We start from the raw sequence: 138,858 nt of genomic DNA, 5'->3' as shown, positions 1-138,858 counted from the left end.
TCAGGCCGACCCACCAACCTGCCCCTGACTCTCCCCTCTCTCCCTCAGTCTTTCCACTCCAGCCTCTGCATCTGTCCCCTCGGCTAACAACGCTCTTCCCCAGGACCTGCATGCTCACTGCCCCAGCTTCTCCAGGTCTATCCAGATGTCACCATCTCAGTGGGGCCTTCCCCGACCACACCAGCCGCTTCCAACCCCCTCCCTGCTTCATTTTTCTCCTTAGCGCCCATCACCAGCCAACATACTCCATATGTTGCTTATTTATCTATAGTCTGTCTCCACTAAAATGTGTAACAAAAGTAGGAGATTTGATCTTTTGTTCACTGATGTATCCTCAGTGACAAAAATAAGGGATCCATAAGTAATGAATTGTTAGGAGGGCCACTCTGAATTGGCTTCAGGTTTTATTGATGGGTGGGGACTAGAAGGCTGGGACCATAACCTGAGTTTTGAACTTAAACTGAGTGCCTACCCCACTCTAGGCTCAGAGAGGTCAAGGAAATTTCTCAAGATCACACAGCCAGGGAGTGCTAGAGCCAGATAGTAAACATGAGTCTCACTACTCCCTGCTTTGCTTACAGTATTGGGACCAAGCAGAAAGTTTATTCTTGTTATGAAGCTGTATCTTCATCTGTTCCATCCTGGCCCAGAATGACCTCTTTAGAAGCTGCCTCTCCCACTGGCCAGTAGGCTCCTCATCTCAGGAGCCACATTTTATTCAGGTTACCATTCTCCCAGTACCCAGCTCACACATAGCTATACCAGACACATGTGAATGTCTGACTGAATTAGTGAAGATGTTCTGTGGACGCTGGTGGAGACATATACACACTTACTGCCACTTACTAGTTGTGTGACACTGGAAAGTTAGTTCATTTCTTTGATCCTCAGTTGCTGTGAAATGAAGATCTTGGAACTTAATATTACATATTACTATGTCTTCATGAATGTAGAGATTTTGGACTAGGAGATGCTACATAGTGCAGAAAAGTGTTAGCTTTAAAAATGTTAGACTTTTGTCCTAGCCAGTTGGGCTCAGCAGTTAGAGCATCAACCTGTGGTCCAGAGAGACCCGGGTTCGGTTCCCGCTAAGGACGCGTACCTTGGTTGCAATTTGTCCCTGGTCCTGGCTGGTCGTGTGGGTGGCAGCCACTCGATGTGTCCTTTCACGTCGATGTTTCTCTGTCTCTCTTCCTCTCTCTCCCTCCCACTCTATCTGAACAAAAAGTGGAAAAATGTCCTTGGGTGAGGATAAAAAATAAAAATTAAAATGTTAGACTTTTGCCCAGCCAGTGTGGTTCGGTGGATTGAGCGCCACCCTGTGGACTGAGAGGTCTCAGTTTGATTCCTTGTCAGGGCACATGCCAGGGTTGTGGGCTATAAATCCCCAGTAGGAGGTGTGTAGGAGGCAGTCGATTGATGTATCTCTCTGACATCAATGTTTCTATCTCTCCCCTATCTCTAAAAAATCAATAAAATATACATATATATATATATACGTATATATATTTAATGTTAGACAATTTATTTTTTAAAATATTTTTTCTTTATTGATTTTAGAGAGTGAGGAAGATAGAGAGAAACATCAATGAGAGAACATTGATTGGCCACCTCCTGCATGCCCCCCACTGGGGATTTGACCCACAACCTGGGCATGTGCCCTGACCAGGAAGCGAACTGGCAACCTCTTGGTACATGGTCGACGCTCAACCACCGAGCCACATTGTCCAGGCTATTTATTTATTTTTAACCCTCAACCAAGGATATGTTTTATTGATTTTAGAGAGAGGAAGGGAGAGACAGAAAAACATCCATGTGAAAGAGAAACATCAACTCTCATAAGTGCAGGACCGAAACTGCAACCCGGATATGTGCCCTGACCGGGAATCAAACCCAAGACCTTTTGGTGTATGGGACGACTCTCTAAGCAACTGAGCCACACTGACCAGGCCAAAATGTTAGGCTTTTTTTTTTTTTTAATCCTCACCCCAGGATATTTTTCCATTTTATCTTCAGATAGAGTAGGACGAGGAGAGAGAGAAACATTGATGTGAGAGAGACACATCAATTGGTTGCCTCCCAAATGACCCTGACCAGGGCTTGAACTGAACAGCAACTGAAGTACATGCCCTTTGACTGAAATCGAACCCGTGACTCTGCTACACAGGCTGACACTCAAACTGTTGAACCAAACTGGCCAGGGCCAAAATGGTATACTTTTTTAAAGGGAGAGCTATGCATTTGAGTGAGCATCACATCAGTGGAAATGTGCAAACAGAGGTTGAAAACCCTTGGGCATTTCATTTATCCTTAGAGGTGATATTACTACCCCCGTTTTACAAATTGGAAAACTGAGGCACAGAGAAGTTACTACTCTAGCCCAAGGTCTAGGCAAAGTCCAGGTTAGGAGACTGTACAGGAAGGAACCACAGGTAAAGAGATCAGAAGGGGCCTCTTAGGATCCGGACTGGCTGCTCAGGCCAAACGTGCGTCTGGTCCTGCACTCAGAGGACTCTGGGCACCGCCCACCTCTACCCCGCCTCTTGTTCTCAGATTGTCCAATCTCACAGTCTTCATGTAAATAAAGAACCTAGAGAGAGCCTATGAGAGAGTGGCAGGGGCGTGGTCTTTGTCCACCTCCCGGGCAATGTTCTGATTCATTGTTAAAATAAAGAGGCTGTGACCTCAGCACCCCCGGTGCGTGGAAACCCGACCCGAGGTTAGTATGTACAGCGTAGCAGAAAGGGTGGAGGGGAGGAGGATAAGAGGGGAAAAGTAGAGGGGTGAGGGATACAGGGAGGGACTGACTGGCTGGATGGAGAGAGGTACAGGGGTCCAATCTCCGGGTGGGGCATCCGTGTCATATGAAGCTTTTTCATTGCTATATCCATAGCTAAAGTGCATGGCAGAGGAGTCTACCAACTGGTTGGGAGTTGGGGGGAAAAGCGGGAGCAGTGAGGGGGACGTGGAGTAGAGCCCTCCACATCCACCCCCAGGGAAATGAGCGGTGGTCTCCATTTGAGGAGATATTCCTTTATGTGGCCGGACTGGGAAAGAATGCCCAGGCTGGGCAGGACGGATTCACGCCCCTTCTACCACTGGCAGCAGGGAGCGATGCTGGGAGAAGATCCCAGAGAGAATCGGAGACCCCAGGCCACCGAGGAGCCAGTGGGTGGCCCCCCCACGTCCACAGACCGTGCCCTGCCACCTCCCCAGGTTTGATGGTGGAAGGGCCAAGAACCTTTGCCCTGGCTGCCCTGGGGGAGGATGTGAGATTCCCCAGCTGGCAGGTGAGATTGGCAATGAGGGCCTGATCCCCTGGGATGATGTGGAGCTTCTCCAGATGAGGAAGGTATGGGCGATGACTCGGGGACACAGTAAGGGGCATGTGTGTTTGGGAATATGGATTTCCCTCACCCCTATCCCCTCCTGGGGTTCTGTGTGGGTTAGGAGGGCATCTTCAAGTCACTCTTCTGTTGGGACTTCCTCCCAGGGCATGGTATTGGAGCTCTCGGTGGCACAGAAGGGACAGCCATGTGTGCAGGTCGGAACACCAGGGTTTCTCTTTGGCCAGGCTCTGCCACAAACCTCTTTGTGACGTCAGGTTGTTCACTTTTGTCCGTGACTGTCCTCAACTCTGAAAATACCTGACTGGCCTTTGGCCTCACTCCCAATATTTCCCAAGGGACCTGTGTGTGTTGGCAGTGTGATCCAGTGCCCCTCACTTCCACCTCCTAGTATGTGTGTGTGGGAGGCTACGGGGGGAGGGAGGCACACAGACCTGGGTTTGAATCCAGTTCAGCCACAGGAACATTGCAAGTTATGGAACCTCTATGAGCTTTTCTCCCCTCATCTGAAACTGCCATTAATTTTATCCACAGTGCAGGATAAATATAAGGCAAAGACACTCCAACTTTTGGGGTGCATGAGTCCCCCAGGAGACTTGTTTAAAATGCATACCCCCTTGTCCGGCCAGTGTGGCTCAGTGGTTGAGCATCGACCCAGGCACCAAGAAGTTGCCGGTTTGATTCCCGGTCAGGGCACATGCCCTGGTTGTAGCCAATCCCCAGTGGGAGGCATGCAGGAGGTGGGCAATCAATGTTCTCTCTCATCGATGTTCCTACCTCCCTCTCCCTCCCTCTCTCTCTAAAATCAATAAAGGAAAAAAAAAATTTTTTTAAATAAAATAAAATGCACACCCCCAGGCCTTACCTCCAGAGAGATTCTGACTAGGTGGATTTGGGGAGGGAACTGGGAATATGCATTTTATAAATAGCTCTACTGAGTTTAATGCGGGGTCCTCGGAACCCACTTGGAGCAATGCTGCAGTAATGACTAGAAATCACATGTCAAATGCTTGGCAGAGTGCCTGGTGCTTAGTAGGTGTTTAATGAGTGTTTGTTGAGTGAATACATGAACAGATGAATAAATGGATGGATAACCTTATTTCCTCGGTCTTTGTCCAGGGGCAAGCTGGGGCTGGGATCCAGGTGCGCTGCTAGACAGCCAGCTGGTCCTTGTCTCCCCGCTCCATTCTTCCCAGCCCCCTCCACTGGATCGCAGGAGCTGCCCTGGCCTGACTCACCCACTATGGAGGAGGAGGCCGGGAATGCCCCCTGCGAACACTTTGAGGCCAATGTGCTTGCCCAGAGCTGCTGTCAAAACTGCTTCCACCCCGAGGAGGCCCACAGAGCAAGGCACCAGGTGGGCTGGCTTTCCTGAGCGGGCAGGGTGGTTTGGGGTGGGGGAGTGCTTGGCGGGCTCAGGCCTGAATAGGCCATTCACTTGCAGCTGAACCCAGACACTGGCTTTCCTCCTGGGCAGAGCCTCCATTTCCCCATCTGTACAATGAAATAGTGGGACCATGTTAATGTTTCCCAAATGTTAATCATTCTCCTATTTTATGACTTTTTTTTGCCATAGCCTCATGTAATGCATTACTTACCTTATTCTTTAAATCAAAACCCTTTTTTTTCACTTATACTAAAACAAAACTTTACGTCACCGCCACAAGTAGGATCATATCCTTTATATAAAAGGTTAGAAAGAAAGAAAAAGACAAAAACAGAAGTGCCTTTACATTCTAACTAGAGAGTATTTGGCTGAAGGCTCTGAGTCCTGCTGTGTCTGTTAAAAAGGGAGGTTGGCTGTTGTTCGAGAGGCGTCAGATATTCAGCGCCCACTGCGGACTTTCTCCTGGAAGGTGTTGAAGGAGTGAAGCATTTTCTCACTTAGGCCAATACTCCCTACACAGAAACCCAGAGCTCCTGGCACACATGCTCTGAGAAGCGTGGGACTTGTGAGTCTCCGTCGGCCTCCCAGCCTTGACCCATATGGCTCTGTCATTCCCTGAGGTCCTGGGGCTCCTCTTAGGCCTGGCAGCCAGCACTATGCAGGGGGTCTGGCTCCAAGGTGATCAAAATAAAGGAGTCCCCGTTTGGCTTTGGGGCCATGCAGACCAGAGTTCCAGCGCTAGGTTTGCCATTTCCTTGACCTTGGGTCATTTACCCTCTCTGCCTTCATTCTCCTAAAGAGTAAAGTTGGACAACAAGTCTCACTCTGGGCATCTGGCACTGCTTATCCTGAGTCACATGTGGCTAATTCAATACTCGCTGGTTTCCTCTCCCTCCTTCCGGATCAGGAAAACAAACCTGGGAGATTGCTTTCTACCTATCCTGATACCTACAGTAACAGCTCCCCTCCCCCTCAGGCCAGGGAACAGGGGCCTGAAAGCTCAGTGAGCCTACCTCCCATGCACATGACCTTCTCCCAGTGGGAGGGGAGATGGCAAGTCGGGAGCAGGAGAAGAGATTTGGATTCAGACAGGTTTGGGTTCTAGTCTCAGTCCCACTTCCCGGCTGAGACCTCGGGCCAGTTCTCGTGTTCACACATATTGAATAGGTGCTCAGCACATGCTAGGCATTATGCTAGACACTGGGGAAACAGTGATAATTAATACAGACACAGTCCCTGGATCATGGGGCTTGTAGTCTAGCAAGAGAAGTGGAGACTAAGAAATCAATCATGCAAATAACTGTGGTTGTGGTAAAGGTTGTAAGGAACAGCCAGTGGCATGAGGGTAAATGATTGGTTTATCCAAGGAAATGGCATGTCAGCTGCTTGGTAAAGGCTATGGGGACACAGGGCAGTGAAGTTGGGGAAGAGGAGAGGAAGGGAACAGTGGGTGCAAAGGCCCTGAGACAGAAAGGAGGAGACACATTGGAAGATGGAGAGGCCACTGAGAGGAAGGGGCACGGGAACTCCAGGACAACAGTGGAGATTGGGGTGGAGGCTGGTTCCACCAGGCCTTGTGGGGCCCTATAGCCATGCTGACGCTGGACTTTCCTGAGAGGCATGGGGGCCCCTGAAGATTTTAAGTGGGAGTGATGTGATTAGATTTGCATTTTCCAAAGTCACTTTGGACTGCAGGGCAGAGGATGGAGTGCAGCGCATGAGAATAAATCAAGGTGACCAGTGAGGGAAAGGTGCAACTCCTCGTGCCAGAGATGATGGAGATTTTGAGATGGAGAGAAACACGGGGCGGGTGGAACATGGCTGATTTCTAAGTTATTTCCTGAGGCAGGTACTTGGGACAGGAGACCTATCTGGAGTGGTTTGGGGTGGTGAGTGAGAGGTACCCATGGGCCACACTGGAGATGAGGGAAGTTACTGAATTACGGAGCTGAGGAGCCAGACCTCAGTGGGAGATTAAGGCTCTCGAGTCATCAGGATGTGACACTGATGACACTCAAGGATGCCCAGTTTCAAACACATAGAGTCACAAAATCTGTGTGTTAAAGAAGCATCCCCCAGCCTGGAAGGGGCTGTGCCGGTCCCCGCTGGACCCCTAATTACACCTGGGCTCAAACTCTTCCCTGGGGGCCTGGTAAAGGTATCTCCTGGGGACCGGACCAGTCCTGACATCCTCACCTCCCTGGAATAGCGGGAATGGCCCAGGTCCCTCCCTGAGGCTTGTTCCAGTTCCCCTGGGATCCATCTGTCTCTGCTCTGCTCTCCCTACGTCCCACAGGCCAGGGGAGGGCTTCCCCTGGAAACCACAAAGCCGTGACCAGGTCACAGCCAGGTCTGGAGGGAGGGAGGGGCCACGGTGGAAGAGTTGTGCCGGGTGCCAGGCCCCATACATCCCTTTTTATTTTTTGTTTTCTTTATTGATTTTAGAGAGGAAGGGAGAGGGAGAGAGAGAGATAGGAACATCGATGAGAGAGAACATCGATTGGCCGCCTCCTGCATGCCCCCCACTGGGGATTTGGCCCACAACCTGGGCACGTGCCCTGACTGGGAATCGAACTGGTGACCTCTTGGTGCATGGGTCGTCGCTCAACCACTGTGCCACACCAGCCGGGCACCATACATCCCTTTTTAATGTATTTATTCGTAAGTGTATTTAACCTATCAATTTAACACTAATAAAATTCTATTTAATATTTATACATTATCTATTATATTTAAGATATATAGACCAGGCACTGTTCTAAGCCCTTTACAAATATTAACTCATTTAATTCTCATGACACCCCTAGGAGATGGGTCCTCTTATCATCCCAGTTTTGGAGACGAGAAAACCAGACTCAGAGAGGGGAAGCCACAGGGCTGAGGTCACCCAGCTGGGAAGTGGAGGCGCCAGGATTGGGCTTGATGTCTGTCTGAGGCCAGAGCCAGTGCTGACCCGCCAGACAGGAAATCAGAGCCAGGGACTGGCTGCTGGGCCTGCTCAAGTGGGCAGTGGGTCGTGATGGGGGCTGGGGTGAGAGCAGAAAGGAGGTGCCATGACTGGCTGGGGGTCTTGTTGGGTCCAGCTGGGCTGGGACCCCTTGGCAATGCCCAGCAAGCTGCTCCCTCCTCGTTCACGCGGTGAGGTCCCCAGGGCGGCCAAGGCGCCAGGCCGGGCTGTGGATCTGACACCTCCCGCTGCTGAGCTCTGATCAGAATCTGGCTCCAGGGCAGGGGGCGAAACTGAACCCAGACTGGCTCCTCTGGCGTGGATGGCAGGACAGACACCCTGGCCCCACTCCTTGGCCCTGCCCAGGTCCTGCTAGTGGCCACCTTCTTGGAATACAGAGAAATTGTGCCCACCCTGGGGCTGTGGCCAGGCTGTGGCCTCAGCCCTGAGCTCTGGACTCCAGGGTCCCCAGGGAGCCCATGCCCAGGCCCCCGCCCTGCCAGCTCTCAGGTGAGCTGTGGGGATCAGGTTCCTGTGGTTTCATGTCCTGCATTGTTCTTGGCTGGGCCCCGGCTTATGAAACAGTAATGAGGGGCCCCTGCTCCCACAGCCGGCCCCTCTAAGGTTTCTGCTGCCTCGGCCGCCGCCACGGCCCAGAGTCGGGGCCTGGGAGGGCGGCAGTGTGGGGGCCTGAGCCGGAGCCCCCCGGGGACAAGGGTGCTGACAGCCGCCAGCTGCCACCGCAGGAGCCCGCCGCCCAGGTAACCGGAGAGGAGGCGGGGTGCAGGGTGCTGTGGCCGCTGTCTCCCACCACCAGGGGAGGGCCCTGCCACCCCAGTAGGTGGGGAGGAGTGGGGGGGCCTTCCCGGAGGTGAGCAGCCGTTCCCCCTGGGTGAGCCCAGCACCAGCCTTCACAGGTGTGGCCTTGGTCAGGGCGGAGGGATAGAGAAGCGAGCAGTTGGCTGGGGCCTCCGCCTCCACCCTGGGGCCTTGACCCTCCAGCCCGGAAGCCCCTGCAGCCCTTTAGTGGGCAAATCTCTCCTTTCCTAGGAGGTCTTCCCGCCCATCTCCTCTCTCAGACCTCCTCTTCCTCCCTCACTCTCCAGGCTGGTTTCATCCTTCCTCCTCACCCTCCTTCCTCATCCTTGTCTTCTAGCCACAGAAAACCCTCATCTCCTCAAGCACACACCCACATGTGTGCCAACGCACATGTAAACGATCTTACATGCACGTATGCAAACATGTGCACTAGTGCACCCCCAACCTTGCATGCACAGTTGCACACACACAGGCCTTTACACGCGCACACACACCTGTGCACATGTGTGCATGCACACGCCCTGTACCTTGGCCAGCCCTCAGCTTGGGTCCCCAGGGGCGCTTCCAGCCTGATGGACAGCTCTCCTTGAGAAGTCTGGGATCCCAGGCGGGGACGTCTGGAGACTCCACGCCGCCTGGTGGGGGGAGGGGCCGCGCAGGGGAGGGGGCCCCACGTGGGCCATGAGGTGCCTCCTCTCTGCAACTCTGTCCCAGGAGCCCGAGAGCCCTCCAAGTGCTGAGGCACCCTACTGCGACCTGCCCCGCCACCCGCCTGCCTCTGAGGACCCGCACAGTGCCTCGACCTCTGAGTGCCAGTCTGTGGTGGGCCTTGGCATTGGGCCAGGATCCAAGAGGTGGGTAGAGCTTCAGGTCCTGGGGAGGGACTTTCTGGGGTAGCCCTCACCTACCCCACCTCATACCCCTTCACAATGACAGCATCTGTCTATGATGGCTGCTGTTGTGGGTCACATGGTCAGTCCATACAGCTGGGCACCGTGGGCATGTTCCTTGGGCCCTAACTCAGCTTTGATGCAGGGTACAGAATGCACCCACCTGCCTGAACATGACTCACAGCTGCTCACATTTCCTTGTTCCCATTGCACAGCTTTTAAAAACGAGCAGGTTTATCAGCCACCCCCTGACTGCACTGCTCCAGGCTCTGGGATTCCCTCTGCCCCAGTCCTGAGCTGAGAAGTCCCCATGGGGCTGAGGTGCTTTGGGAGGGCAAGGCGGAGGGTTTAACCCTTTTGGGCTGTGGGACCTTGGGCAAGTTATTACCTCTTTTTGTATCTCAGTTTCCCCATTTAAAAAATAAGAACTGAACCAAATCAGCATTGCTTTGGGAACATGTGTTCCTCACAGGTTGACATTTTTTTAAAAATCAAAAGCGCTGCCATCAAATATATTTCAGAAAGTCCGAGGTGAAAAAGTTGGAAGCCTCGTTTGCAGGCACGCACGGTGCTCCTGAGCGGGGAGGTAGACGCGTGTGGTAGGGCCCAGACTTACGTGGCCACAGACCTCTTTTCGGGGGCAGCACGCATTTCCATCTCGTAGGCCAATCTGTAGGTCCCTCTTTGGGGATATCGCCAGCTCCAAGCTATGAAGGCCTGTGGCCACCCTGACTGGCTTCTCCAAAGCAGGGCTTTCTCTACAGCTGCCTCCCTTGGCATCCAGACTGGTGGCCCTGGCACTGCCCCAGGAGCTCTGCTCCCTCTCAGGGCCACTCCATTGGCTCAGCACAATTCTGTCTGTCTTGCTGAGCTTGGGTCTTCACTTCTGCTCCAACGACAGAAGGTTGGGGCTGGGGCCACAGTGCAGCTCTGCCCTTTCCTAGATCTGTGACTTTGGCCAGTCCCTTGGTCTCTCTGAGCCTCAGTTTCTTCATCTGTAAAATGGGTATCATTACACTCATTTCAAAGGGAGGCTGCTGAAGCTAAACCAGGCAGCCCAGCACAGAGCGCACTTGGTGGCAGCTCCCTCTTCCTGTGACGTGAGGTGTGTGTGTACCTGGGTGGGGGTGTTACTCCTTAATTCCCATTACTTTTGGGGGAAAAGTCATGGGTCTCTCTCCTCTCTCAGGGGCCCATCAGCAGGGCTCCCTGCAGAGGGCCCCACAGCCACCCCCAGGAGCAGGAGCTGGGACCCCGAGGCAGTGCCCTATCTGGAGGGCCTGGCCTCCTCCCTGTGTGGCAGCTTCGACGAGGGCCCTGACTCTGGCACCAGCTCCAGCCCTGACTGCGACACCCCTGATGATACCAGCAACTCGTCCTCTGTGGTGAGCTGGGGGTGGGAGGCCAAGGGCAAGGGCAGCTCACCTCTGTGCCAGCCCCGAGCTCCCAGAGAAGGCCCAAGCCTCTACGCCAAGGACCCAGGCCAAGGGCCTCTGGACTCTTAGTGGGCACCTCAGGCCACCCAGACCACCCACCTGGGAGAGGTAGGGGTCCCTGCAGGGGTGGCGCAGGAGGGCTGGGGGGCTGCCTATGAAAAGGCGTTTCAGTTGATGGGGAGCTCCATGTGAATCACCAGCGGGCTCAGGCTGCCCAAAACTCTCAGGCCACTGGCCACAGAGGGCCAGGATTTGGGATGTTTGTCCAGAGGAAGGATAGACTTGGTCCTTGGTCCTGCCTTGGTCACACACCACTGAGCCCCATGACCAGCCCTGCCAGAGGACAGAGGGAAGGGAGCAGGCTGGGGGGCCTGGCTAGGGCTGGGAGCAGAGGAGACTCGGGGGAACTTCCGGGCATTCACCCCTCCAAGGGCTGTCCCAGGGTGGAAGAGGCAGGCTATCTGTAAGACCGCGAGGGGAAGTAACGAGATGGGAGCACGGGCTCAGGAAGGCTCCTCACCCCCCACCCCCATGGCCCTGTTTTGGGGTAAGAAAGCTGAGACTCAGAGGAGGGAAGCAACTTAGTTGAAGCCATAATAATGTCTGGGAACTGGTAGGGCAGGGCTTCGACCCATTTCCCTCTGGGTCCTGGGGCTGTCCTGGGGCGGGGGACAGCTACGCCGAGGCCTCCTATCACATGGTGTTTGACTGCCCTGGCTCAGGTCCTCCCATGTCAACCATTTCCCACTGGGCAAGGTGTAGCTGCACAGACTGCCTACCCAGGGGTGGATGGAAGACCGCTGAGTTTACACCTGCAGAGAGCCCAGCACAGTGGTGGGTGTACGCAGGTGCCCTTTCCACGCCGGGTCCTTTCCCTTCCCTCTGATCATCTCACACTGGGGGCGCCAGCCCGGATCTCTCCTTAATCTCCAAGCACGCTTTCTCCTCTCCTTCCCTGGCAGGACTGGGACATTGTCGGAAGGCAGGAGGAGGCCCCCAGCTGGGACAAGTTCACCGCGATGATCCCTCGGAAGCTGCAGGAGGGGTCAAGAGCTGACAGTGCCCAAAGGGCTCCGTCTGTCCTCACCCGGTCCCCTGTGGGAGGAGACACTGCGGGCCAAAGAAAGGAGGGTGAGTCCTTCTGACAGACCAGACTGGTCCCTGTGGTCACGGCGGTGGTGATTGCTAGGGGCCAGATAGCCATCTCACTGGCATCCGGGCCCCTGGGCATGTCTTACTTTGGTGGCTCAAGTCTTAATAATAGTGACAGTCCCACGTAATTATGGAGCGGGCATGATGTGCCATCAACCTGCTTTCGGTACATTCTCTCACACTGGCTGAGTAAACATCTAGGGGGAGATGACCTCAGGCGCAGCTGGATCCTGGTGCCACAGGGTATCGGAACCCTGCCTCGCTCGGCTTCCTTCCGTGTGGCTGCATTCCCAGCCGACCCTCCCCCGCAGACGTGATGAGCACAGCAGTGCCAGGCTTTGTCCCACTTGTTTATCAACCTCCCCAGACAGAAGGTACAATCTTCCCGGCAGACGAAGCTACACTCCTAGGAGGGGCTCTCCCTGGGACCCAGCATGGGTCATGTGTCCAGCCTGGTGAGCAGGGATAGGGTCAGCCCCCCTGTGCAAACCTTGTGGTTTGAGAGTGGGGAAGAGGATTGACCGGCAATTTGACTCATGCCACCGGCTATTTTTTCGTGAGTATGAAAGTGAAACAATCTAAATAAACTTAAAAAAGAGAGAGAGAAAGAGAATGGGGAAGAGGAGATGGCAGAAAGGAAACCAGGGTGGTGGTGTTCCCCAAAAGAGGGACAAGGCTGCTGGTCAGGCCAAGACCACAGAGGCCCATGAGGCAGGTCAGCGTCTTGCTGGCACGTGAGCCCAGTGCGCTGGCTCCCAGGCTTGGGCCCTCCCATTGCTGCTGCACTGATTGTGTCTTTAGCATTGTCAGGATTTGGAGATGTGGGCCAGGCTATCCAGGTCCTACCCCGGGGGCAGTCCTGGCTTCCTCTGGCTCCTGTAGATTCGGTCCTCAAACATGCCAGTGCTAACTAGACACCGTGGGTGTTCAGGAGGAACTAGATGTCCCTGCCCCAGACAGCTCACCATCCAGCACAGCGTCAGACGGGAGACGAACAGCAGCCCAGGACGGAGGAGAGCCAGGGGCTGGGTGGGGGCAGAGGACAAACAGCTTCTCTCCACCAGGGAGGGGCTCACAGAGGGTGCCTCCTGGACAGGCGCTGTAGCTGAGGACACAGCCCAGGCAAAGGCTCGAGGTGCGAATGGGAGTAACCTGGGATGTAAGCATGAGCATAGATGGGGACGCACAACTGGGTCAGACCACACTGGGCCAAGGCGTTTGGACTTACTTCTCTGAGCAGTAGGGAGCCACAGGAGGTTTTTGAGGAGGAGAATGTTATGATTAGACCTATGGCTAAAGAAGTTCACCAGGGCACAGGATGAAGTGGAGCAGGGTGAGGCTGAAGGGTGAGAAACCAGTAAACGGGCTATCGCAGCTGCTGTTGCAGCCATTGTAGTGATAACTAATTTAGATACAAATCACCGGCTGATGCTAAATTCCTGGGTGAAGGGTTGTCAGGGAACAGGATATTCACATGGTCTCAGAGTAGTAACCCTCAAATTACACATCGATTACAGAGGGGAAAGGCACCCTTGGGATGGGAAGATCTGGCAGATCTGCCTTAACCAAGCGGCCACTCGGCCTCCCAGCGGGGGTAAGCGGCATCAGGTGCCCCATGTAATACGCTGGGGAGGACATGGCATCCTTTCCAAGTCTTCTTGCTGAAAATGTGCTGCCTGCATCCAATCCCAGCAAAACATCAGGCAAGCCCAAACCAAGGGGCAGTTTGCAAAGTAACTGACAGGACTCCTTTTATTTTATTTTTAATTTATTGATTTTAGAGAGAGGGGGAGGAAGGGAGAGAGAGAAACATCTCTCTTCCTTTGTTGGTCCATTTATTTCTGCATTCATTAGTTGACTTGTACGTGCCATGACTGGGGATCAAACCCGAAATGTTGGTGTATCCAGACGACACTCTAACCAATCGAGCTACCTGGCCAGGGCCTGACAGTACTCTTTTTAAAAATAATTTTTAAAGATTTCCTTCATTTTTATTGATTTTTTTTTAAGGGAGAGATAGAAACATTGATGTGAGAGAGAAACATGGATTGACTGCCTTCTGCACGCCCCCTACTGGGGATCAAGCCCACAACCCAGACGTGTGCCCTGATCCGGAACCAGGACCTGGCAGTCCACTGAGCCACACTGGCTGGGCAGGACTCTTTTTTTAAAAAAACAAATATTCTTTTTTTTTTTTTTAATCCTCACCCGAGGACATTTTTTTGTTCGGATAGAGTGGGAGGGGGAGAGAGAGAAACATCGACGTGAAAGGGACACATCGAGTGGCTGCCTCCCGCATGAACCAACCAGGGCCGGGGACAAACTGCAACCAAGGTACGTGCCCTTAGCGAGAACCGAACCCGGTTTTCTTTGGACCGCAGGCCGACGCTCTAACCGCTGAGCCAAACTGGCCAGGGCGACAGGACTCTTTATAACAGACAAGAAAGGCCTGGGGAGTTCGTCTCGCATTAAAGAGGCAACAGAGACAAGGAAGCAAAATGCTATGAGGGATCCTGGACTGGATCAAGGGTAGGAAAAGTTCTAGCGAAGGGAGACGTTATTGGGACAGCGGGAAATCGGGGGACGAAGTGTGTGTTTGGTGACAGTGTTGGTTTCCTGAGTGTGAGAACAGAAGGAGATGGTCCTTGCTCTTCGGAGATGCATTAGAGGTGAAGTGTCATGAGGTCTTCGACTCTCACACGGTTCAATGAGATAGACAGATAATAGGGAGAGAGAGAGACAGGTTAAATGACAGGTAGGTAGATGGGTGACGGGTGGACAAAGCCTATGTGATAAACTGTGAACAGCTAGTAACTCTGGGTGAAGATTTGCTATATGGGTGATGGACGTGCCATTCCTGTGACCCTTCTGTAGCTGCAGTTGTCTAGGTGACAGATGGAGAAACCTGAATTAGGGCAGTGGTTGTGGGTGAGTTGGGGACAGAAGGAGATTTAGGAGGTGGACTTGATGGGACTGGGGATAGGAGTATACACGGTCCCATCTCCTGGTCTGGGTGTCTGTGTGGATGGCGACACCTTTTGCTGACAGTAGAGAGCTGGGGAGGGGTGCAGGCAGTGTTGGCCAAGGTGGATCTAGAGCCCCGGGGAAGAGGCTGGGGCCGGGGTGCTAGGCGACAGGTCAGAACCTTCTTCACTGGCCACTCCTCGCTGTCCTTTGCTGATGCCTCTTCTCTGCTTGACCTTCAAATATGGATGCCCCAGAGCTCAGTCCTTGGGCTCCCTTCTGTTTTCTCCCTACAATTTGACAACACCTGGCTTTCAACACCATCTGGAGAAATCAACATCTGACTCTACACTTCTGGCCTTGATTTCTCCCCTGACCTCCATTTAGTTCATTGTACAACTGGCCTCTTCACTGGGGTGTATGAGAGCACCTCAAACTCAACACAGCCTTTTCATTTCACTCATTCGATAAGTATTTATTATGCGCCTACTGTGTGCCAGGCCTTGACCTAGAGCTGGAGAAGCCGAGCAAGAAACACAAGCCCCCCCTATGGAGCTGGCACTCCAGTGGAGGGGGGCTGACAGACAGCAAGTGGAAAAGCCAAATCAGAGAGTTATAACTAATTTTTGGAGAATTAAGACAGGAAATTGAGACCGAGTAGCCAGGAGGACAGGGAGGGCCTCTCTGGGGGGCTGGGGGCGGCGACATTGTAGCTGAGATCTGAATTCATATGCAGAAGAACAGCCTGTGCAGAGGCCCCAAGGAGCGGACAGGGGGTTTGAGGAGCAGGGGAAATGGGTGATGGGAGCATGAGGAACAGGGAGAGGGGTGGAGAGATGGCTGGCGTGGGGCCACCAGCAACCTGACCCTCCCCCCAACCCTGTTTCTCCTGCAGTCTGTTCCTGTGACCACTAGCCCAGCGGCTCAGGCCCCAGTTCTCGTGTTGCCCTGATTCCTCTCTCCACCGTTACATACAGTCATCAACAGCTGGGCCGCCCTGCCTTCGAACACACCTCCAGTCTGTCCCCTTCGTGCCACCTACATCACTCGCGGCCCAGCCACTGCTGCCCCTGGCCAGCATGTTGCCAGGGCCCCTCAAGCTCTCCGGTTTCTGCCTGGCCCCCTTCAGTCCATCCCCCACAGCAGCTGGAGCCATCTTTTCAAACATTCATGGGATCACCTCACTGCCCCGCCCCGCTGCCCTGCCCCCTCAGGCCCTGGGGAGACGCAATAACATGGGAGCCGAAGCCTCCCTGGTGCACCGGTGTGATCCGCAGGCAGGATGTTGTACTAAATACCTGCTTTTGTGCTCCTAAACGCATGGGCAGGGGTGGGGGAGCCTCACTTTGTGATCTGCTTGGTCAAAGGCAGTCACCACTGTCCACCTGGTGGCAGAGTCCCAGATTACAGGCAGGGAGCCCAGGCCCAGGAGGAATTAGCCAAATGCAAGATGCTAGGAACTCTTTGGCGTCCCTCTTGGGGCACCTTTACCTTAGCCCTGCCTCTCCTCTCTAGATACTGGTGGCGGGAGCCGAAGTGCCGGACAGCACTGGGCAAAGCTCCGGGGAGAGAGTGGGTCCTTCTTGGAGCGGCACCGGTCTGTGCTAACCCAGGCTTCCTCTGTGACATCACAAGGCGGACCTCGAAGTACCACCCCCCAGGCTTCCTCTCTCCACCGCTCTGCCCAGAGGGATGTTGCCCAGACAGCTTCCGTACAACTCGACACCCCCCGAGCGTCCTCTCCCTCCCAAACAGCCCAACGGGACCACTCCAGAACCTCGTCCACCCAACAGGACACCCCCAGGACTTCTTCCACGCAGCGGAGCACCCCCAGAACGTCCTCACCCTCAAGAATCACCCAACGGGATCACCCCAGAACCTCATCCACTCAACGCAGCAGTCCTCGGGTGTCTTCTTCCCCTAGAGCTGCCCAACAGGACAACCCTCAGACTTCTTTTTCTACATGTACTTCCCAACCGGAAAACTCTAGAACGCCCTGTGCCCAGCGGGACAACCCCAGAGGTTCCTCTCCCAACAGAACCACCCAGCGGGAAAACTCTAGAACGCCCTGTGCCCAGCGGGACAACCCCAGAGGTTCCTCTCCCAACAGAACCACCCAGCGGGAAAACTCTAGAACATCCTGTGCCCAGCGGGACAACCCCAGAGGTTCTTCTCCCAACAGAACCACCCAGCGGGAAAACTCTAGAACATCCTGCACCCAGCGGGACAACCCCAGAGGTTCCTCTCCCAACAGAACCACCCAGCGGGAAAACTCTAGAACATCCTGTGCCCAGCGGGACAACCCCAGAGGTTCCTCTCCCAACAGAACCACCCAGCGGGAAAACTCTAGAACATCCTGTGCCCAGCGGGACAACCCCAGAGGTTCTTCTCCCAACAGAACCACCCAGCGGGAAAACTCTAGAACATCCTGCGCCCAGCGGGACAACCCCAGAGGTTCCTCTCCCAACAGAACCGTCCAGCGGGAAAATTCTAGAACGCCCTGTGCCCAGCGGGACAACCCCAGAGGTTCCTCTCCCAACAGAACCACCCAGCGGGAAAACTCCAGAACTTCTTGTGTTCAGCAGAACACCCCCAGAACCTCCTCCACCCAGCGGGACACCCCGCAGTCCTCTTCTGTGCGGCGGGACAACCCCGGAGGCTCCTCCCCTCAGTGCTGCACCCAACAGAACAATCCTGGACCAGCGTCTCCCCATCGCTCCGCTCAGCGGAACAACCCCAGGAATTCTTCTCCCCATCGCACTAACAAAGACATACCCTGGGCCTCCTTTCCCCTCCGGCCGACCCAGAGTGACGGCCCCCGAACCTCCTCCCCATCTCGTTCCAAGCAAAGTGAGGTTCCCTGGGCATCTATTGCCCTTCGGCCAACCCAAGGGGACAGACCTCAGACTTCATCGCCCAATAGGCCAGCTCAGCGTGACTCACCCCAGTCCCCCTCCGGCCCTCCCCAGCACAACTCACCAGCCCGGGCCACTTCCTCTTCTCACAGCCCTGGCCACCACGGTGCCTCCCGGACTTCCTCACCCCTGTACCTCGCTTCTCGAGGGGCATTCCAGACCTCTTTCGAGTCCTCCCAGCCTCCATGTGCTGTGTGCATTGGGCACCGGGATGCCCCTCGAGCCTCTTCACCTCCTCGCTATTTGCAGCATGACCCGTTCCCCTTCTTCCCAGACCCCCATGCCTCTGAGAGTGAATCGGTCCACCACGAGCCCCCTTATATCCCGCCGGCCGTGTGCATTGGACACCGGGATGCCCCCCGGGCCTCCTCACCCCCTCGACACACCCAGTTTGATCCCTTCCCCTTCCTCCCAGACACATCGGATGCTGAGAACCAGCTGTCCCAGCATGACCCTCCGCAGTTCCCCCCATCTGTTTGTATCGGGTACCGGGATGCACCCCGGGCCTCCTCCCCACCGCGCCAGGCCCCCGAGCCCTCCCTCTTGTTCCAGGATTTCCCCAGAGCCAGCACTGAGAGCCTGGTCCCCTCCACAGACTCTCTGCACGAGCCACCCCACATCCCCACCCCTGTGTGCATCGGGCACCGAGATGCACCCTCCTTCTCATCCCCACCACGCCAGGCCCCTGAGCTCTCCCTCTTCTTTCAGGACCCTCCTGGGACTAGTATGGAGAGCCTGGCCCCCTCCACCGACTCTCTGCATGGTTCCCCAGTGCTGCCCCCCGCAGTGTGCATCGGGCACCGGGATGCACCTAGAGCCTCCTCCCCACCCCGCCACCCACCCAGCGACCTAGCGCTCCTGGCACCCTCACCTCCTCCAGGCAGCTCAGGGGGCTCCCGGGGCTCAGCACCCCCCGGGGAGACCAGGCACAACTTGGAGAGGGAGGAGTACACCGTGCTGGCTGACCTGCCCCCGCCCAGGAGGCTGGCACAGAGGGAGCCAGGGCCCCAGGGCAGCAACGGGGGCCGAACCCGCAGCCCTGGCCGTGCAGAGGTGGAGCGCCTCTTCGGGCAAGAGCGCAGGTGAGCCCAGGGTGGGGTCAGCCAGGTGGGCTGGGGAGGAGGCTCAGCAGCAGGACAGGTGGAAAGTTCGAGGCTGAGGTTGCCAGATGGAAAGGGCTCAGTCCCCTGCCTTGCCACTTAGTGGCTGTGTGACCTTGGGCAAGTCATTTCATCTCTCTTTCCCTGTGTTAAGAGTCTTTTTTGATGATTAAGTGATCCTGTGCACAGCCTAGTGGTTAAGAGCAAAGACCAGCATCAGTCAGGCTGGGTTCAAATCCTGGTTGATACTATTTCCCACCTTCGTGACCTGGTAAAGTGATTTAACCTACCTGAGCCTCAATGTCCTCATCTGTAAAATTAGAACATTAGTACATTAATTGAAATAAGGTTAAGCTCTCAAACCCTTAGTATGATCCAGAGTCATACGTTTATTCTTTTCTTATATGAGGGAAGAAAGTGCCTGTGATTTTTTTTCCTACCTTAACAAAGAAAACTCACGGGAACCCATGCCTCTCAGAAAACAGAGATGTCAGTTGAAAACATGTGGCCAGAGCCATTATTGTAATTAAGAGAACTCAGAATCACAGACTTTTTTAGAGATCAAAGGTTACTTTCCTGGGACATGGCGACAGCCTGAAGTCCAGGTATCCCGCGAGTCTCCCTGGTCAGCGCCACGGGCGGTGTGTGACCCAGGAGAGCGGCTGCCTTCCCACAGCCGAGGGGAGGAGACACCCCCTGACCTGGCTGAGATTTCTCTTCCCAGCATGCAGTTCCAGCCTCGGCAGTTTTCAGGATCAGGTCTGGAATTCCACTAGTTAGGGTCCAGAGAACAACAAAACAGTTGGTCTGAAAGTCTCAAAATGTTTAGCGTACAAGGAATTATAGTGTATTTACCAAGACTGAGTTGTACAACCATCACCACAACCTAAATATAGAACATTTCCATCACCCTGAAGAGTGGGTGATATTTGGCATCCGGAATTCCTCTCTCTATTGTCCCTTAGCAACATTTTCTCTTAGGTTAGAATCTGCGTGAGAAACCTTCTCTTTTATTCTTCAAATTTCCCTTTCCAGTAAGTTTGATCCATTGACTATCCAGGTAACAACCTTCATGGTCTCCAGCTTTAATGTAATTCTTCCCGTGGCCTTTTTTAAATGTAAAAAAAAAAAAAAAAACACCCTAATTTTTAAAGCAGTTTTAGGTTCACACCAAAATGGTGTGGAAAGTACAGAGAATTCCCACGTATCCGTTTCCCTGACATGCATAGCCCCCCCTCACAGTCAGCTTCCCCCACCAGAGTGGCACCTTTGTGACAAACCATGAACGTGCGCTGACACGTCATTACCATCCAAAGTCCATGGTTTACATCAGGGTTCACTCCACGTGTTGTACATTCTGTGGGTTTGCACAAATGTACAACGACACTTAGCCACCATGCTAGTATCTTAGAGAGTTTCACTGCCCGAAAAACCCCCCTTGTCTCGGTCTTTCCTTTTATGATTGCTATTTTTAGACAGACAGCAGTTTGCATACTTATTTGATAACTCAGCAGGGACACTAAGGTCTTTAAATCAAAGTTAACTTTTCTTTCTTTTTTCCAACTGGGGTAACTTTTAGAGAGATAAAGGTTTATAATAGAAGTCCAAAATGTGTTTATACTTTTATTAATCATTTAATTGTTTTTACACAGATCCTTTTTTTCATTTTATTTTACTCTCTTTGAAATAGATTATTTACCTTTTTTGGCTTTATTGAAGTATAACTGATATGTAAACATTGCATATATTTAATGTATATATTTTGGAGAAATAGATTATTTACCCTTGAACCAAGGTTTTATCCTTCTACTGAGTAATTAAATTTTCTCCTGTTGTATGGCACTTTTTCCAAGTAGAAAACCATTCATACTCTGAAAATGGAATTTTAAAACCTATTTAAGTACCTGGAAGACTGAAATTTACGAGTGGGTGGTTATAGAGCCGTACTTTTATTTTCTCCCATTTCATTTAACTTGTATTTATTGAGCATCTACTCTGTCCAAGCATTGTACTAACTGAGCCTGGAAATTTTTCCTTAACAGGTTATCACCTTAAAGCATTAGGAGTTATAGCTTAATATCTTCATCCCCCCTACCTTTGGAATCTCTTATTTTAGAATCATATAAGCACTTCGTAGTCTCTTGAATTTAAAACAGAGCCTTCCTGGAATTTGCTAGATTGACAGCCCATCCTGGCTTCCAAAGGAAAAGCATTTCCTGTCACACCAGCCTTCAGGAACAGGTTGCCTGAGGAGCTATTGCTTCAGAATCAGAAAGGCTGGGTCTCTGTTGGCGTCTCAGATTCTACTGAGTCCTTCGAGCCCCTCTCTCAATTCCACGTGGGGTGGGAGACTTGTCAGGAGGAACTGAGAAGCTGGAGTTTGTCTGGAAAAGGCACTCACTCGAGAGAGGACACGCGTGAGCCTTGCTGCCCCGCGCAGGGTGGTCTCCGTCACTGTCACTGTGTCCTCCCACCCGGTCACTTTTGAGGCTTTTGCTTCACAGAGGCTCCTACACCCTGGTTCTGGGGGAAATGACCTCTCAGGCCTCAGATCTCACGGAGCAAGGAACCTTTCTCACTTTAAATTAGATTAAAAACGGAACCTAATCAGGCAGCCCCACACTTACTAACATTTACCCCAGTGGAGGGCTTTGCTTCCCTGTGAGTCCGCTGCTAAGAACTGCTAAAATCTCCAGCTGCTTCATGGATCTGATTCTAATGATGTTGGTAAAAGCCATGAGACACCAACAGACCCAAGCCCAGAGTTTGTTCCTCCCAAAGCCTCTGTAGACTTCCAGTGTGGTTCCCAAGCCGGGGGCAGACTGCTGAGCACGGTCCCCGCGCAGGCCTGAGCAGAGGTTCCTCTTACTTCCCTCTTTGCTGGCTCGGTCAAGGCTCAGCACCAGGCCGTGTTTTTTCAGGCTTCTCTCTCCTGGTTCAGTTCAGCCACCAGAGACACAGCTCCATTTGTCAGTGTTGATGGAGCCAGACTTACACCCCGTTGGACTGGATCCAGTGGAGTAGTCCCCTTACACGCGGGAGGGAGAGACCCGCCCAGGATCTGTTTGGCGTTCCTACGCGCAACAGAGATGTCATGTTAGACACTAATAACCATGGCTACCAATGATTAAGTAACACAGCCAAGTGGAACTAGGGACTTTTTACAGCTCGGAGGTTATCTTTGTCGGACGTGGCAACAAGGCCTGAAGTCTAGGTGTCTTAGAAATGACATTTGCACGGACAGTTTATGTTGGCCTTCCTGGAGTTGTGTAGGAAGAGAGAACATTTCTTCTTTCTGATCTTACTCAGAGCTCTGTCACCAACAGCTAGGATGGCCCAGAGTTTTCAAGGCCAAGTGCAGGAATCCCGTTGGTTAGTGATGGGGAAAAGATGGGCTGGGAAGTCCGAAGCGTAGCGCGGAGATAGAAAGGTGGCAGAAAGCATGGGATTGGGGGGACACATTCTGCTTCTCCCAGCCTCACCCCATGGGCTGTGCGAGGTGACATGAGAGGTACGAGTGCTCGGCACCCAGAACACAAGAAGTGCTCAATAAACATTTGTGTATAACCCTGTGTGCACAGTGCCTGGTAACCAGTAGGTGCTCAATAAATCTTAATTCCCACAAAGACCAGTCTAACCTTTGTTTGGGGTTGAGAGGTGGGCTGCTGGCTGGGTGGCAGTCAGGAACAGGAAGTGCTGAGGGAGACAGGAGGCAGTCAAGGCCAAGGCTGAGGCCCTACCTTTGCTCATTTAGTCTCCACAACAGCCCCATGAGGCAGGTACAGTGCTGTTGCCCATGGCCATTGTTCAGAAGGGATACTGAGGCCCTGAGAGGCTCATCCCTCCCGTAGGGCTCTTCAGATGTGGGTCCCTGGTTATTCCATATCTCCTCTCATCGAGGGTGGGAGTAGAGGAGGTGGGTGCTGGGAGTGGGACAGTCCCAAGGGCCCTCAGAGGGGCGACTGCATTTGCTCATAGGAAGTCCGAGGCACCGGGGGCCTTCCAGGCCCGGGACGAGGGGCGGTCGCAGCGGCCCGGCCAAGGTCAGAGCCAGCTTCTCCGAAGACAGTCCAGCCCTGCCCTCAGCAGGGAGGTGAGCACTGCCAGCCTGCCCTGGGCCCCTGCACCCCAAGGGGCGAGCCATTGCTTTTCCTCTCCCCCAGGTGCCAGGCAGGGGTCCTGGGAAGGGAGGTCCTTTATGAAAGGGTCAGAGTCCCAGTCATGGTTGTCCAGCTTCTCTCTCTCTCCCAAAGAGCCAGCAGCTCTTGGCAAAATCGAGGAGGACCCCAGATTAGCCCTTTGAAGACGGCCCTCCCGCGCGGTTTCCTTCCTTCATCGGGCAGCTGCTTCCTCGAGCTGGCAGGGCAGGCCCGGCCTCCGCCCCCCAGCTCGCAGGGCTGTCTCTGCCAGGGTGGGACTTATGTTTTAAAGAAACCCTTAGAGGACGAGGCCTGAGCAGTGGAATGGAGTGTTGGCAGTGGAAATTTGTGCACCTGATAGCCCAGGTTGGAATGAATATCTCGGGGGAGGGGAGCCGGGAAAGTGAGCAGGTCTTTGCAGATCTCTTTCTGGAACGGAGGAAGGTGGGTGAGCGGGAAGGGCAGACACCCCAGAGAGAGAATGCAGAGACTCTGGGTACTTTCTGACCTGCTTTAATCCGGGCGGCTGTGAGGACACAGCCTGCCTCTGGCTGAGAGCCTGGTCGGGGTCCCTGAGCCTCACCCACCCCTCACCTCATCCCCAGGTGAAGCAGGCAGAACCAGCCCGGAGGAGGAGTCGTGCAGAGCCCCCTCCTCCCAGGAGACCGGAGGGGGACCTGCGGCTCCAGGGGTCCTCACCGCCCCCAAGGACATCAGCCAGGACCTCTGAGAGGGAGCGGCGAACAGAGAAACCTCTGGAGAGAGGCCGGGCAGGCCCAAGACAGCCTCTGGGTGGGTGGCAGAGTCAGGAGGAGCTGCCAGGACCCCAGGGCCCTCACAGACACTTGGAGAGAGGCTGGAGCAGCCAGGAGGAAGGCCCAGGTCTGGGGGGCTGGCAAGGACTTGGGGAGCCCAGCCGGGGGGCTGCCAGAGCCCCAGAGGGAACATGGAACAGCCCTCTCAGGGAGTCCGAGAGCTGGGGGCACCTGGGTGGCCCCCCGTGCCACAGGGGGCAGCCAGAGGCCTGGGAGAAGCCCCACGGTAATGGGTCGCAGAAGCCCCCTGACAGGCCAGCTCAGAGGGGCTGGGGCAGCCCGCAGGAGCTGTTCAGTCCTCGCCAGCCTCTGAGTGCCCCAGAGAACTCCAGGGAAGGCCCAGCAGAGTTCCCCTGTTCCTGGAAGCCAGAGACAGCCACTGCTATGGGCCAGGGCCCTGTGGGGACGTGCCCACACCTGCACGGCCCTGAGAGGAGACTTGAGCTTGACTGGAGGGACCTGGTGAGCCTTTTGGGGGTGCCCAGAGAGGGGGCCTGGGCCCGCACAGAGGAGCCAACGCTTGCTTCCCATCTTCCACGGCTGGACTGGCAAGGCCTCCTGGAGCTTCTGCAGGCCCAGCTGCCCCGAAAAGACCCAGCTGGACACTGGCATGGCCCAGTCACAGCTCCAGGGCCAGAGCTGGGCTCCCCAGGTACAAAGGATGCCCTCGAACAAGAGCCAGCCACCCTAGTCAATGGCCACAGCCCCGGGCAGTGGCCCCAGAGCTTGGCCCAGCCTCCCAGCCCTGCCTGCACCTCCACCCAGTGGCCAAAGACCAAAGTGTCGAGTGGACCAGAGACCTCAACTCTGGCTGGTCTGGAAGAGCCGGGCCAGCTGGGGAGTAGGAGCCCGGCAGAGGGCCCCAGCTCATCAGAATGGGAGGTAAGTCAGTCTCACTTCTGAGGGGCACCCTGAAAGTCTCACCCCAGACAGATGTCCTCAGAAGGGCCTCCTCTCAGCTCCTGCAAACCCTCCAAAGCTCAGCCCTAATCCTCCCTCCTGACCCAAACCTTTCCCAATCCCCAACATGGACATCAATGATAACGTCCCACGCTTCTGTGAGAATTCGCTATGTGCTAAGCCCTGGTCTGAATGTCTTCTGGGTATTTTCCTCATTTAATTTCCATAGCAACCTCATGAGAAGGGCACTGTTGATTTACAAATAAGGACAGTGAAACAGAGAGGTTAAGCCACTTGTCTAAGATTACACAGCTAGTAAGGGCCGGGGCAGGGGTGGACCCCAGGTCTGCCCAGTGCAGGTCACCCGGAGGCCTCAAGCAAGATGCTCTGGCCAGGGCCTTCTCCCCTCCTGCCCCACAACACCTGGTTTGTTTGCCTTGGTGGCTCCTACCTGACCTCTGTCGGGACTGCGGCTAGTGAGGCCACGTCCCCTCCCCCTGCTGTAGTCCAGGTTCCTCACAGTCCAGGGGAGCCTCGCTTACCCCTCTCTGGTCCTTACAGCTCTTTTCAGGCACAGTGAAGAGATTGTACATGCTCACCAGGTTGAGTCGGCTGCTGAGACAGGTTGTTTAAATGAGGACGCACGTGCAAAGTAGGCGCAATGCCTGGCACAGAGTAGGTGCTCACCAGGTCCCTTCCCTGCCTTCTTGGCCAGGGACAGGGTCACAGAGTCAGTGGTACTCTGGTGCTGCCTGGAGCATGTATCTGAAGGTGAAGGGTGGGGAGGGGCCCGGAGGCCAGGGCCCTGCAGCCTGCCCCAGCTCCCCGGGAACGCAGCACGTGTTTGGGGCACCTAGCCTATTCTGGCCCTTGTCTTCCCCTGTAAGAAAGGACCATCTCCTTCCCTGACAGGTACCACTGGGGGGGGTGAGGCTCCTGCTCGTTCATCTGACCCTCCTCTCCTCGGGGTGCAGTCCAGCACTTCCTCCCCGAGGATGATGGGAGAGTCTGTGGTGTGCCAGGCCCTGGGCTGGGTACTTCACATGCTCTGCCATGGTCCCATTAGGCGTTTGCCGGGGGCCACACCCGTATAAGTCATGTAGGTTCCATAACCCATGCTTTTAACTTCCGTGTTGTGAGGCCTCAGAGCCCACGACAGGACTAGGGAGCTCCCTCTCCGGTATTTGTGGCTTTTATCCATTTACCCTCTAATCAACTCAATGCACAGACACCAGAGATGCAGGGACAAGCCAGCATGGTTCTGCCCTTAGGACAAGTGGGGATTTGAAGAAACTGCTGTCAGGCTTCTTGGGGAGGCAGGTGGATTACAGACAGTTCAGGGAGGATGCCATGCTGTATTCCAGTGAACTCTGGGATGCCAGGGAAAAAGGGAAGAGGGAGGGCATAGGGATTCTTCAGCTAGAGTTACTCCAAGGTGAGGCTCAGAGGTCCCTGGGAGATGAGGAGATGGCGACTGGGAAGGGGGGGAAGCACCACATGCTTAAGGGCATTTACACACACACACACATACACACACACACGCACGGGCATTTCCATAGATAGGCTTCATCAGGCCCTGCTGGGGCTCCAGCTGCTCACCCTCTGTGAAAATCCTTGGCATGGCATTCAAGGCCTCCTGGCCTTCCTTCCACCCCAGCTTTGCCCTCTGGTTGTGCTGAGCTGGCTGCAGAGCTCTGTGAAGACAATCTTCCTGCTTTTGCGCATGCCGTTCCTACTACCCAGGACGCTCTTCCTTTCCCTGGTCACTCACTAAACACCTGTTCGTTGTTCAAGTCTTGGATCAGGTGTCTTCTGAGATACTTTCCCCAGGTTGGTGATGTCTCCCTTTTGGGCTTGGTGGATCTGCTACTTCCATCTGGTCATACTCAGTTGTCATTTCCCCATAAGAAACATGAGCTCAAGGGGGCAGGAGGTGTCTTACTTGATCTCCGTACCTCTGGCCCCTGGCCCAGGGCCTGACACAGTGGAGGAGCTCAGCTCAGTGGATGGCTGATCAGTGAATACATGGATGCTTAAGTGCATGCAAGAAACTGATGGAAAATGGGTGGGATGATGGATAAGTGATTGATAATGGATGGGTGAATGAGTGATGGATAGGGGACATATGCTGGACAAATAATAAATAGATGCTGGATGGATGACAGATGGGTGGATAGATAGATAGACGGGTGATGAATAGAACAGATAATAGGTGTTGGACGGATGGACGTTGCTTAGATGAAAGAGGGGGTGATGGATGGATGGATGGACGTTGGGTATAATATGGATGGATAGATGGGTGGATGGACGGATGTTGCATGGGTGGGTAAGTGTTGTGGAATATGGATAATGGATGGTGAATTAATATTGGAAGGACGGGAAGATGGATTGAGGAAGGATACGTGGTTGTAGGATGGATGGATAGATGATGAATAGAGGATGGATATATAAATGGGATAATGGATGTTGAATAGATGAGTGGGTGGATAATGTAGGATGTATGTTGGATGCTTGGATGGATACATGGATCTGTTGATGCTGGATCTAGATGGTTGTTGGATGGATGGATGATGAATGGATAGATAAGAAGGTGACTAGCTGGATGGAAACTGGGAAATAACCTGGACTAAACTGTGTTCTTTCTTATCTCCAGTTCCAATCAGAGGAGCCCGAGGAGTCAGAACCAAGAGGAGGCCAAGACTCACCGACTGACCAGAAGCAGGCAGACTCGGTAGTTGGGGTCTTGGGTATGGGCACATGGGGAGGGGAGTGGAAAGGATGGGAAATCAGATTGAGGGTGGGCTGAAGTCCTCAGATGAGCTCTGGGGTCATCCAGACCAAGGTGGGCTCTGCAATGGGGTCATCTGGGTGGACGGCAGGGCCTTGAGAACAGGGGCTCTGGGGGAGCTAGGTAACAGAGCCACCTTCTGGCTCGGGGACTTCCTGGGTGGACAGCCCTGGATTCAGAGCCCAGGGCTCTGCTTTTAACTTGCTAGAATGCCCCGAAAAGGTAAGCTAGAAGGCCTCCCCTGGGCAAATCGCAGTTTGGCTCCCATGGTCTCTGAAGGCAAGGTCCTCTGGTTCTGGACGGCTGCCAGGCTGGGAGAAGGGGTAGAGCTTCCAGGAGCTGGAGCCAGAGGAGCAGGGAAGGGGGCCTGAGGAAGTGCCACAGTCGGCGGGTCTGGAGCGTCTCCAGGATCCTGGGGCAGGACAGATGTGTGCAGGGGGTGGGACCTGCTGGGGCTGCTCTGAGGCCTGGCTACAGATGGACTGCATTGCTTTGTTCTGTCCCTCCCCCTGCCCGGCCCCTCCCCCTGACCTGCCAAACAGACTGTTCTCCTCACCCTCAGCCTCCAGAGAGGTGAGGTCAGAGCTGAGGGCCTGGGGCCATGGGGGGGGGGGGGGAGGAGACTGGCTGTTTGGGGCTATGCTTGCCTCCTCCTGCTGCTCTGCTGGCACACATGCCCCCTCCTGAGAAGCGGGGTATGGGGTGTGACCAGGGTGTCTGTCTGGCAGCCTGGAGCCTCAACTCTGGCCCTCCTGCTTGTCAGAGCTGGGGGAATCTGCCCAACCCCTCACTGTGCAGATGGGAAAACAAGGGGCAGGAGTATTATTCCAGGTCACACATTTGGTGGCCAAACTCAAACTAGAACCGGGGTTTGGGACCCCCACCCCGTGCTCTCTCTGCTCCCCCCACGCCACGTGCTGGCCCTGCCCTGATCCCCTGTGCGGCCTTGCACAGCAGTAGCAGCAGTGTGCCAAGTGCTTGGTGGGCTAGTCTTCCCATCTGTGAAATGGGAGGCGACAGGGGACTGGTCACTTACGGCACTTTCAGCTCTCATAGGGTCTCTGGCAACTTTGCGCTTCCTCTTTTTGGGTAATTTCTTCATACTTCCTGGGGCCAGAGTTTTGTGAACAAAGAGGAAATGGCAATACAGGGGTCCCCTCTAGTCTCCACAAAATGCGCCCATCCCAGCAACATGGAAAACCTCTCAAGGCACCCCCAGGCAGCCAGGACTGGGCAGAATTGATAACAGCTTCCTTCACTCCTTCATTCACTCACAGACACGTAGTGAGCACCTTCTGCTGCCTGGGTGTGGGCAGAGGTGAATCGGAGTGCCAGCGTGGACCTCAGGGCTGTGGTCAGGGCTGTCCGGGGCCCCTGGTGGCGGGGTGGGCAGTCCTTCCCCAAATCCCCCCTGGACCTGGGCTTTGATGCTGCGTGTTCTGCCTCCAGTGGATCTCTGGATTCTGGAGAGTGGGGACACCTGGGCTCTGTCCTCCTTCTACCTGCTCTGTGACTTTGGGCAAATGCCTTTGCTTGGCTGGGGCCTGTTTCCTCCAAAGGGGGCGCAGTTGGGGGTTCTACCAGGGGTGGGAGGACAGGCGGCTGTAGGGGTCTATGGTTCTTTCCTTTCACGAAGGCGAGGAGGGTAGGCAGATGGGGGAGTTGGGACTAGGGAGGCTCCTGTGTGACCCCTTGGCCCCAGGTGGCTGTTGCCATGGGGAAGAGGGTCCAGAGTTCCCACATCTTTAGATATTTCAAGAGAAGTAAGACATATGTAATTATGTTATATGTTAAAGCTCTTGATTATTTAACATGGGAACCTAATGCAAAATCACCTGAAAACACTTTGCGGCTGAACACACCTCTGTGGCCCGCTCTCCCCTCCTGCTGCGGTTCGACTTTCGGGTGGTGGAGTGTACACCCCCGGGTGCTGGGCCCCAGCAGCCCTGTCAAGCAAACACCCCATAGTGTGGAAAAGGTAACAGGCTCTGTGAGAGGAGAAAAGTGGGAACCAGGGCCTCTGAGGTGGGCATGGCAGAATGGGCAGGGGAGGCTGTAGCCAGAGACTCCCAAATCCCACCAAAGGGACCTGGGGGCCAACACTGGACCCTGTTTGACAGGCAGACAAGAGGCCAGCGGAGGGCAAGGCTGGGAGCCCGCTCAAGGGCCGACTGGTGACCTCATGGCGGATGCCCGGGGACCGGCCCACGCTGTTCAATCCGTTCCTGCTGTCCCTGGGGGTCCTCAGGTGGCCAAGGGTAGGCTGGCTCCAGTGGGGTGGGAGGGGTGAGGGTGGGGCAAAGGGGAGGAGAGGGAGGAGGTTGGTGTTAGTCAAAGAGAGAGTGGAGGCTGAGGGGGAGGGATTTGGGGCCCCCACGTGAGAAAGGAGATCAAAGCAGAGTCCTGAGCTGCCCAGGGTCTCTGCCAGGGAGTGGGGTTGCCCGCTTCCAGCCAGAGGGCGGACTGAATAATCTCCGCAGCTGAAAGCTCCCAGTCCGCAACCCGCCCAAGGAGAGCCAGGTTGAGGGGGAGGGGAGAGGAAGGAGGGCCCTGCGAGGGGCTCTGGGATTGCAAAGTGTGTCTCAGTCCTGGGCCTGAGGCAGTTGCACAAACATCTGGCATTACGTAACCCATCCCCTGCCCAGAGAGGGCTGTAAACACTCAGGCCTCTGGTTCGGGGTTCCTCAAGGGCAGGGAGGGGAGGCAGCTGTGACTAGCCCCCTCCTGCCCCCTTCACAGCCAGAGAGAAGGGGGCTTCTCTCAGTGACAGGCTGATTCTCTTCCTCTTGCCGGCTCTGGGTCCAGCAGGCGGGGCACGTTCGAGACAGTACACCCATTTCACAAATTGCGGGACTGTCTCGGAGGTGAGTGGACTTGCCTGAGGTCAAAAAGCTGGGGTTTCGATGAGCCAGCTTCTCGGTGATTTTCCTCATTCCTAGATGAGCCGAGAGCTGCAGCTGGACTCACTGAACCTCAGTTGCCACATCTGTCTAATGGGGGGAAAATCTATGGAGACACTCAGAGCTACAGGGAGGGCTCAGGGAGATCAGGATACACAGAGGTGTGATAGGGGGCAGGCGTGGCCAAATACTAACTTTCCCAGCCACTTCCTAATTTCCTCTCTGCTGCCATTGGGGAATTAAGGTAAGAGAGTATCGAGAAAAACATGGCTATCTGGGCAGGGTGGTATCTTCAAGCCAGGGACAGGAATTACCTTTATCAGACTACCTTATCAACACAAAGCGGATCTGGCAGCAAGGGGCAGGTTAAGTCCCCAGTGGAGAGAAATTAGGGAAAGACTCTGGGATAATGATGTCGCTGATGATAACCAGCATTTATTGTGCACCTACTACGTGCTCAGTGCATGGCGTGCCTGATTGCTTTAATCCTTACCACCAGGCATACCAGGTACGGTTCATATTGTCCATGTTACAGACAAGGAAATAAAGCTCAGAGAGGAAAAAAGTCACTGTGGTAGGTCACAGAGTGGAGATTTAAACCCTGCTCTGGTTGACTTCATGGCCCGCCCCCCACCTCTGTGAATCTGGATCTCCCTGACTTCTGGCAGGCCCAAGACTCGCCACAGATTTTCCCCATTAGACAGATGTAGCAACTGAGGCTTGGTGAGTTTGCAACGGTTCTCTCATCTGGGAATGAGGAGAATCAGGAGCTGAGGGATGGAACTGCCAGTGGAGGCTCCCAGACAGTTACTTAGAGCAGCTTCAACAATCTCTTGAGCTGGACATTGAAATTAGTCCGAGGTCAAGAGCCAGGAAGCCTGGGCTTGAGTTCTGTCTCTGCACTAACTTGTGTGGCTTTGGGCCATTGTCTCCCTTCTCTGAGCCTCACATTGTTATCCTCGACAGAGTAACAGTTTAAGACTGAATGACCCCAAAGTTTGGTGGCCCTGTTTAATAACTCACTCTTGGGTCCCTGTGCCATCTCTCTCCTGCCAGGGCAAGTTGTGGTAAGGTAGTCATTCCTTCATTTGTGCACTCATTCATTTGACTGATGTTTGTTAAGGACCTACTGTGGGCTGAGGCTCTGAGACATAAAAACACACCATCCCTGACCACAAGCAGCTCACAGTTTGGTGAGAACACTGACATGTAACTGGTTAGAACACAATGTGGCTATCACGTTATTGGAGGAATGTACAGATGCAGGGAGCGCTGGGCAGGAGATTGATGCAGGGAGCATCAGGCAAGGAGATTGTAACTGAAGAGTGAGGAGGAATTTTCCATTTGGAGGGGGGGAGGAGAGACAGGGAGCGTGTGTGTGTGTGTGTGTGGGGGGGGGGGGGGGGGAGGCAACAGGAAGGAAAGTGATCCAGACCGAGCACAGAACAACATGTGCAATCCCATCCAAGGTACAAAGGACCTGGCTCATTCCAGGAATTCTCAGTAGTCCGGTGTGTACCCTAGCATGTAAAATGTGTGTATGATGGCAGAGAACAGCAGGCAGGATCCAGATTATGATGGACGCAGACTGCTTGGAACAAGAATGTAGAGTTGATCTATTAGCATGGGGGAAGTGTTGAAGAACTTTGAGCAGGGGAGTGGTCTGATCACTGGGTTGAGGGTACTAGAAGTGGAGTCCCAGAAGCCAGGAAACCTGTAAGGACACTGTCAGGTATCCAGGCCACTGGGCAAGGCACTGGTGGTAGGTAAGGTCTTCTGTTTCTTCACTCACTCTCCCAAGGACGAAATGCTTGAGTGAGGTACAGGGGTAGGGTAGGAAGACTCAGCATCAGGATGCCAAAAGGCCAGTGTCTAGAGGAGAGACTCACAGTGGGAAATACTGAGAAAGAACTTCAGCTCCCTGGGCCTCCATTTCTTTATCTGTGAAATGGGGATAGTAATTATAATTACGATAATTTTTGACCCCAATCTGAGATGGCAGAATAATTGAAATGGCAATTATTCCAAGCTCCCCTGTCCTTCTACCCCAAAGGATAGTTAATTAGGGATAAAGGGAATGTTCTGGGTACTTAACACTTAATCCTTATAGCAACCCCATGAGACAACAGCATTATCCCATTTAACGGTGAAACTGAGGCACAGAGAGATAAAGTACCTTGTTTAAGGGAACAGTGTTGGAATCACAATGCCACACAAGTTACTACATGCATTTAGCAACAAATTCCACCAAAGGTCCCTCCTCTACTTCAGGGCTCAGATGAGTTCCTGCCAGCAAAAGTCCTCTTAAAAACTGCCCAGTGCTTTGGGAATGTGAGAAACGGGTGTACACTCACACCCAAGAACCCAAAACCAGGTTCTTAAGCCAAGAAAGACCCGCTTACAGGAGGGGGCATTTAGGAAAGACCCACTTTGTAAGAAGACTATAGGCTAGGAGTGCTGTCTCTTCTTGCTGTGTGACCTTGAGCAAGTCGGCTCTCCTCTCTGAGCCTCTGTTTTCTCATTAGTAAAATGGGGACAAGGGCACCTTCCTGTCAAGTCTGTAGTGAGGACGAAAATCGATTACATTGGCAGGTAACAAGCGGGGCTCCAGGAGCGGGACCCGCTGAATTGTTAGTATTGGGTGCTTTGCCAACGTCCCCATCAAACTCGGGCGTCTGGCGGCGCGCGGCTGCAGTGGGGAGCCGTAGCCGGGGCGACGTGGGGACCACACCCGACACTCCTGCGCCGTAGCCGAACGAAATCACCTGCATGCTGGACTGTTCCTTCCGCACCGCGCACCCGCCGCCGAAGCGCGGCCCGCCCTCCCTTCTCCCCGCCCCCATCCGCCCGCCCGACCCGCCCTCGCGCGCCCGTCCCGTCGCGGCAGGCCCCGCCCCCGGATTCGGCCCGCGCTCCCATTGGTCGGTCTGTAGCCCCCGCCACTGTTTGTCCCGGCTTCCCCAGCGCCCATTGGCCCGCCCGGGTCCTCCCAGGAAGTTTGAAAAAAAAAAAAAAAAGTTTTATGGGCGGATGGAAGGGGCCGGAGCAACGCCGGGGAAGGGAAGGGCCGGAGGAGCGGCGGCGGGCGGCCGAGAGGGGCGGCGGCAGCGGGATTCCCGCGCCGCTGAGCCCGGCCCGAGAGCCCTTTACACCCTCCTGTCTCCTGCTCCCGCCGTCCCGGGGCGCCGCCATGACGGTGAGTGCCCCCTGGGGCAGCCCCTCCGCGCCCAGGCCAGGGTGAGGGCGCCTGCCCGAGCCCAGCCGCTCCCCTCCGGGGCAGCCCCCTCTCACTTCCTGGAGGCTAGAAGAGGTCTCCGCCGGAAGGCAGGGCGACCCCAGCGGCAGGGCCGGCCGTCCTGCCTCACCTTTCCCCAGGCGCCTCCTCACCTTCCCAGGCCAGGAGCCCCGGCGAACCCGAGCATATGTGAATGTCCCGTCACGGGCGCCTCCCCTTCTCACTTTTGGGGAACAGTTGCCGACCGATTCGGGGTGGACCTTTCTCACCTTTGTCCAGCTCCCTTAGTGACCACCTGACCTGATTCCCCCAAGCTGCGAGATCCGTAGGGGCTCCCCGGGGCTCTCCGTGGGAGGAGCGGGGCTGGGCTTGGCCTGGGTCTGGGGTCTCCCCGGCTGGAGGGAGGAGCCTCCTGGCTCGGACGGGTATTGTTGACCCGGGCCTGGGAAGACTGCCCACTGTGTGGGGGCTGGCGGGGGGTTGGGTGGGTGAGAAGGGGTCGCCGCGCCCCACCCTGCCTGGGAGCCCCTCCTGGCATTTCTGCTGCGGCCGATACCACGTTCTCTGGGGCTTTGCTGCGAGTGGGGGGTGGAGGACACGACGGCCGGGGTTTCTCTTTCTGTTGGGGGTGAGCCCTACCCTAGTTCCGTCAGTACCTGTGCCTTATCGTATTGGCCTCCTAGCTGAGTTCACCTTTATCCCCCTTTCACAGTCCGATAAACTGAGGCTTGGGGGAGAGGCTGGGCTGAGTTGCCCGAGGTTTCCCCGAGTGTAAGGGAAGGAGTAGCCCCTTTCCAGGTCAGTTTGGCCCCGTGGTCTGGAAGGGCAGGGCAGGGCTGCTTTTGGTTTCTGACTAGTGCCTTAGCGAGGCTCTGAGAGCTGGTGAGGAGAGGGGTGTTAATCAGGGTGTGTATGTGCTATGCCTGCCCCCTTTCCACAGGCCAGTGAAGTGGGCTGGGCTGCTGGGGAGCAGGGTGGTGGTTGGGGAGAGGGGCCCCTACCCCTTTGAGTGTGATGACCTGGCCACTGCCTGGACTTCCTCAGCCTCCGCACATCCTGCCACCTCCCTGCTGGCCCTTCCTGTCGTCAGCAGCCTCCCCTGCCCTGTCAGAGAGCAAAGAGGGATGTGGGGGAGGAGCTAAGTCAGTGTCTACCCTGGCCACCCAGGCCAGGGGGAGGGTGGTCACTTTGCCCACTGGTTGTCTGCCCATCCCTGAACTGAGTGCCTTCACATGACCAGAATTGATCCTCTAAGGTTGACGGCAACTCCCCATCTAACAGATGACACTGAGGTGTAGAGAGGACACAGCCAGGCTCTGACTGAGGCAGTATTGGTATCCAAGGACTATCCCAGTTTTCTCTATGGGGCGAGATAAGAAATGTACGCAATGCCTCTCCTGGAGAGGTGCAAGCTCAGCAAGGGCAAGGCTGTTGGAAGCAGCAAGTGGGGTGCTGGGAGGAGGGACAGCATATCTCTGCTGCTGGGAGAAGTACTCCAATAAGTGTAGGACTTGGTCAGGTGGAGATGGACTGGGGAGGGGACATTGTAGACAAAAGCTGGTGGTCACATCTGGGCAATGACGAAAACATGGAAAAGGGGTCTGGGAGAAAAGGGGCCCAAAGGCCAGGAAAAGTAGCTTAGGCTCTGGTCAGGGTTACTGGGGAACCATGAAAGGTTTTGAAGCAGGGAAGACGCTGGTGATCACCACTGACAGTGTTGACTGGTTTCATCCTAGCTGCCTGCAGACCTGAGCCTGCTTCAGGCTGGTGTCCTTCCTGTATCTTCCTCACATCCTTTCCCTCTCTCCTGGTCCTGTCTCCCTGACCTCAGGGATCTGTAGGTCGGTGGCAAAGGTGCTATGAATGAGTAAATGCTCAGAGGCTTGGAAGCTGGGCCTGGAGTCACGATTTGCCCCACCTCCTTTTGCCTGAGCCGGGTGCAGCCTTGCCCTGGAGCCTCATTCCCCAGCCACTGCCTGGCATCAAATTATATACCTGTTCACTTGTTTATTATTTGTCTCCTGACTTCCACCAGGGCTGGGGCCACATCTGTCATTCACAGCTCACTTTCTGGTCTAGAACAGTGTGTAATACTTTAAAAAAAGAAAGAAAGAACAAAAAAAGATTCCACAACATTCCCTGGGTCGTGGGGTGGTGAATGGTGCATGTCCCTATCTGTGAGTTGCTTCTAGTTGAGCCTGTGAGGAACAAGTAATGTTTTCATGATAATCATGGATGCAACAGAGGCCTTTCCGAGGGACCGTGGAAGGACAGCTGGGGTAGTGTGCGGTGTGTCCTGGGACACGGGCCTCAGAGGACGCGGTTAAGCTGGGTCTTAAAGCATGAAAGGGGTTTGCCTGGTGTTCCAGCAGAGGACACAGGCATGTGTGGAGGGCCTGAAGTCTTGATGTGTTGGGGATCAATGAGGATGTGTGGACACATAAACACAAGGCCCCCAAAGCAGGGGGGAGGCTAGGCTAGGAGGGCGGGGCCGAGGTTCTTGTGCCATCCTAAGGCACCTGGATTTTTTTTTATTGTTTGTTTTCCACTTTTAAGTCACTTTTATTTTTCAATTACGGTTGCTGCACATTGTTATATTAGTTTCAGGTGCACTAGATTTTGTTTTGAAGCCACCGGAGCCACCCCTGGAGGTTTTAAGCAGACTTGTAACACTAGGCCTTTTTGAGTGGGTCCCTCTGCCAGAGTGTGCGTAGAGGAGGCCACGTCGAAAGTGCAGGTGGGCCGAGTAGTGCAGACCTGTAGCCAGAGGGAGGGAGGTGGGCTGTGCGAGCCTGCGGGTGCTCCTTAAGGGAGAGAGAAAAGGAGCTTCCTGCAGTGGAGGAAGGTGGCGGCCCAAGAGCCATGTGTGGTGCGGTGTGAGAGTTGGGTTATCAGACCTTTTGACCCTGGGGTGGGGAGGGTGTTCCCAACTAACATAGGACCTCCCCTGCCAGCAGTTTAAAAACTCACATTGGCAGCCTCCTCTCCCCAAGGTCACTGTGCCATCCTATGCCTGACGTGGTGTGGGATGTGTTACTACTGGCTTCCAGAGGGTCACTGGGCTTTTCCATGGGTGGCACATTCAGTCCTCTTGAAACTTGAGGGAGGGTGGGACCCCCTGTCATTTACCACATTAGGCAGCTGGGCTCAGGGAGGGGATGTGATTTAGGAAGGTCACTGTGACCCCACCTCCCAGGTAGCTCTTGGGGTCCCAGCCTGTCATTCCTGCTGGGGAGCCCTTCCTCAGCTTCTGGCAGTTGATGGCTGATACCCTGTGGGCCATCCCAGAAAGCCCAGCTCCTCAGGGCCAGGGGGTGGGAATGGGGTCTGTCTTCAAAGCATAGAGGTTTAGCCCTGGCCAGTTTGGCTCAGCGGTTAGAGCGTCGGCCTGCGGTCCGCAGAGACCCGGGTTCAGTTCCCGCTAAGGGCACGTACTTCGGTTGCAGTTTGTCCCCGGCCCTGGTTGGTCGTGAGGGTGGCAGCCACTCGATGTGTCCCTTCACATCGATGTTTCTCTCTCTCTCTCCCTCCCACTCTATCTGTACAAAAAATGGAAAAATGTCCTCGGGTGAGGATAAAAAAAAAAAAAAAAGCATAGAGGTTTAGACAGGTTAGAGGAGGGTGAATTTTTATTCAGCAGATTTTCCTGGCTTCTGGCCATAGCATGCCTAGTCCTGGGGCCATGGGAGGTCCCAGACTGAATGCAGGTGAACCCAAGTGACTCAGTGGCCTTGAATGGGGCTACCAGTCTTCATTTGGTCTTAGCTTGGGACTCCTTCACGTTTGGGGAACAGGGCGGAGAGAAATGGAGAGCAGATAGGGTGAACACCACCCAGAATTTCTCAGGTCTGAGCAGAGCCTGTGTCCCTTCCCTCAAGACAGGTATGCAGGGAGGTGCTGCAGTGCAGGGGTGGGGTTCCAGCCTGCTGAGATCCAAGGGCCCTTGTCCCTCATCTATGGCTGTGGATGGCTCTGAATGTCCAGGCTGCTGGGCCAGGCTCCTCTCAGGCCACTTCTTCCAGCTGAGGAAGAGGAGAATGGGGCTCCCCAGGAGGAAGGCAGGTCAAGGGAGGTGGCCAGGTCAGGTGGCTCTGGTTTCCAGGTTTCCAGCTGCCGTGCTCGCCGCCCACCCCACTGAGCCATGCCACCCGCTCCCTGCGAGCAACCAGACACCTTGGCCTGGTGAGGCTGTGATGTGGACGCTGATAGGTGGGCTCAGAGCCATGGCAACAGGTGGACGCCTCTTCCCTGCCCGCCAGCCTGGCCCGCCCTGCTCTCCTCCCAGTGGGCAGTAGCTGAGACTCTGCAGAGGAACTGGGACTTAGACAAGAGAAGTCTCCCCAGCAGGCAGGGAGGGTCTGGTATTTGGTACCTACCAGATTGACCTGGCCACAGAAAATGCCAAAATGAGCAGCTTCTTTATATAGGCCTAGGTGGGGTGCATGGCTCACAAGCCCCTGTGGAACATGCTGCAGCTGGGAGCCCCCAGGCCCCGGGGCCGTGTCCCCCTGGGCAGTACCCGGCAGGTAGGCCTTGCCAGGACCAGCCCGTCCAGAAATCTAGAGGGGTCCAGAGGATCTCTGACCTCAGCCTAAGCTTGGTTCCATCTTCCGGGGTCTCCAGGAGACGAGGGAAGGGCAGGGCTGGTTGGACCACAGGAGGGTCAGTGGATTGGGGGTGGGTGGCAGCAGTAAAGCATTTTCCTGGTGGGCCACCTGGGCCTGGGATGGTTCACTCCCCCTGCTGGCCCGGCTTGTTCTCTGAGCTCTGTCTACAGGCAGCGTTCTCTTGGCCCCCCTCTCCCACTCTTCGGTGAGGAAGTAGGCTGGTGGGAGGGGAGCTCGAACATCTTTGGTGGATGCCCCAGGCTCCTGTCCGCCCACTTGGCAATCAGAGACTTCTGGATGCTGGGGAAAGGGGCCAAGGCTGCATCAGGGGCTAGGGAGCCTGCCTGGATTTGGGGTGTTACCTGGGCCCTCAGCCCTCTCTCCTGGCTTCCCAGGCCCTTAGTCTTACAGGACTCAAGGCCAGGATGGATACAGCACCCCCTCCTCCCCACTGGGTTCTCCACTGGCCTGACTCATCTGCCTCCTCATCTCCCCATAGCCCGATCTGCTCAACTTCAAGAAGGGATGGATGTCGATCTTGGACGAACCTGGAGAGGTAGGAGGGCTGAAGCGGAGAGGAGGGGGTGGCTTGCTGCAGGGGCCCGTAGGATCCTTGGGAGCAGTCCAGGAGGCTTCCCTCACCTGTCCAGCCTTCTAGGGATCCTGGCCTGCAGGTGGAGGGGGTCCAGGGTGGGGACCAGAAATGGGAACTCTGAGGGCATGGTGTTTCTTATCCAGCTTTGGGCTATGGGGGAGGGAGGGCAGAAGCTACTGCAGTGTGTTAAGAGTCATCAGGGAGGGGTGCCTCTTGGCCCCTCAGGCTCTGTACCCCATCCCCTCCTCTCTCCAAGAACCCCTTAGTCCTCTTGATAACCCTGCTGGGTATCCAAGGGACCGAGGTGGGAGAGCTCACAGAGATCATCTGGCCTGAGACACGCACAGATTTCCAACAACTCAGTCATGCAACAGCCCCCCTCCCCGGGGGTGAGGCTCAGAGCACATTTCTTGAAGTCTCACCAACCTGGGGCCCCACTGATCAAATCACAGCTTTTACTGGTCTCAGTGGCCACATGAAATGGGCATAATGGATAATGATTCCTTCCAGTGTGGATAACAGTCATGGATGTCAAGTATGTAAAAGGTCTCACGTAGCCCCCAGTGTCTGCTAGGGCCTCGGTAATAACCCTTCCCTTTCTCTGATGTGTCTATCCTTAGAACCAGAAGGGACAGTGGCCTCGTACCAGGCTGCCCTTACGGCTGCCAGGCTGGAACTGGCTTTCTGCCCACCACCTTGGGAGGGGACATCTCCCCGCCCCTGTCCTGCATGCGCTCGTGGTTTTGGTCTGTGTGCAGCCCGCATGCCGGGAGGGCTTGGAGCCAAAGGGAATTGCATTGTGTTTCCTACCCACATACTTGATTCCCTCCAGCCCACAGCCTTCTGTACCCGCTGCCTGCTGGCCGGTCCTCTGGTGGCTGCACTCCAGCCTCACACAAGGCCTGGCACCTTGCCAGTGACCCGTCCTGGCCTCCCCACCCAGGGTCTCTGGAGGGCAGAGATTATGGGCCCCACCCAGAACTGGCCGTTACTCATTCTCTTTCACGAGGTTTTGGAATGTCCAAGTTAGAAGGGCCCTGGGAGTTCAGCCAGCTCAGCCCCTTGACAGGAGATAGGCCCACAAGGGCTTCGATCTCTTCCAGGCCTAGTAGTACCTTGGGCAGACCCAGGCCTGGAACGTGGGGCACCAGAAGCTCACAGGGCTCCATCTAGCCCCCATCTCAGATGGTTATCGACTAGGCCTGGAAGGGCCAAAGACATCATTTGGCACAGAACCGCTGCCCCACTTTACAGAGTGACAGTTGAGGTCCTGAGCTGCAACTCAGTAAGAGCAGGACGGCTGTAAGAGGGCCAGCTTTAGAGCAGTTCCCAACACAGTAGTGCCCGACCCTATGCCAGGTGCCCTGAGAGGCATAAGGGGAGGGTTAGGAACTTCTAACCCTACAAGAAAGCTTAAAAACTTCTTTTTTTTAAATTTGTTTTTTCTTTATTGATTTTTGGAGAGAGAGGAAGGGAGAGGGAGAGATAGAAACATTGATGAGAGAGAACATCGATTGGCCGCCTCCTGCATGCCCTCCACTGGGGATTTGGCCCACAACCTGGGCATGTGTCCTGACCAGGAATCGAACCAGCGATCCCTTAGTGCGTGGGTCAATGCTCAACCACTGAGCCACATTGGCCGGGCTAGGGACTTCTTATTAGTCCTACTTTACCAGTCAGAAGACTGAAACTCAGAGGTCAAGGTACTTAACTAAAGATACACAGCAAGGAATAAAACAGTTGTACTTTAGTTCTCTTGAATGCTAAGGGGAGGCAGTGTGGAAAGAAGTAGAAAATGTCATTCTGGCACATCCTCGAAAATGTACTATCTTCACTACCTGGCCGGTTTGGCTCAGCAGTTAGAGCGTCAGCCCGTGGACCAGAGTCTCGGGTTTGATTCCTGTCAAGGGCATGTACCTCAGTTGCAGTTTGATCCCTGGCCCTGGTTGGGGTTAAACCAATTGATATGCCTCTCTCACATCGATGTTTCTCCCTCCCTTCCTCTTTCCCTCCTACTCTATCTGAAAATCAATGGAAGAGTGTCCTCGAGTGAGGATTAAAAAATAATAATAATAGAAAATGTACCATCTTCTTAAGGACAAAGAAAAACCCAAGTACTTGAAATAATGAACAGTGTGGTTAGGGCTTGGTGATGTGTGGGAGCCCCAGGGGATGCTGGGGACTGGTGACATGCACTGACCCTGACAGTGGGCGGACCTCGACCAGCATTCCAGCGAATGGCCAGAAGTCAGAGGAGGACTGAGCTTGGCACATTTAATGCTGGGCTGTTCTGGTGCTCTCACCCTGTGCTTTCTGATGTGTCTGCCGCCTGACCCAGAGGGAGCAGAGAGAAAGGCACCATAGGAAGGTGCCCAAATCATCAATGTTTAGGTAATGCATCTCTCAAGGTGAACACACAGAACCAGCACCTAGATCAAGACATAGGGTAGAACCAGTGCTCGGATGGCTCCCCAGGGCCACCTTCCAGTCCTGCTCTCTGGACGTCATATCCTTGGTGGCTGAGATCCAGAGGGGCATATGCAGAAAGACTTGGGAAGTTCTGGCTCGCTGGGCAGATGACTTTCACAGGTCACGACCCCTTCCCCGTCTGCACAGGGGGGATTTGCTTGTGGGAGCTTCAGCGATCTTGGTGGACAGGATCAGGATGGGCACAGAAGTGTTCACAAAGCAGAGAAGGGCTCCGAGAAGGAAAGGGAGGGTGTGCTTACAGGCGAGAAGCAGACCCATTTTACAGATGCTGTCCCTGCAACTCAGAGAGGAAACGGAGGGCCAGGCTTCAACTGTGGATTTTCTGGCTGCCCTGCCCCTGCTCCTACCCCTCAGCAAGGTGGATGAAGGTGCCAGGCCCGTACTGTGAGCAGAACGGTTGGCCTGACAGCACTCAGGTGCCCACAGGGTGGCACGCGCATACTTTTATGCCACACAGCCCCCTCAGCACCACCTCTCCTTCACAGTGGAAGAAGCATTGGTTTGTGCTGACTGATTCAAGCCTCAAGTACTACAGGGACTCTACTGCTGAGGAGGTGAGACAATGAGGTGGGAGGCTCCCTCCTTCTGTCAGGTGCTGGGGGACCTCTGGAAGGGTGTTGGGGAGTTTGGGGGGTCACTGGAGCAGGTGACCATGGCGGCCTTCCTGCTGCAGGCAGATGAGCTGGATGGCGAGATTGACCTGCGCTCCTGCACCGATGTCACTGAGTACGCAGTGCAGCGCAACTACGGCTTCCAGATTCACGTGAGGCTGCGCGTGGCAGGGAGGGTGTGGCTGCAGGGCCCCGAGGGGGTGCTGGCACAGAGCGTGACTTTCCATCAGAGGCTGGCTTCTGTCCCTCACTACCCAGAGACCTGTCCTCAGAGCCAGTCAGAAGCTCTGCTGCCAACATAGCATATCTGGGGAGACCCCAGGTATCTGGCAGGGGTGGTTCAAATGTTGGGGAGACCTGGGAGCCAGTGGAGCTCTTCCAAGTCTAGGCTGGTGGAGTGGAGGTATTACACCCTCTGCTCAACTCCAGGCTCAAGACCTTAGACACTCTCTTGGGAGGGAAGGGACCTCCCTGGGGTCCATAGTGCGGCAGGAGCAGTGGCGCTGGCCACATGGCAACCTACCTCTGGGGTGGACTTGCAGACCAAGGATGCTGTCTATACCTTGTCGGCCATGACCTCTGGCATCCGGAGGAACTGGATCGAGGCTCTGAGGAAGACTGTGCGTCCCACCTCAGCCCCAGATGTCACCAAGTACGTGCTGGGTTGGACCAGGGCTTTGGGGAGGTGCTTGCCCTGCATCCCTGAGTGCTGTTCTGGCACTCACCTGGGGGCCCGCTGGCTACACCTTCTGGGCCTCAGTTTCTGTCAACAAAATGAGAAGGCAGTGAGCATTCTTGGTAATCCTCCAGAAGTGCACTGAGGATTTGGGGTTTGACTCCATTCCTGTATGTCCCTGACATCCTGAATGGCTGGGGAGAGGCCTCAGCTCTTTGGAGAAGCCAGTGAGTCAAAGGTCCTTGCTAGGTGACCGATTGTCTGTGCTGTAGGGGCTGTGTCTCATCCTGTGTTAGGGAGAGGGGGTGGCTTGGCAGTCTGAGTGGGGAGCTCACCCCCTGTGGAGGTCACCGTGGGTAGAGTGGTGGGGAGGGCTCACTGACCTGCTGGTAGAGCCCACACACAGTATAAACCCCAGACGCCATGGGGGCTGGGACTTGCGGCTGCTGGGTATCAGGGGTGGAAAAGTGCTCTTAAGGGCTGTCAAGCACGAGCGCCCCTGTCTGGCCACAGCCTGGCTGTTCAACCAGAGGCCAGTTGCCTTGTTGTCTGCTTCATCTGTCAGACTGAGTATCATGAGAATGTGCACAGAAGTCCTTTGTGAACTGGAGCACAGTGCAGCCAGACTATTACTTAGTATATAGATTTGGCTGCTGTAACAAAGAAGCCTCAAGCATGGTGACTCTGAGTAGGAGAGGTTGTTTCTCCAGAAATAAGTTTGTCTCTGTCTCAGGAAGCTGCTTACTTTCCCCTGGAGTCCCAGACAGGTGCCAGGCCAGGGCATACCCAGTCTTTTAAAGGGTGCCACCTCTCACCTCCACTGCGCAGAATATAGGCACATGGCCACACATAGCTGCAAGGGATGCTGGGAAGTGTAGTTTGGGCCTGGCGACCATATACCTTGCTATCATAGAAGAGAAGCACTGCCACAGTTGTTACGTCTCCACAGTTTGTGCCCTATGCACCCAAGGTCACTGTGAGCCTCTTGAACCCAGGATCTTGTCTCAAACTATATATTTTTTTATCCTCACCCGAGGACATTTTTGCATTTATCTTCAGATCGGGGACAAACTGCAACCGAGGTACGTGCCCTTAGCGGGAACTGAACCCGCGCCTCTCCGGTCCATGGGCCGACGCTCTAACCACTGAGCCAAACCAGCCAGGGCTCAACCATACTTTTAATAATAATGCTTTGATCAACATTCATAACGGGCTTCCTGGTTGCTTTACATACATTCGCCCTAGTCCTCATGTTCATCCTGTGAGAAGCATTGTTGTCCCATATTATAGATGAGTGACTGAGGCTCAGAGGGAAGCCAGATATCCTGGTCTCTCTGCCGTAAGTGGTGGAGTTGGGATGGCTCCCAGGGAATGTTAATGAATTTCTGACCTCTGGGTTGGGCTGCTTTCTCTACTGGGGTTCATCCCCAGGCCCTGGCACAGGGCGACACTCCAAAAGTGCTTATTTTGGGACTGAGCAGGCAAGATCCTGCCTGACGTGGCCCTGCTGGCTCCCCAGGCTCTCGGACTGCAATAAGGAGAACACGCTGCACAGCTACAGCACCCAGAAGAGCTCCCTGAAGGTGGGGGAGCAGCGTGTGGGCTCTGAGGTCATCGGCCGGAGCGGCTCCCGGAAGGCAGATGGACAGCGGCCATCCCTGGACTACGTGGAGCTCTCCCCACTGACTCAGGGCTCCCCGCAGCGGGCCCGCACCCCGGCTCGCACGCTTGACCGCCCAGCCAAGCAGGAGGAGCTGGAACGGGACCTGGCCCAGCGCTCTGAGGAGCGACGCAAATGGTTCGAGGCCGTGGACATCAGGGCTGCAGAGACACCAGCCAGCGACGGGCCACGCCGGGGCCTGGGCGCCCCCCTGACTGAGGACCAGCAGAGTCGGCTCAGCGAGGAGATCGAGAAGAAGTGGCAGGAGCTGGAGAAGCTGCCCTTGCGGGAGAACAAGCGGGTGCCTCTCACTGCCCTGCTTAACCAAAGCCGCGGGGAGCGCCGAGGGCCCCCGAGTGACAGCCCTGAGGCACTGGAGAAGGAGGTAGACCTCATGGCTGGCCTCTGGGAGCCCCCTCACTCCTCCAGCACCCCTCCTGTCCCTACAGTCACACTGGCATTTATCATGCGTACATACCTACAGCGATGGGGAGCTCACCCCCGATCCAGTGTCTGACACTTCAGACTCCTTGTGCACTGGAATCTTCCTTTCTAGACCTTGGGGGTTTTTTGTTTTTGTTTTTGATACTTTTTTTCTTTTAGTTCTACCCTCAGCAACTGCAGAGAAGGGAAGAGGGAAGGGAAAGGAGAGACCATTTATTGAGCATCTTTTCCTGGGCCCTTTTCACCTGCAGAGGCTCATGTGTGTTCACAGCAGTCTCGTAGTCCCATAGGGTAGATTCATCACAGTTGTACTGATGGGAAGCTGGGCTCAAAGATGTTTCCCCTGCCACCTACATTGTGTATATAGTTGTGACCACAGTGTTCTGTTCCCAACCCCATCTAGTCTTCTCTGGACCACTGCTCTTCTGGCTCATTGGCCCTGCCATCCAGGAAACAGCTAGAATGTCCCCCTTGCCTACACATTCCCACCAGAGCCACACCTCAAACCTGAAGCTCCTCACTGCGCCCTCTCCTGAAGGCAGGCCCCCACTGACCTCATCTCCTCCCTCCACAGGTTCTGTCTCTCCGTGCCCAGTTGGAGGCATGGCGTCTCCAAAGGGAGGCTCCTCAGGGTGCACCCAGGTCCCAGGAAGATGGTCACATCCCCCCAGGCTACATCTCACAGGTGAGGCTGAAGAGCTGTTTTGTGGGGGATGGGGGCAAGTTTCTGGTTGCCATGTTTTCAGAAAACAACTAATATTTTGGAAGCCCTTCCTGTATACCAGAACCATGGGAGGCACTGGGCATGTGTTGTCTCATTTACTCTCTCCAGTGGGTGGACATGAGCACTGTGCTCGTTTTATAGGCCACTGAGTTGTGAGAGGTTATGTGACTTGCCCAAGGTCATCTGGCCTGCTGATGTCAGAGGCGGGATTTAAGCTTGGGTCCGGCTGACTGCCTTCATGTGACCTTCTGCACTTGGACCACTTTCCCCACATCACCCTGGGGAAGTGGGGGGCCAGTGGGGAGTGGGAGCCCCAGTGAGAAGGTCCCTGGGAGGTGCTCCCTAAACAGGGAAATCCTGTCCATGACTGCTGGGCCAAGGCCCTCACAAGATGGCCTTAGGGACTGGGGAGCCTCCAATGGCCCTCAGGGGGACACACGGTCTGCCGAAGACAGCAGTTCTCAACTGAGGCTGAGTTTGTTCCCCTGGGGACATTTGGCTATGTCTGGAGAAACTTGATTGTCACCATGGGGACAGCTAGCTCTCCAGAGAAAGATACATGCATGTGAATACATACATACTTATATATGTTACGTGTATGTATATATATATATATTTTACTGATACAAAGGATGTTTAGTGCACAACTTACAAGTAAAAAATATATAATACTTTTTATTGTAACTTCCATATAGCAAGCTGATTTTTCTCAGAACACTTTCATTGGTTTTTCCGAATCCTTCTATCCACAGCTAACTGTCAAATAAGTGTCATTCTAACATAAATGTTGGTTGCCATTTTTATTTATGTTAATGAGTAAGACGAGAAACATGTTGAAAGTTTCCTTGGTCAATGTCCTGAGTAAGTTTTTGGTTGAATTGGATAGTAGTTCTCTATTGAGACTATTTTTATGAGTGTTCCCTTAGGATTTTTTTTCTGTTACAATGTGATGGTCGTAGGTACATGGCACACTTTTGGTCTGATCTGCATTATTGGCATTGTCTTGTCACTTGCTTAAGTCTAGACTCAGCAGAACAATAAACTGAGTCCTGATTTGTAGTGGTCACCGATGTCCATGGTGTAAGTACCCCACTGTGGCTGAAGGGCCTGAACACGGACTGGGAAGACATGTGCACACCACTGTAGAGCATGTCCACCGTGTAGCACAGAAGAGAAGTGACCTTGAGAGCGTAGATAATAATAAAATGCAGTGAAATAATTAAGTGATGGATTTTGAATATCAGCTTTGTTTTTAATGTAATTAATTATAAGTTTATATAATCTTTAATAATGGCAATGTTTTACAACTGTGTCACAAAACTCCTAGAAAACTGATAATCAGCTCCCTCTAGTCACACACCATTGCCTGAAGCAGGAAGGAATGCTGGATCCCAGGCTCTGAGCAGAGGGGCCTTCTAGAAGTTCCAAGGCAGGTGGTTGCCCTGTGGGACTCTCAGGAAGCCGTCCCGGGGTGCTGGCACGGAACTGAGCAGTGGGGTGGGGGCGGGGGCTGTGATGGAAGTCTGGTGGGTGCCCGTCCTGGAGACCTTCACTGCCAAGCCAGGGAGATGGGAGCTTGTCACACACACCTGAGGAGGTTTGCTTTCTGACAGTGACATTGGGAAGGTGGTGGTGGAGTGGAGGGGCTGGGAGGGGCCAAGGCCAGTGTCAGGAGCTAGGCTGGTGACTGGGAGAGTGGGATACAGGAGGGGACAGGGAGGGAGGAGAGTTTGGAAGTGAGTGACTGGGGCCGAGTGGTTCAGCTGAAGGAAGACCAGGGCCTAGGGGAGTTGGGGTCTCACATGCTTGGGGGTCACCCAAGGGGAAGGGGGAGAGGGTAGGGACCGGTGTTGTCAAAGGCTCCCTTGAGGCCAGAAGAAGGAGTGGGCGGGGCATCTCCAGGCAGGGTGGGGCCCGACACCACAGCCTGAGACTGCTGGAGTCGCCTCAGAGACCCCCACCCAGAGGCTTCAGGCTGTCTGTGGAGCCCTTCGTCCCCCAGGGGCTGCTCTGGGTGGGTCCTCCACATCCACCGTTTTACTATTAGAACCTGCATTAGATCTCCTTCGGGAAAAGGTTTCTGTCGCTAAAGTGGAGTTTGAAAAACACGTCTCTGACTTCTCAGCTTACAGGTGAGGCCCAGAGAGGAGGCGAGACCTTGAGCTGGAGGCAGACCTGTACTGCGACCCAGGCCTCCTGGGCTGCCAGCATTTTGTCTTGCCGGGTCAGGATGGATAGGGAGCAGGCGGAATTGAGGGGTTGAGAGGGAGTAAAGGGAGTGGAGAGGAGACGGGAGTGGAGTGGCTCAGGACGCGGAGGCGCCAGAGAAGAGGAGCTGAGTGTCTGTCCCCTCGGGCACTGGAGCAAGCGGCTGGAGACCCTGCAGAGGCGACAACTGGGGAGGGTCCTCCAACCTGGCATCTCAGGCTGAATGGGTGCCCCTCTTTTGGCTGGTGCGGCTTGCCACTGCAGGACAGCAGCTGGGGATCTGGGACTTCACTGGGGCAGGAATGCCTCTCTAGAAAGGGGACCCTTCTACCCTGTTGCAGTGGGGGCCACGGGCACTTCTTCACCCACTTTGGTCCGCGTCAGAGGTGGCAGCTGACACCTTGGGCCCCCAGGAAGGTAGGTCAGAGAGCAGCATCTGACCTGGGAGCCCCCCTCATGGGCTGGTCCCCACCCCTGACATCAGCTTCTTCACCCCCATTAGCTACTGGCTCTGCCCGCCTGGCCTGCCTCTTTAAGAACAGGTCGCCACCCCTCTCATTTCTCTGATCTCTGCCGGTGGGTGATCAGGTGGACACTAGCTTACCTTAGGGACCCTGAGGAGGGTTTTATGTTTGTTTGTTTTTTAAATCCTCACCCAAGGATATTTTTCCATTTATCTTCAGATAGAGTGGGAAGGGGAGAGAGAAACATCAGTGTAAGAGGGACACATCGATTGGTTGCCTCCTGTACAACCCCAACGAGGGCCGTGGACATAACCACAACTGAGGCACGTGCCCCTTACCAGACCTGAACTGGGACTCTGGTCCGAGGGCCAACGTTTTAACCGCTGAGCCAGACTGGCCAGGGCTCAGGAGTTGGTTTATGAGGCCTGTTTTACAGATGAGTCTGAGACTCACACTGGGGAAGGGGCTTGTTCAAGTTCATTCCATAGTACAGCCAGGATTAGGACTCCAAAGCAGTGTTCTATTGTCCTTACTCGGGGTCACACAGAGGACAAGTGCAGAATCCCCGAGGGACAGACACCCTTGCTCATTACCTAGAACACCTGGACCCAAGTGGCCTGGCCCTTGCCTTTCCCCCAAGTGGACTGAGGTGTGGCTGCTGGAGCAGTGGGGTCTCCCCACCACTTGCCGTGCCCTGTGCCATGGGCAGAATACAGTGATCTGGCCCACTGCCTTGGTTCTTCCTGGCTCTTCCCCTTCCCTTCTTAATGATCTTAAATAGCTTTTTAAAATCCTCACCTGAGGATTTTTTCTATTGATTTTAGAGAGAGAGAAATAAAACATCAACGTGAAAGAAACATCAATCAGTTGCTTCTTGTATGCACCCTGGCCAGGAATTGAACCCACAATCTAGATATGTGCCCTGACTGGGAATTGAATCCACAACCTTTCATTGCATGAGACGATGCTCAACCAACTGAGCCACCTGGCCAGAGCCTTAAATATTTTTTAATTATATAAGAAATAGCTTTACATTTTCATAAATAATTCAAACAAATTAAAAGGTGAGAAATAAAGGCATGAACTCTCCTTCCCGCCCCCCCAGGGGTCCCCCGGAGTACCGTCAGCACGGCTGTGGAGTCGTCTGTTGATCGGCTCGCGGTGTGGGGGGCAGAAGTCTGAAACCCAGGCTGCGGCCCGGCTGCGTTTCTCTGTAGGCTCTGGGTAGGATCCGGTTTCCGGCCTTTTCCAGCATCTGGTGGCTGCCCCCCTTCTGTGGCTCATGGTCCCTTTTTTCAGCTTCAAAGTGAGCAAAAGAGTCAAGTCCTTCTCACTTCACGTCACTCTGACCGCCTTCCTCGGTCACTTCTCCCTCTACCCGCCTGCATCTGCGGACCGGACCGCGGTCACACTGGGCCAGCGCGTGGTCAACGATAGGCTCCCTCTTTACGGTCATCTGATCAGTAGGCTGGGCTCCCTCTGCTGCTGCGTCAGGTGGCGTTCCCAGGTTCTGGGGAGTAGGATGTGGACGTCTTTGGGGCTAGTATTCTGCCTCCCAGGAGCCTTCCCTACCTTTGTGTTTGCACACATGTCCCTGGACATCCATGTGTTTGTTTCCATGAGCAGGGTCGCCCATGTGTGTTGTCAGAAACCACCTTTCATCACCTAACTTCCCACATTCCCCCCAGCTGGCCATGTGGGCAGCTCTGTCTTTTTTTTTTTTCTTTTTAAGAATTTTTATTGATTTTTAGAGAGGAAGGGAGATCGAAAGATAAAGAAACATCCATTGGCTGCTTCCTGTACACCCCCTACCGGGGATTGAACCCGAAGCCCAGGCTTGAACCCTGACTGGGAATCAAACCAGCAGCCCTTCCGTGCACAGGACGATGCCCAGCCAACCGAGCCACACTGGCCGGGGCTGCAGCGCTGGGTCCTTTGTAAGGCTCGGTCTCATGATTTATTTAAGGTTGTTTATTTAGATTGTTTCCAGTTCTTGTCTGTGCCGGGGTTGCCATAGAGAATACCTTTCTCCAAGAGTCCTTGTACACATGTGACTTTCTGTGGGGTCATTCCTACAAGGGACCTGCGGAGTCAAGGGATGGGGTCATTAAAAATGCATCAGTGTGCCCTGGCCAGTTTGGCTCAGCGGTTAGGATGTTGGGCTGCGGACCAAAGAGTCTCGGGGTCAGTTCTGGCCAAAGGGTACGTGATTCAGTTGCGGTGCATTCCCGGCCCTGGTCAGGGTTGTACAGGAGGCAACCAGTTGATGTGTCCCTCTTACATTGATGTTTCTCTCTCTCTCTCTCTCCGTTTCCCTCTCCCTCCCTCCCTCCCTCCCACTCTGTCTGAGATAAATGGAAAAATATCCTCGGGTGAGGATTTAAAAAAAAAAAGTGTCAGTGCTATCAAACTGCCTCCACGTACTCGGTCTCAGCGACTCTCCCAGCAGTGGGTATTACCAGTCTTTTAAACACTGGCCAGTCTGGCCCACGAGCCCCGTTCTGTGATGTTATCAATCTCAGCTTCCTTACCCAGCACCTCCCACATGTCAGGCCCTGGCCTGGACTCTGGGGACTCTGAGCTGATCACATCTCCCTTGGCTTTGGGGAACTTATGGTCTGGCAGAAGCAAGGCCTTTGGTGGCAGAGGAGAGGCTGTCCAGAGACGGCTAGGAGGACATTTAAGCTGTGCTGCTGGTGAAGTGAATTACCCAGGAAGAAAAGATGCAAAAGAATGTTCCAGGCAGTGGAAATAGCATGAGCTAAAGCTCAGGTGTGCACACACTGGGAATTGTTTTTAAACTATGAGGTGTTTTTTTTTTTTTTGGTGAGGAAGGGCCAGGGATGAGGCTACAAGGGTCAGACATGGGAGCAGGGACTTGACCCTGCAGGACGGGGCCTCAGAAGGGTCTGAAGCAGAACAGTGTCAGGGCAAGGCTGTTAGATGGAGGAGGGGAGGGGCACGTGGGCCGGGGCAGCCTGGGCCAGAGCAGGCCTGCCCCTGAGGCTTCGCATCTCAGGCTGGAGAAGGGAAAGGAAAAGGCACTGTCCGGGCAGTGGGGGCAGCCCCGTGACGCCTGGCCCCCGCCCACAGGAGGCATGGGAGCGCAGCCTGGCAGAGATGGAGTCCTCGCACCAGCAGGTGATGGAGGAGCTGCAGCGGCACCACGAGCGGGAGCTGCAGAGGCTGCAGCAGGAGAAGGAGTGGCTCCTGGCCGAGGAGACCGCCGCCACGGCCTCAGGTGCGGCCCCTGGGCAGGGTGGGGCCCACACGCTTCTAAACCGAGGCTCCTCCTCACTGGATTGGGGCCGCTTTTAAGTAAGAGGCTGGTTCTCGGTGCCAGACTTGGGATAAGGGATCAGAAGGGGTTGAAGCCCCCGGAACTGGCCTCTACTTGAAAAGGGGAAAGTGAGGCCATAAGAACACACCCCATTGGTTGTGAGTGCGCTCCCTCGGGGCATGTGGCCGCCAGAGCTCCACCTTTGTACACCCTGAGCTCCAGCCCTATGCCCAGGCCGTGCCACCTGCTGGGAGAGACTCGGCCTCAGACCCAGCTCTCATAGCGGGGCGTCTCACTGGGCATACAGGCCGGCCCCGGGAGAGCAGGGAGGGGAGTCAGCACTTACAGCCCGTCCCCCAGTCCTAGTCCTTCCAGTGCCTATGGGAGTGACCCATCTCACAGATGAGGAAACGGGCTCCGAGAGGTTAGTGATTCGTCCCAGAGGGCACAGCTTAGGTGGCAGAAGCCAGAGTTGGAGTCCAGAGCACGCTGACTGCAAAGCCACGCTCTGAGCCCACCCTCTGCCCTCCCACGCCAGACGCAGGAATGCTTGACCAAAGTGTTGGGCAACTTCCTCCCCCTCTCTGGCAACTGCACACCTGCTCTGTGTGCCTGGCACACCCCATGTACCTCCAGAGGGCTGTTGAATAATGGAAATGATGAGAGAGATCACATGATCTAGAACTTACCACCTGCTCGGTGCTTCACACACTCAAGCCCATGGTGCCTCATCCCAGACCCTGGGGATGGTACATTTGCATTTTAGGAAGATAACCCAGTGCGTATATTGGGGATCCCTCCATCCCAGCAGGATCTTGGCTTCACCCTGAAATCTAGCACTATGGGTTTTGCAGTGAGATTTCTCAAGGTCACCCTTAAGTGGGATAATAATGACCTCAGCCTCATGTCCGTTCAGGTCAGGGGTGTCACCAAGAGAGATGTGAAAAACTTCCAGTGTTCAGAGCTTTGGGATTTGGGAATTACGAATAAGACTATGGATGAGGACTTGTTTAATCCTCACAGCAACCCTGCGTGAATGAGAAAAGACTCGGTCCTGGGAGCTCAGTCTGAAACACACAGAAGCTTGTGTCTGTGCTGTGCATTGTTCTGAGAGCTCTACACACATCTCCCATAGCTCCCAGATGAGGGGCCTGCGGCACAGGGGGTTAAGTCCCCTGAGCAAAGTCACCTAGACTTGTATTGACTGTTAAGCCGGGCAAGGCAGATGGGTGTTGTTAAAGGACCCTCCAGGCTGTGTAGGGACAGTGGACTGTGGGGCCCTACCCAGCCATCCTAACAAGAGGGACCAGTGGTCAGACACTGAAGTGTCTCCCCAGCAGGGTCCATCAGACAGGGCTGGTTATCTTTTCCTGCTAGACAGGCTCAGAAAGGTTAAGCAACTTACCCAGGGCCACTCAGTTCATGACAGCCTGCTCTTTGCATGGCACTGCCTGCTCCTGTCTCCACGGTCCATGTGGAGTTGCGGGGGAGGTGGAGTTTGCTCTGACCCCTCCCCAATCTCCCCATCCCGTCTCTGCCCTGCTTCCAGCCATCGAAGCCATGAAGAAAGCCTACCAGGAGGAGCTGAGCCGAGAGCTGAGCAAGACACGGAGTCTCCAGCAGGGCCCAGATGGCCTCCGGAAGCAGCACCAGTAAGAAGGCCCTTGGGCCTGGGGTCTGTGGGCTGGGCCTCCCTCTGAGCCAGGGACCCAGCTGCCTACACAGTGGTTCTGAGTGAGGGACCTGTGCTGACGCCCCTTGGCAAAGGACATTTCAGTTTGCCCCCAGCTGAGACTCCCACTGTCATCCCTGTGGCACAGGGAACAGAAGCCACAGGGCCTTGGTCAGACCTGCATGCCGTCCACGTAGACAGTTTCTCGGGCCCTTCTTATCTCGCTGGTCTTGGCCTCCACACTCCTTCCCCTCATTAGTGTCCCCTAGGGTGGGGCTGCAGTGTCACCCTCGGCCAGGTGCTCTCCCTCCTGCCACAGCACAGCTCTGGATGTTGGGGCTGCAGAGGCTTTAGACAAGGGGGCACCTGGGGCCATGAGAGGCTGTCACAGTCCACAGCCCGTCGCTGGCTCAGAGCAGAACTAGGGTGCGAACTCGGGAGCCCCTAGCTGCCTGGAGCTTGCCGTGGCCGGCTCTGAGCTTGGCGGAGGGCCGGCGAGCCCCGGTTATCCTTCCCCTCCGCCCGCAGGTCAGACGTGGAGGCGCTGAAGCGGGAGCTGCAGGTGCTATCGGAGCAGTACTCCCAGAAGTGCCTGGAGATCGGCGCCCTGACGCGGCAGGCGGAGGAGCGCGAGCACACGCTGCGCTGCTGCCAGCAGGAGGGCCAGGAGCTGCTGCGCCACAACCAGGTGGGCCTGGCCGGCGGCCGTGGGGGCGTGGGCACCGCGTGGCCCTGCGCTGACCACCCCACATCCCCAGGAGCTGCATGCCCGCCTGTCTGAGGAGATCGACCGGCTGCGCGGCTTCATCGCCTCACAGGGCACTGGCAGCGGCTGTGGGCGCAGCGAGCGGAGCTCCTGTGAGCTGGAGGTAAGTGCCCACTGGCACAGCAGGCAGCCCAGCTGGTCCCCGGGGCCTGGGCATGGGGAGGGAGCTGAGGGGCTGGCCCAGCACCGCCTGGAGGGACATCCGCTCTGTGCCCGGCACTACTCAGCCAGGGTCCAGCCCTCCTGTCCCGGTCCTGCCACCTACCTGCTGTGTGACAGGGCTGTTGCCTCGCCCTTCCAAGCCCCAGTAGTCCATCTGTAAAACGGGGCTAGCACCTTTCTTTTTCTTTTTTCTTCCCAATCCTCACTAGAGGATATGTTCATTGATTTATTTAGCGAGAGAGAGAAACATCGATCAGTTGCCTCCCACATGTGCCCCAACAGGGGAACGAACCTGCAACCTAGGTATGTGCCAGGAATCGAACCCGCGGCCTTCCTGGTGTACAGGATGATGCTCCAACCTACTGAGCCACTGGCTGGGCCACTAGCAGCTTTCTCACGGGGAGGAGTTGCTGTGAGAAAATGGGGCGTGGCCCCAGGATCACCCTGGTATTTTATTTTACAAATATTTCTATACGACTGTGCCTGGAACTTCTGGAAGCTGAAGTTCTTTTTTTCCCATCCTCACCTGAGGACATTTTTTCTGTTTATCTTCAGATAGAGTGGGAAGGAAGGAGGGAGGGAGAGAGAAACATCTACGTGAGAGGGACACATTGACTGGTTGCCTCCTGCACGACCCCATTCGGGGTTGGGACAAACCGCAACCGAGGTGCGTGCCCTTGGCCGGAATTGAACGCGCGCAACTCATTGGTCCACGGGCTGACGCTCTAACTGCTGAGCCAAACTGGCCAAGGCAAGGAATCTGAAGTTCTTAACTCACTGAGTCTTCCTGACAGTCCTGTGAGGTACATGCTGCTACTATCCCCATTTTACAGATAAGGAGGTAGACACAGGAGGGTCAAGTACCTTGCCCAAGGTCACACAGCTAGTTGGTGTGGGAGCTGGGATTTCAACCCAGCAGTCTGGGTCCAGAGTCTAAGCTGAGACTGTCTCCTCCTTGTTCAAGTCAGGATAGCAACACCTGCCCTCGGGGTTGGGAGAGGGGCCCACGAGGTGGTCCGCAGGGAGTCCAGCCTCTCCAGGGAGGGCCACACTGTGGCTTCCTTCTGTCTCCTGCGCCCTCAGAGTTGAGGGCCCGGTGCTATGGTGCGGACATGTGAGAGGGCTTTGTGGAGGAGTGTGCCCCTGGGTGTAGTGGGCTTAGCGCAGCTTGGGAGCTGCATTCCGGGGCCTGAGCAGAGAGGAGGCAGGCTGCAGTACACCCGGGCCAGGTCATCCTGGCCGCTGGCCCTGGCTTAGCCTGGCACCTGTGACCCCAGGTGCTGCTGCGGGTGAAGGAGAACGAACTTCAGTACCTGAAGAAGGAGGTGCAGTGCCTCCGGGACGAGCTCCAGACGATGCAGAAGGTAGGTCCTGGCTGGCCGAGGCAGGTGTCAGCGGGCGGGGACCCTCTGGATCCATCTGGATGCCCCGTCCTGTGAGCACCTGCTCTGTGCCAGGCACTCCTCGTGCCTGTCCCGCCGAGGAGGCATTGTCTCCACTTACAAGCAAACAGGCTAAGAAAGTGTAGGTGACTTGCCCAAGGTCCCACTTGGTTTTATTTAGGAAATATTTCTTGAAAACCTGCTGTGTGCCAGACCCCATGCTAGGCGCTGGGGAAACATCTGATCAAAAAAGGCCCGACTCCCTGCCCGTGCAGCACATGCACTGCAGTGAGGAGCGAGCCGTGCGGCCAGCGCTGGGGGCTGGGAGTCCGTGTCCCCGTGTCTTTGACATCCTCTGTGTGTGGGTGGCTCTGGGAGTGTGTGTGAGTCAGCCTCATGGAATGGGCCCCAGCACTGGGCCAGGCTGACCTGGCTCTCACCCGGCCGCTGATTGCCATGTGCTGTTGGGCAGAAGCTTCACCCCATGAACCTCAGCTCATCTCGAGCAGGATGCAAATGATGTTGAAACCTGTGTCCCCGGGTGGAGCTGGAGGGGTTTGTCCAGGACTGGGGACCGCCAGGGGCCCCGGAGGGACAAGGCCTTGGAGGAGCCTGGCTGCTTTGCGCTGGCCAGCAACGAGCATGGTGGGCATGTGCGAGGTGGGCAGGGCCAGGTAGGGAGGGCTTTGTGCCCTCATAGCCCCGCCTGCCCCCAGGACAAGCGCTTCACCTCAGGAAAGTACCAAGACGTGTACGTGGAGCTGAACCACATCAAGACGCGATCGGAGCGGGAGATCGAGCAGCTGAAGGAGCACCTGCGCCTCGCCATGGCTGCGCTGCAGGAGAAGGAGGCGCTGCGCAACAGTGTGGCCGAGTGAGGTGCGCGAGGGCGAGTGAGGTGTGCGCGCTCGGGCGGGCGGGAGGTCGGGGTGTGCACTGGGCAGGCGGGCGGGCAGCCCGGGGTGTGCATGGGTAAGAGGGAGGCCACGGTGCGCACTGGGTGGGAGGGCGGGCGGGAGGCTGGGGATGTGCACTGGGTGGGCGGACAGGCAGGAGGCCCGAGGTGTGCACCGGCAGGAGGGAGGCCCCGGTGCGCACTGGGCGGGTGGGCGGGCAGGAGGCCCGGGGTGCGCACTGGGCAGGCGGGCAGGAGGCCCGGGATGCGCACTGGGCAGGCGGGCGGGAGGCCCGGGGTGTGCACCGGCAGGAGGGAGGCCCCGGTGCGCACCGGGCGGGTGGGCGGGCAGGAGGCCCGGGGTGCGCACTGGGCAGGCGGGCGGGAGGCCCGGGGTGCGCACTCGGGCCCATCCACATCCAGCTCGCTGTGCCACCGGCCCAGGGCACTTCCTTCTGCCCTCTGTTTCCATTTCTATGAATAGGGACAGGGACACTGTGGTGCTTCTTAGCACTGCCACAGCCACAGCCTGATGAGTCCGTCCCTCCTCTGGGTAATGGTGCCCCTGGCTGATCTGCTCCCTTGGGACCTGGCAGCAGGGCACATCACTGACCACTAACAGTGTTCCCTCCGCGGAGCTCCGCGCTCCCACGCTGAGAAGGAGCGGCCTCTTTGTGACAAGGCCTTGTGCACTTCTAGGGCGCTCAGGACAGGCCGCCCTGTGGGCCAGGCTGTTTGGGGAGAAGCCGGGAAGAGCAGATCTGGCCCAGCCTTTGGGGCCAAGAGGTAGTGGAAGGACCTTGCCTGGCCTAAGTCACGCTGGGGCCCAGGGCCAAGACTGGGGCCTCCCCAGCCCTCAGCAACCCCCACTGTTATCTTCCAGGTCCTGTGGTTCAGCCCAGCTGCAGACCCCCCAGCCCAAGGGGACCAGTTGCCCTTCTTTGCTGGATGGAAGTCAGAAGCCAAGCTTTCTCCCCACCCTCTGTGAGCCATACGTGTACTCACAACCATCACACACACATACAGGTGCACACACATACCACACGCATAGGCATACACACAGACACCACATAGGAACACACCACACACACATAGGTACACACACCACACATGCACAGACACACAGCACACATGCCACACGTGCACAGGCAATACACCACACATGCACACACAGACACACACAGGTACACACATACACAGGCACACATAGGCTCACACATGCACACATGCACACACAGACACTGCACAGGCGCACACTTGCACAGTCACACAGACGCAGACATGCACGGTCACACACACACACACACACACACAGGCGCACACACACTGCGTATCTGAGCGCGCCCCTCGCACTGGGTCTTACCTTGCACCTTCTTCAGGATTTTATATGTGAAGAGATTTTTATATATAGACTTTTTTCTTTTTTTTTTCCCCAACCACTTTGTACTTTTTAAAAAGCAATTCCTGGTGGCTGTGTGCCTCCAACATTGGCTTCCCTGCGTCTCCAGCCTCCTGCTTGGGCTTCTGGGCTCGTGGCCCTGCCCTGGGGTCTGGCAGCGGCCATGGCAGGGTTGACTCTGGTGGGAGAGGCAAGGAGCCAGCCACCCTCCTCCTACCCTACCTCCCACTAATTACTTCCTGCCCTGGGGGGCCCCACACCCTGGGACTCTGGACTGAGGGACAGATGGACAGAGGGAGGCGGCCTCTGTCTCCATGGCCCCACCTCCTCCTCTGGGGGGTGCGGGCTGGAACCGCTGCCGCTGCCCCTGAAGGGTTCTCTCCGTCAGCCTTGTTAACTTAATAAAATGTTTCTGCAGCTGGTGTCTTGCATGGCTGGGGCATGGCGGGTTATGGGGGTTGGGGTTTCTCAGCCCCCGGCCCCCAGCACTCCGCCCTTCCTGGAGGGTGGCATGTGGGCTCTGAGGGCGGAGCTGAGAATCTGGTTCCTCCACCAGGCGATGCTTGCGCCAGGAGTCTGCACTTGAACACAGCCCTGGGCAGCTGCGGCCCCACTGGCCGAGGCCCCCCGACTGACCTTGGGCAAGTCACGTCCCCTCTCTGAGCCTCTCCATCGAATGGGTTCCTTTTATCATCCGTCCTTACGGAGGCTGTGCCCAGAGGTCACGTGCAGCCCTGGGCGGGGCGGGCGGGGCAGTGGATGTGGGAGGCCTCGTCACGGAGGCTGGATGTGGAGGCTGGATGTGCTGATCGTGGCCGTGTGGGGTGGGGTGAGGCCCGTTTCCGAGTGGCCCTGGCCCAGGCTGGCTGTCTTTGCGGGGCTGTGGCTAAGATGACAGCATAAGGACAACTTGAGCCAGCCTCACCCTCACGGCTGTTCCCGTCCATCCTCGGGCGCCTCAGGCTGGGCACAGTCACAGAGGAACAGGAACTGGCCTGGCCCCTACCAAGGCCCCTGAGATAAGCCACAAAGGTTTGGGTCTCAGAAGGCTGTGGGAACCTAGACCAGCCTGCAGGTCAGAGAGGGCTCTTGGAGGTGGCTGGAAATGGACTTCCGGATGGAAAAGCCAGGAAGGGCACCCCAGGTGAGGGGACAGCAGGAGCAGAGGCCCTGTGAACACCCCCGGTGCGCGCAGGGGAGCAGCCCGTGGGGTGTGGGAACTGCACCTGACTGCTTGCAGTGATGGCCTTACAAGTGGGCATGGGGTGCGGCTCCAACCGCAGATGCCAGGGGAAGTCTTGGAGGTGGAGGGCCAGAGGGGGTCATCTGGGAGGTCTTCTTGTTCTTAAAAAGGGTCACAAAGCCCTGGTCAGTGTGACTCAGCGTCCTGTGCACTGAAGGGTCACAAGCTCAATTCCCAGTCAGGACACAAACCCAAGTCGCAAGTTCAATCCATGATAAGAGTGCAAACGGAAGGCAACCTATCGTTTCTCTTTAAAATCAGTAAAAAAAATATCCTCAGGTAAAGATTTAAAAAATAAAAAGGGTCGCCTGGTCAGTGTCGCTCACTGGTTGAGCGTCGACCCATGCACCAGGAGGTCACCAGTTTGACCCCCAGGCCGTGGGCCTGGTCCCTGGTGGGGGGCAAGCAGGAGGCAGCCAGTCGTTCTCTCATCAATGTTTCTAGCTCTCTCCCTTCTCTAAAATCAATTTAAAAATTTTTTCTTTAATCAAAATAAAAAAGGGTCACAAGGAAGGGAGGGTTCTCTCAGCCTTTGGACGGTGTTGGGTGAAGCCCCCAGGTTGCCACCATCTTGCCGCCTCAACATGTGAACCATGGCCAACCAGAAAGACCAGGACCCCTGAGCCCTTCCATCACCAGCCTTGAGAGCACCAGCCTGGGACTTCCTGCCCCAGGACTTCCTGCCTCGTGAGACGGGAGTGTCCTGGAGACGCCGAAGTCGGGGTGTCTGCCACTGGCAGCCTCAGCACCCAGACAGTTGAGTCCAGATCGCTGACCGTCCTCGCTGTGCGCCTCCCGCCGGCCCTGGACGACCCTCAGCTACGTGCTCTGCCTCCACGACTCCCTCAGGCGACGTCGGCTCCCATCTGCTCCGGTGCTGAGGCCTCACCCTCACCGGCTCTCCACCTCCTCAGGGCCCCCTGCACAAGCTAAAAAGTCAGGCCAACACGGAAAGGCGCCCCACTCTGAGCCCTGGCCGGCTTGGCTAGCGGTCAGAGCATTGGCCCGAGGACCAGAGGGTCACAGGTTCAATCTCCGGCCCTGGTTGGGGTCGTTTGGGAGGCAACCAATTGATGTGTCTCTCATATCGATGTTTCTCTCTCTCTGTCTCTGTCTTCCCTCCTTCTCTCTCTCAAAATCAGTGGAAAAATATCCTCGGATGAGGATTAACCAAAAGAAAGAGAGAGGGAGGGAGGAAGGAAAGAAAGAAAGAAAAAGTGCTCCCCCTTGAGATATCACTCCCCTCACTAGAAGAGCTCAAACTAAAGGACTGCCAGTCTCACGTGTGCCCGGATGTGGGGACCGGGACTCGCTGCTGGTGGCTCTTCACGCCACCACGTGGGCAACGGTTTGGCAGGTTCTTAGAAAGTGAAACATACATCTCCCCTATGACCTAGGTTTCCACCCCTGCACAGACTCCCAAGAACCCCCTATGACCTAGGTTTCCACCCCTGCACAGACTCCCAAGAACCCCCTATGACCCAGGTTTCCACCCCTGCACAGACTCCCAAGAACCCCCTATGACCCAGGTTTCCACCCCTGCACAGACTCCCAAGAACCCCTTATGACCTAGGTTTCCACCCCTGCACAGACTCCCAAGAACCCCCTATGACCCAGGTTTCCACCCCTGCACAGACTCCCAAGAACCCACTATGACCCAGGTTTCCACCCCTGCACAGACTCCCAAGAACCCCCTATGACCTAGGTTTCCACCCCTGCACAGACTCCCAAGAACCCCCTATGACCCAGGTTTGCACCCCTGCACAGACTTCCAAGAACCCCCTATGACCCAGGTTTCCACCCCTGCACAGACTCCCAAGAACCCCTTATGACCTAGGTTTCCACCCCTGCACAGACTCCCAAGAACCCCCTATGACCCAGGTTTCCACCCCTGCACAGACTCCCAAGAACCCCCTATGACCTAGGTTTCCACCCCTGCACAGACTCCCAAGAACCCCCTATGACCTAGGTTTCCACCCCTGCACAGACTCCCAAGAACCCCCTATGACCCAGGTTTCCACCCCTGCACAGACTCCCAAGAGCACAAGTGCTTACGGCCACCAAATGGCCGGAACGGTAATATCTGTAGCAGTCCCAATCGGAACATAGTACGCATGTCCATCAACAGTAGAATGAGTAAGTAAATGTTACGTTCATACATTAGAACACATGCTACATGGCAACGAAAACGAATTACTGCTACACGCAATGTCATGATGAATCTTCAGCATCGTGTTGAGAGAAAGAAGCCAGTCACCGAGGGCTCATGTGCAGTCCCACATAGGTGAAGGTCAAGGACAGAAAGAACCATCACTATGGTGATGCTCCGGTGCGTACCTCTGGGCTGGGGGGGACTCGCATGATGCAGTGAGCACAAGGGAGCTTTCTGAGTGCGAGAAATGTTGCACATCTTGATCTGGGTAGTGCTCACGTGGGTATGTACACATGTAAAAATGTACTATGCTGTACACTTAACGATTTGTGCATTTGACTGTGAATCATGTCTCAAAAAAAAAAAAGCTAGGGTTCCTGCAGGTGCCCAGGTGAGCCACCTGGGGAAAGCCCCAGTACCCTGTCACACGAAATTTGACCAAAACCACGTAGTATGGCTGCCAGGTGTCCTTGGGCAGCCAGGCATGTCCTGGGGAAAGAGCGTAGGCTGGCCCAGCTGGTGTGGCTCAGTGGTTGAGCATTGACCCACACACGAGGAGGTCGATTCCCGGTCAGGGCACATGCCCAGGTTGTGGGCCTGATCCCCAGGGGGGGGCATGCAGGTGGTGGCCAATCGATGTTCTCGCTCTTCGATGTTTCTATCTCTCCCTCTCCCTTCTCTCTAAAATCAATAAAGAAAAAAAAGGAGCCCTGGCTGGTTTGGCTCAGCGGTTAGAGCGTCAGCCTGGGGTTCCCGCTAAGGGCACGTACCTCGGTTACAGTTTGTCCCTGGCTCTGGTTGGTCATGCGGGTGACAGCCACTCGATGTATCTCTTTCACGTCGATGTTTTTTTTTCTCTCTCTCCCTCCCTCACACTCTATCTGAGCAAAAGATGGAAGAATGTCCTTGGGTGAGGATAAAAAAATTTAAAAAAAAGAGCGTAGGCTGGGGTATCACAAAAACCTGCCTGGGTTCAAAACCCAACCGCTGCCTCCAGCTGGCTACATGACCTCACTGAGTTGCATCTCTCTGGGCTTTATTTCCTCATCTGTTAAATGGGGCCACAATGTCTCCCACCAAGGGCTGTTTAGGTATTCAGTGATCAACTCTTTCACCATCTATTGCTGTGTAACCACCACGAACATAACGCTTTAGAACAACAGTCTTTTATTCTCACACATGGTCCTGTGACTGGGCTGACGAGCAATTTCCTCGATGTGTCTTTTGCAGCTGCTGTTTGTTACGTGGGGGCCGGGCTGGAGTCACCTGAAGGCTCAGCGGGGTTGGATGTTCAAGAGTTCGAGATGGCTCCTCTGCTAATAAATCTGGGCCTCAGCTGGGCTCGCTGTGACAGGGGCCCCTGGGCATCTCTCCACACGGCCACTTCACGTGGCTGGCCTGGCTTCCTCACAGCATGGCCGCCTCAGGGCCGGCGGTGGTCTGACTTTTTACATGTGGCTGACCTCCTGGAGGAGAGCTCCAAGAGACCCCGCTGGCGTTACAGGCCTCTGGTGACTCAGCTCGGAAGTGCTGTGGTTCTCAGTCAAGGACAGGCCACGGGCCCTGGCCGGTTTGGCTCAGCGGTTAGAGCGTCGGCCTGCGGTCCAGAGAGACCCGGGTTCGGTTCCCGCTAAGGGCACGTACCTCGGTTGCAGTTTGTCCCCGGCCCTGGTTGGTCGTGCGGGTGGCAGCCACTAGATGTGTCCCTTCACGTCGATGTTTCTCTGTCTCTCTTCCTCTCTCTCCCTCCCACTCTGTCTGAACAAAAAATGGAAAACTGTCCTCGGGTGAGGATAAAAAAAAAAGAACAGGCCACGGGGCTAGACCAGATTCAAGGGGAGGGGACCACAGCAGGGCATGAATGCTGGGGTGATTGAATGCTGGGGTGATTCCCTGGGAACCATCTTTCCTCTCTGCGCTCTGCTTCTCCCGCCCACCCCACCCCCCGTTTCCTTTAGGGAACCCTTCTTTCTGCCCAGCCCTCCAGTATGGGGGTTGCCCAGAGTGTGTCCTCAGCTCTCCTGTCTTCTCCTTCTACATGTTCTCCTGTGACGACTGTGATCTCTTGTCCTTGGCTCTTCTTTGTCTCCAGCCCCGACCTTTCTCGGGCTCCAGAGTGGACATCCTCGTCGGGCTGAATTCCGCGGTCAAGGCCCTGTCTTCCCTCCCACCCGCTCCTTTTCGTCCACTGCCAGAAGCCGCAGTCAGCACAGGATGCAGCACACCGGGCCTGGGAGGTCGGGGGAGGCGCCTGGAGGAGCAGGTGCTGGAGCTGAGCAGGAACTAGCTAGGCTAGGAGGGTGGGGGACATATTTCAGGTTGAACGAATATCACATTCAAAGGCACGATGATGGGATAGTAAAGCCCATCAGGGTCAGAACAACTGGGTTTGGCTAGAGTTTGCAGTGTGTAGGGATCCAAATTGAGGCCAGATCGGTGTGGTTCAGTGGTTGAGCATGGACCCGTGCACCGAGAGGTTGCCGGTTTGATTCCCGGTCAGGGCACATGCCCAGGTTGTGGGCCTGATGCCCAGTGGGGGACATGCAGGAGGCGGACAGTCGATGTTCTCTCTCATCGATGTTTCTATCTCTCTCTCTCTCCCTTAAAAAAACAAAAAACCAATCGAGGCTGGAGGGGCAGGTTGGAGTTAGAGTCTAATGTGCCAGGAGGTCGAGACCATGGGTCCAAGCTCGAGCTTCCTTCTTAACCCAGTGGGGAGTTTCCGTCTGCATGCTGTCTCAGCACAAGGGCTGAAGACAGGAGGGTGCAGGCATCAGCCGTGGGCGTCAGGGGAGGCCCTGAGGGTTGGTCTCTAGGGTGGGAGATGGGGTGTGGTGTGGAGGAGAGGACGGAACCCCACGGGGAAAGCAGCAGGTGGGTTCACCACCGCTGGAGGGAGCAAAGGCTTTGGGAAGGAAGTGGCCAGCAGGCCCCCTGGAGGGCACGGAATCGCCTCCTGGAGTCTGGGTGGGGGAGGACAGAGGGGCTTTGTCCCTTCCTCGTCGCCAATGGGTCAGAGTTAGCCTGGAGCTCCGTCACCCCAGCCCAGCCCCTTCAGGGGCTCCACAACCACCCACCCTCTCAGCCCCTAGGACCTGCAGTGCCTCTGGGTGGGTAGGGGACAGTGTCACCCCACAGTGACTCCTCATAAAGCGCTAATGACACAGGCCTCCACCCTCCCTTTCCTGCCAAATGCCCTTGTTTATACCCTTGCTCTAACCCTGGACACCCCTCCCTCACCTGGCACAGATGTCTGGGGAACAGGAGCAGGAGCTCAGGGCTGGGGTCAGACGGCTGTTCATCCGTATACTTGTACTAGCTCTGAAATTTGGGCAAGTTATATAGCTGTTCTGTGCCTCAGTTTCCTCTTCTGTAAAATGGGGATAGTAGGGCATACCCTGCAGAAGTGTCGTGAACATAAAAAATAAGCTCACAGCCCTGGCCGGGTGGCACCATTGGTTGAAGCCTCATCTCATACACCAAAAGGTGACACATTCGATTCCTGGGTGGGGCACATACCCAGGTTGCTGGTTCAATCCCCGGTCGGGGCATGGACGGAGATAGCCGATCGATGTTTCTCTCGCACATCTCTCGCACGATGTTTTCTCTCTCTCGCCTTCCTCTCTCTAAAATCAATTTTTAAAAAATGAACTAATAGATGTAAATGCTGATAAGAGGGCCCTGGACCTAGTAAATGCAATACAAATGCTACCTATTATTATTGCGGTGGTGGCTGTTGTGGGGCAGGTATGAGGATTAAATGAAATTATGGAAGTAAAATGCATGGCACAGGGCCGGAACACAGGAGCTATGGTTTTACTGTTAGAAGTTAGCTGGATGCCCTGCCCCCCACCACCTTGGGAGATCTGGTTAAACTTGGTCCAAATCCCAATTCCACGGCCGGTGAGAATCCAGACCCTTCTACTTCGGCAGGTTCCTACCTGTCACTTCCCGAGATTCCCTTCCTCTTGGGGGGATGTGTTTCCAGGTACAAAGCCAGGCCCTTCGGTGGTTCACAGTATATCCTCTCGGACAGTGTCCTGTGTGGGGATCTCGACATTGCAGCCCTCGACTCCTGGCTGGTGGGGGCACCGGGCAGGCTGGAAAGAGTGCGGCCTGGCCACTGGGAACTACCCCACCACCACCAAGCCCTGGCCAGCTACCCTCCCCTCGCTCTCGGATGCACGCTCATCCTGGTCCCCTTGCCCACGGCCTCATCCAGCCTCCTCCCCGGGGCCGGCCCCGGATTTTCCCTTCCTGTCCAATCTGCACATCGCCAGCATGAACTTTCTAAAGCCAAGAGCTGGCGGTTATCCCCCTTTGTGGAGCCCTCCCCCCTCCCCGCTGCTCTTAGTCTCAGCACATGAGCCCACAGCCTGCCCCAGCCCCTTCTCACTGCTCCCTCAGGCCCCCTGGGCTCCAGGCTCCCACGTGAAACCACCTGCAGCCCCCAAGGGCACCCAGCCATGAACTCATCTGTCCTCATTGCTCTCCTCCAAATGCACCTGCCCACTCCCTGCCCCTCGCCTGACTGCGTCAGGACTCACTCATTATCTGCCACCTCCAGGCAGCCCTCCCAGATCCCCCAGATGAGCTAGATGACTGCTCTGACTCCCACAGCCCCTCCACCTGACATGTTTTCCCCACATGGTTCTTCCCCCACACCGAGGCCTGGGGCCAGCTCTGACTCACTTCTGTTCCCCAGGGCCCAGCACAGAGAACACGGGATCTCAGTGGGATTAGTGTTTGTTGATGGACTGACTGACCTAGTAACAGGAAGTGAATGACTACCCAGCCAGGCACCCTCTGGACAGGGCACGGCCACAGCTTCAGCCCCACCCACAAGCCACATTGCAAAGGACCGGGTCTCCCATAAACCAGTTTGGGAAGCCCAGCAGCCAGCCTAAGAGGCTGGAGCTAAAGGCAGTTCCGGTACATGAAAGGGCCAGGCTGTGACTGAATCAGGCTATCATCCCAGCGTCCCATCCGGACTTTACGAGGGCCCTGCGGCTCCGGGGCCCGGAGGGGGGGAGCTTGCTAAGGCAGAGTTTCTGCTGTGAGCAAACTCTATGACACCACCCCTGTGAATGCTCACCATCGTCCTTTGAAGCACCCGTTGCTGTCCCTGTCCGCAGAGGAGCAAACGGAGGCTCAGAGAGGGGACATGGCTCAGCCAGGTCAAGCCTTCAGCGCCGCGTATCTCGGCACACCCGGCTCCAGGACCCACGTGTCCTTACTCGGGCCACCTGCCCCGACAATAATAATAGCCACATTTTTTAATCCTCTCCTGAGGCCGAGGATTTTTTTTTCTATTTATCTTATCTTCAGATAGAGTGGGAGGGAGAGAGAGAGAGGAAGAGAGAGAAACATCGACATGAGAGAGACACATCGACTGGTTGCCTCCCGCACGACCCCGACCAGGGCCGAGGACGAAGCGCAACTGAGGTGCCCCTGACCGGATTGAACCCACGACTCTGGTCCACGTGCCAATGCTCTAACCACTGAGCCAAACCGGCCAGGGCAATAATAGCCACCTTTTGTTGAACACACTGTGTGCCAAACCCTGCAGTAAGCGCCCACAATCATGATCTCCTTTAATCCCCAGCACAGCCTGGCGAGGGTGTAACTAACCACGGTGCAGGTGAGGGGCGGGCCCTCAGCACCAGTCTCCTGGTCACGGCTGCAGTCCAGGTCCGTGGGTCTCACCGCGCAGGCGGCTTCCTGAGCTGACCCAGGTCCTGTCACTGGAGGCCACCTGGAGACCAGGAACCGTGGGTCCCCACTTGGGCTGTCAGTGTGGGGAGAGATCTGAGTGCACTTTTTCGGGGCTACCTTGAATGAACCACCACCACACTCCTGCCTCAGTTTCCCTGGTAAAGCAGAACAAAAGCTTCCTCCTAAGGGGGCCAGGAAGGCTAGAGGCCTCTAGAAAGGACAGGAAGGTGTGCCAGGGATGCCCCCATCATTGGCTGGCCCTCACCCCTTCACCATCCTGCAGCCCCAGACTCCCCATGCGTCATGGAGGTGCCAACCACACTGTTTTCCCAAGGCTCCTGCAGTGTTGCCGAGACCTCCACCCACTCCCTCGACCCCAGGCCAGACCCTCCCCAGCTCTGGACACCCTGGGCCCCGTCGCCACACTCTCCAAGCTCCCTTGCAGCTCCTCGAGGCCATGGCTCAACAAGGACAGTGGCCATTGCTGTGACTTCTTCTCCCCTCTCAGTGCAGGTGAGGAGCCTGCATCCCAAAGATTGTCACCTGGGCCTCAGCCCCGATTTGGCCACCCACTGGCCCTGTGACCTCAGCTAAGGCGTCTCCAGAGCGAGGCCCCAGCCTCCGGCGTGGGGCAGCTGGCTGCACTGGTCCAGTGAGTCTCAAAGGTGACTAATGGTGGACACGCTTCGCCAGCCGTGGGAGCTCGCTGCGTGGAGGAGGGAGCTGAGGGGCTGTGCCCCAGAGACCTGCATGTGGGGCCGGCTTCCTGCGACCCCGGACTCCAGCAGATTCTCACGTTCTCCTGTTTCCTGAGAAGACAGATTTGCAGGTGTCTCCAGCCCCACACCCAGTGTGCCCCAAACGCAGGGCCCCACCTCGTGCACTCTCTCACCTCTTCACGCTTTCATTCATTGACCCATTCACTGAACACAACAGCATTCATCCCAGCACCGGAAGTACAAGTGCTCAAATGAATTCACCACCATGGTGCCAAGCACTTATTAAAAGCAGGAGGGCATTCTCTATGTGCTGATGCGGAGAGATGGCCAAGACGTACTGTGAAGTAAACAGCAAGGTGCGGACCTGGGCGTGGGCTGTGGCGCTGTTTGTATAAAAGTAGGAAAACACAGCAAGTACAGACTGGCGTGTGTGTGTGTATACATACTCAAAACCTCTCTGGAAGGATTTGTACACATGCACTGGCACGTGTGTGCGCGCGCGCACACACACACACACACACAGTGTGAGGGGGCCCTGGACCCGGAACAGCGGTCGTCTCCGATGGGAGGGGAAGGCTCGGGGCCAGGACGGAGGGACACTTGCTTTGACATTGTACTCTTTCACACATTCTGAATTATTCCCCAAGTGAGTATAATCTCTGTTCCAAAGTAAATCAAAGTTTAAAAAGTCATGAAACAGCCCCAAAGGGAGCCTGGTAGGGAGACAACAGAGCTGGAGCCAAGCTTGGGGTTCACTTCCTGGTTCTGTCGCGTACCTGCCCCGGGCAATTACCCTCTGAGACCGCAGTTTCCTCCTCACCTGAGATTAATCAGTGGGATTAAAGGGAGGTCACGGGGCGCCGCTCCTGCACACGCCCCATAGCAGCCATGCTCACTGGGTGGCAGCTGCTATCATTACTGCTAATGTCCTGGTCAGACCTGTTCCAGGCACCCAGTGACACACATATGAAGGGACACGCCCTGCCCCACCCCTTCCCCCAGGACAACAACAACCAGGGAAGACTGATGACGGAGCCGGAGCCGGGCAGGCTGCAGGCAGAGGAGACGCCTGGCTGAACTTCAAAGGTAAACAGGAGTAGTCAGGAGGCCAGGTAAGGAAGGCGCTCCAGGAGCAGGCTGGACACACCTGTAGCTGCGGCACATAAACAGAGTTGTAGACACACGCGCCCCATCCTTCACCCGCTCACCCGCTCGTACACGTTTGTACATGCTGCGGTGCTCGCGGGCCAGGTCCAGCACGCAAAGCATGCTTGGGGTTGGGAGGGCAGGCTGGGCATAGACTGCTGATTGCTTGTGTGACCTCGGGCAAGTCATTTCACCTGTCTGTACTTCAGTTCCCTGGGGACAACAGCGCCCTCGCAGGGAGCGGTGAAGAGGGCACAAGGCAGTGCCTGTGGGTACTGAGAACTCCCTTTAGTAGGTTTTCATTGCTGGCTGCAGCCACTGGGTCAGAGGCCAGCTGCCCTGGGTGGAGAGGAGGCCAGGGTCATGGTGTCTGCTCGTAGCCTGGGAGCCCCTTGAAGGCCAGTTACGACCGTGTCCCTGCACCCAGCGCAGTGCCTGGTGCTGAGCAGGAGGCCCTAGCAAGGGTGTGAACGAATGGCTGCCTATTGTATGAAGTTGAAATAGAGTTGTCCTGAGATTGTCTGTCTCCCCACCTCTCCCCTCCAGACTTGGAGTTCCAGGAACACGGGTTCAGATCTGACTTGTCTTTGTTCCCGGCACCGGATTCTGGCAAAGAGTGATCATCAGTGAGAGAATTAGGATATATTTGGCTGTAAGAGGCAACAGCTATAGCTTAGACAAGAAAGGTGTTTATCTTTTTTTTTTTAATCCTTACCCCAGGACATACCTCCATTTTTGTTCAGAGTGGGAGGGAGAGAGGGGAAGAGAGAGAGAGAGAGAGAGAGAGAGAGAGAAACATCGACCTGAAAGGGACACAGGAGTGGCTGCCTCCCACAGGACCCAACCAGGGCCAGGAAAAAATCGCAACCGAGGTACGTGCGCTTGACCAGGAATCAAACCCTCAACTCATTGGTCCGCGCACCAACACTCTAACCGACACTGAGCCAAACCAGCCAGGGCAGCATTTATTTATCTTATCCAGAAAAATCTGGAGCGGGGGATCCCAGGCTGAGCCATAGTGTCTGGGAAGAAAGACAGCCTGGTGGGTGTGGCTGGGTGGTTGAGCGTCAACTCATGCACCAAGAGGTTGCCGGTTCAATTCCCAGTCAAGGCACATGCCCAGGCTGTGGACCCAAACTCCAGTGGGGGACATGCAGGAGGCAGCCAATTGATGTTTTCTCTCATCGATGTTTCTCTCTCTCTCTCTCTCCCTCTCTCTCTTACTCTCTCTCTAAAATCAATAAAAAGAAAGAAAAGCCCTGGCCGGTTTGGCTGAGCGGTTAGAGTGTCAGCCTGCGGTCCAGAGAGACCCGGGTTCGGTTCCCACTAAGGGCATGTACTTCGGTTGCAGTTTGTCCCCAGCCCTGGTTGGTGGTGCGGGTGGCAGCCACTCAATGTGTCCCTTTCATGTCGATGTTTCTCTCTCTCTCTCTTCCTCTCTCTCCCTCCCACTCTACCTGAACAAAAAATGGAAAAATGTCCTCAGGTGAGGATAAAAAAAGAAAAAGATGGATTTTAAAAAAAGAGAGAGACAGGAAGGGAGGGGATAGAAACATCTATGTGACAGAATCATCAATCAGCTGCCTCCGGCATGCCCCCCACTGGGGATCGGGCCCACAACCCAGGCATGTGCCCTGACTGGGAACCGAACTGGCAACCTCTTGGTGCATGGGTCAACACTGAACCACTGAGCCACACCAGCCGGGCTGGACTCATAACTTCTATCTGGACCTAGACTCCATCTGCACAGCCTCCATTCATGAATGTACCGCATGGTCCAAGATCGCTGCTCTCGTTCCAGTCGATGAGGAAGAGGCAAAGAGCCTATGCCGGCTCTCTATTAGGAAAGCTCTTGCCCTGGCCAGTTTGGCTCAGCGGTTAGAGCATCAGCCTGTGGTCCGGAGAGACCGGGTTCGGTTCCCGCTAAGGGCACGTACCTCAGTTGCAGTTTGTCCCCGGCCCTGGTTGGGTCACGTGGGAGACGGCCACTCGATGTGTCCCTTTCATGTCGATGTTTCTCTCTCTCTTCCTCTCTCTCTCTCTCCTTCCCACTCTACCTGAACAAAAAATGGAGGAATGTTCTCGGGTGAGGATAAATAAATAAATAAATAAATAAATAAATAAATAAATAAAATATGTTTTTTAAAAAAGAAAGCTCTTGCCCTTGCCAGTTTGGCTCAGCGGTTAGAGCGTCGGCCTGCGGTCCGGAGAGACCCGGGTTCGGTTCCCGCTAAGGGCACGTACTTCGGTTGCAGTTTGTCCCCGGCCCTGGTTGGTCATGCGGGTGGCAGCCACTCGATGTGTTCCTTTCACATCGATGTTTCTCTCTCTCTCTCCCTTCCTCTCTCTCCCTCCCACTCTATCTGTACAAAAAATGGAAAAATATCCTCGGGTGAGGATAAAAAAAAAGAAAGAAAGAAAGCTCTTGCCCGGCTGGTGTGGCTCAGTGGATTGAGCGTGGTCCATGGACTGCGAGGTCCTGGTCAGGGCGCATGCCTGGGCTGTGGGCTCCATCCCCAGGAGGGGGTGTGCAGGAGGCAGCCGATCCATGTTTCTCTCTCACATTGCTGTTTCTATCTTTCTCTCCTTCCTCTGTCTCTAAAAAATCAATAAAAACATTGTTTTAAAGAAAGAAGGAAAGTTCTAGCACCACACCTCCACTTACACTCCTTTGGCCAGAGCTCGGTCACAAGGCCACTTCTAGCTGCAAAAGAGGCTGAAAAATGCTGTCTCCATTTTCAGTGGCCTGTGCCCAAGCCAAAAATCAGAGGCTATGTCACTGTGCTCCCAGGGGGACATGGGTAGTGGCTCCACCACGATCAGCGTTTGCTAACTCAGCTGTCTAAGATTCAGAAGGCTTCTCAGGAATTCTTTGTCAGTCTGGGACATATAAACTGGACTCGAAGAAGGGCGTCTAGCTGTACCCCAGCCTGTGCAGAGAAAAAGTGAGACGTCCATGTAATGGTTAAGGTCATGTGCTTTAGAGTCATGGTTTGGCTCTGGCTCCAGCACCCACTGTTCACCTCTGTGACCTTGGGCTGACCTCTTAACTTCTCTGAGCCTCTGCTTCCTCATCTATAAAATGGGAATAATCATCCCTGCCTCAAAGGAATGTCACAGAGATGCAATGTCAGGAACACAAGGCACTTAGGACCCTCAAAATCCACCTCTGAGAGAAGATGGGGTGACCTGGTGCAGCAAAAGTCTTGGGAAATTGGGGTGACTCCGCTACCAAGGGACCTGGAGTTTTGTGAGTACAGCAGCAACCAGCTTTTTGGCCACTTTTATTATATCCCCTATTTACTATACAAGTGAGGTGTGTTCGTTTTTGTTTTTTTAATATCCTCACCTGCGGACACTTTTTTTTTGCATTTTTATCTTCAGATAGAATGGGAGGGAGAGAGGGAGGAAGAGAGAGAGAAACATCGATGTGAAAGAAACACATCGAGTGGTTGCCACCCATATAACCCCAACCGGGGTTGGGGACAAACTGCAACCAAGGTACGTGCCCTTAGTGGGAACCAAACCGGGACTCTGTCCGCGGGCTGACGCTCCAACCGCTGAGCCAAACCGGCCAGGGCAGGTATGTTCATTTTTGGAAGTGAGAAAAAGCAGATGAGCCAAATTTAAAAAATTTTTAAAAAGGATCATCAATAAACTGATCACCTAGACCTAACCTGTATTCTTTTGTTGAATATCCTGTCGGACTTTTGTAACCCTGCGCATACACGTAACTATGCATACTTACATACTTCTTTCAATGTAAAATGTGTATACTTCTCATGGGATCACACTACACATAGGCTACTTGAAAACCTCAAAATGCACCCTGGCCGGTTTGGCTCAGCGGTTAGAGAGTCGGCCTGCAGTCCAGAGAGACCTGGGTTTGGTTCCCACTAAGGGCACGTACCTCTTGCAGTTTGTTCCCGGCCCTGGTTGGGTCGTGCGGGAAGCAGCCACTCAATGTGTTCCTTTCACGTCGATGTTTCTCTCTCTCTCTTTCTCTTTCTCTCTCCCTCCCGCTCTATCTGAACAAAAAATGGAGGAATGTCCTTGGGAGAGGATAAAAAAAAAAAAAACCTCAAAATGCTTGGTATCAACCAGTGTCCATTTAATATCGCTGGACTATGAAGTGTGAAGAAGGATGTGACAGGAAGTGAGACAAGAGAAGACAAGGCCGATAAGCCAGAGGGCTTCACACGGGAGCCTATGGTATGAACTTCTTTCTACACGGGAACTACCGGAATGATTGATCTGAGAAAGGACGTGGTTATATCGCATTTCAGAAAGATAACGCAAAGATAATGAGAGACATGGAGGCCTGCAAACAAGAAGCAAGGATAATGCAAAGTTGCATAATCACAAACCATCTTGAGTATGGAAATGCATTTTTAAATAAAAATCTGTTCTATTCATTTAAAAAGAAAACCTCAAAATACTCAATATGACCCTGTGGAAGTGTAGCTTTTTCACCTCATGACAGCCTCTGGGTGCTAACGAGTTGGAGAGCGCTAGTATTCCTCCTGGTTGCATCACACCAGGCTGTATTCTAATGGGCCTCTCTGACTGTTTCACGTCAGTTTCTTCCAATTTTTCTAGGATTAAAAATAATGCTGCAGCCCTGGCCGGTTTGGCTCAGCGGTTGGAGCGTCGGCCTGCGGTCCGGGGAGACCCGGGTTCGGTTCCCGCTAAGGGCATGTACCTCGGTTGCAGTTTGTCCCCGGCCCTGGTTGGTCGTGCGGGTGGCAGCCACTCGATGTGTCCCTTTCACGTCGATGTTTCTCTCTCTTCCTCTCTCTCCCTCCCACTCTATCTGTGCAAAAAGTGGAAAATTGTCCTCTGGTGAGGATGAAAAAAAATAATAATAATGCTGCAGTGCACATCCTTGGACACAAATATTTGCGTGAATTTCTGGTTATTTCCTTAGGCTAGACTCCTATCAGTGGGCCTCTTCTACGTTTTAAAACTTTTGGTCTCTCAAAGAAACCGCATTCAGGAGTAAGAGATTCCCACGTTTTAAAAAAACTAAGCAAAACCATGTGGAACTACCAGTCAAAGCTGTGGGTGAGCGGGAGAACATCCACTGCTCCCAAACTGAATTGACATAAATCTCAGCCCAAAGTAAAGGCGCTTAACACATTTGTCTCTGCTGCCTTATTGAGGGCAAACACGTCGTTTCTGTCCCGGTGTCTGGAACACCAACAGGGATGATAGCAGCTAATACTCAAACTGTGCTCATGCTGGGTCAGACACTCTTCTATACATGAAATATATTATATACATACCACATACGCATATATTTATATGCACACTTGGTCTTCATGAAAACTCTATCAAGTAGGTGCCATTATTATCCCCAGTTTACAGGGGAGTAAATTGAGGCACAGAAGGGTCATTTTGCCAGGAGTCTCATACTTGTATGTGGCAGGGCCGGGATTTAAACCCAGATGACATAGATTGATGGTGCTTGTACCTGGACACTGTGCTGGACTCTGTAGACTTCTAGTGCGTTGATGAGGTCCAACCAAACCCTGAGTTTATAGAAAAGAGTTCACGGGCCCAGAGAGGGTTAGCAAACTACCTTAGGTCACACAGCGGATTTCGGTGCTTCTCCCACCCACATTACCTTCGAGGGTGTGCTAAAGGGACCTAAACCTTTCTAAAGCGGCCACGATGACTCCAAGCTGACGCCCACTCCTCCCCACAGTCATCTTTGCTCCCAGCTGGCACCGATGTATATTTGAGCACCAGCAGGGAACAATGTGGCTGCGGGAGCCCCAGATGGACGTGGCCCTTGCCAGACAGCAGCCAGGCCTGGTATGTGGGTCTCCTCCTCCTCCTGGGCAGCCCAGCCTCGGCTCCAGGGCCCTTTGGCTGTTGGTGCTGGTCAGGGCTCAGTAGAAAACTAGCATTTGCCTAAGCACTTTACAGCTATGAGAGATGGTGACTCTAATATTTTATTTATATTTTATGATTCTTACCTGAGAATTGTCAGCTTCCATAATCTGATTATTCTGAATTCTTTGATTATAGAAATCTTTGTCCTTTATTCCCAAAAGCCGGGGCCGAGGAAGACCACTGTCCTTTCCTCTGGGCGTCAGGATGCGGGCTGCCTGGCGGCCATCCGTGTTGGTGGGCAACTGGCTTCGGTCTCTCAGGGGGAAGGGGCCACAACCTGTGTACTTTGCCATGTTTTCCTGGAACCCCTGGTCTTGTTTTATGTTGTGTTGCTCCCAGGATGCCCTAGACCCCCCCCCCCCCCAGGGACGCCCTCCTTATCTCCTCCTCCAGGCGGGCTCTTGCTCACATGAGGGCCCCAAGGTCAAGCTCAGCTGCCCACTTGGATAACAGAATACATGTCCTAGGATTAGGAAAAAGCTGGTGCTAAGGTTGGTGTTACTGCTTTTTGAAAAAAGAAACACAAACAGCTCCTCCTCGTACCCTGGGCTCCAGGGCCTGGGATTTAGGACGGGGGCCGAGGCCTCTCCTGGGAACCCCCATCTCCGGGGACTTCAGACCTTCCTGGTTGTGGCCACCCATCCAATAGCTGCCCATGGCTGGAGAAACCCAACTGAGTGTTCAGGATGATGGATGGGCAAGTCCAGCGAGAAAACGGCCCCAGGGCAGGGCTGGGGGACTCAGGTTGACCACAGGTTGAACCAACCGGGACTCGTTCTCCCAACACAGCCCAGGTGTGAGCCAAGTCTGGGACCAGGGTAGGATCTGGCCTCATCCTGGGCTTGACGTGGGAAGAGGGGTTGAGTGGAAAAGGCTGGCTCGGGGATCTGGAGTAGCACCAGATCCAGAGTTGGGAGGCAGCATGTGGTGTGAGCCCCCAGACAGGCCTATAAAGGGTCTCCAGCCTGGAGGCGCTGAGGGTAGGGCTCTAAGGTTGGGGATCAGAGCCAGGGTCAGCGTCACCAGGCTGCACCCCTGCCTCGCAGGTGCAGGGCTGAGAGTGGGCTTTGCCGCTGCACTCACCAGGCCTTGAATACCTTTCCTCCAACTTATTCTGTACATTTCAATCGACAGCTGAGCTGCAAGAACAGGACAGTAAACACCCACACATCCTTGCCCAGGCTCACCGAGTGTCGTCATTTTGCCACCTTTGCTTTCTCTTGTGTGCTATCTATTGACATCTATGTCTACATGGACACAGATCTATCAGTCTCTATCTCTGTCTAAATACATACATTTCGCCCGGCCAGTGTGGCTCAGTGGACTGAGCATTGTCCCATGGACTGGGAGGTCCCAGTTCAATTCCCGGTCAGGGCACATGCCTGGGTTTCGGGCTTAATACCCAGTAGAGGGTGTGTGGGAGGCGGCCGATCAATGTTTCTGTCTCCCTCTCCCTTCCTTTTTCTCTCTAAATCAATAAAAACATATTTTAAAAATACATACATACATGAGTTGTAGACATCCTGACACTCTCTCCAGCATCCTTCTCTTAAAAGGACACTTACCTTCATGGTCAACGAGCACGTTCAGGAAATGAAACATTGGTACACCAATATCTAATTTACAATCCGCATTCAAATTCCCTAGTTGTTTCAATAATGTCTTTTAGAATGTCTTCAAGTTCGAGGCCCAGTCAAGGGTCACGCATTGCACTGATTGTCAGGTCTGTTTGTCTCCTTTCATCGGGACCACGTCTCCTGTTTTTGTTGTCTTTCATGACCTGGACGTTTTTGAAAGGTTCAGGCCGATCATCTTGCAAAATGTCCTTCAGTTTGGGTTTGTCCAGTTCTTTTCTCAGGGTTGAGTTTGAAGAGTTTAAGGCTCTTGATTCCTAGAGGTGAATTGTTATCCTACTGTTGATCTCATGTCCTGTGTACTTTGTGGACAGGTGAGGGAGGGCCTGGCTCGTTCCCAGCATGACTCTCATGTCTCAAACCGTAGTTAACGAGACGGGTGACAAACATGGCATTGCCGTTGTTTCAAGCTGCATAGGTTTGCTCCCTGATGAGATCAAAGAGGCTACTGTCATGTACTTGTCTATAAATGATCTGTTTATGAATTTTCTCCTATCAGGGTGTTATCATTTTTCTCTTAAGGATTTGTAACAGTACTTTATTATAATTATTATTTTTAAACCTCACCCAAGGATATTTTCCAACTTATCTTCAGACAGAGTGAGAGGAAGAGAAAGGGAGAGAGAGAGAAACATCAACGTCAAAGGGACACATCGAGTGGCTGCCACCCGCACGACCCAACCAGGGCCGGGGACAAACTGCAACCAAGATACGTGCCCTTAGCGGGAACCGAACCCGGGTCTCTCTGGACCACAGGCCAACGCTCTAACCGCTGAGCCAAACTGGCCAGGGCAATACTTTATATATTAAAGATATTTAATATTCATCATATTTACTCTGAAGGGCTTTTTCTATATTATTTTTTGCCTTTTCATCATATGGATGTTTATGATATTGTGAAGGTCTTTTCTTTATTACAAAAATAATACATGCTGCCCTGGTCCAGTGGCTCAGTTGGTTGGAGTGTCATCCTGTATACCAAAAGGCTGTGGGTTCAATCCCCAGTTGGGGTGCATACAGGAGGCAACCGATCCATGTTTCTCTCTCACATCAATGATTCTTTCTCTAAAACAATTTTTAAAAGACATATCCTGGATGAGGATTTTTTACAAAAGTAATACATGCTTATTGTTTATAAAATTAAAACAATAGGGGCGGGGGGGGTCGGAGGAGGGTGTCAATGGGGGGGAAAGGAGAAACATCTGTAACAAAAATAAATTGATAAAAAAAATAAAGGAAAAAATTAATTAATTAAATTAAATTAAAACAACACTGGTATATAAATTAAAACTATTGTATAATAAAAGTATACTAGTATATAAAATTAAAACACTTTTAAATATTTTAAATTATATTTTGGAGAGAGAAAAGGAAAGAGATATAGAAACATCAGTGTCAGAGAGATACATCAATTGGCTGCTTCCTGCACATTCCCTACTGGGGATCGAGCCTGTAACCTGGGCATGTGCCCTGACCAGGAATCGAACCAGGATCTCTCAGTCCATGGGGTGATGCTCAATCCACTGAGCCACACCGGCTGGGCAAAATTAAAACACTTTTAGGCAGCCGACTTTCAACCTTTTTCATCTCATGGCACACATTAACTAATTACTAAAATTCTAAGGAACACCAAAAAATATATTTTTTGCTGATCTGACAAAAAATAGGTATAATTTTGGCTCATTCACACCAGGTGGCTATTGTTGTGTTAGCTGTTATCATTTTTTTAATCTGACAGTCTAAGGGAAAAGAGGTCAGTGCCCTTGACTAAATAGTCAGGTATGGCATGTTTCAAAATTCTTGTTGCACCTGGGCCTGTTTGGCTCAGTGGTTAGAACGTCAGCCTGCAGACCAGAGTCATAGGTTCGATTCCAGCCAAGTGCATGTACCTCGATTGCAGTTCATCCCTGGCCCCGTGCGGGAGGCAACCAGTTGATGTGTCTCTCTCACGTTGATGTTTCTCTCTCTCTCTTTCTCTCTCTCCGTCCCTCCCTCCCACTCTATCTGAAGATAAATGGGAAAATATCCTTGAGTGAGGATTAAAAAAAAAAATTCTCGCCCGGCTGGTGTGGCTCAGTGCTTGAGCGTTGATCCATGCACCAAGAGGTCACAGGTTTGATTCCTGGTCAGGGCACATGCCCAGGTTGTGGGCCCGATCCCCAGTGGTGGCCAGTCGATGTTCTCTCTCGTTGATGTTTCTATCTCTCTCTCTCCCTCTCCCTTCCTCTCTCTCTCAAATCATTAAAGAAAAAAAAAATTTTTTTTTAATTCTTATGGCACACCAGTTGAAAATTGCTGCTTTTGCCCTGACCAGTTTGTCTCAGCAGTTGAGCGTCAGCCTATGGACCAGAGAGTCCCGGGTTCGGTTACCGCTAGGGGTACATACCACAAAAAAAAAAGAAAGAAAATTGCTGCTTTTAGGGTATAAAGTAAAAAATAAAAGCCTGCCGTGACCCAATGCCACTTCTCACAGAAGCGGGAGTGACCATGTGGAGTGGACCCACGCACACACTCACAGTGTTTGCCCGGCGTGGGGAAGGACCAGCTCACAGTGCTCTGTGGTCGTTTTTAGCCAATCTTTCATGCACGCTCATGAATTACTGGTACAAAGCCCAGTGTCTCCCTCTTGAGGTCTCTTCCAGAACAGTCTGAGAATCCTAGGGGCTCATTCCATCAAAGGAGGCCAGTCCCACTTCCACGAGGGCCAGGCCTGCCGGACCACGGGCCCCAGCCCTCTCCTTCGCACCACGAGCTCGGTCCTGGCTCCCTGAAGTGGGAATGATGCCAGAATGGGGGGGCCCAGCAGAACTTCCAGCCCAAGCCACACATGGCATCTGCGCCCCACAATGCCCGGCTCTGCCTATGAGCTGGGGTCACCTGTCCACACCTAGCACAGTGCCAGACACATAATAACTACTCTGTAAATGTCAACTATTATTATATGCCTGTAGGGAGCTTGCAAATTTTCCTATTTTGTAAAATGAGATCCTGCACACATACTTGTCTTGGCTTGCTCTTCTCAGCATACCATCGACGTCTGGAGATTAAAGGATCACTGAGGGTCAAAACCTTCAGTCTTTGGCTTGGTGATGTCTTTAAATCTTAGAAAATGAGTTCAAGTTTAGTCCAGTTAAATCAGTTAAAGTTTAATTGTGAAGCTGCCACCTGCACGTCCATTCCTTTGTCCTGGGAGTGTGTCTGTCCATTGTCTGACTCTTAATCCATGTAGGGTTGCAACTGTCTTCCTATCGTGGGAGAAGCAGGTGAGAGGTCAGTTTCCCCCGCCTGAGGCTGAGGAGGGATCAGGAGAACTTCGGTCAGCAGGAGAGGGGACGGCCCTCCCACAAACGGTCCTCGTGCCAGACTCCCAGGCTACCACCTCTGGATCCACCCCCCTCCTCACTTCTGCTTCAGGAACTTGGGAGTCTTTCTGGTTCCCCCCTAAGCCCCCAACAATGAACCCTTCAGCAAGTCCTGCAGACTTGTCTTCCTAACTATTTCTCACATCTGCCCCTTCTCTCCACCCCACTGCCGTCTCTGCAGTTCGGCGCCTGCAGAGCTGAGAGGGCCTCCCGTCCCGGCCTTGCCGCCCTGGTTCTGCGCTTCTCTCTCCAGCAGCCACTCTGCCGCCTGTAAAAGGCACAGGCACAACCAGGCGAAGCTGCAGCCAAGCATACTGCAGCCCCTTCCTGCCTGCACCAGGACCCTTACAGTAGAAAACTCACAGCAACTCTGGAGAGCAGGAAGCTGGAAGCAACTCAAATATCCAACCAACACGGTAGTGTATTAGTTTCCTGAGGCCACTGTAACAAATTGTCCCAAACATGGTGGCTTACAACACAACTGGATCCTATAGTGCTGGAGGCCAGCAGTCCAAAGTGGGTCTCACTGGGCTAGAATCGAGGTATTGGAAGGTGCGGGTTCCTTCTGGGGGCTCTAGTGGGAAGATGTTATTTGCCTTTTCCAATTTCCAGAGGCAGCCTGCATGCCTTGGATTGTGGGCTCTTTCTTTCTTTCTTTTTTTTTTTTTTTAGATAAAGTGGGAGGGAGAGAGGGGAAGAGAGAGAGAGAGAAACATCGATGTGAAAGGGACACATCGAGTGGCTGCCTCCCGCACGACCCAACCAGGGCCGGGGACAAAATGCAACCAAGATACGTGCCCTTAGCGGGAACTGGACCCAGGCCTCTCTGGACCGCAGGCCAACACTCCTAACTGCTGAGCCAAACCGGCCAGGGCCTCAGATGAGGATTTAAAAATAAATTAAAACTTGTGAGTTCTTTTCTCATTCTAAATATAAATTAAGTGTTACCTAATATTCTATTAAATTATATATATATATGTGTGTGTGTGTGTGTGTGTGTGTATTTTTTTAAAGGACCTCCAAAACTGTAGAAACTTTAGGCCCTACAAAACCAGTATGTGCTCTTACCATAGCAGTGAAAATGAATGAGCCTTAGCTACTTGCACCAATGTGGATGACTCTCAGAAATATAACACAGAGGCCCTGGCTGAGTGGCTCAATTGGTTGGAGCATTGTCCCTTCACCAAAAATTTGCCAGTTCCATTCCTGGTCAGGACATATCCCTAGGTTTTTGGTTTGATCCCTGCTTGGGGCATGTACTGGAGGCAACTAATAGATGTTTCCTCTCACATCAATGTTTCTCTCTCTTTCTCTCCCTTCCTCTCTCTAAAATCAATAAACATACCCTCAGGTGAGGATTTAAAAAAAAGGGTACAGACGAATGGAGATATATATATATATATATATATATATATATATATCACTGAGTAAAAGAAGCAAGTCACAGAAAAATATACCCACTGGACAGCTGCATGCAAAAAAATGAAACTGGACCATCAACTTACACCATACACAAAAATAAACTCAAAATGGATAAAAGACTTAAATTGGGACCCATAAATCCATAAAAATCCTAGAAGAAAATGTAGGCAACAAAATTTCAGACATCATACACAGCAGAATTTTCACTGATACATCACCTAAGGCAACAGAAACAAAGGAAAAAATGAATACATGGGACTACATCAAACTAAAAAGCTTCTGCACAGCAAAAGAAACAACCATCAAAATGGAAAGGCAACCCACTGTATAGGAGAGCATCATTGCCAATGATACATCAGATAAGGGGTTAATTTTTAATATATATAGAGTGCTCATACAACTCAACAAAAGGAAGACAAATAACCCAATTAAAAAATGGGCAGAGGAGCTGAATAGACACCTCTCCAAACAGGACATACAAATGGCTAAGAGACATATGAAGAAATGCTCAACATCACTAATCATCAGAGAGATGCAAATCAAAACAACAATGTGGTACCACCTTACACCTGTCAGAATGGCCACCATCAACAAATCATCAAACAAGTGTTGGCGAGGGTGTGGAGAAAAGGGGACTCTAGTACACTGCTGGTGGGAATGCAGACTGGTGCAGCCACTATGGAAAACACAATGGTGTTACCTCAAAAAATTAAAAATTGAATTGCCATTTGACCCAGTGATCCCACTTCTAGGAATATACCCTAAGAAGCCTGAAACACCAATCAGGAAGAATATAGGTACCCCCATGTTCATAGCAGCACTATTTACAATAGCTAAGATCTGGAAACAGCCCAAGAGTCCATCAGTAGACGAATGTATAAAAAAGCTGTGGTACATGTACACAATGGAGTACTATGCAGGTGTAAGAAAGAAAGATCTCTTATCCTTTGAGACTACATGGAGGGACCTGGAAAGTATTATCCTAAGCAAAACAAGCCAAGCAGAAAAAGACAAATACCACATGATCTCACTTATTTGTGGAATATAATGATCATAACAGTCTGAGGAATAGGGTAGACCCAGAGACATGGAAGTAGGGTACAGACTGACAACCTTCAGTAGAGGGGGTGGTGGGAGGAGGGAAGAGATAAACCACAGAACTTATATGCATGTACGCATAACCAATGGACATGGACAACAAAGCCGGGAACGGGGTAGGGGGGATGAGGAGGAGGGTTTCAATGGGGTAAAAAAGGAGAAACATCTGTAACAAAAATAAAGTTAAAAAATAAATAAAGAGCCCTGGCCAGTTTGGCTCAGCGGTTAGAGCGTCGGCCTGCGGTCCGGAGAGACCCAGGTTCGGTTCCCGCTAAGGGCACGTACTTCGGTTGCAGTTTGTCCCCGGCCCTGGTTGGTCGTGCGGGTGGCAGCCACTCGATGTGTCCCTTCACGTCGATGTTTCTCTCTCTCTCTCCCTTCCTCTCTCTCCCTCCCACTCTATCAGAAAACATATACCCACAATATGATTCCATTTGTATGTGGTTCAAAACCAGGCAACATTAAGCTATATAGTATATAGAAATAGGTCCACACCCTGGCCAGTTTGGCTCAGCAGTTAGAGCATCAGCCTGCGGACCAGAGAGTCCTGGGTTCAGTTCCCGCTAGGGGCATGTACCAAAAAAGAAAGAAAGAGAGAGAGAGAGAAAGAGAGAGAGAGAGAGAGAAAGAGGTCCATATATGGGAAAATTATAAAAGAAAAAAACACACAAAAAACCCAGAAAGTTGTTTACATAATTTGAGGATAAAGGTCACAGAGATTTGATCAGGGAGAGGCACAAAGGGGACATCTGAGAGACTGGTAATGTTTATTATGTTAACTTGAGTGATGGGAACACCATTATTGTTTCCATGTTAATTTTAGAATCATAAATATGTTGCATAATTTCCAGAATGAATGATATTGGTTTTACCTTAAATTTTTATCTTAAAATAACTGGGTTACTTTTTTTTTTTTTTTGTAATCCTCACCTGAGGATATTTTTCTATTAATTTCCAGATAGAGTGGGAGGGAGGGAGGAGGACAGAGAGAAAGAAACGCTAATGTGAGAGAGACACATCAATTGGTTGCCTCCCACAAGACCCGAACCAGGGTTGGGGATGGAACCTGCAACCCAGGTACATGCCCTTGACTGGGAATCAAACCCTAGACCCTTCAGTCCGGAGGCAAACGCTCTAACCACTGAGAAAACCGGCCGGGGCTGGGTTCAATTTTTTTTTTTATCCTCACCTGAGGACATTTTTGCATTTATCTTCAGTCAGAGTGGGAAGAAGAGAGGAAGAGAGAGAGAAACATCAATGTGAGAGGGACACATCGAGTGGCTGCCACCCACATGACCCCAACCAGGGCTGAGGACAAACCGCAACCGAGGTACGTGCCCTTAGTGGGAACTGAACCCGGGACTCTCTGGTCCACAGGCCAACGCTCTAACCACTGAGCAAAACCAGCCAGGGCAGGGTTCATTTTTTAAAGAAACAAAATTCTAAGCTTAAAATTCTGCAGTGGCTTCTTAGTACACTTAGAACAAAATGCACACCCCTTGCTGGGCTAAAATCCCTAGTGCTCAGGTGGGTTCCGTTCCCTGATGGCATCTCACACCACACTCCCCTTCACTGTCCCCACCCCGCCACACAGCCCACCCTGGCACCCGACCTACATAAGCCTGCCTTTCACCCCTCTCGCAGCCCCCTGTTGCTTTCCTTCTTGGAACTGGGAACAGTCACAATGTGCAGTATCAGTGCTGTCCTCCCCACTGGAGTCAGCCCCAGGAGGCTGAGTGCCTGGTCTGCTCCGGTGCCCTCCTGAGCCCCCTCCACTTCCGAAGGTCTGACTTAACAGTTTGAGTTGAGGCTCACATTCTGTGAGGGGACGAGGCAGGTGGGAGAATGAGGCAGACGGGAAAATAGCGGCTCCAGAGGGAAAGGGGACAAGAGCTGGAGACGGAAGGATGGGGGAGAAGGAGAGGCCAGCAGAGTATTCCCTCAAGAGGGATTGCCACCATGCTCTGGAGGGCAGGGCTCCCTCCTCTCAACAAGGTTTTGTGGTTACTCTTTGTCTGGGGGCTGCCCCTCACCCCTACCTGGCTAGGTGTCACTTTGACTCTTCACATTGAAAAGCGATGGACATTTAGGGACACAAGGAATCTAATAGAGTCGAGCCCAAGGGTTTTTACAATCTCCCCTCCTTCCCTACTAGTCACAACACTGCAAGGTGACTACAAAGTGTCCCCACCATGCCTCCAGCTCTCTGCCCAACCAGGGATTTCTCAGAACATGGGAACAGCCCTGGATGGGACCTGGGCCTCACCTGGTGCCACAGTGGGTGTGGAAGGATGTCACTCACATCCCCTGCCCCGTTATGCACGTGGACAGCTGCGTGTGGGAGGTAGAATACCGGCTCCGCAAGGATAACTGTGTCCTGATCCCTGGAATCTGTGGATATGTTATGCCACTTGGCAAGGGGGAATTAAGGTTGCTAATCGGTTGACCTTGAGATGGGAGATTATTCTGGATTATCCAGGTAGCCCAGTGGAATCTCCAAGTTCCTTCAATGATTCTCTCTCCCATTTTTGTTTTGGGGAGGCAACCTAATTTTTGGTGGGCTTGTTTTAACAAGGCTTAAAAAAGAAATTCTTCCAGTGAGGGAAGAGGGAGATAGAAGAGTCTGAACCAGAGAGATGGCAGCATGATAGCTTTTTCTTTTTCCTCACCCAAGGATACTTTTTCCATTTATTTTCAGACAGAATGGGAGGGAGGAAGGGAGAGAGAGAGAGAGAGAGAGAGAGACCAATGTGAGAGAGACACATGGATTGGCTGCACCCCACACAACCCCGACCAGGGCCAGGGCCCCAACCACAACTGAGGCACATGCTCCTGACCAGAATCAAACCCGCAATTCTTTGGTCCTTGGGCTGGTGCTCTAACAGCTGAGCCAAAACAGCCAGGGCAGCATGACAGCTTTTACAGTGGAAAGGGTCCACGAGCCAAGGAATGCAGGCTCCCTCTGGAAGTTGGAAAAGACAAAAAACAGATCCTTGCCCTAGAGCTTCCAGAAGAAACGCACACCTGTCGACTCCTTGATTTTAGCCCAAGGAGACCCATTTTGGGCAACTGACCTCTGGAACTGTAAGATAATAAATACGGGTTGTTTCAAGTCACCAGGTAATTTGTTACAGCAGCAGCAGGAGACTATACGCTGGGTAATTTATTCTTTTCCTACCCCTCTTCAGAGTAAAAGGCAGAGGCTATAACTCTCTGATCTCATCTGGGATGCTGTGGGGCAAAATTTTCTCTACTCTTAAACCTGAATACAGTCATGAGCGATATAACAACATTGCAGTCATTGACAGGACCGCATATATGACAGTGATCCCACACTAGTAATAAATAGTATTACACAAACAGTTACCATTGTGTTATAATTGCCTACAGTATTCAGTACCATAGCATGCTGTACAGGCTTGTAAGCTAGGAGTGGAGGGGAACAGAATTTGTCACCCCAACATACCTCTCTTTGGTATAAGGATTATTTTTAGGTTGGTTCATTAAGAGGTCCTATTCCAGTGCCTAGCACATATCAAGTGAGCTCCTTAGGGTTCCAAAGCCCAGGATAAGCGCTGTCTTATCAGGTCTCAGGAGACCACAGGTGGCGCAGTGGGAAAGTCACTGGCTTGGGAGTCTGTCAGCAGTCACCCTCCTCAGTCACCCTCCTCCAGGCTGCCCCACCTTGGACAAGTCCCTGAGCCATTCTAGACCTCCTGCCGTAGAAATGAAGATGTCACGGATCAAGGGCTCAATAAACCGGGCACATGCGCACGCACATTAGAAACACATGACTCCTGGCATTCTAATGCGATATACACATATTCATTCAGGATTTCATTTCACCGGCACCCCAACCCCACAGGGAGGTCGAGCCCCCTTTTTGACAGGTTGAAAAAACAGCAGGGAGGCCTGGGCCCCTCTCTGCGCAACTAGACGGACGACGTCTGCCCCTCTCCCCACGCCAGGGCGGCCAGCAGTTCCGAGGCTCGCGAGGGTCCGGGCTGGGGGCGCAGTGCGGGGCTCGCACCCGCGGGGAGACTACATTTCCCAGGAGGAGTTGCCCGCATCTCTGCGGCTCCGGGATTTTAAAGGGCTCGCGTTAAAGGGGGCGGAGGGAGTGCCGCCGTCTGCGTGCCAGAAAACGGCTCTGCGATAGGTGGGGACCCGAGAGCAGCCTTCCCGGTGTCCGGGTGGGGCCCGGCCGGAATCCAGAAGCCCCCAGGCCCAGCAGAGGCGAGGTGCAGCCAAACTAATCTGGGTGCAGCTTTTCCTCACCTTGCCTCCCTCGGTCTCGGACTCCGAGCCTAACTCTGGGGGAACCCCTCCGCGCCCTCCCCTCAATTCTCCCCAAACAGGGGTAGGAGCGCTGAATTCGGCCGCCTGGAGGAAGGTGGGCTGTCCGCCGGTGGGAAGCCCCCGTGACCCCCCCCCCCTCCATTTCTGGCTCCAGTTCCGGGAGGGAATATACAGGTCGTTGGGATGGGCGGGGATCGGGATGTGACAGCTACAAAATCAAATAAAAACCTCGGGGTGCCGGGAGCTGAACCTCACAGTGCGCCCCCATCCACCCTTAAGGAGTCCCTGGCCTCCAAGAGGAAATAAGGTGATGGGGGAGTGATCGCGTTGTCCACCTCTCCAGGCTGGAGGCGCAAAGGAGCAAGAAACGGGTGGAGAGCACTTTGCACGTCGTAATGCGCTGTGTAAATAAAATTATTTCGTCATTATGCCATTGGATTCATCCAGTCCTTATTCTAAGAGGTGCAAAGACCTGGGGGGGGGGGGTGATATGTCTCTGAAAGCGCAGGGTAGAACATCTCTGACCTGGGGGTGTCTTTATTTGGATACCTATTTATCCATCCAGATCTTAGTGGGAACCAGAACTGTCTTTGAAAATAGCCCAAACAAGACCACCAGAGTGAGGTGTTTTCACATCGGGAAACTTTGGGGTAATTGACATCAACCAAAAAAGAACTCAGCCTTCTAAACCAACCTGGCCCTTCATCGCTTCCCATCCCCACCTGTGCCACCGAGATAACCCGGGGAGAAGGCAACTGATACCAAGTCTCAGGCCTCCCCCTACGCTCCCCCAATCATTTGGATCAATCCATCCCTTGGAGTGTGGGGGGGACCCGTTAATTTCCCTGGCCAGAGCCGCGGAAGTCCAGTGTGAGCCCGTTCCCCCTCCCCCGCATCCGAGCTAAGACCCCGTCCCGCATCTGAACCCTCCAACGCCTCCCCCTCCCTTCTCCACAGCCAGTGTCTGCCAACAGCTCCTGGGCAATGCCGCACACACGTTCATCATTTTGACCAGCTATACCCCTCAGCCCCCACTCCCAGAGTGAGGAGTGACAGGCCTCTGCTTAGGGAATAAAAGCGGGTTCGTCGTGGGAGGGGGCTTAGGGAACGAGCATCCCAGAATCTCAAACAGGGCCCCTGCCAAGCAGGACCCTGCCTGTGAGTAGGCTCTGTCGCAAACAAGATACTCTGCCCCAGGAGTCCTGGGGTCCCTTCTGCTGGCCTCGGGGCCCCTGAATCCTCCCCGAGCCCCCCAGGACTCCCCAGAGACGGTGGCGCCCCCGGCTTGCCTCATCGGTACCTGCCAAGCACGGTAAAAGATGTGCACATTTTAACAAAGACATTGCATCCTCCCAGCAAAATGGCGGTGGTCCCGGCCCCGGTTCCCCGAGCGGCCGCACACTTGCCGAAGATGAGCTAGTACCCCAGGAACGCGACCCCCTCCGCGACCTCTCCCCCAGAGCCCCGTTTTCCAAGCTCCCAAAGCACACACAGCCTTTCCTCATCCCAGGGGCCCCCACGACAGTCTCTGGTTAGAGCCTGTGGGGCAGCTCCTCCGTCGTGGTCCTTTCGCCCCCGAGACCCCCCCACCTTGGAGGGCCCTGGGGGAAGAGTGTGGACCCCTAGGCTGGGCCTTCGGGGTGGGGGCAGCGGGCTCTGCCTCTGACGCCCCAAAACTCCTAGGCTGAGGGAGGCAATAAATGAATTCTCAGTTAAGATATATGGGAAATGTGGGGGTCTTTGAGGAGAGGAGGCGACTCGGGAGACCCCTCCTCATAGTCTCAGGGGGCCATGGAAGCATTTGGGGTTCGGCCTCGGGAGAGAACCAGCACCGCAGAGGTCAGGGGGCCCGCTGGGGGAGAGGCGAGAGAGGAGGGGGAAGGGACAAAGTTTGAAAGTGCCCTTCCAACTCTTCCAGGGAAAGTTTGCTTAGGGGCCCAACGGACAGAGAGGGGGTAGAGGTGCGGGGGGCCCGGTGGCGGGATGACCCCCGAGAGGTGACTGGACCCCGGGGGAGCGACCCCTCCCCCCTGTCCCGGCTCGGCCCGGCTGGGAGTCGCCCGGCTCGGGGCCGCGTGTGTTAGTTGGAGCCGCTTTCCAGCCACTCCGCCGGACTGGGGAACCCCGCAGGGGGCCGGGAGCGGGGTCCCCGGTAGCCCCAGGGGGGGAGCTTTGCTACGGGGGGTTTCCCGCATCGGGGCGCCCCGGCTCCGCAGAGCCAGCCCCCCGCAAAGGGGAAATGTGCCGGCGCACCGGCGGTCCTCAGCGCCGTTTGGGGCGCCTTGCGGGCTCGGGGGGCGGCGACCCGGCAGGCGGGCCGCCTGGCGGGGGAGCCCAGGGAGCCGGGCAGCGACCCCGGGTGGCGGCGGGGAGCGGGGAGGCCCGGGGCGGGGGGAAAGGTCGGATTTGCTCGGCGGAAGAAACACAGATGGCGGCGGCGCAGCGCCATTCCGGGCCGGGAGCAGGCAGCCAGCAGCCCTGTCCTCACCGCGGTCCGCCCGCCGCCGCTAAATACCCGGATGCGCCGCCCGAGCGCCAGACGCGGAGCTGGGGAAAGAGAGGCGCGGGGGCGGTGGCACAGCCGGAGCCGCAGACGCCTCGCGCAGGGACCGACCGAGCGACCGAGCGGCCGGCGGGCTGAGCCACGCAGGAGCGGCGCAGCGAGCTCTCCCGCGACCCGAGCCAGGTCCCAGAGAGGCAGGGGCGCGAAAGCGACCCCGACCCGGGCTTTTCTCGGCCTCCGACGGGGGCTGGCCCTCCTGAAGGCGCCTTCTCCAGCAGCAGGACCAGGCAGCCCACCATGACCGAGAACTCCACGTCTGCGCCCGCGGCCAAGCCCAAGCGGGCCAAGGCTTCCAAGAAGTCCACAGACCACCCCAAGTACTCAGACATGATCGTGGCTGCCATCCAGGCGGAGAAGAACCGCGCTGGTTCCTCGCGCCAGTCCATCCAGAAGTACATCAAGAGCCACTACAAGGTGGGCGAGAACGCCGACTCGCAGATCAAGTTGTCCATCAAGCGCCTGGTTACCACTGGGGTCCTCAAACAGACCAAAGGAGTGGGTGCCTCGGGGTCTTTCCGGCTGGCCAAGAGCGACGAGCCCAAGCGGTCAGTGGCCTTTAAGAAGACGAAGAAGGAAGTCAAGAAGGTGGCCACGCCAAAGAAGGCAGCCAAGCCCAAGAAGGCAGCCTCCAAAGCCCCCAGCAAGAAGCCCAAAGCCACCCCAGTCAAGAAGGCCAAGAAGAAGCCGACTGCCACGCCCAAGAAAACCAAAAAACCCAAGACTGTCAAAGCCAAGCCAGTCAAAGCATCCAAGCCTAAGAAGGCCAAACCAGTGAAGCCCAAAGCCAAGTCCAGTGCCAAGAGGGCCAGCAAGAAGAAGTGACAGTGAAGCTCTTGTGGACACTCCTGCCTGTCTCCTATTTTTCTGTAAATACTTTTCTCCTCTCTTACTCCTCATCTGCAGCCCCTTGCCCCTTTCTATTCTGACTTTTATGAGACAGAATTTGGATTCCTCGGAAATTAGGGAATAGTCCATTTTTCCTTAACCAGTCGTACAAGGACAGCTAAAAACAATCTCATCTCTGTAATGATGAGAATGTACTTATATTTTGTTCTGTTAATTTGTTATTACTCTACTTAGGGTTTGGGGTGGGTTTGTGTGTTTTATTTAGTTGGATGGTTTGTTCACTATGAAGGTAAAAGTGGGGGTGGGGTGGGGGAATCGGGAAGCAGTTTGTCTGGCTAGTTGAGAGGAAGCCCAGGAATTGTAAGGAGCATCTTTAAGACAAGTAAGTTTTCTTTAAGTTGAGCAGCCCTTGTGAGTTTCAGAACCTTGTTGGGAGGAGAGGGGTGGCAGCAGCTGGACACCAAGTTAGGGGGGGTGGAATAAACCCTCTCTGAGCTGACTTCCACCTCCCAATGGTGAGCATTGTGGGGTCTAAGTCCAATTTCCTTTTCACTTGTTAGTCTGTCCCTGCGGCCTCCCTATTGTCCTCGGGAAGGGAGGGGGTGTGGAAGTGACAGCTGGTCTGAGAAGCTGTGGCTTCTCTCAGCTGGGAACTAGCCATGGGGGGGGGGGTCTTTACGGCTTCAGAAAGTCTGTTCTGGGAGTGGAAACTTTGGGGGAAGGGTGGGGAGTCAGTCAGCCAAGTGCCTCAGTGTGCCCTGTTGAAACTTGGGTTTTTCCACACAATTGGATTGTATTCCCCTGGTTTTTGGTTCCTCCTGTACAAGAGGTGGCTTTGGTGGTCTGGTGAGTCTCCAGCCCTGCCAACGCCACTGAAAAACTTCCCGACCTCTTTACTTCTGAGTCTTTTCTAAGTAGTGGTAGATGGGGGAGGGGTAGTGGGCGGGGAGTGGACAGTAAGACATACTGCAGTCGATTTTTGAATTGCTAAGTAGTTTTACAGAGCTAAGTCTGTGTATGTGCGTGTAAATGTGTATATACCTATCTAGAGCTAGCACTTACGTTTCACACCCGGGAGCTGGGAGAAAAAACCTGTACAGTCGTTTTTCTCATAAAATAGGAAAACGCGCAATTGCGCGTCGTACCCCCCCCCCTTTTTTTTTTGTAAAAAAAAGTGTTATTTGTGCGGGAAGAATTTGCTGTCTTTGTAATTTTAAAACTTTAAAATAAAAATTGAAAAAAGACAAAACCTGGGCGGAGTTTTTCCTCACTTCTAAGACGAGAAGGGGAAGCAATTGGGCTGGCGAGTAGAGGGGGGAAATCTGGGGGCGTTTGCACCTGAGAGGGGAAGGCTCCAGGAGCTCCACAGAAACAGAAACCTAAGGGCTTGAGACGGAACGTGTCTCAGGCTGCTCCTGCCTTGGGGGGGTCCAGTGCACCCCTTCCGCGGGATGGGTGTATAGGCAGGGGGCGGGAGTCGGGGTCGGGTGGGCTGGGCACCGCCGCGTTGCCTCCCTTCCCCCTTCACGTACGGCTCCAGCCTCAACTTACAAATCAATCCACTTTTCTTCTGCGCATCCCCCCCCCGGCTCCGCCCACGTGCCCCTGGGCCCGCCTTCCTGCCCCTCTCCCTCCGATTGGCCATCGGGGTCCGGCCCCCGGTCACGTGACCAGTCCGCGGCCTGACGCGCAGAGCTCCGGGATCGGCAGGCGCGCTCGCGCGAGCTAGTCTAGGTGAGCACGATGTGGGCTGCCTGTGTCCTCGGCGCCGCGCTCTCCCGGGCGCCCCGCGGCCGACGCGCGCACTCAGCGCTGGCCCAGCTGCGTGGCATCCTGGAGGAGGAGCTGGAAGGGATCCGCGGGGCTGGCACCTGGAAGAGCGAGCGGGTCATCACGTCGCGTCAGGGGCCGCGCATCCACGTTGGCGGCGTCTCCGGAGGTAACTCCCCCTCCCAGGAGTGTCGGACGTGGCGGGTGTTGGCGGGTGTTGGAGCCGTTTGATGCTTAGGAATGGGAGTCCTGGAGGCAGGGGGAAGCGGGAGTCCCTGCACTGGTAGCCACTGGCCCCTTTTCCAGCTGTTAGGCCTACTTTTACGGCTACCCAGTGTAAACTCTAATCTGGAAGGGAAGTGGTTTGCCCTTGAGCACTTGTTTTGACTCAAAGGAGAGGGCGGGACAGACACAGGAAGAACGTGAGAAAAAAGAGACATATCCAGCTGGGTTCCACCATGCTACTTCGAGGAAGGGTGTTGGGAAAGCACAGCAAGAAACCTCGCATTTCTGGAGCCGCTGCTTTGTGCAGGCCTCTCATCGCTGCAGGTGGACCTCCAAATGTGGGAATGACTAATCCCACTTTACAAACGAAAAAGCTTAGAGATGTGGAGTGAGCTCCCCCAAATCCCCCAGCTACCTGCAGGCAGAACTGGGCTTTAGTCCAGGTCCTCTGGTATACTGGAGGTGGAAGTGGGCCAGAGAGGTGAACTTCCTGGCCAGAGTCACAGTGAGCAAGGGGCTCATGGGCTGCTTCAGGAGTCACGCCATGAATTGGCCCACAGGGTCTCCCTCATTTCTGTCTAACCAGCAGTCACTGCCCCTCTGTTTGTGCCAGGTCCCAAGTGGGTGCTGGTTAGAAAGGTCCCAAACCTGCCTTCTGCTCAGGAAGTAGGCATGCAGTCCTTAGTGCTGGTGCACTCATTTGTAAACATGGAGGTCCCAGGAAATCCCTACCTTCCCCCAGGGGAAGTTGGGAGCAGGTCAACAGATGGGAAATTAGGAGACCCCAGGTGCTCATCCTGTTTTTACCTGTCCTAGGCTGAGTGAATCTTCCTCAGGCCTCCATTTTCTCCTTGGGTCAGCTGTGTTCACCCTGGGCTTTATAATTCAAGGTCTAGGTCTCAGAGGGACCCCCTTTTGGGCCTGTGATTCTACATCAGACAGCAAAGTCAACTGTGGAATTTGAGAACTGTAGTGAACATCAGACCCAATCCTCTTCATTTACCCATGAGGTAACCAAGGCCCAGATGACAGGTTGCTGGTGGTCCTCGGGGACAGGAGAAGCCTGTGAGGCAGGGCTGAGTTCCTCGTTGGTGTGATTCAGAGCCAGAATTTAATTTTCTCATCCTTCAAGGTGCCACTCTAAGAGCCCTTTCCTGATGCTTTCTCTCCTGTAGCTGGTGGATTCAGTACCTCCTAGGGGCCCTCAGCTCCCCATCCTGGCCTCTGCTCCAGAATGGATCATACTGTGTGGTTGTTTTCTTCTCAAGGGTGAATCTGGATTTATGTGCTGTCTGGATCCCTGGAGGCTGGCACTGACACCTTTCCAGGCCTTTCCTTAGGGCCTTGAGCTGCTGTGTTTGTCACCCCCACCCCCCCTCAGGAATCCTTAACTTCTGTGCCAACAACTATCTGGGCCTGAGCAGCCACCCCGAGGTAATCCAGGCAGGTCTGCAGGCCCTGGAGGAGTTTGGAGCTGGCCTTAGCTCTGTTCGCTTCATCTGTGGGACCCAGGTACACAGTGGGTGTTGTGGGGGAGGGGGCTGGACAGAGTGGGGCCTTGTCCCCAGCATTGGGCACTGACCCCAGCTGTCTGCTTCCCACAGTCAGCAGGGCCGGTTTAGCCAGCTCAGCTCATCCCATCCAGGTGCTGTGGGCCCACCCTTAGCCCCAGAGCTGTCCACTAGAAAGAATGGGTTCAGGCTTCTGTTTTGCTGCGAAGCCTTGGGCAAGAGCCTTGACCTCTTCGAGCATCTGTTTTCCCACCTGCGGAACAGAGTTCGCCTGTTTTCCTACAGGAAAGGAAGACTAGAAGGCAGGGATTGAGATAGAGGGTTCTGGAGCTATTCTGCCTGAGCTGTTCCCAGCACCACCTTTTTTTTTATCCTTACCCAAGTATATGTTTATTGATTTTATTATTTTTTTATCCTCACCTGAGGAGACTTTTCCATTTTTTGTTCAGATACAGTGGGAGGGAGAGAGAAAGAAACACTAATGTGAAAGGGACACATCGAGTGGCTGCCTCCAGCACGACCCAACCAGGACCAGGGACAAACTGCAACCAGGGTACATGCCCTTAGCGGGAATTGAACCCGAGTCTCTGGACCGCAGGCCGACGCTCTAACTGCCGAGCCAAACCGGCCAGGGCTGTGTGTGTGTGTGTGTTTATCGATTTTAGGGGGGGGATGTGAGAAACCGATTGGTTGCCTCCCATATGAGCCCCAACAGGGGATCAAACCCACAACCTAGGTATGTGCCCTGATTGAGACTCAAACCCACAACTTTTGGTGTACAGGATGACGTTCCAACCAACTGAGCTAGCCGGCCCAGGGCCCAGCACCCAGCACCACCTTTTATTGGCTCTGTTACTCGATGCAGGTGTCTTAACCATTCTGTGCCTCTGTCCTTTCATTGGTAAAATGGGGATAGTAATACTTAATAGACTCTACAAATTAAAGAGTTAACACATATAAAAATGCTTAGAACAGTGCTTGACACACAGCATTGCTCAATGAATTTGGTTATTATTTTGTAATGTTACAAAATAAACTTATATAAACATGAAACTTATAGTGCTTACTATGTGTCAGGTACTGTTTTAAGAATGTTACAAATGCCCAGTTGGTGGGGCTCAGTGGTTGAGTGTCGACCCATGCACCTAGAGATTGCTGGTTCAATTGCCCATCAGGGCACATGCCCAGGTTGTGAGCCAAATCCCCAGTGGGGGTCATGCAGGAGGCAGCCAATCGATGTTCTCTCTCATCTTTGTATCTCTCTCTCTTCCTCTCCCTTCCTCTCTCTCTAAAATCAATAAAGAAAAATACATTAAAAGAAAGAATTTTACAAACATTAACTCATTAAGTGCTGTTTTTGTGCTTGTTAAAGAGGCGAGGATGCCCTGGCCAGTTTGGGTCAGCAGTTGGAGCATCGGCCTGTGGACCAGAGAGTCCTGGGTTCAGTTCCCACTAGGGGCACGTATCAAAAAAAAAAAAAAAAAAAAAAAGAGGCCGGAACACTGAGGCCCACAGAATTGAAGTAACTTGCCAAAGGGTGCACACAGGTTGTCCTGGTAGGATTTGAACCCAGATGGCCTGGCTCAAGAGTCTGTGCTCCTGACCACTTGTGCTTATTGGCACTGATCCTCAGAAAGGTAAGGGTGAAAGGAACGATGGAGCTGCTAAATCCCAGCCAGGATACTTTCCAACAAAATCCTCACCCAGACTGGACAGCTTTCAAATCTAAAAATTCGAGGTCCAGTCCGGCCCGTTGTGGCTCGGTGGTTGAGCACTGACCCATGCATCAAGAGGTCACCAGTTTCATTCCCAGTCAGGACACATGCCTAGGTTGTGGGCCAAATCCCCATGCAGGAGGTAGCCAATCGATGTTCTCATTGATGTTTCCATCTCTCTTACCCTCTCCCTTCTTCTCTCTCTAAAAATCAATAAAGAAAAGAAAAAAAAGTTTTTTCAAAAGAATTCGAGGTCGAGATGAACTTGAGTTATTTCTGTAATCCTCTTCTTTGCCATAAAGCAACCAAAAAGATTCTCAGTTTGGTACTAGGAAGACACATCTTCCTTTGCCATCAGTACTCATAATTTCACTATCTGACCCTCATTACAAAAAGAAGAGCCAGCCCAGTTGGTGTGGCTCAGTGGATTGAGCGTCATCCAATGGATTGAGAGGTCCTGGTTCCATTCCTGCTCAGGGCACATGCCTGGGTTGCAGGCTTGATCCCTAGTAGGTGTTATACAGGAGACAGCCGATCAGTGTTTCCCTCTCGCATCGATGTTTCCCTCTCTTTCTCTCTCTCTCTAAAAAACAATTAAAATACATTAAAAACAGCCCTGGCCAGTATGGCTAAGTGGTAGAGTGTCAGCCTGCGGTCCAGAGAGACCTGGGTTCGGTTCCCGCTAAGGGCATATACCTCGTTTGCGGTTTGTCCCGGCCCTGGTTGGGTCATGTGGGTGGCAACCCTCGATGTGTCCCTTTCACGTCGACGTTTCTTTCTCTCTCTCTTCCTCCCCACTCTATCTGAACAAAAAATGGAAAAATGTCCTCCGGTGAGGATTAAAAAAAAATAAAAAATATATTAAAAACAAAAAGAAGAGCCAACCAGGAAGGAATACTGAGCAAGTCCCTAATTCCTCACTGAGAACCGTTTGCCAGATTCCTGTTGGCTCTGAGGAACCCTTATGGTGAAGAAAGAAGGGAAAGGCTAAGGCTGTAGGCCTTCCAGGCTGGGTGTGTTTGTGGCCTTCTCGGCCTCTGTCTGCAGGCCTTGTGCCATGTGACCCTGCAGGCATTAACACCTGTCTCACTTGCTTTCTTCAGAGCATCCACAAGGATCTAGAAGCAAAGATAGCCCGCTTCCACCAGCGGGAGGATGCCATTCTTTATCCCAGCTGTTTTGATGCCAACGCTGGCCTCTTTGAGGTGTGTGGGGGGCCATGGGTGGGAGTTGGTGGAGCCTGCTAGGCTGTGGAAGGAGTGGGCAATCAGGAGAACCTGGCAGGATGCCAGCGCCATGGCTAGAAGCGCCAGTGATCATTTCTTTTGGAGGTGAGGTTAAACCAGGTAGGTGCTCCAGAAACAATCCTGAGGCCTGCAGGGAAGCCATCTTCCAGGGTCTTTGGGTGTAACCTACATCAGCTGGATGGCTGAGGGTGGCAGAGGCCAGGCACTCACCAAACATGTTCTCACCTGCTCTCACTAGAACAGAGCTCTGGTTCAGCCCAGTCCCGGGGCTCTGGGAACCCTGAAAGAGGTAGAGGGTGCCTTGCCTCCCTGCCCGGAGGAATGCCCTAGTTGGCAGTGAAATGTGGACTCGGGAAGTCATAGGAGAGGGAGAACAACAAGGTGGTTGGGTGATGGCTCTACACCAACTGCCTTCTTCCAGGCCCTGCTGACCCCAGAGGATGCAGTCCTGTCAGATGAGCTGAACCACGCCTCCATCATCGATGGCATCCGTCTTTGCAAGGCCCACAAGTACCGCTATCGCCACCTGGACATGGCCGATCTGGAGGCCAAGCTGCAAGAGGCCCAGGTGGGACAAAGCCCAGGGGTTCCAGAGGCAAGGTCTGGGCTTATCCTCTGCCTCCCAAGGCCAACTCAGACAAACAGCCTGAAAGTTTGAGCCCAAATCCCTCAGACCCAGAGCTTTTTTCCATTGCACCATGCTGTCCTGGGCACCTTATGTGTGGCAGGCTCTCAGCAGGCATAGCGGTGGGATGAGCTTATGGAAAGAACTGGCCCCACCCCATGCTGGCCTCTGAAGGGAACGCAGAGCATCCCCACTGCCTAGGGCTAAGCGTAGCTCCTGACTGCCCGCGAAAGGATGGGTAAGGCTCAGAGGCAGGGATGAGGGAGCTGTTCCAGTCCCAATACATAGTGCTTATGTGCCCACCTCTGAGCTGGGCGTTGGACAAGGTGAGCTCTTGGAGCACCAAGTAGCACGGAAGGTAAGTGGTTTGGCCCAGTTTGTGACACTAGCCACCACTTGTCCTTGCCTTCCCTGCAGAAGCATCGATTGCGTCTGGTAGCCACCGATGGGGCCTTTTCCATGGACGGCGACATTGCACCCCTGAAGGAGATCTGCCACCTCGCATCTCGATATGGTGCCCTGGTCTTTGTGGATGAATGCCATGCCACTGGCTTCCTGGGGGCCACAGGACGGTGGGAGCATGTGGCATCCGAGGCCTTGGGTTGGGCTTCTAAGGGTGGATGGGAAACCAGGAGGCCAGCCTCTAGCTCACCCATTGATTGCTGGGTGCTTGGTGGCCAGTAGGGGCAGTAGCAGCTTTCCTTGCAGGGGCACAGATGAGCTGCTGGGTGTGATGGACCAGGTCACCATCATCAACTCCACACTGGGGAAGGCGCTGGGCGGAGCATCAGGTGCCTATAGGGTTGTGCTCCTGGGGTCCACTTATCCACATGCAGGGCTCCGGAGGAGTCTGGGGGAAGGTGGGGACAGAAGACCTGGGACTGCAGAGAAGAGGGCAGCATGGACTATACTCTCAGGAAGAGCTTCGGGTAGACTCTGGCTCCTGGCCCCTGACTATTCCCACCTCTGCCCTTGTTCTCAGGAGGCTACACAACAGGGCCTGGGCCCCTGGTGTCCCTGCTACGGCAGCGTGCCCGGCCCTACCTTTTCTCCAATAGCCTGCCACCTGCTGTTGTTGGCTGTGCCTCCAAGGCCCTGGACCTGCTCATGGAGAGCAGCACCATTGTCCAGTCTATGGCAGCCAAGACTCAGAGGTGCAGTCCCTGGCAGGGGTGGGAAGGGCTGGGCCAGGGAGCTGCTGAGGCCTATCCCTGTGTGCCTGCCTAGTCCATGCCTACAGGTGCCGCCTCTGCCCTCACCACGTCCCCAGCAGGTTGCACTGGGACTCAGCTTGGCCTCTTCCTTCCATTTCCTGGCACATTTCTTTGCACATGACCCTATTTCTCCCCATCTTGTATAATTCTGTCTTTCTACCTGCCTTTGTGGTCTGCTTGTTCCTCTGCCTGGCTCTCCATTTGACATTCTGGTTCTGCATCTCTGTCTTGTTAGTCTCCTTTGCAGACTTGGGCACAGATCTTGGGTCATGTGCCCATTAGCCCTCCAGTACCTGTGACACCCAGCTTGTACCCACAGGTTTCGCAGTAAGATGGAGGCTGCTGGCTTTACCATCTCGGGAGCCAATCACCCCATCTGCCCTGTGATGCTGGGTGATGCCCGGCTGGCCTCTTGCATGGCGGATGACATGCTAAAGAGAGGTAAGGAGGCCAGGACAAAAGAACTGTCCGTGGGTCTTAAAAGAAAAGAGGGAGGAACCCCTAGACTATGACTGTCCCCCCTTATCCCCACCTTACTACCCTTTTTAGACCAGCTGTCCAAACTTGAAAAGCCCAGGCCATGAGGCAATGTCTGAGAGACCATAGGTAGCTCCCTTGCCCTCTGTGATCCTTAGGACAGTTAGCTGTATGTTATGCTCCAAAGTCTACCTGGCTCTGATGAGTCCCAGGTTGACCCTCTCTACCTTCCCAGGCATCTTTGTCATCGGATTCAGCTACCCAGTGGTCCCCAAGGGCAAGGCCCGGATTCGGGTACAGATCTCAGCAGTGCACAGCGAGGAGGACATTGACCACTGCGTGGAGGCCTTCGTGGAGGTGGGGAGGCTGCATGGGGCATTGCCCTGAGCCCTGAGTAGTGACAAGTAGAGCCAAGGTCCCCCTCCCTCGACAACAAAGGGGTCTTTGATCATCAGCCCAGGCCAGAGAGTCCTAGGGCCTGGCTGGGGCAAGGCATGTGATCATGGCCGTGAGTCTGAAACAACTGGAAATTGCCTGTGACACGTTGGTTGGCTTTATTCTGTCTGAGCAAGTTGACCTGCTCTGTGATTGGGTGAAGAAGCAGGCAGGAGCTGGGGCTCTGTGGGCAGGCTCCTGAAAACTGGAGTAGACCTCAGAGCTGACCACCTCCCCCTGATGAGACTCGGGCATCTGGGCTAATATTAGCAGAGGCCACCATCTGGCTCAGCTGTGTTAATGTGCTGCTGTAGAGGGAGCTGAGCACCAACACTGTAGGGCCTTTCCCACACCACCCATCGCCTGCTCTGCAGCCTCCAGACTCTGGTCTTGGTGAACACCCCATCCCCTGCTCCCCATCCAAAGGATGGCCCACAGCTGCCCAGATGAAGAACGGGCTAGGCACCCAAACCCATATTTGGAGAGGCAGAGGATTCAGGTCCCAAAAGAGAGTGTGGGTCACTACTGGAGAGGCCCCTGCGTCTGGAACCCTGTGTTCTAGCCCACTCTGTGGCCTGGGACAGGCCCCATCTCCTCTATGTACCTCAGTTTCTCCCACTACCAAGTGTGTATTTATGTTGATGTCTGGGGCCCTCCCAGCTGGCTCATCTCTAGGCCTGCTGGCCTGATGATTAACCACCAGGTGGCGCCGCGAGCTCAGGCTCCAGCCTGCTAGGGCCCCGCCGCTCCAAACTCCAGGCCTTAGATTGTTTGGGTTGTTCCATAGGCAAGGCCAGGAGGGCTGATTGCCTGCTGTGAAGACCCCACCTACCGTTATCCTCCACAGTGCCTCGCTGCACCCCAATTGAAGATGGTACCACCTTCCCACAGTCACTTCCCCTAGCCCATCTCTTTCCATTCAGCTCCCTACTCAGCCTATGGGCACCGAGTTGGGGGGAGGGGGGCTTCTGAGTCACCATAACTCCAGTCTCAGCATGGTATGGCCTTGGGAAGTTTGTTGGGGTAGAGCAGGGAGGATGAAAAGGCCCTTATTAACAACCGGGGCTAGGACAAGGTCTGTGAGGCCCTGCACCCCAAGCCCTCCCCTTTCCCTGGGAATCTTGGGATGGACTGTCTGGTTAAACTCCAGCCCATTCCTGCAGGATCTTAACACTGGGGTTGTAGAAGTTCTAATCTGTGATCTGTAAGAGCTTGAGGCTGGGGTCCAGGAGCCCACAGTGCTGGGTGATGCAGCCAGGGGAAGGGGGCTGCTGTGGCCACTTCAGCTGCGGGAATACTTGCATGCTGCCACCACTGGAGTAAGGCACCTGGTGCCAGGTGCACCGCTGCAGCAGCAAGGGTACCTGCCCCGCCGGCAACAAGGGTACCCGGCCCCGCCGGCAGCAAGGGTACCCGGCCCCGCCGGCAGCAAGGGTACCCGGCCCCGCCGGCAGCAAGGGTACCCGGCCCCGGGTACCCAGCCCCGCCGGCAGCAAGGGTACCCGGCCCCGCCGGCAGCAAGGGTACCCGGCCCCGCCGGCAGCAAGGGTACCCGGCCCCGGGTACCCAGCCCCACCGGCAGCAAGGGTACCCGGCTCCGCCGGCAACAAGGGTACCTGCCCAGCCAGCAGCTTGATGTGCAAAGTCTGCGTCAGCAGGCACACCACACCCGGCAGCCATGATCACAGTCGGTGTGCCCTACCCAGCAGAGCCAGAGCACCAGGCCAGGTCCACCGGGCAGTGGCACAGAGTGCACCACCAGTGGCTAGCTCTCCCCAGTGGACAACATGGGCAGAGGTAGCATGGTGACGTCCTGGGCCTGGCCACTGTAGCACACTGCGTGGTTGACCAGCGTGCAGCGGCTCTGGTCTGCTCCACTGCTATCCAGAAGGGGTCCTAGCCCTGGCCGGTTTGGCTCAGCGGTTGGAGCGTCGGCCCGCGGACCAGGGAGTCCTGGGTTCAGTTCCTGCTAAGGGCACGTACCTTGGTTGCAGTTTGTTACCAGCCCCAGTTGGGGTAATATAGGTGGCAAGCACTCCATGTGTCTCTCTCACATCAATGTTTCTCTCTTCCTCCCACTCTATCTGAAGATAAATGCAAAAAAAGAAAGAAAAAGGCTTGGGTGAGGATTAAAAAAACACACACAGAAGGGGTCCTAGGAAGTGCCGTCAGGAACAGCAGCAGCTCTGGTTGCACGTGCTTGCCACATACTGGTTGTTGCTGCTGGACACCGCAACAGGCTCGAGGGCCGGCCATGGGTCAGCTGCACTTCTATGTCCCACGGGGTCGGGGGGTCGGAGAGCTGCTCCCAGGGCACACAGTCCACATCCTCTACATTGGGCACAGGGTTCAAGCCATGGCCACCAGAAACAGCAGTTGGAGCAAAAGAAGGGAGGTGGTACCAGAGCACGCGTGCGCTGGGGCATGAGGACATGCCCTTCCTGCCTGCCCTGCAGCCAGGCCTTCTGTGGTCACCTCCATCCTTTCCTCTGCATCTGCTGCCAAAGCTACTCAGCCTTGCAGCTGCTGAGAGTGCCCCTAGTACTGCCAGAACCCAGCCAAGGGTGAGGAGGGGCCTTGTGGGCAGGGGGCCCCCGAGGGGGAGGTAGGACAGTATGTCGGGGGCCTCAGAGGCTTGCAGGGTGCAGGCGTGCCACATTCATGAGCCCAGGCTGCTGGGACTCTATCGGTGCATTACTTTCATAAAGGGTGGCTGTCGGTGATCCTAACATCTCACCACACGGAGTCTAGAATCCTACAATTCTGCCTGTCAGTGATCCTAAGATTCCACAGTTCTAATTCCTTAATTCAATCTGATAGCTGTGGATTCAGATTTGGAGAGTCTGTATAAGTTGTAATGTCTTCAATGCAGTGAGTCTTTCCTAAAAACCGAGGATGTTCTGCACCCAGGGTGAGTGACATCAGGCTTTAGAAAAGACTTCTGAGCACTGCAAAACCCAGGGGTCTGCGAGGAGGAGCTGGTTCTGAAGGGTCCCCGAGCACCTCAGGCCTTGAGTGCAAGTCAGGCTTCATCAGCATCCCCCAACACCACCACTTTCCCTTTCCCAGACCCCCCTTGATATTCTTTCCACCCCCCACCCCTAGTTTCTAGAAAGCTCCACATGTAGTCCCTGCCACACTGACTCTCCCTTAACTGCGTGCAGCCTGCCTTCTGCCCCCAGGACATGTGTAGCTAAATCCAATGCACTCGGCCCCTAGGCGCTAGCCTCTAACCCTTTTGGCCATATGGTCTGCTCCGCTAAGAGATCGGCCAGAGACCCTTGCCTGAATTAGCCAGTCACCAAGACCGGTTAACCTTTTCGGCTCTTGCTTAGAAAAGTCTTCTTATGGGTCACTCATTAAATCGCTCCCCTCTGGCCACCCTTGTCACCTCAGGCCATAATAAACGAATTACAGAATAAATGGGCAGATTGAGTCTCTGCTCCAGAACTTTTACTAGTTCCCCATTGCCTTCTGGCTAAAGCCAGACTTTTTGGGCTGGTACATAAATGCTCCAGTCTCCAGCCAGACTGAACCTTTGGACCACACTTAGGGAATATGATACGTCTCTGGGTTCTCAGGGCCTGGGGGAGGAATCCCGTCTGAAGTCTGCAGAAAAGGGACTCCTTTTCTGGTTGCCTAGCCTAGGACACCCTAGTCAAGACTAGGAATCCCGCCCTGGCCGGTTTGGCTCAGCGGAGCGTCGCCCTGCGGTCCAGAGAGACCCGGCTTTGGTTCCCGCTAAGGGCATGTACCTCGGTTGCAGTTTGTCCCCGGCCCTGGTTGGTCATGCGGGTGGCAGCCACTCGATGTGTCCCTTTCACGTCGATGTTTCTCTCTGTTCCTCTCTCTCCCTCCCATTCTACCTGAACAAGAAATGGAAAAATGTCCTCGGGTGAGGATTAAAAAAAAAGAAAAAGACTAGGAATCCTTTTTGAGCTTAGACTGGAGCAAGGAGAGGAGTGGAGTCCTCGGGCAGGGCCATAGAAGGTGGGAGTGCCAAGGATGGGCTGGGCCGTGGGCACAGAAGGGTTAACTACAAAGCGAATCTCAGAGCGAGATCAATGGGTTACTCACTGCAGAAAGAGGCAGAAGCAACGCACACAGGCTGAGAAGAGCCTGGCAGATGAGCGTGCCACCTGAGGGAAATCAGGGACTGAGGAGGAGGTGGCTATTGGGCGCTCTGGAGGGACTGCCCAAGTCCAGCTCGGCAGAGGAGGGGCCTTAAAGGAGAAGAGGGAGCCGTGAGAGGCAGATCTCTACCTGCAGGGAGGCACCAAGGGGCGGCCACTGAGCCAGGAGGCAGCCTCAGCTGATCGGCTCACCCAGGATCAAGCAGGGGCTCAGTGCCCAGGATCAAGGTGGGTGTTACCCGAACTGCACTTGGGAAGGCCTGTTGTAGGTTAGGTGCCTGGTTGGGGGGGGGGGGGGCAGACATCTCTTTTCTTCCCTTCCCCCTGCCTGACCCTCTTGCCCTTAATTTGTCCCACCAACCTAGAGGTCCAGGCTTCAGGGGGAATCCACAGGTAGTAGCCGATGTGGGCTGTGGGGTGGGGCATGGTGAGGGTGGACACAGCTTGCACAAATGCACGTGCACACATACGCAGGTCATCACGGCACCACCTGTTACATACAGGCTCTCAGATGAACCTTCCAGCCTGGGAGTCGGAGTATCAGGATGGTAACAGCCCCAGATCTGCCACTTCAAGCGTGATCTTGATTGAGCCTCCCATGTGCCTTCTCTGAGCCTGATTTCCATGTGCAAAAGGGGGGCAGTGACCTATATAGTCTTCCCAGCTGTGCTACTGTGGGGCTCCTACTAAACTGGATTCTCGAATGACGCAGGGATGTCACCCACGTTTTGCTGACCTTGACTCGTGTCCAAGAGTCTTCCCTGAGCTTCAGATTCCCATTGAGAAAAAAGTATACCTGTTCCTGAGGTTGGAGTGCCCCCCTCCTCACCCACCATGTCCTCACCCCTCTCTGCCTGTATTTTTACCTGCATTATGGGTTAGAAGTGTCCATCAACTCCCTAATCAGCCCTTCACACTCAGCACTATGGGGGTCTTCTCTGGGAAACTGAGGCAAGCCCCCCTCAAACATCAATGTGATTGTGCCAGTAAGTCTTGGTGGTAACTTTTGGCTCTGCCCCCCACTCCTAGCCCAGGAGATCTAGCCAGGCTGAGGAAACGAGGCCCCTGGGTCAAGTGACCAGAGCTGGGAGCCCCTGCCTGAGAACTCCAGCTTCTCTTCCCTAGGCGATCATCTGTTGGAGAGATGGCTGATGCCCAGAACATTTCACTAGACAGCCCAGGGAGTGTGGGGACTGTGGCAGTGCCTGTGATCTTTGCCCTCATCTTCCTGCTGGGCACAGTGGGCAATGGGCTAGTGCTGGCGGTGCTGCTGCAGCCTGGCCCGAGTGCATGGCAGGAGCCAGGCAGCACTACGGATCTGTTCATTCTCAACCTGGCGGTGGCGGACCTCTGCTTCATCCTGTGCTGCGTGCCTTTCCAGGCCACCATCTACACGCTGGATGCCTGGCTCTTTGGGGCCCTTGTGTGTAAGGCTGTGCACCTGCTCATCTACCTCACCATGTATGCCAGCAGCTTCACGCTGGCCGCAGTCTCAGTGGACAGGTGCGCTGTGCCTGAGACCTGGCTAGGTCTGAGCTGGGGAGGGAAGACCTGAACAGGTGCTCATTGGCCTTAGGAAAGAGAATGGGGGATCAAAAAGGGAAATGGGAGAGGAAAGGAACAGCTCTCTGGCTGCCACCATCCAGTCTCTGGGCACCTGCAGGGCATGCTTGAGGGGACCATCCTGCCCTCCCTCTAACTCCATTGTGAGCTTCCCCAATACATCTCTGTGTCTCAAGTGTCAGTACAGGGCCTGGCACATGGCAGGTGCCCTGTGGGTGTGAAATGAATGGCAAAAGGAATACATGAATGAGTTCAGATGTTTTATTGCCACCCACGGCTAGCCCAGGTTGTGGTCATACCTGCTTTCATGGCTTGAAACGGGGTTAAACCCAGGCTCACTCTCTAGCTGAAGTCCTTGGCCAAGTCACTTTTCTCTGTGCCTCCTGGCACTGCTCTAAGCGCTTTGCCCATTAACCTTACTCACCACCCCCGGGAGGCAGGTGCAGTAACTCCCACGGCTTCGCCAGCCCCAGGTCACATCGCACGTTTCCGTGGGGGCGCGGATGCGGGTAGCCACCCGCCCTCCCGCCGCGCTGACCCGGCGCCCGCCCGCAGGTACCTGGCCGTGCGCCACCCACTGCGCTCGCGGGCCCTGCGCACCCCGCGCAACGCCCGCGCGGCCGTGGGCCTGGTGTGGCTGCTGGCCGCGCTCCTGTCGGCGCCCTACCTCAGCTACTACGGCACGGTGCGCTACGGCGCGCTCGAGCTCTGCGTGCCCGCCTGGGAGGACGCGCGCCGGCGCGCCCTCGACGTGGCCACCTTCGCCGCGGGCTACCTGCTGCCGGCGGCCGTGGTGAGCCTGGCCTACGCGCGCACGCTGCGCTCCCTGTGGGCGGCCGTGGGCCCCGCGGGCGCGGCGGCAGAGGCCCGGCGCAGGGCCACGGGCCGGGCGGGGCGCGCCATGCTGGCGGTGGCGGCGCTCTACGCGCTCTGCTGGGGCCCGCACCACGCGCTCATCCTCTGCTTCTGGTACGGCCGCTTCGCCTTCAGCCCGGCCACCTACGCCTGCCGCCTGGCCTCGCACTGCCTCGCCTACGCCAACTCCTGCCTCAACCCGCTGGTCTACGCGCTCGCCTCGCGCCACTTCCGCGCGCGCCTCCACCGCCTGTGGCCCTGTGGCCGCCGCCGCCGCCGCGCCCTCCGCCGCGTCCGCCCGGCGTCCTCGGGTCCTGGGGGCTGCCCCGGGGACGCCCGGCCGCGCGGGAGGTTGCCGGTGGGTGGCGGCTGGGGCGGGGAGCCCCGGGAGGCGGCTGCCCGCGGCGGGGAGCCTGCCCCAGCCCTGTCAGCCGCAGGACCGGAATAAACCTTATCCACCGCCACTCTGCTGGGTGTCCTGTCTGTCATTCCCCTTCCCCCGCTCCAGTGTCCCTCCCAGCTCTCTGCCGGACGCTGCAAGGAGTTGCGCCCAGAGCCAGAAGCCCTATGAGGAGCGATGGCTGAGCTGGGACTGCAGCCCAGTGAACATCCCGGGGCAGTGACAATGGGTGGGTACAGCTTAGAGCAGCCCCCAGACTGGCAGGAGGGCAGTTCCTCTTCCATCCCTCCAACTCCACCAGCAGCTTCTAAACCTGCTTCCTCCACAACCCTCCACAACCCTTCACCAAGCCCCTTCTCCCTTCCAAGTCCTGTCCTGGGTTATTTATTAAGCATTTACTATGCATCTTCTGTGGGGTTACATTCTTCAGTCTGATTATCCAAACAGCTTTGCAGGGTCAATATAATTCCATTTTACAGGTGTAGAAATCAAGAATCAGAGAGGTGTAGTGATTTACCTCACGTCACATAGTGTTTGGCAGGAGTTGGATTCAAACCCACTGCAGCCTAACTTCTCAGTGGAACCTCGCCCTCCACCTCTGAGGCCTCTGCTCTCAGTTTCCATGGTTTCCAAGGGTTTTTTCTTTTGTTGTTGTTCTCCCTGATTCCACATCAGCCTTCTTCCCCAAACCCACAGCTCTCCAAACCCTGATTGGATGACTTGGACACTTCAGAGTGCTCACAGTCCCCTTCCTTACGAGAGTGTTCAGATACTCAGGCCAGTGGGTCCTGTGGGCTCCAAGTCCTAGGCCCACTGCCTGGCCCAGACCCTTCGCATCAGTCCTTGGCATTTGGCCCTGTCCCAGCTGGCCTCCCAGGAGCCCTGGCTGCCCTGTGGCCCCCTCCTTCCCTTCTGTGGCTGTGGAAACCTCCTAATTAACCAAGAAAGCAGAGCCAACCACTTCCCTCCCCCTCTCCTCCCTCACCGCTCGCCAATAATGTTGATGAGCTTCAGCTTCTGGCTGGAGCCTCCACGTCTCCCCAGCACACCTTCTGGCTGCTGGGCACCCTGGGAGGGCCCCTCCCTGACAGAAGGCAGCTGCTGAGTCCTGGTCACTGCCTGCCACCTGCCACAGGCCCAGGGGTCACAGTGGCAGTCACCCTTCACAGGGGGAGGCAAGGACCCGGCTGGGGGAGTAACCGCTTTAGCAGCGCACAGGGCCTGCCACCTGGTCCAGTGTTCCTCCCGTGTCTCTGCCAAGGTTCCACGGCTGACTCAGGCCACGCAGGGGGAGTGTTTCCGGGGGGCAGCAGGTGTGATGCTGTCGCTTCCACAGCACCCAGCATGGCCTCTATCTCCCTGTGGCGCCACTCACACCTCCACTGGCTCATTCAGGCCTCATGTCAACCCTGGCAGGCAAGGAATATTACTTCCATTCTCAGAAGCAAACGCTGAGGCTCAAGGAAGTGAGGTAGCTTGACCAGAGCCGGGTAGCAAATTTGCGGCAGAACTGGTATCCTACCTGGGCCCCAGGGAGGGCTCTCCCGGCAGCCCGGGTGGTAGCAGGAAAACATCTCTGAGCATCTGACCAAGTTCGCTGCAACAGGGGTGGGTGCCCAAGTACAAGAAGGGAACAAAATCTCCCAGCTAGGCTGCTCCTCTGCTGGCACCTCTGTAGGCAGGGACAGGTGACCTACTGGGCCTGGCCTCCATCAGCCTCCATTTGGATTGGGCAGAAGACAAGCTCACCCAGCCGGAGAGGCAGCAGAGCCTGAACTGCATGAAACTCCAGGCCCTGGGGAGGGGTTGGTCAGTGGAAGCCCTCCAGTGGCCTGGTCTCTCCTGAACCGAAGATAGTTGTATAGCCCAGGCCTCTGGCTGGACTTTGAGGCCTCCTACTTCTGAATAGGTCTCTTTTGTTGTTGTTGTTGTATTTATTTATTTATTTAATTCTCACCCAAGGACATTTTTGCATTTATCTTCAGATTGAGTGGGAGGGACAGAGGGAGAAAGAAAGAGAAACATCACCGCGAGAGAGACAAGTCAAGTGGTTGCCACCCACACAACACCAACCGGGGCCGGGAACTAACTGCAACTGAGGTACGTGCCCTTAGTGGGAACCAAACCCAGGCCTCTCTGGTCTGCAGGCCGACGCTCTAACCGCTGAGCCAAACCGGCCAGGGCTGAACAGGTCTCTTTGGCCCATCGGAGCCAAATAAAGAAGCCAGAGGCCCTGATTAATGGAGGGCAGCACAGCCTGGCCCAGAGCAGGTACACAGCAGGTGTTCGAGACATGAGGACAGAGATGCTGGGGGAAGAAACACGTGACCTGTTCCTTCCTTCTTTCCGTTATCCCCCAAACATGTGAGTCCCTGCCCTAAGCTAGGCCTTTTGGGGAAAATGACGGCATGAGTTTGATCGGTCTCCTCCTCCAGGGGCTCTCAGTCTAGCTGAAGAGCCAAACACTAAAGGAAGTCGGACGGCACCGTGTGATGGGGCCATGCGAGGACACACACAGCTCGGAAAGGGCCCAGAGCCGGGCACTTCTGCCTCCCTGGGCAGGCCATGCAGGAGTCCCACAGAAGGTAACAGTTCATATGCATTTTCCTGGGAAAAGGTGGGAGGGGCCCTCAAGGAGGGACAGCCTGTGCCAAGGCAGGGTACAAACAGGAGTAATGAGTGGGCTCGTGCCCCTGACGCCGGGCAGGTGAGGTCCAGGGAGGCCGGGCAGAGGGTGCAGTGAGGTCACGAGGGCCTCGCAGGCAGCTGGTGCGCAGGCTCTTTCTCCTTCAGGCAGGCCGTGCCATTGCAGGTTTTTAGGAGGGGAGGGGTCCCCTCACACGGGTGGTCAGAAGGCCCACAGGGTTGCAGTGCAGAGGCTGGGTGAGACGTGCCAGGCTGGCAGCAAGGAGCCCAAGTCAGAGGCTCCTCTGAGCCCTTGGCCAGGAAAGCTGCTGCCAAGGGCCTGGCCTGGGGCTGGAAAATGATTTTTGCTATGGCTTTGGCAAGAAGATTGATGGCCTGCTGCTGGCCCTGGCCCGGCCCCAGAGACACTGGTCTGCTTCAGGGGCTAATGAAATGCTTGGAAGAGCAGATGGTCTTAATACAGCAGGGCCTCGAATAACATCAGTGTTGTCTCATTATAACATTGATGAGATGCCATGGGAACTTAACTCCAGTTTATATCAATTAGCCTATAATAAAATTGGTTTCATTATATACCACTTTCGCTTAAAGCCACAGCGCCTGTCGACGATATTGAGAACTTACTGGACTCTGGTTAGGAGAGCTGGGAGTCCTGTAGGGCCAGAGGCAGGCAACAGGGGCTGGAGTGGAGGCTGGTGAGTCCTGGCTGCTGCCCCAGGGTCCAGGAGAAGCTATCAGACCTGAGCCCCTTGCAAGGCCTAGGCTCGGCCTGGGAATAAACCCTATTCGTTGGAGGGAGGTTTAAAGTCTGCATTCCTTTCACGCTCCTGTTTGTGCAAACGTGCAGACCTCTTAGGGACCAGCCTGCAGCAATCTTGTCTGAGCACCGGTAGGTACAGGGTCCTTTGCAGGAAAGAAAGACAGGCACAGGGGATTGTGGGAGTCCAGAGGAGGGCCCTACGCCAGCATGGAGAGGCAGAGATTTCCTGGAGGAGCTGATGCTCAGGCAAGTCCTGAAGTGGGAGTTGGTTGGCGGACGGCGAAGCGGGACGTGGAGGAACATGTAATGGCCGCCTGGACTCAGGCACAGCACGACCGAGGGCCTGGGCCAGGGCACGTGGGAGCCCCAGCAAGGAGAGGTAGGGGCAGTCGTGAAGGATTCTGTAGATTCTTCTCTGAAACAGACTCCACTTTGTCTTGAGGACAATGGTGAGCCACTGAAAGGGTTCTTAACTCTTTTTTTCATTTTTTTCTTTATTGATTTTAGAGAGAGAGGAAGGGAGGGGGAGAGAGAGATAGAAACATCCATGAGAGAGCACATCGATTGGCCGCCTCCTTCAGGCCCCTGCTGGAGATCAGGCCCACAGCCTGGGCATGTGCCCTGACTAGGAATCAAACCCACGAGCTCTCGGTGCAGGGGCGACGCTCAACCACTGAGCCACACCAGCCGGGCATTACCTCTTTTTTTATTCATACTCACCAGAGGATATGTTTTTTTTAATTGATTTTAAGAGAGAGGAAGTGAGAGAAACATTGATGTGAGAGAGAAACATGGATTAGTTGCCTCCTGTAGGCACCCCAACCAGGGATAGAACCCACAACCTAGGTATGTGCCCTGACCAGAATCAAACCCACAACCTTTGGTGTACAGGATGACGCTCCAACCAACTGAGCCAACTGGCCAGGGTGAACCACCAAAAGGTTTTAAATAAAAGAATGACCTGGTCAGGTTTACTCTTTTTTTTTTTTGAGAGAGAGATGTTGAGAGTATGTGCCCTTAGCGGGAACTGAACCCGGGTCTCTCTGGTCCACGGGCCAATGCTCTAACCACTGAACAAACCGGCCAGGGCTCAGGTTTACTCTTTAGGGCACTCTGGCTGCAAGGCAGGCTTTGCTGGGGAGGGAGAGCAGGGAGGGCAGTCAGGCCGGTGTGAGAACCCAGAGATGAAGATATCTAGGATGTTGGCAGTGGGTGGGGAGACATGGGGAGAGGGGACAGATGGAACAGCCCCTTAGGAGGTACAGTTGTAGGGACTTGGTGATTGAACATGTTCAGGGGAGGAGAGAGGTGTCCCAATGACACCCCAGACTTCTGGGGCTATTGTGTGTGACAGTGGGGAGGACGAGGGTCAGGTTTGAGAGGGAAGATGCTGAGCTCGGTGGGAACATGTTGAGACTGAGGGGTCTGTGGGACGTGGTGAGGGGTGTCCACGGGGCACTGGGGCACTGGACACCTGCTACCTTTCAGGTTTATGCTTGGCCTAGAATGCATGTCTCATCTACTTTATTTATTTTGTTCAGAGAGAGTGGGAAGGAGGGGAAGGGAGTGAGGGAGAGAGAAACATCGATGTGAGAGAGACACATTGACTGGTTGCCTCCTTCACGACCCCGACAAGGGACGGGGATGAACCGCAACCGAGGTACATGCCCCTGATTGGAATCGAACCTGTGACCTTTTGGTCCACAGGCTGATGCTCTAACCACTGAGCCAAGCCGGCCAGGGCACATGTCTCATCTACTTTAGAGATGGAAGATGAAAACCCTGAGGCTCAGAGAGATTAAGCAACTTACCCAAGATCACAGAGCTAGCCAGAAACAGAGCTGGCGTCTTTAGTTCGGGTTTGATTTTGGTTCCATAGTCTTTAGGGAAGAAAAGAGGCAGGAAGGAGTTGGTTGAGGGGGAGGGAGAACTTGGATGTGCAAAGAAAGTGAACCCTTCCACCCTTGTATAGCAACCGTAGTCAGGGCTAAAACCCAGTCCTAGGGAGGGTGGGCGAGGTGAGGGCCCTGGCACAGCCACGTTAATCAACCCCTCTCCTTGCCTAAGGCTGGCAGGCACAGCATCATCTATCAACTTCGAGGTGTGTACCTGGGGACATCAATACCAATTAAGTACCCACGGTTTCCATTAGTGAGCATCAGTTCCTCAGCCGGATGCGAGGCTCATTTGCAAGCTGCCGGCTGGATGCAGGATGGCCTGAGCCAGAGGGCCAGGCTGTGCAGGCTAGACTTGTTTCTGGGGTAAGGACAAGACTGGTTTACTGAAGTACTTGCTAGGGGCCATGTTGTCCCAGTGGCCCAGGCTCAGGGGAGATGTGAGATGAAAGCCGGAGGTAGGGTGGTGAGGAAGGGTTGAGGGGCACGGTGCCAGCCTGGGGTACCTGGGGGTGCTCTGGTTGATGGTAGTGCTGAGGAGGGTGCTGGCCTGGGCATTGGGTGGAGCTGCCAGGTCAACTCGGGGAGGTGGCACAGTGCAGTGGTCAAGATGGACTTTGAGCCACACTGTGGGGCTGGAGTCCGGCTCCTGCACTGGCCGGCTCTGACCTCGGAGCCTGTGGCCTGCAGAGCTGAGCTGTCTGTCCCAGCCGGCCCTGCTGCAGGCACACCGCCTCACGTTGCTCACCAGCTGCTGCCGGCGGCCATATGTGAGGTTCCAGGGCTCCCCAGGCAGGTCCTGGCGTCCGGCTGAGGAGGCATGACTCCTCCACCTCTGCCCTCCTGGCTGTGCCGACCGGAAAGTGCTTCTGTAGCTCGTGGCAGCCTCCCAGGCTTCCAAAGCGGGAGAGTCACCAGGCTGGCATGGGCCAGTCACAGGATGAGAACACTCTGGTCCTTGGTCTGGGGTTTGGGGCGGCCTCTTGCTTCCCTGAGTCCGTTTCCTTGCTGGCCACCTCTCCCTGCAGCACCGGGCCGCGCGGTCGGCCGGTGAGCCAGCAGCTGGGTGCTTGGGTTTGTGCCCTTTGGCCCATGGTGGTGGGGAGCCAGGGTCTTCGTTGGGATTACTCAGGCATCAGTCCAGCTTTCTGACCTCCCAACCCTGGCTTGGGCTCAGCACCGGAAGCAGTCTGGGGAGCAGGCAGCCCTGGTGGGGACAGAGATTTTCTCTGAGGGACTTTTTCCAGAGCTCATGGTGCCTGCTCCCTGTGAGGACACATCTGACCTCCAGATGGAGGGGACAGCCTGCCTCACCTGGTTTCCGTTACCTTCAGACCTCAGACTTCTGTAGCTTGGTCCTACCTCCTTCTCTGGCCAGCCAATCACCCTCCTGGTCCCCCAGCCAGCTCTCAGACCACTCCATACTCGGGAGGCCTATTAATAGTGGAGGCAGCCCGGCTGGTATGGCTCAGTGGTTGAGTGTCGACCCATGTACCAAGAGGTCGCTGGTTCGATTTCCGGTCAGGGCACCTGCCCAGATTGTGGACCAAATCCCCAGTGGGGGGCATGCAAGAGGCAGCCAATCGATGTTCTCTCTCGTAGATGTTTCTATCTCTCACTCCCTTTCCTGTCCTCTCTCTCTAAAATCAATAAAGAAAAAAAAAAAATAGTGAAGGCAGCCACCAAAGATCAGCAAGGATCACCGCAGACAGCTCAGGCCCGTCGCCTCGTGCTTTTCTCGCTCCTCCCGGTGACCAGGTGCATGCCTTGTGCTGAGTGAGGCAAGGGCCAGGCCCTCCTGGACCTGAGGCTGGTCACAGAGACACTCAGTAAGGCCCTGGATTCCTACCAACTGGGTCCCAGGGCACTGGAGGCATTGGCCCTTTGGAAACCTTGGCAGAGATTACACTGGACCTGGGCTGGGCCACACACCAGCTGACCTCACGCAAATTACTTTCTTTCTCCGAGCCTCAATTTTCTGCATCTATAAAAGAGTGGGAGCAATAACGTGGGCCAGCTCACACTTTATCGCAAACACATCAAAGGACTTGTATGACAAAGGTGCCCCCCCCCCCGCCCCCCGTGTGAGGACACTGCTCCAGAGGCGGCTTTGGCAGGCCTGAGGGTGCACCAGGCTCCAGCCTTGCTGCCTGGTTGGGTCACTGGGCAAACCTGCATTTCTCACCCAGCAAAGGCAGCACTCACAGGGTGGTGGTGGGAACCTGTGAGTGTCCTGCCCCAAGCACTTCCCACCGTTTGCCATGAGCCATGTCAGGCAGAGACGCTGTCCCTTCGTTCACTTGTGTTCCTACCTCGAACAGTGCCCAAGTGCCCAGTGCCCAGCACGGGCTCAGTATTTCTAACATGAACAAACGTGAGGTATAAAGCCAAGGACCCTCCCAGAAGGTGAAATCGACAAAGATGGATTTATTCTCCCCACCCGCACCCCTCCAAACTCAGTAACTCCTGGAGCAGCTAGGCACAGACCTGTGTGGGCAGCCTCTGTGGAGTTGCCCTCCCGGCCCCGCCCAGCCAGCTCAGGGCCCGCTGTGTTCTGACTCACTCCAGAGTCCCGGGCTGACCTGACCTGGCTGGCTCCTCACAGCTTTGGGGTTGCAGGATAAATCCTGGTGGGAAGTGGGTTGAGGCAGATAGGCTGCCTCACTGTCCGGCAACTATCTGATGACCAGCCTCTAAGCCACTTCATCTGTCAAACCCTTTGTGCACTGTCCACACGGCCTGGGAGGGAGTGGACAGTGACCCTGCACGTGCCCCAGGGCCTGTTCTCATGGTTACTTGGCTGCAGGCCAGGGTGGGCGATGGGCGAGGCATCACTGGGGCAGAGGATGTTGGCTTCCAGGTGGGGATGGGTTGGTCCAGGCCAAGGACTCGTTGGGAGTTAGTGATTCTGTGTCAGGCTGTCCTGGAAACACATGCAGTCGGGTCAGGGCAACTTCACCCCTTGGCGCTGCCGGCACCAAGTGGCCTGCCCGAGGGGCTAATGGGTCCCAGAAGGGCCCGAGCAGTCCCCAGGATACCCTTGGCAGGTCCCTTACCTATCTGCTCCCAAAGTTCTATAGCAAGAGTTCCTAACCTTCTCTGAGTGTGGACCCTTTCATTAGAAACACGTATGTACGCTCCATACAAAATCTTTTATCGTGTCAAGGGGTTCACACCTAGAGGCCCATTAACTGAACCCCTTAGACCCAAGGCTGAGAAACCTTGCCCCAACTCTCTCCAGGGTGACTGGCCCTGGGAGTGTGGTGGGGGAAGGCCCAGAGAAGCTGGGCCCAAGGGAAGAGGCCCACCTGTTCAAAGTCCACTCCCTCCTGCCCACCCCACTGCTGCGGCCATGGTCAAGGGAAGCTCTCACCAGGCACAGGCCCTAGCAGAGTCCCCGTGGCACGGGAGGCTCTGTCCAGGCACAGGCCCTAGCGAGTCCCTGTGGCACGGGAGGCTCTGTCCAGGCACAGGCCCTAGCGGAGTCCCTGTGGCACACGGAGGCTCTGACAGGCACAGGCCCTAGCGGAGTCCCTGTGGCACGGGAGGCTCTGTCCAGGCACAGGCCCTAGCGGAGTCCCTGTGGCACGGGAGGCTCTGACCAGGCACAGGCCCTAGCGGAGTCCCTGTGGCACGGGAGGCTCTGACCAGGCACAGGCCCTAGCGGAGTCCCTGTGGCACGGGAGGCTCTGACCAGGCACAGGCCCTAGCGGAGTCCCTGTGGCACGGGAGGCTCTGACCAGGCACAGGCCCTAGCGGAGTCCCCGTGGCACGGGAGGCTCTGACCAGGCACAGGCCCTAGCGGAGTCCCTGTGGCACGGGAGGCTCTGACCAGGCACAGGCCCTAGCGGAGTCCCTGTGGCACGGGAGGCTCTGTCCAGGCACAGGCCCTAGCGGAGTCCCTGTGGCATGGGAGGCTCTGACCAGGCACAGGCCCTAGCGGAGTCCCTGTGGCACGGGAGGCTCTGACCAGGCACAGGCCCTAGCGGAGTCCCTGTGGCACGGGAGGCTCTGTCCAGGCACCGGAGGCTCTGACCAGGCACAGGCCCTAGCGGAGTCCCTGTGGCACAGGAGGCTCTGTCCAGGCACGGGAGGCTCTGACCAGGCACAGGCCCTAGCGGAGTCCCTGTGGCACGGGAGGCTCTGACCAGGCACAGGCCCTAGCGGAGTCCCTGTGGCACGGGAGGCTCTGACCAGGCACAGGCCCTAGCGGAGTCCCCGTGGCACGGGAGGCTCTGACCAGGCACAGGCCCTAGCGGAGTCCCTGTGGCACAGGAGGCTCTGTCCAGGCACGGGAGGCTCTGACCAGGCACAGGCCCTAGCGGAGTCCCTGTGGCACGGGAGGCTCTGACCAGGCACAGGCCCTAGCGGAGTCCCTGTGGCACGGGAGGCTCTGACCAGGCACAGGCCCTAGCGGAGTCCCTGTGGCACGGGAGGCTCTGACCAGGCACAGGCCCTAGCGGAGTCCCTGTGGCACGGGAAGCTCTGACCAGGCACAGGCCCTAGCAGAGTCCCTGTGGCACGGGAGGCTCTGTCCAGGCACAGGCCCTAGCGGAGTCCCTGTGGCATGGGAGGCTCTGTCCAGGCACAGGCCCTAGCGGAGTCCCTGTGGCATGGGAGGCTCTGTCCAGGCACGGGAAGCTCTGACCAGGCACAGGCCCTAGCGGAGTCCCTGTGGCACAGGAGGCTCTGTCCAGGCACGGGAAGCTCTGACCAGGCACAGGCCCTAGCGGAGTCCCTGTGGCACGGGAGGCTCTGACCAGGCACAGGCCCTAGCGGAGTCCCTGTGGCACGGGAGGCTCTGTCCAGGCACAGGCCCTAGCGGAGTCCCTGTGGCACGGGAGGCTCTGACCAGGCACAGGCCCTAGCGGAGTCCCTGTGGCACGGGAGGCTCTGACCAGGCACAGGCCCTAGCGGAGTCCCTGTGGCACGGGAAGCTCAGCCCAGGGCCCTAGGCCTGGACAGGCCCACTTGGAGGGAGTTGGTAACAGGGACAAAAAGGGAGGGAGGAAGCAGCCCAGCCCCTGCACCTCCCCTCTCCCCCCTCTGCTGCTCCTCACTGCCCCTCAGCCCAGGCAGCCCCGCAGCACTGAGGTGCGTGCACACAGCTTACTGCTGCGTCTGCGCCTCTCCCGCTCTGGGGGGGGGGTGGGGGTGGGGTGTGTGTGTGTGTGTGTGTGTGGCCAGCCGCCAACTCATCCCTTTTTCTTCAGGGTCTGGGGAGCAGTCGGGTTCTATGAGTGTAATTGAGATCTGAGCGAGCTGGGATTTGGGGAACAAGCTCCCCTCCTCTGAAAAGTGGCCAGAGTTCCGATTGGCTGGGAGGGAAAGTGGGGCAGAGCCCAGTGGACAGGACTGATGACTGGAACAAGCCGGCCCGGACGCTGGCATCAAAAACCCCCTCGGAGAGGGCCTTCCCCCAGCCTCCCTGTGGCAGACCCGCCCCGAGGGCTGCCCTTCCGCGTGTCCATGAGGGACACGTCTGCTCCTGTGGGGCGGGAGTGGGCATCTCCTTTCCACTGAGTTTTGAGCCTTTTCTAGTAGTTTCCTGTCGCTGCTGCAACAACCACCATAGACTCATGGCTGGAAACAACACAAGTTTATTCTTACAGTTCAGAATTCCCAAATAGTCCGACTGGGCTACAGTCAAGGGGTCGGCAGGGCTGGTTCCTTCTGGAAGTTCTGAGGGGAGAAGCCATTTCCTTGCCTTTTGTAGCTTCTGGAGGCCGCCTGCATCCCTTGGCCTGTGAGCCCTTCCCGTGCGACTCCAGCCTCTTGCTTCCGTCACCGTAGCCCCACTTCCTCTCTGACCTGCTTCCCTCTCGTAAGGGCCCCTCCGATCACGTCAGGACTCTGGACACTCAGGATAGTTGTCACCTTGTCTAAAGATCCTTAACTTATGACATCTGCAAAGTCTCTTTTGCCATAAGAGGTCACGTTCACAGGTCCCTGGGATTGGATCATGGGCGTCTTGGGGGCCATGACACGGCTACTCCAAGGCTGCAGAACTGCTCTGCCCTCCTGGTGCCTCAGTGATGGGGAGAGAAAGGGTTGGGGGTTTTCTGCTCTGGGTTCAGCAGGGCCCTTCCTAACCTTGTATTTCTAGGGTCTAGGCTTTACCAATCCTCTCCTTCCAACTAGAGAGACTAACAGCAAACCAGCCTTGAATGTCAGGTGCCAAATCTAGAGGTGCAGGGCCAGCCGAGAAGCCCCCTGGGCCCGGGGCGCCTGCCCTAAGCTCCCCCTGCTGGCTGCAGCAGGTCCATGGCTGGGGAGGGTCGCGGAGAAGGGCCTGGGCCTGCTGGGGGTGCAGGAAGACCACGGGATGAGTGCGCCGCCAGGACAGCGCGTGTCGGCCAGAGCTGAGCTGAGGCTGCACTGCCACGGGAGTCAGAGGGAGAAGCTGGGGGCTGTGGTCCAAGGCCCCAGAGATGACGGAGACCATGGCTGGGAGAGGCTCTGAGGTCGGTGAGAGAACATCTCTGGCTCACAACATCTGGGGGTGAGGACGAGGCCCCCCAGACTAGTGCAGCTCCAAAGCCCCAGGCATCAGGCTTTTCTTTGTAATGAGAGCAGGTGGGCAGGGTGGGCAGGGCAGAGCAGGAAGGCAGGAGCTCCTCTTGCTACCTTTTCTCCATGTTCTGCATCTGCAAGCTGAGGGAGGTGAAGCTGGCCAGGAGGTCAGTCACTTCATCCACCTGCAGGACAAAAGAGGCTCTGTCGCGGGGTGCCAGGACAAGCCTGGGCCTAGGAACTCCCAACACCACAGCCTGGAGGGCAGCACTGCCTCTCTCAAGGCATGTGGTAGCTGCACTGTGACTACGGAACAGCTGTCCGAGGGTTAATCCTAGGCAGCAGGTAGTCTCAGACCACCCCAGAGAGAAGGCCAGCAGCAGCTTCAAAGGCAGTGGGCAGAGGCTCTGAGGCCCACAACCCCACAGCCATGGCCTCTTCCCACGGGAGGGTCTGGCTGCCTCGGAGCAGGGGGACTGGCCCTGCGCCGCTCACCTGCTCCCTGGTGCTCGTCATCTGGAGGCGGGTGCACAGGTTGTCCAGCCGCTCCCGCTGCTTGTGCCGCCCCAGGATCTCCAGGTACTCCCTCAGCATCTGGATGATCTGAAGCGAAGGGCAGGCTGGCTGTGGGTCCCCGCTAAGAGGCACCCGGCACTGCAGCCAAGAGGCACAGTGGAGCAGGTACCAGCTGGGGGCAGTGAAGTGACCGGGGAGCCGGCTGGAAGCAGGGGGGTCTGTGGGGAAAGCAGTACCTGTCCGGTGCTGGCTCGGTGCCATGGGCTCAGCATGAGGGACACTCACCTGCTTCACCTCCAGCCGCACAGCCTCCAGGCACTGGGAGTGGCCTTCCTGCAGGATGCTCAGCTTTGACTTGGCCAGGTGCAGGGGTGTGCGGCCAGCTCTGTCCGGGGCATCTACACGGGCCCCTGTGGGAGCAGACAGAGGTAAGCATGCTCGGGGTGAAAGTCAGAGAGGGGAGGGGGAAGGGGAAGGCACTACATACCTCTTTGTAGCAGTGTGGTGATGACAGGCACATGGTTGGTGCAGGCCGCTGAGGAAGAAGAACAGGGACTTGAGTGCAGGACCACCAAGGCTTGACCCTGTGTGCCCGCTAGAGGGAGCAGGACTGTCTCCAAGTGTGCCTGCGTCAGGTCATGCCTCCTGAGAAGGCATCACTGAGGCCTCAGCAATCAATCTGGTTCCCTCCCTATACCACTGGGGAAACTGAGGCTCAGAGACCGTACCTGCCTCATCATGAGCCATGGTGTGAGTCAGCCACAGGGCAGGAACTAGCTGCGGGTCTCACCTCCCCTAGCAGAGCCGCCACTGAGTCAATTTAGGTTGCTAACTCCGCTCTGCTCAGGGCACAGCCAACTGGTGATCGATAGGGGAAGTCCATGACACACACGCTGGGGGCTAAGATTCTCCTAGGTGATAGGAGATCCTGCTGGGAGCCTGCAGGACACCAGACTCTTCATCAAAGGAGCCTATCTGTGCTGCAGAGAAGGGTGTCTTGGCAGCTTCTCAGGCACTCACCCAGGTGCAGTGGTGTGTTCCCCAGCCCATCTCGCTGGTTGGGATTAGCCCCGTAGTCCAGGAGCAGCTGCACTGAAGTGGAAAAACCCAAAGAAGCTGTCAGAGGCTCCCATGGATTGGAGCCTAATCTCCACCCCTAACTTAGCTAAAGAGGCTCACTCCAAGTATGGACATGGAAACTAAACAGGGCCCTTCTGTGGCTTCACTCACTCACTCACTCACTCACTCAGCGTTCACGTGCAGGACTCCGAGGGTCAGGAACTGGGGGTTCCAGGAGGGCCTCCTGGCCTATGCAGGTGTCACAGGACTGAGATTTTATAGGGTAAAGAAAGTTCTTCCAACAGTTGTGGCTACTAGAGAAGGCCCTTCAAGGTGTGTTCTACTTTCAGAGCCAATCGCTATAGTGGGAATTAGACGAACAGGTGACGCTGTGGTATCGCCAGGGCTCCTCAATTACTGAGACGAATGTGCAGCAGACTAACCCTAGTGGGAGCCAGGCCGAGTGTCACACCATACACAGAACCTAATTCAAAAGGGACCACAGACCCAAACAGTGAAAGCTCAGCCAGGCTTGTAGTAGAAAACAGGACACTATCTTCATAATCTTGGAATAGGCAAGGATTTCTTACATAGGTTACAAAATTAATAACCATACAAAAGAAATGACTGCCCGGCTGGTGTGGCTCAGTGGTTGAGCATCGCCCCATGCACCAAGAGATCATCGGTTCAATTCCCGGTCAGGGCCCAGGCCCAGGTTGTGGGCCAAATCCCCAGTAGGGGGCATGCAGGAGGCGGCCAATCAATGTTTTCTCTCATCAATGTTTCTATCTCTCTTTCCCTTTCTCTTCCTCTCTCTCTAAAATCAATAAAGAAAAAAATTATTTTAAAAAGAAATGATTGATAAAGTCATTAAAATGTATAAGAAATGGCCCTGGCTGGTTTGGCTCAGTGGTTATAGCATTGGCCTGCGGTCCAGAGAGACCCGGGTTCGGTTCCCACTAAGAGCACGTACCTCGGTAGCAGTTTGTCCCCGGCCCTGGTTGGGTCGTGTGGGTGGCAGCCACTTGATGTGCACCTTTCACGTCGATGTTTCTCTCTCTCTCTCTCTCTCTCTCCGTCTCTCTTCCTCTCTCTCCCTTCCGCTCTATCTGAACAAAAAATGAAAAAATGTCCTCGGATGAGGATATAAAAAAAATTTGTAAGAACTGGTATTCATCAAAGAATAGCATTTAGAGAATAAAAAGGCAAGTTCAAGAAAGGTAAGTCATTTATATTTGACAAAAGATTTGTAACCAGAATATATAGCCCTGGCCTGGTAGCTCAGTTGGTTAGAGTGTCGTCCCAATATGCCAAGGTTACGGGTTTGATCTCCAGTCAGGGCACATTCAAGAGGCAACCAATGACTGCATAAATAAGAGGAACAACAAATCGATGTTTTTCTCTCTCTCAAGTCAATTGGAGAAAAAAAAAAAAGACTATATAATTTCTACAAATCAATAAAAGATAGGCAACTTGCTAAAAAATAAAGTAGACAAAAGACCTGAACAGATACTCCACAAAAGAGACTATAAAAATGTCCAATAAATACACAAACACGTGCTCAACATTATTTGCTGTCAAAGAAATGCAAACTAAACCACAATGAGGCATGTCCCCCACTGGGGATCGGGCCCACAACCTGGGCATGTGCCCTGACCAGGAATCAAACCAGCGACTTCTTAGCTCATGGGTTGACACTTAATCACTGAACCACACCGGCTGGGCAAGGATATAATTTTTTTTTTTTTTTTTATCCTCACCCGAGGATATTTTTCCATTTTTTGTACAGATAGAGTGGGAGGGAGAGAGAGGAAGGAGAGAGAGAGAGAAACATCGACGTGAAGGGACACATCCAGTGGCTGCCACCCGCACGACCAACCAGGGCCGGGGACAAACTGCAACCGAGGTACATGCCCTTAGCGGGAACCGTACCCGGGTCTCTCCGGACCGCAGGCCGACGCTCTAACCGCTGAGCCAAACTGGCCAGGGCAAGGATATAATTTTTTAATCCTCACCTGAATATATGTTTTTAGTGATTTTAGAGAGAGGAAAGGGGGGAGAGAGAGAGAACCATTTCTGTGAGAGAGAAACACGGATTAGTTGCCTCCCTTCTGTGCCCTGACCTGGAATTGAACCCATAACCTTTTGGAGTATGGAACAACGCTCGAACCAACTGAGCCACCATGTCAGGACAAGAATATAATTTTGAACGAAAGAAGTTAAGATTCAAAAAAATGCATAATCTAGGCCTCCATTTATGTGAAACTCAAAAACAGGGGAAACGAATCCCTGGTGAACTAGGCCCACGTGAGGGTAAGGACTGGACGGGGCAGTCAGGCTGCGGGGTTCTGAAATTATTCTATGTAAAATATTCTAGTCGCCCTGGCAGGTGTGGCTCAGTGGCTGGAGCATTGTGCACCGAAGAGGCCCCGGTTTGATTCCCGGTCAGGGCACGTACCCAGCTTGCAGGTTCAATCCCTGGTCGGGTAGGTATGGAAGGTGACCAATCGATGTTTCTCTCTCACATCAATATTTTTTTTTCTCTCTCTCGAATCAATGAAAAACATATCCTTGGGTGAGGATTAAAAAAAATTTTATGTCTTGATCCAGGTGGTGGTTATATCAGTGTAAACACATAGAAAGTTCACTGCTTGTAAGTCAAACCACACCCAAAAAAGACTCCTAAGAGCTGTACCGCTGCTGCTCTGGGCACTGAGGACATGTGGCCTGAAGGTGCTGAAGGACTGGCCCAAGCTTGGGGCGATCACTCTTCCCCAGGTTTCCCTCCCTGGCTGGCAGTGCCAGACCCACGTGCTCGGGGAGTGAGGGGCAGGCACCACCCCCGACTGTGCAGACGACAGCGCACCTCTAGACAGGCTACCTGGCCAGCCCCACCCACCCCACCAGGACTCACCAATTTCGTCGTTGCCATTGCAGGAGGCAAAGTGTAAAGCTGTGCGGCCCTTGTCATCCGCTGCACGGGGATCCGCGCCCTCTTCCAGCAGCCGCTGCACTGATACCAAGACAGAGGGAGGAGGGGGAGCGACAGTGTTAGCTGAGCTGCAGTCCCCGGGGAGGGAGAGGATGCTCAGAGGCCCTTCCAGGCAAGGCCCTGATAATGCATGGGACAGCTAGTCCCTCCTGGATGCTTGGCCCATGGGGACTGCCATGACAAGGGACTTGTTCTCCTGAGGGCACAACCGATGGCCACAGATTCTGGTTGCTCAAACTACTTGTCTAGGGAGAGGACATTGTAGCAGAAGCTTGACCCAAGTCAGCAACTCTATAGTCACAGAAACCCCCAGCAGACTTTGGCCCCATGCCACCACCTGAATTGCTACACATCCACTCCAGCCGGGCGCCACCCAAGCTGTTGGTCGATGCTTACGTTGCTCCCGGAAGCAGCCGTTTAGAGTGGACAGAGCACAGGTTCTGGAGCCACACAGCCCAAACCCAGGCCAAACTAAGCTAAAAGAAAAGGAGCACATTGCCAATAGCATGGGGCAAGGAAGAGAGCTGGGCTGGGAGTGAGAAGGCCCAGATTTGGGCCCCAATTACCACCAAATGGGAGTAATTTCTGCCCTGCCAAACTCCAGAGCTGCTGTAATGAGAAAAACGAATGTGAAATTCCTTTTTAGAAAAGTATGGAGCCATTACAAAATGTGAGCATCATGTATTACATGTACATGTCCAACTATAAGGTAGAAATTGCTGCCACACATCGTTTTCGGGCAGGCAACGTTTTCATCCGCCTCACAAGACTTCTCAAGGATCTGAGTCCGCCCAGACAAAGCCCAGACATCTCCTCCTCCATGAATCTTTCCTGTCTCATCAAGCTGAGCTAGCCACTCCCTCTCCTGCACCTCAGCGCCCTGCTCATCCTGCTGCCCTAATATTAACGTGCTATTTTAGAGCAACTGCTACTGTACACTGAGCCTCAGCCAGCTGTCAGGTATCTGACTGCTAAGCCCTTCGGCCACCTAGCAAGGTATATCCATTTAAAAAAAAATTTTTTTTAAATTGATTTTAGAGAGGAAGGAAGAGGGAGAGAGAGTAGAAACACTGACGAGAGAGAACTTCGACTGGCCGCCTCCTACATGACCCCCCAACTGAGGATTTGGCCTAGAACCTGGGAATGTGCTGACTGGGAATTGAACTGGCGACCTCTCGGTGCATGGGTCAACACTCAACCACTGAGCCACACCAGCCGGCTCATGTCCATTTTTTAAAAATATTATTAGCCCTGGCAGTTTTGCTCAGCGGTTAGAGCATCAGCCTGTGGTCCAGAGAGACCTGGGTTCAATTCCCGGTAAGAGCACCTACCTCAGTTGCAGTTTGTCCCTGCCCTGGTTGGGTCGTGTGGGTGGCAGCCACTCGATGTGTCCCTTTCATGTCAATGTTTCTCTCTCTCTCTCTCTATCCGAACAAAGTATCAAAAAATGTCCTTGGGTGAAGATTTAAAAAAAAAATGTTTTTGGTATTTACTTTATAAGCTTTACAAAAATTGTACAGTCATGTATCTATTCTATAAATAGGAAAAAAATGTCGCTTCCATTTGAAAAACAAATGGTTACAAAGACTATGAAAAATGTTTATGATACACAAAAATTATATGGGCCACAAAACTGTGTATATGGGACAGTGTGCAAGCCCATAAAGAAGATTCTTCTGCACAGGAAGAAGAACGGGAAGGAAAGTCACCAAAACATTAACAGAGATTAGTTCCTTTACAGATATTAAGGATGTTTTACTTATATATTTCTCTAATTTCCAAAATGTTTTAGATGCATATATTATTTCCATATTTAAAAGATTTTAAATGATTAAGTGATTATGAATTGACAGAAAAGCACTTATGATTTAACAACAGCAGGGGATAAATTTTGTATCCTCTGTAATTGCTAAACTCTACAAAAAAACAAAACAGAACAAAACAATAAATATGCAGAGAAAAGAAAGCAAAATGCTAACCACCAAAGAAAAGGAGCAGAGAGGCTAATCCTACAGCCAGTGTCACCATCAGAGTCCTGCAAGAGCCCGGTAAATCTGAGGGCCATTTAGATTTGAACATGGGTGTGTCAGAGGCTCTGAATGGAAAATTACATCATTTCTATCAAATAATAAAACTACCGCCTGAACACCTGATTCCGGATGAACCAGACTTGGTGTGCTCCCTCCCCGGAGCACACCTGTGCCTTTTCCCTCCCCATCCTCTCCCCGCCAGGCATGTTATATTTACCCTTTTCTCTCCAAAGCTCCAAGGGCCCTTCTTTTGCTTCTGTAACTTGTTTTGTGAGCCTATTTCTTCCACCGCTCACTTTTTCTACCTCTGTGACTTTATTTTTAATGTTTTTTTATTTTTGAGAGGAAGGGAGAGAGACAGAAACATCATTTGGCTGCCTTCTGCATACCCTCATTGGGGATTGAGCCCGAAACCCAGACATATGCCCTGACCAGGAATCAAAGCGGGACCTCTCAGTCCATGGGATGACGCTCAATCCACTGAGCCATACTGACCATACATCTATGACTTTCTAAACTTTCTTATAATTTGAGAAAGAAAAAAAAAAAAGATGAACTAGACATTCTGTAGAAGGGTAGTATACCTAAAATATTCTCTGGTCTGCCCAGCCAGTGTGGCTCACTGGTTGAGCGTCAACCCATGCACCAAGAGGTCACCAGTTCAATTCCCGGTCAGGGCACATGCCCAGGTTGTGGGCCTGATCCCCAGTGGGGGGCATGCAGGAGGTGGCCAATCAAGGTTCTCTCTCATCGATGTTTCTCTCTCTGTCTCCCTCTCCCTTCCCCTCTATCTAAAATTAATAAAGAAAAGACCGAAGAGTCTCATGTATGATTCCCAGTTAAAGGCACATACCTCAGTTTTGGGTTCGATCCCCGCCCAGTCGGGGTCATGCGGGAGGCAACCAAGTGATGTCTCTCACATTGATGTTTTTCTCTTTCTTACTCTCCCTCCCTTCCACTCTCTCTTTTTTTTTGTCAGAAGGATCATGAGACCCCGCTTTCACGGTCTGTATTCGTACTGAGAATCAAGACCAAGCGAGCTTTTGCCCTTCTGCTCCACAGGAGGTTTCTGTCCCCCTGAGCTCGCCTTAGCCTTCCATTCTCTTAAAAAAAAAAAGAAAAAAAGAAAAAGAAAAAATATCCTCGGGTAAGGATTAACAAAAAAAGAGAATGCTTATAGTTTTCTATGAAAAGTTACCTTGGACAGGGAGATTGCTGTCTAAATATTCCGAAATATTAAAGTTCATGAAAAAGAGACCAGAGTGAAGAAAGCTGAGAAGCTCTCCAGTTCCCAGGCCTGTTCACTATGCTACGCCACTTCAAGACCCACGGTGCAACACCTCAGCTCCTGAGGGAAGGCTTTCCCAGCCACGGCCCTCAGTCTATGCTCACCCATTGACCACAGCATCCCGCCGCCAAAACAGAATGAACTGCTGCCCTCTTGAGGTCGGCAGAATAACAGCTCCCAAAGATGCCATGCGAATCCGAAAGTATGGACATATTACCTTACCCACCCACAAGGGACTTTGCAGTGTGATTAAGGTTAGGGACCTTTGGCTAGGAACATTATCCTGGATTATTGAGGCCCAATTTAATCACATGAGTCCTTAAAATCAGAGAACCTTTCCCTGCTGTGAGATCCAGAGATGGCGTGAGAACTCAGTCCCGCTATTGCTGAATGTGAAGATGGGGAAGGGTGGCCTCTAGAAGCTGGAAAAGGCAGCGAAGCAGATTCTCACCGAGGGCCTCCAGAAAGAAATGCAGCCCTGCAGACACCTCGAATGCAGCCCGGTGAGACCTGTGTTGGACTTCTGACCTGCGGAACTGTGTGATATGATTGTGTTGTTCCATACCACTGTGTTTGTGGTAACCTGTTACAGCAGCCGTACTGACGAAAGTACCCCTTTTCCTTGATTCACAGTGGATAAAATTAAAACTTTTTTTTCTAACTTGTCCTTGTACCTTTGATACTGCTACTGCCCTATCAGCTAGTGAACATGAGAGAACAATGACCAAAAAAAAAAAAAACCAGAGTGGTGTCTTGCTAGGAACCCCTCCCATGCCTTCCAGATGTTTCAGAACCAGTGACCCAACTACCACAAAGCCTCAGCGAGCTGCTGAAGACTGTTGCTCTGTGCAGATGGTGGCTCCCCTGGCAACTAAAACTGACAGTTCATTCCCATAAGCCAGGAGTTCCCACAAGTTCCTAATCTGCTGGGTGTCAGGAATACAAAAGCAGACATGGTCCCCACCATCAAGGAGCCCACAGGGCGACACAGGCTAAGACATCAGGAAGTTCATGGTGAGAAGAGCGAGCACCGAAGCGAGACATATCTTCTGCAAGATGACTTCAGTTATCCAATAACACAGTAAGCATGGTGCACGGGCTGAGCTGTCAGACTGCATTCAAGCACCATCTTCCCAGGTATTGGTGACCGGGATTTTTCCTCCCCTAACCGACCCACAGAGCTGGATCCGCTCTGCACACTCACCCGTTTCCACGTCGTTGGCATTGGCCGAGTCCCGCAGCCTCTTCAGAGCTGTGGAGAGAGAAAGAGAGTGCCAGTTTAACAAAGAAAAGCAGCACCACGATGAAGCAGATAGTAGTGGATGGCTTCCCAGTTAACACACCATTCAGCTACAGTAGCCCCTAAGGGAAGAAAGATGCCAGGATACGAGAGACACTACCCCGGGAACAGGGAGAAACTTGAAATGTGGCACGACCAGTGCAGAGGCCGAATTCGGTAGCAAATCCTCCAAGGCCTTTGGAGCCAGATCTGGAACCTGCCACTTGTAGTAGCGGGGACTTGAGCAGGTTAGTTAATCCAGCTCAGGTCTATCATCTGCAAAATAAGGATGAGCTCTGTCCTGACAGCCCTGAGTTGTCACAAAGACAAAATGAGATGTTTACTTTCGAGCTCTGTGAACAGGTTACACAAATAATCTTTTTTTCCCCAAAAATGTTTTTATTGATATTTTAGAGAGAAAGCAAGGGAGAAATAGAAACATCAATGTGAGAGAGAAACATCGATTGACTGCCTCCTGCACCACCCCACTGGGGATCAAACCCGAAACCCAGGCATGCGCCCTGACCAGGAATCGCACCCGAACCTCTCAGTCCATGGGATGACTCTCAATCCACTGAGCCAGACCGGCCAGGCTACACAGATAATCTTTTTTTTTTAATGTTATGAGATTTTTTTTTTTTTTTTTTATCCTCACCTGAGGACATTTTTCTATTTTTTTTGTTCAGGTAGGGTGGGAGGGAGAGAGAGGAACAGAGAGAGAGAGAACACATCGAGTGGCTGCCACCCGCATGACCGACCAGGCCGGGGACAAACTGCAACCGAGGTACATGCCCTTAGCGGGAACCGAACCCGGGTCTCTCTGGACCGCAGGCCGACGCTCTAACCGCTGAGCCAAACCGGCCAGGGCTACACAGATAATCTTATATTTTCTCTTTAAAATAGTCCATTCTCCCAGCCAGTGTGGCTCAGTGGATTGAAGCGCTGGTCGTCCCATGGACTGATAGGTCCTGGTTCGATTCCCGGTCAGGGTACACACCCAGGTTGGGGGCTCGATTCCCAGTAGGGAGCGTGCATGAGGGAGCCAATCCATGTTTCTCACATCAATGTTTCCATCTCTCTCTCCCTTCCTCTCTCTCAAAAATTCAATAAAAACATATTTAAAAAGAGGCAATTCCCAAATGACTTAAATTTGGTAATTCCTAAGCAGAAACATTTTCTCATACAATGACACTACCTCTATATTAAAGGCTAATTGAAAGCAATGCCTTTGTCATCAGAAAAATGCTCAAAAATTGCATCTCAAACACAGGATTCCTTACATTCATAGACTACTTTATGGATTATACAGTACTTTCAAATTCTCATTTAATCTTTTTTTAACTTATCTTCATTATTGAATGTATTACAGATGCCCCCCCTTCCCCATTGATCCCTCCTGCCTTCCCCACACTACTGTCTGTCCACTGGTTGTGCGTATGTGCACAGAAGGTCTTTGGTTCCTCTCATCCCGCTTTCCCTCCCCCTTCCCTTTGCGGTTCATCAGTTTAACAACCAATTTGTATTTAATTCCTTCATCTTTTTCACCCATCTCCCCAGCCCCCTCCCATCTGGCAACCAACAAAAAGTTCTCTGTATCTATGAATCTGTTTCTGTTCTGCTTGCTCATTTTGTTTGTTGATAGATATGTATTAACTGCCATTTTATTGTTCATATTTTTGTTCCTCTCCTTCAAGAAGACCCATCAACATTTCATATAATACTGGTTTGGTGGTGATAAACTCCTTTAGTTTTTTCTTGTCTGCGAAACTCTTTATATGACCATCAATTCTAAATGCTAGCTTTGCAGGATAGAGTAACCTTGGTTGTAGGTTATTGCTTTTCATCACCTTGAATATCTCTTGCCACTCCTTTCTGGCCTGCAAAGTTTCTTTAGAGAAATCAGCTGACAGTCTTATGGAAGTGCCCAAAGAAGAAGCAAGAGGGCAAGAAATTGAAAACCTATTTGAAAAAATGTCAGAAAACTTCCCTAACTTGGTGAAGGAAACAGATATACAAGTCCAGATAGCACAGAGAGTCCCAAACAAGATGAACCCAAAGAGGTCCACACTAAGACACATCATCATCAAAATGCCAAAAATTAGCCTTGGCCAGTTTGGCTCAGCGGTTAGAGCATTAGCCTGCGGCCCAGAGAGGCCTGGGTTTGGTTCCTGCTAAGGGCACGTAACTTGGTTGCAGTTTGTCCCCGGCCCCAGTTGGTATTGTGTGGGTGGCAACCACTCGATGTGTCTTTCTCACACTGATGTTTCTCTCTCTCTCTTCTTCCCTCTCTCCCTCTTGCTCTATCTGAAGATAAATGGAAAAAAAAAAAAAAAAAAGCCAGAGATTAAAGACAGAATCTTAAAAGCAGCAAGAGGCTCTGGCCGGTTTGGCTCAGTGGTTAGAGTGTCGGCCTGCGCCCCAGAGAGACCCGGGTTCGGTTCCTGCTAAGGGCACGTACCTCAATTGCAGTTTGTCCCCAGCCCTGGTTGGTCGTGCGGGTGGCAGCCACTCAATGTATCCCTTTCACATCAATGTTTCTCTCTCTCTCTCTCCCTCCCACTCTATCTGAACAAAAAATGGAAAAATGCCCTCGGGTGAGGATTAAAAAAAAAAAAGCAGCAAGAGAAAAACAATTCAGGCTGTCAGCCAATTTCTCAAAAGAAACTTTGTAGGCCAGGAGAGAGTGGCAAGAGATATTCAAGGTGATGAAAAGCAATGACCTACGACCAAGATTACTCTATCTTGCAAAACTAGCATTTAGAATCGATGGCCAGCCTGGCCAGTGTGGTTCCGTGGTTGAGCATCGACCCATGTACTAAGAGGTTACCAGTTCAATTCCCAGTCAGGGCACATGCCCAGGTGCTGGGCCAAATCCCACTGAGGGGCATGCAGGAGGCGGCCAATCAGTGTTCTCTTGTCAATGTTTCTATCTCTCTTCTCCCTCTCCCTCTCCTTTCCTTTCTCTCTAAAAGCAATAAAGAATAAAAAAAAAGAATTGGTGGACATATAAAGAGTTTCGCAGACAAGAAAAAGCTAAAGTAATTCATCACCACCAAACCAGTATTATACGAAATGTTTATGGGTCTTCTTGAAGGAGAAGATAAAAAAATATGAATAAAATGGCAATAAATACATATCTATCAACAATTGAATCTACAAACAAAATGAGCAAGCAGAACAGAAACAGATTCATAAATACAGATAATTTTCTTTAATTTTTTTTTTAATAATTTTTTTTAAAATCCTCACCCGAGGATATATCTCCATTTATCTTCAGATACAGAGAGGGGGAGAGAGAGAAACATCAACATGAGGGGGACACATTGACTGGTTGCCTCTTGCATGACCAAGGCCAGAATTGAACCTGAGACTCATGGTCTGTGGGCCAACATTCTACCACTGAGCCAAAGTAGCCAGAGCGATACAGAGAACTTTCTGTTGGTTGCCAAATAGGAAGCAAGTTGGGTGAAAAAGATGAAATGATTAGAAAGTACAAATTGGTTGTTAGACTGATGAACCTCAAAGGGAAGGCAGGGCAGGAAGAGAGAAACCAAAGAACTTATATGCATATATGCATAACCAACAGACACAGACAATAGTGTGGGGAAAGCAGGAGGTGGGCGGGATTGGGGAGGAGGGAGTCAACAGGTGAAGAAAGAGAGACATCTGTAATACATTCAACAGTAAAGATAAGTTAAAAAAAAAAAATCTGAATCAGGATCCAAGACAGGCCAATCCTAAGGTAAAGCATTGCAAACAGCCTGGGTGGGCCCGAAAGTTGGGTGGGGCGGGGCCTCGGGGAATCTCCAGGGCAGGGTGAACATTGTGAGCCAGTTGGTGGAGTCCCAGATATGGAGGCCTCTGCGGCCCTGAGGAAGAGAACAACGGCCTATGCCAGTACGTCTGTCTGGGAGAAAACTCCCCTCCAGCTCTTGCCTGGATGCCAAACAACTCAGTTAGTTCTTCACTGTATGTCTCTGGTGCCTCTCTTCTTTTTTTTTTTTTTTATCCTCACCCAAGGACATTTTTGCACTTATCTTCAGATAGAGCGGGAGGGAAAGAGGGAGGAAGAGAGAAATAGAAACGTTGATGTGAGAGAGACAACATCAACTGGTCACCACCCACAGGGCCCCAACCGGGGAGGGGACAAACCACAACCAAGGCATGTGCCCTTAGCGGGAACCAAACCCAGAACCCAGAACTCTCTGGTCCACGGGCTGGTGCTCTAACTGCTGAGCCAATCCAGCCAGGAATCTCTGGTGCCTTTCAAGCTGCCTCCTGACGTTGGAGCCTGGAGGGTGGGAGTCAGAGTAAGTCCATGGGCGGAGCCTTTAAAAGGAACTGCCTGGGGCTCCAGTAGCCTCAGCCACCCTCAGCTTAGGTTCCCGCTGGTTTTTACAGCCAAAAGTTATGGGGACTGCCCAGCTGGTGTGACTTAGTGATTGAATGTCAACCCAAGCACCAAGAGGTCGCTGGTTCAATTCCTGTTCAGGGTTTATGCCCAGGTTGTGGGCCAAATCCCCAGTGAGGAGCATACAGGAAGCAGCCAATTGATGTTCTCTCTCATTGATGTTTCTATCTCTCCCTCTCCCTTCCTCTCTCAAAAAATCAATTAAAAAAAAAGTTACGGCCCTGGTGGTTTGGCTCAGCAGTTAGAGCGTTGTCCCGCGGCCCAGAGAGACCTGGGTTCAGTTTCCCCTAAGAGCATGTTGCAGTTTGTCCCCAGCCCTGATTGGGTCGTGCAAGTGGCGGCCACTTGATGTGTCCCTTCCACATTGATGTTTCTCTCTCGTTCCTCTCTCTTCTTCCCGCTCTGTCTGAATTAAAAAATGGAAAAATCGCCCTGGCCGGTTTGGCTCAGTGGTTAGAGCGTCGGCCTGCGGTCCTGAGAGACCCGGGTTCGGTTCCCGCTAAGGGCACGTACCTCGGTTGCAGTTTGTCCCCGGCCCTGGTTGGGTTGTGCGGGTGGCAGCCACTTGATGTGTTCCTTTCACGTCGATGTTTCTCTCTCTCTCTGTTCCTCTCTCTCCCTCCCACTCTACCTGAACAAAAAATGGAAAAATGTCCTCGGGTGAGGATAAAAAAAATAAAAAATAAAAAAAAAAAAAAAAAAAATGGAAAAATGTCCTTAGATGAGGATAAAAAAAAAAAAAAAGTTATGGGGGCCCTGGCTGGTTTGGCCTAGCGGTTGGAGCGTCAGCCAACGGACCAGAGAGTCCTGGGTTCGGTTCCCACTAAGGGCACATGCCTCGGTTGCAGTTTGTCCCTGGCCCTGGTTGGGGTCGTGTGGGTGGCGGCCACTCAATGTGTCCCTCTCACATCGATGTTTCTCTCTCTCTTCCTCCCTCTATTCCTCCAGTTCTATCTGATGATGAATGCAAAAATGTCCTCGGGTGAGAATTAAAAAAAAAAAAGTTATGGGGACTTCTCTTCCTGGCACTGGAACCCTGGGCTGGGGGGGTGTGGTATGGGAGGAGGACCCCTCACTCCTCAGGGAGGCCCTTCACAGCAGAGGTATCCTCCTGATTTTTAACAGCCACAGGTGGTTGTAGGACCAGCCTGTCCACACTTCTGCCCCTCCTACCAGTCTCCATGTGGCTTCTTCTTTACCACATTTACCTACACTACCATCTTGACCAGAAGTCTCATTTAATCTTTATAACACCACTAAGGCATGGGTAGAATCACACAGATAGTACTAGAAGGAACCCTCAATGTCTCCATTGTTCTCTTTCCTGCGTTGGTTTCTGTGTCATCTACAAATTGTAACAATGCCGTAGACATATCAGAGCAGGAGTTTGAGTCTGGCGGACCTGGGTTCCCACAGAGCACTGCCAGTTTCTAGCTATGTGACTTGCTTTCTCTGAGCCTGTTTCCTCTTCCATAAAATGGGATCAGTAGCTGGATCTCAGTGAGTTATCATTTTGAGGATTGGGAAAGATCACAACACTGTTTGGCACACGACAAAAGCAGATTAACAGCTGTATGCATTACCTTACTTAACTCTCCCCAAATCTCTGTAAAGCAGTTATTGTACTCATTTTACAGATGAGAAAACTAAGGCTGAAAGGCTTCTATAGTTTGCCCAAGGCAGAAATGAGGTGGAGGAGTCCAGTCCTGGTTTGTACATTAAAACAAGTTGGTAGGACGTGGCTACAGGCTCTGGCCTCCCCTCTCTGATGGTGAAAGTATCCCCTAGTGCCCTATTTTATTATCAGCTAATAAACACTTGGAGTCCTAGAAAGTTTCTATTCAGGAATTATCAAGTGTGCAAAGCCTGGGGTGACTGGCTCTGAGCAGGAAGACGTTTTTTGTTTACATTCGTGGTCTTTAGCTGTTATACATTCTAATTACTACCACTGAAAAGAGACTGGGGGTTACTCTGGGCCCTTAGCTCTGATGTCGGAGGGCTCCAGACTGACGGGGCGGGGGAGAGGTCAGGGGTGCAGGGCCGGCCCGCCTTCAGCGCGCTGCTTACCGTGCACGTCCTTGCCCAGGGGCCCGAACCGGCGGTGGGGCCTGGCGCGCCTCAGCAGGGCTGCGGGGATCTTACGGAGCAGATCATCGCGGGACTCCGAGTTCTGCTGCCACATGACGTGGAGAAAAGGCAGCGGAGGCTGGGCCCCGCCGGACGCCCGGCCCGGGAGGCCCGGGAGGCCCGGGAGGCCCGCGCCGCCGCCCAGCGCAGACCCGAAGTCGGCGAAGGAGAAGAGGCCCTCGGGGCCGGTCAGCGGCTCCGGCGCCACCGCGCACTCGCCATCCGAGCTTGAGCGACCCGAGCGCGGCTCGTTGTCCGCGCCCCCGGCGGCGGCTGCCATAGCAACAGCTCCGCGCGGCCCTGGCCGCTGGAACCTCGTTTGGGACCGACCAACCGACTCACTTCCCTCCTCCCTAAGCCTCGCTGTGCCGAGCGGGAGGACACCACCTGCAACCACCGCCCCCGAGAGAGCTGGATCGCGTCGAGAGCTGAGCGCTCTGGAGTAATGAAAACCCTTCCAACCTAAGCCCCTCCCTCCAACCGGGCAAGAGAATTGGTTTCCGGCAGCGTGACTGACGAACATAAGAGCCAATCATATTTTTGAAGTGCCCAAGCCCTGGCCCTAGTCGCTACACCAGAGCCAATAAAATAGATTCAAGACACTTTTTTTTTTTTTTCCATTTCCTCCGTGGAATCATGGGAAAGGTAACGGGCGGATGCTTTAACCAATCACATAGAGAAAGTTAAGAAGCCAAACTTTAGGGTGAATACAGATGTATTTTATTTTACTTTATATTTTATTTTATTTTATTTTTAAATATGTTTTTATTGATTTTTTAGAGAGGAAGAGACTGAGAGATAGAAACACTGATGTGAGAGACAAACATCCACAGGCCGCCTCTTGCAGCTCCCCCCCTCCCACACTGGGGACTGAGCCCACAACCCTGCATGTACACTGATGGGAACCGAAATGGACCGTTCAGTCCATAGGATAACGCTCAATCCACTGAGCCCCACCGCGAGGCAATAGAGATATATGTTAAATCAATGAACGTGAAAAACGAATTTCCTACAGTAGCATAGTGTAAGTAGGAAAAGGAGTATGTTACATTTTTGAGCTATCACTAGGAACTGAGGAGTAATAGGTTCTAAATGCGATAGATCCGTTTATTCAGGGTTCTCCTGTAAACCCAGTGTTGATCACTGATTTACAAAGAATTTTAATTCGATTTAGTTACACCAGAGCAATGTGTCAGTTAGAGAGCCAGTCACTGAGCCAGGTAAGTCTGTGTTAGGTTCTGGACATAGGATCAGACTCCATTCCCGCTGACATGCTCACAGACCTATGGGAGAAGTCAGGGCTGGAAACAGGAAAATAATCTGCAAACAGATAATGATGAGTTTAGCAACAGTGCAACTGGGCGCACTGTTTTGTAAGAATTTTCACCAACCCGTCCCTGAGGGAAGAGTGAAGATAAGGAGTATATAAAATGGAGTCACTTAAACCAAGCTGCTAAAATTATTAACATTATGAAGGTTGAGGCATGAGGAAAGACTATTCGTGTTCTAAATAGCCTGGTAACTAAAAGGTCTGAGCAGGTGGGAGATCACATCAACACAAAGCCAATGTAGAGCAAAATGATTTTATTGCATGCGCCTGGGTGCAGGTAGGCTGAGTCCAAAAAGGGGTCAGCCTCAAATAACAGTTGGGGTGTAGGTTATATACTCTACTTCTACTTTCCAGCAGTTCCTGCTGACGTACTCTGTCTGGCCCATTGTCCACTTTGCAGTTGGACTGGTCTGTATCTCGTCCTGCATCTGTTGTGTGATTCATTGTCTTACAGATAATCCTACTCAATAGAAGGCTGAGCAAAGGTCATGCAAGCAATGCATTTTTCACAGTTTCTGCCTTATGCAAGCTTTTACCTTTACTCTTTAAAATGTTACTAACCCTTTCATTCCCATCTTTTAATGATGATAAAAAGGGAAAAGGGGCAAAGTTTCTTTCTCTTTGTCTACTTCCTGCAGGTGTGAGGTCATTGTGGACTCCTTAAAAAAATGTGTTAAATAACTTCTTGGGGAATGGGGCAATAGGGTCCTTTTACCTGTGCTAGAAAAAATTGTCCCAACTGTCTGGTTGACTAAAATTTGCAGTCGATTTTATACAAACCTAGTAATCAGGTGCAAGAGGCAGGGTCCAAAAGCAGTAAGAAGGCTAATACTAGGGGCCCTGTAAAGGCTACTGGCCAGTTTAGTTTAGGCAAGGCTGCTTCTATACGTGTCCAGATAGATTGGACTATGTGATCCTGACTGAATCCTTTTGACCACTGGATGTTATCTAGAATTCATTGCGTCTTCTCCTCGACCTGGCCAGTTGAGTTAACACAGAAGCAACAAGATGTATTTGCTGTCGTGCACAGACCTCCTTCTTTGGGTTGTAAATGGTATAGTGCAGTGTGTTTATCTATTAACATGCAGGCGAGAGAGTTGAGAGGTTTTGAAAGAAGTTTGAAATTTTCACCTGTATTTGCCTATATTTGCCTATATTTGACCTCTACCTATATTTGCCATGGTGGCGGTTATGTTTTGTGCTGTTATGGCATTATAAGTAATTCCTCTCACAAGGCCTGCAGTGGTAATTGCAGCTATGACTCCTACTCTGAGGAGGCCGACTCCCCTTTTTGTCCTATGATAGCTTCTGGGCTCAGGGCTTGATGAGGTTGAATTAGGGATGAAGGAATGGAGTAAGGTATTGGCTGGGGTGACATATCCTACTGCCCATAAGCCACCCTGTTTTTCTGGGTTTAGGCACTGAGTAGCAATTCCTCTCCTGGGGGCAGAAATGTTAAGTGCACCTAAAAACATCATTCCCGCCCTGGCCGGTTGCTCAGTGGTTAGAGAGTCGGCCTGTGGTCTCAAAAGACCCGGGTTTGGTTCCCGCTAAGGGCATGTACCTCAGTTGTAGTTTGTCCCCGGCCCTGGTTGGGTTGTGCGGGTGGCAACTACTCGATGTGTCCCTTTCATGTCGATGTTTTTCTCTCTCTCTCTCTCCCTCCCACTCTATCTGAACAAAATATCCAAAAAAATGTCCTCAGGTGAGGATAAAAAGAAAAACAAAACAAAACATCATTCTTTCTGGTAAGCAAAGTAGTCCAATCATATTTGGGCCTAGGGAGGTGTTTGACAGACCCTCAGTAAGGCTGAAGTGATTAAACCATGATAGAGGGAGGGAAGGGCTAGTGCCGCCGGCAGAACTGCACCCTGGATAGTGACTAATTTCCCCAGGATGATTTTCTTGGTATTGGATGCAGCTCAATTTATTTGCAAAGTGGTTCCCTAGGTTACATGGTGTACTTGGGACCTATAGGAGACAAAACACAAACATACCCACGCCCCCAAGCCAGTAACTCTGCAGCAGCTTGCCATTCAGGCCCCTGCTGTGGATCTCTGCACCGGACTAAAGGCTTGGGCCCTGTGGTGGAAGGTTTTTGTTGAAAATGTCGCTCCACAGCTGTAGTGCCAGAGCGATCTTGATTTTAAAAATTAAGGCTATAGGTTGCCAGAGAAAGTTGATTTATTGGGGGTTCACTCATATTCCCCTTTTTTGTTTTGTAATTAATAATTTTTTTAAATCCTCACCAGAGGATATTTTTACATTTGTCTTCAGACAGAGTGGGAGGGAGAGAGAGAGAAACATCAATGTGAGAAAGAAACATCGATTGGTTGGCACCTGCACGACCTCAACCGGGGCCGGGGACGAACCACAACTGAGGTGCATACCCTTAGCCGGAATCGAACCCGGGACTCTTTGGTCCACAGGCCGATGCTCTAACCGCTGAGCCAAACCAGCTAGGGCTGTAATTAATTTTAAAGTAGCATGAGCACGTTCAACAATAGCTTGCCCTGTAAGGTTATAGGGAATGCCAGTTTTATGCCCCAATGCTCCACTGTTGGAAAAATAATTTAATGCTTTGAGATGTATGGGCTGGCCCATTATCTGTTTTAATTTCTAGTGGCATGGCCATATGTACAAAATAGGACAGCCAGTGATGCTTAACTTCTTTGGCTTTTTCCCTGGTAGTGGTGTTTGCATGCAGAAAATTGGGATGGATATCTATAGTAACATGTACCTGCTGAAATCTACCAAATGATGGAATATGTGTTACATCTGTTTGCTATAAGGTATTAGGGGTTAAACACTGAGGATTGACTCCTACTAATGTTGGAGTCCCTCCCAAAAGTTGGCAACCTGGGCAAGCCTTAATATATATATTTTTAATCCTCACCCGAGGACATTTTTCCATTTTTTTGTTCAGATAGAGTGGGAGGGAGAGAGAGGAAGAGCGAGAGAGAAACATGGACGTGAAAGGGACACATCGAGTGGCTGCCACCCGCACGACCCAACCAGGGCCGGGACAAACTGCAACCGCAGGCCAATGCTCTAACCGCTGAACCAAACCGCCCAGGGCTTGTGTTCTTTTTCTATGTTTGGCTATTTGATTTGCTAACTATGCAATAAATGGAGTTATTGTTTTAGAGGTACCTGGGAGAAAGATCCATTCAAGATATTTTACTTCAGGAGTTCATTGTCCTATTAATTCTGTAGGATATGGCACAGTTGGATATACAAATAGCCAAATAGGGTCCTTTAATAACCAACGATGAGCTTGTTGGGTTTGTATTTGAGTAGTTACTTCTCTAAGTTCTTGTCGTGCCTCTATAGATAGCTTTATAGGTGAATTTAGTGCTGAATCACCCTTGAGAGTATTAAATAAATTAGTTAACTGCTGAATAGTAATACCAAGCATAGGTTGAAGCCAATTTATGGCTCCTAATAATTTTTGCAATTCACTTAAAGTTGTTACTTTTACTAGAATGGTAAATTTCTGGGGGCGAATAGTTCTTGCCCCTAATAGCCACCCTAAGTATTGCCAAGGTTCTAATGGCTGTACCTTTGTTGTAATGTGTCAGCGAGATAACCAGAGACTCACAGCCGAATTGTCAAGGGGCACTTTATTACACTGTCGGGCTGGGGGGATCTCCAGAATCCCAGCCCCGAGCTTCCTTTGTTCTTTGCTTATGGAACAAAAAAAACTACATTCAAAGAAAAAAACCTACATTCATCCTGGTTCTGCTTAATTGGTGTTGGGACTGATACAGACTTCTCCAGAGGAGAAGCGGGGGTCGGTTGCAGGGTTCAGGGCAATCATTAATCTCTTTCTTTTTTATGGTCCCTTCAAGTTTCCCAAGGCCATCATTAACCCCTTATCTTTATGGTTCTTCTGGGTGCCGGTCCCAGGTTTTTAGAAAACTGCTCAGGTGTTTATGTGCAGGAATAACTGATCAGAATGGAGTTTTTTTTTTTT

The 138,858-nt window shown here is 53.9% G+C and overlaps 6 protein-coding genes across 7 annotated transcripts; 5 read left to right on the top strand and 1 right to left on the bottom strand.

Annotated features, from left to right (window-relative positions):
• Window positions 1-4,590: 4,590 nt before the first annotated feature.
• Window positions 4,591-18,943, top strand: LOC118623281 (TRIO and F-actin-binding protein-like). The gene is made up of 5 exons (XM_036250781.1): window positions 4,591-4,704; window positions 9,215-9,354; window positions 10,580-10,775; window positions 11,789-11,957; window positions 16,458-18,943. The coding sequence occupies exons 1-5, from the start codon at window positions 4,591-4,593 to the stop codon at window positions 18,941-18,943; spliced, it is 3,105 nt and encodes a 1,034-aa protein (XP_036106674.1).
• Window positions 18,944-33,521: 14,578 nt separating this feature from the next.
• On the top strand, window positions 33,522-57,439 carry LOC118623421 (TRIO and F-actin binding protein). 2 transcript variants are annotated; one of them, XM_036250970.1, is made up of 14 exons: window positions 33,522-33,695; window positions 38,841-38,897; window positions 41,912-41,980; window positions 42,100-42,189; window positions 42,580-42,689; window positions 44,233-44,758; window positions 45,392-45,502; window positions 51,307-51,454; window positions 53,043-53,145; window positions 53,694-53,853; window positions 53,924-54,034; window positions 55,371-55,457; window positions 56,192-56,354; window positions 57,254-57,439. In XM_036250970.1, the coding sequence occupies exons 1-13, from the start codon at window positions 33,522-33,524 to the stop codon at window positions 56,351-56,353; spliced, it is 1,908 nt and encodes a 635-aa protein (XP_036106863.1). In that variant the 3' UTR covers window position 56,354; window positions 57,254-57,439. The 2 variants fall into 2 exon arrangements, with proteins under 2 accessions (XP_036106863.1, XP_036106864.1); XM_036250971.1 differs by lacking the exon at window positions 42,100-42,189.
• Window positions 57,440-89,015: 31,576 nt separating this feature from the next.
• Window positions 89,016-91,063, top strand: LOC118624688 (histone H1.0). Its single transcript, XM_036253123.1, has one exon. The coding sequence runs from the start codon at window positions 89,258-89,260 to the stop codon at window positions 89,840-89,842; it is 585 nt and encodes a 194-aa protein (XP_036109016.1). The 5' UTR covers window positions 89,016-89,257; the 3' UTR covers window positions 89,843-91,063.
• Window positions 91,064-91,539: 476 nt separating this feature from the next.
• GCAT (glycine C-acetyltransferase) lies at window positions 91,540-99,190 on the top strand. The gene is made up of 9 exons (XM_036252927.1): window positions 91,540-91,805; window positions 93,243-93,373; window positions 96,191-96,292; window positions 96,756-96,902; window positions 97,377-97,531; window positions 97,668-97,750; window positions 97,942-98,113; window positions 98,493-98,614; window positions 98,886-99,190. The coding sequence occupies exons 1-9, from the start codon at window positions 91,610-91,612 to the stop codon at window positions 99,035-99,037; spliced, it is 1,260 nt and encodes a 419-aa protein (XP_036108820.1). The 5' UTR covers window positions 91,540-91,609; the 3' UTR covers window positions 99,038-99,190.
• Window positions 99,191-104,211: 5,021 nt separating this feature from the next.
• On the top strand, window positions 104,212-106,084 carry GALR3 (galanin receptor 3). Its single transcript, XM_036250773.1, has 2 exons — window positions 104,212-104,721; window positions 105,337-106,084. The coding sequence occupies exons 1-2, from the start codon at window positions 104,363-104,365 to the stop codon at window positions 106,082-106,084; spliced, it is 1,107 nt and encodes a 368-aa protein (XP_036106666.1). The 5' UTR covers window positions 104,212-104,362.
• Window positions 106,085-116,926: 10,842 nt separating this feature from the next.
• ANKRD54 (ankyrin repeat domain 54) lies at window positions 116,927-133,997 on the bottom strand. Its single transcript, XM_036251761.1, has 8 exons — window positions 133,493-133,997; window positions 126,940-126,987; window positions 122,340-122,438; window positions 119,387-119,458; window positions 118,854-118,901; window positions 118,652-118,776; window positions 118,346-118,453; window positions 116,927-118,035 (listed from the first exon to the last, which is right to left on the bottom strand). The coding sequence occupies exons 1-8, from the start codon at window positions 133,830-133,832 to the stop codon at window positions 117,961-117,963; spliced, it is 915 nt and encodes a 304-aa protein (XP_036107654.1). The 5' UTR covers window positions 133,833-133,997; the 3' UTR covers window positions 116,927-117,960.
• Between the last annotated feature and the right edge of the window lie 4,861 nt (window positions 133,998-138,858).

The sequence above is a fragment of the Molossus molossus genome, unplaced genomic scaffold (genome assembly GCF_014108415.1).
Source record: "Molossus molossus isolate mMolMol1 unplaced genomic scaffold, mMolMol1.p scaffold_m16_p_10, whole genome shotgun sequence".
Lineage (NCBI taxonomy): Eukaryota > Metazoa > Chordata > Mammalia > Chiroptera > Molossidae > Molossus > Molossus molossus.
This window is presented reverse-complemented; position numbering and strand designations above follow the sequence as displayed.

Coding starts and splice junctions, on each gene's coding strand:
- LOC118623281 (XM_036250781.1), top strand. CDS start 4,591: ATGGAGGAGGAGGCCGGGAATGCCCCCTGCGAACACTTTGAGGCCAAT. Junction 4,705..9,214: donor CCCACAGAGCAAGGCACCAG/GTGGGCTGGCTT, acceptor ACTCTGTCCCAG/GAGCCCGAGAGCCCTCCAAG. Junction 10,776..11,788: donor CCAGCAACTCGTCCTCTGTG/GTGAGCTGGGGG, acceptor CTTCCCTGGCAG/GACTGGGACATTGTCGGAAG.
- LOC118623421 (XM_036250970.1), top strand. CDS start 33,522: ATGGGCGGATGGAAGGGGCCGGAGCAACGCCGGGGAAGGGAAGGGCCG. Junction 33,696..38,840: donor CCCGGGGCGCCGCCATGACG/GTGAGTGCCCCC, acceptor ATCTCCCCATAG/CCCGATCTGCTCAACTTCAA. Junction 41,981..42,099: donor GGGACTCTACTGCTGAGGAG/GTGAGACAATGA, acceptor TTCCTGCTGCAG/GCAGATGAGCTGGATGGCGA.
- LOC118624688 (XM_036253123.1), top strand. CDS start 89,258: ATGACCGAGAACTCCACGTCTGCGCCCGCGGCCAAGCCCAAGCGGGCC.
- GCAT (XM_036252927.1), top strand. CDS start 91,610: ATGTGGGCTGCCTGTGTCCTCGGCGCCGCGCTCTCCCGGGCGCCCCGC. Junction 96,903..97,376: donor CCAAGCTGCAAGAGGCCCAG/GTGGGACAAAGC, acceptor CCTTCCCTGCAG/AAGCATCGATTGCGTCTGGT. Junction 98,615..98,885: donor GGATGACATGCTAAAGAGAG/GTAAGGAGGCCA, acceptor CTACCTTCCCAG/GCATCTTTGTCATCGGATTC.
- GALR3 (XM_036250773.1), top strand. CDS start 104,363: ATGGCTGATGCCCAGAACATTTCACTAGACAGCCCAGGGAGTGTGGGG. Junction 104,722..105,336: donor GCCGCAGTCTCAGTGGACAG/GTGCGCTGTGCC, acceptor GCCCGCCCGCAG/GTACCTGGCCGTGCGCCACC.
- ANKRD54 (XM_036251761.1), bottom strand. CDS start 133,832: ATGGCAGCCGCCGCCGGGGGCGCGGACAACGAGCCGCGCTCGGGTCGC. Junction 118,902..119,386: donor GAACACACCACTGCACCTGG/GTGAGTGCCTGA, acceptor CTTCTTCCTCAG/CGGCCTGCACCAACCATGTG. Junction 118,036..118,345: donor TGACGAGCACCAGGGAGCAG/GTGAGCGGCGCA, acceptor TTTGTCCTGCAG/GTGGATGAAGTGACTGACCT.